At 39.9% G+C, this 144,179-nt stretch overlaps 4 protein-coding genes across 14 annotated transcripts in view; 2 read left to right on the top strand and 2 right to left on the bottom strand.

The window, feature by feature from the left end:
* The window catches only part of NUDCD1 (NudC domain containing 1), a 41,578-nt gene extending 5,558 nt beyond the window's left edge, over positions 1-36,020 (bottom strand). Inside the window, exons 1-10 of one of the 3 annotated variants that reach the window (XM_055704675.1) lie at positions 35,731-35,851; positions 33,425-33,516; positions 26,148-26,302; positions 16,067-16,252; positions 13,466-13,649; positions 9,325-9,510; positions 7,941-8,148; positions 6,637-6,781; positions 4,303-4,428; positions 1,224-1,383 (exon numbers count right to left, since the gene is read on the bottom strand). In XM_055704675.1, coding sequence (XP_055560650.1) covers positions 1,224-1,383; positions 4,303-4,428; positions 6,637-6,781; positions 7,941-8,148; positions 9,325-9,510; positions 13,466-13,649; positions 16,067-16,252; positions 26,148-26,240 — 1,288 coding nt within the window. In that variant the 5' untranslated portion in view covers positions 26,241-26,302; positions 33,425-33,516; positions 35,731-35,851. Of the gene's footprint in view, positions 1-1,223; positions 1,384-4,302; positions 4,429-6,636; positions 6,782-7,940; positions 8,149-9,324; positions 9,511-13,465; positions 13,650-16,066; positions 16,253-26,147; positions 26,303-33,379; positions 33,399-33,424; positions 33,517-35,730 lie in introns of those variants that run through there. The other 2 variants (XM_055704673.1, XM_055704674.1) reach the window with 2 other exon arrangements.
* On the top strand, positions 35,484-41,763 carry ENY2 (ENY2 transcription and export complex 2 subunit). 4 transcript variants are annotated; one of them, XM_055704677.1, is made up of 5 exons: positions 35,484-35,509; positions 36,607-36,700; positions 38,531-38,601; positions 40,509-40,583; positions 41,504-41,763. In XM_055704677.1, the coding sequence occupies exons 2-5, from the start codon at positions 36,633-36,635 to the stop codon at positions 41,578-41,580; spliced, it is 291 nt and encodes a 96-aa protein (XP_055560652.1). In that variant the 5' UTR covers positions 35,484-35,509; positions 36,607-36,632; the 3' UTR covers positions 41,581-41,763. The 4 variants fall into 4 exon arrangements, with proteins under 4 accessions (XP_055560652.1, XP_055560651.1, XP_055560653.1 ...); XM_055704676.1 differs by lacking the exon at positions 35,484-35,509 and adding an exon at positions 36,102-36,216; XM_055704678.1 differs by lacking the exon at positions 35,484-35,509 and adding an exon at positions 36,220-36,326.
* Positions 41,764-53,034: 11,271 nt separating this feature from the next.
* EBAG9 (estrogen receptor binding site associated antigen 9) lies at positions 53,035-72,508 on the top strand. 3 transcript variants are annotated; one of them, XM_055704641.1, is made up of 8 exons: positions 53,035-53,173; positions 59,202-59,376; positions 60,287-60,384; positions 63,704-63,782; positions 63,985-64,143; positions 65,502-65,609; positions 66,637-66,728; positions 71,970-72,508. In XM_055704641.1, exons 3-8 carry the CDS (start codon positions 60,302-60,304, stop codon positions 72,088-72,090), a joined length of 642 nt encoding a protein of 213 aa, XP_055560616.1. In that variant the 5' UTR covers positions 53,035-53,173; positions 59,202-59,376; positions 60,287-60,301; the 3' UTR covers positions 72,091-72,508. The 3 variants fall into 3 exon arrangements, with proteins under 3 accessions (XP_055560616.1, XP_055560615.1, XP_005431863.1); XM_055704640.1 differs by lacking the exon at positions 59,202-59,376; XM_005431806.4 differs by lacking the exon at positions 53,035-53,173 and having other exon boundaries at positions 59,199-59,376.
* Positions 72,509-77,107: 4,599 nt separating this feature from the next.
* On the bottom strand, positions 77,108-118,515 carry SYBU (syntabulin). 4 transcript variants are annotated; one of them, XM_055704637.1, is made up of 7 exons: positions 118,363-118,515; positions 117,978-118,164; positions 104,159-104,356; positions 84,134-84,236; positions 81,532-81,735; positions 80,433-80,582; positions 77,108-79,214 (listed from the first exon to the last, which is right to left on the bottom strand). In XM_055704637.1, the coding sequence occupies exons 1-7, from the start codon at positions 118,387-118,389 to the stop codon at positions 78,104-78,106; spliced, it is 1,980 nt and encodes a 659-aa protein (XP_055560612.1). In that variant the 5' UTR covers positions 118,390-118,515; the 3' UTR covers positions 77,108-78,103. The 4 variants fall into 4 exon arrangements, with proteins under 4 accessions (XP_055560612.1, XP_055560614.1, XP_055560613.1 ...); XM_055704639.1 differs by lacking the exon at positions 81,532-81,735 and having other exon boundaries at positions 118,363-118,513; XM_055704638.1 differs by lacking the exon at positions 104,159-104,356 and having other exon boundaries at positions 118,363-118,512.
* Positions 118,516-144,179: the final 25,664 nt, after the last annotated feature.

Here is a 144,179-nt window from a genome sequence, read left to right as displayed (position 1 = left end):
AATCATTCATATTACAAAACTAAATAAATTGCAAAACCTCAGAACAAAATGAATTATGTATCACGGTAACCTATGTGAGCTCTATAAAACAGCTAATATCTTCCCTTACATTTTGGACCCAGCCTGAGAGTGGTGTGGTCAAACACATGTATTTGGGGGAGGGAGGGAATAAATTGTCATGCTCATAACATTATTGAAGGACTGAGTCTAGAGAACACCTACAGAACATGAAGAGTATAGTTGTCAGAACAGAATTAAATTCTGTATCACATTAACTTTCATGACAACTGATTTATATGTTTCTTACTTGGCAGGGCTACATGGACCATCCTATTTGACCTGACATGGCAATTCTTACACTTGATTCCGTATTTTTCGAAGTACTTTCTGCTTCTCAGCTTTAGGATTCTGCTTCCAACATTGGGTAAAAACAAATTCTTAGTCCTGATTGCAAGAATACAGCAATAACTAACAATTCTTCACAATTACATTTTCTACTTTTCTGGCAGTCTGTAATTTCAGAAGTTATGGGCTTCTTGAGCCGGAGCTGACAGTTATGCTCTTGATTGATTTTTTTTCTGTCATGATGATTTTTTATTCTACTTTTTTTTTCAAATACATGAAAACTTTCCACATCCACAAAGTTTTGCAGCAGAGGGTTCCATAGGTTAAATGCACGTATGTGAAGTATTTCTTTTAGCTTCCTTTGAGCCTACTGTATGTTGGCATAATCTGATGCTCCTAGAACAGTGAACAATCATGTTGAATCCTTCAGAATCATCACCTAGGACGACGAGATATGAAAAATCTAAAGGTGAATTATTAAAACATCTTACCATAAGCATATATATACACCTAGACATGTCAACAATGAACTGCAGCTGTTTCCCTGATGATTTCTGTCTGAGTGCTAAAGTGGCGATTGTGCTTTTAAGTTTTTAACTCAACTTCACTTATTCAAGGAACTCTCCTTTTTACTGTGCAGTACTGTGTGTGCATCCTGTACATGGTCTAAAAAGGCTTACTTTCCTCCCAAGACATAAACATTTTATTTCTTACATTCTAGTATTTCTAGAATTAAGCTACAATGCTGCTTTCAACAGAATCATAGTACCTTTCAACTCAAATTTAATGAAGTGAAATATCAACAGAAGCCATACTAAGAGTATTCAGGTAGAAAAGTCTCAGATAGAGGACTGTGACACAGAAGTTAAATTCCCTACCTAAAGCATTAAAAGTTGCAATGTGTTCCCACATGTTCTCTGGTTGGTCAGAGTGGGGCTGCCAAAGAAGAGCATCAACATCATGCCTCAAGCAGAAGCATGGCATTTCTCTGGGATCCACAACAACTGAGAAAAGATACTGGTTGCTTCCAAGATTAATCTGAAAACAAAACAAAGAAATACAAAATATTGATTCAAAGCACAAATAGCAGATTCTGTCATACATACTGCCAAAGTCAGATGACCAACAGCTTCATGTATGTTAGTTGACAAAATGTTTAAATATATTACACTGCCTTGCACTGATCAGCAGCTCAATACACTAGGGCTAACTAATACGTTTCAAGAAGATACAATTAAGTTGCTTCGGATAATATTTAGGGAAACATGTGTCCCACACAAGCAAATGTGTGTAGAAATCGTTTGCTAGGATAGGGGATCCTAACCTATGACTTCTGAGGTTAGGAAAAGATTCTCTCTATGTAATCATGACTGGTCTTGTGCAATGTGACCAGGGAAGGAAATGCTGTCTCTATGCAGTAAAAGTTGATAAGCAGTGGAACGAGGATTATTTAGAAATATAAAATTATGAAATGCCAACAACTTTCTATTTACTCACAATCAAATAATCACTAAATTTCAGATTAGTACACTCTTCATCAGATATGTTGATCACCAAAAACATTCAATAACCACTTCTATTCACCACGAATTACCTATTATATAAGAAAGGCAAGACAGACATATCCTGCTGTCTGAATAAACAATAGTAAGAATAAACAATAAAACAACACATATTTTGAGTTTTCTGTGTAAAGCCTTCTAAAGGAAGTTAACAGCAATACTTTTAAGGCAGCAGTATGACTAGCAAATGCTCAAAGAGGAAAAAAACAACCTATTCCCTTAAGGTCTGTCCAGGAAGAACTCTCAAGAATTCCTGTTTGTACCTACAACTGATCTACATTGTTCATGTTACTAGATGAACAAATACATTTGAACTGGTTTTTTATATCCAGAAGCTATGTCTGCAAGAATAACATGCAGGATTACACACTAATACATGGTACAATATATTATTCAATAAGCATTTCAGATGCTCTTGAACAGTTGTCACAGCACCATTTATTACATGTATTGTGGCAATAACTATTAACTAGCTTTTTACCCTATCATTGTATCAATGTCACAGGATGGGGCCTCTGTCCTGAAAACCTTAATTTAACCTTAACATAAGATCCAGTGGACAGAAACAGCAGCTATCCAGACCCAGATATTTATTTGAGATTATACAGTCTATGGCAGAACCAATATAATTATTTCAGCTGATTCAGTTCAAGTCCAATGGCTCAACTTCAAGACTGTAATGCTTTAAACACATGAGCCTTTGCATTACTTTTATGCAACCAATTTTTCAAGAGCCCTTTACAAACACCCTGGAGTTCAGACTTGTCCACGATGTCTTGCTGCCTCCTGGAAAGCAACATACATCAGATCTGCCTTCCTTGATACCATGTTCCTCCTGGTCTGTGAAATGTCTCTGGGGCACAAACTTCTCACCGTTCAGGGCAAGAAGCCATAGTTTAGGGTAAGTTATTCAGAATCTTATCCAGTCTGATCTTGAAAACCTCAAGGACAGAGGCTGTACAACCTTACTAGGCAACCTTATTCATGCTACAACAATGGTGTAAAAGTTTTTCCTTCCATCTAGTTTGAACCTCTTGTTTCTATTCATGTCTGCTGTCTCTTGTTCTCCTACTGTGCATCACTGACCAGTTAAAATCCATTTCAACTGAGTTGCTATAAAATGTCCTCCTACAAATTACAGGTTTTACCTTTTGACAAATGTAACTTCACACACTGTATCCACAAAACAGACTACTTTCTTGGTGGAGCATGTTAGCCTTTAATTTTTATTTTTTTTTTGGGGGGGGGGGGGGGGGGGCAGGATAAATGCATGTACAAGCATATATGTACACAATACACATATATAAACACACAGACACATACAGACATATGCATATGTATCTGTACTGCCAAAGGAAAAAAGATACATTAAAAAAAAATAAAAAACAAGAACAAACCAAGATCTGTAAGATACCCAAGACATCTTCTAGAGCTCTTCTGAGGAAATGGGAAATTATGAACCAATTCAAAATCTTACTCTGTAACTATCACATTTGCTGTACAGAACAGGTTATCCTACATGTACTTTGTGTGACACAAGGTAGCACCGAAGTGCAACACCAATGTTTATTACACACTTAGTAGAGATACCTTGGAAAAAAACCCAACCTCCCCAAAACCCCAAGACAACAACTTAATCTCTGATGCTTTCATATGATTATTTTGTTTCCTGCTTTACGCCATCGACCATATCAAGTCCTAACTTAGTGATAGTCAAGGCTGCTTACAACCCAGATCAAGCCTCCTACTGAAGCATTTTTCTTACAGTCTGTTATTTCAGTGTGATTGACAAAGTACCGTAAAGCAGGGGTCCTCAAACTACGGCCCACGGGCCGGATACAGCCCCCCAGGGTCCTCAATCCAGCCCCCGGTATTTACAGACCCCCCCGCCGGGGGCTGGGGGGGGGAACCAAGCAGCCGCAGATGACTGCCTGCCACTGCATCCGCGCGCCGGCCCCCTGGTTAAAAAGTTTGAGGACCCCTGCCATAAAGTGATCTACGCCCCAGCTCATTAGTAAAAAAGGTCAACTTTCTACCAGGCTGTCTGAAAAGTCACTGAGAAAAATGCAAGTTAAAGGATCTAGAAGAATTTTATGCCACTGAAAAACACCCCTTTCTTACAACAATTCTGACATAACTTTGCTTTTTCAAATGGCTTACTTGTTAATGTATACACATATTTTTGAACAGAATAAAAGCAGCCTTGTTTTTACATTAAAATGACACTGAAGAATACATAATGCTTGTTGATAATTTCTGTTGGTACTGTGATTTTACATTATGGAAGAAATTTATGTGGTTTTAAGAGGTTGCACAGATTTTTGTTCTGATAATAGAATCAAACTTGCATATCTTAACGTTTTAAAATATTTCTGTAATAACTTGCAGCACTTACTACATGAGTGACTTTCAAAGTATCACCATCAAACCTGCACAAGCTTGCGCTGTCTTCAAGAAAAGCATCACATTCTTCTAGTTCTTGAGCATTACAAGGTGGATTTTCCTTTTCAGGGTTTGGATTCTGAAATAAAAAAGCAACAACCTACACTGAAAATCAAAGCTACTGAAGATATATATATATATATAATATCTTTTCAATACAAAAAGTTCAATAGAACAGGAAGAATCATTTGCATATCCTTAAATACTTAAAGATCAAGCTATGTACTTATTCAAGATGAATAGAATCATTTCTGCTGTGGAGAATAGCATGCGTGGTAGGTACAACAAAATCCATTTCAGTTTAAGGAAAGGTACAAAAGCCACTAAAAAATGGACAATAAATTCCCTTCTGTAAGTAGCAAAAGTACACAATCCTGAAAACAAACACAGGTTTAGTAAATTTACATCAGTGCAAGCTTCTTTCAAATTGCCATTGGAAACTGTATTAAAAATGGATTAATTAATTTTATAGGTATCTTTAAATACATGCCTACTTTTAGCATTGCTAATTATTTAAAATTAATAATGATGTTATGTATATTTTTCAATGTGCTCAAAACAAGAAAAAAAGCACATTTATTTTTCCATATTCCACAAGTCAAAGAAAGGAAAAACCGTCACTTTCACTACTAATCTGAGAGCAAGATATAACACTACTGCATATAGAAAAAGCTTACTTCTGCTGATCACATCTTCCTTGGAAAATTTTCAAAACCACCAAGCTATGTTACCTTTGCGATATATTTAAAGAACTAATTTCATTATAATAGAAAGGGACCTTTATTTAACAGAAAGCAAAATATATATATTTCCTTTTTAAATATGAATTCCTGTTGCTTCTCGCACAAAAAAGCATCTTGGCAACTAATATAAGCTGAAAGGTAAGACCAACAGAATCTGTAAGGAAAGGTTAGAAAGGGCACTGACTCATTTGACAGGAAGGAGTTTGTGAGTTCACCCATTTCAGCTGATTATTAAGAACTTCTATTTTGGTTCTGTCCACAAAATTAAAGAGAACAGAACATATTCTTTTTTTTTTTTTTAATTGCTACGACAATTGAAGTTCAAAGAAAATAAACACGAAGAGATAAATAAATATCCTTAAGTGACAGAAGCAAGGAAAATCAGGTGTCGTATACTGCAACCTAATGCACAGGGTATCTGTCTCTTTAGAGGCTACACTTTGGGATCTACCTTTCCTCTACCAAGCATTCTTGATGGCCTTTGGTTTACTATTTCATTGGGTAGCTTTTTTAAAAGCCTTCCAGATAAGCATCATTACCATAAGCAACTTAGACAACCAAAAAGAATCCATGCCTTTATTATACATAGGTAGCGGAAGTCGCAGTATAACAAAATACATAGTATTTATTTAAATTAATAGGTACCTAAGGAAAGATCTTTGCTTTACATGATCATACTGCACATAAGCTGAAAAGTTGTGACCAAAAAAAAAAGATCATCACTAAGCTCAGTAGGAGTTACAAAAGAAAAGAAAACTGAAGTTCCCAATAAATCTATGGTCAAAAGATGTACTACAATATCTTGCCCACAAATAGTGAGGGAAAGAGGAGATAAATCAATTCAGAGTGCTAAACAGAATTTATTTTAATAACACTTTTCAGCCTTATTAAAAAAAGTAATAATCCAAACCTAATATATTAAGACTCATAGGGAGCCACACTTCACAAGTTTTAGATGAGATGCCATTTTCTAATTAAACTCAAAGGGGAAGTATCAAGCAAAGAGTAGTTAAAAATCACATTCTATTTAGTTTTAAGTAGACTCCCTGTATAACAATAACACCAGAAAGTTAATGAGTCATGCATATGCTTTCCTTTTAAAAATGTTATTTATACTTAAGAGTCTGTAAGCCAAGTGCAGTATCCCTAGGAAGACGGTATTAAAACATTGTTAACCTATTGATAAACAAGAAACAGACATTCTTCAAAATTACTTAAATCCACTGCTTTAAAACTATCTGCCACATTCAAGTGGTGAGAAAAAAAAATTATTTTCAATGTTAAATCAGACTTCTGGTTTGGTGCACAGGTGCCATCTGTGCTAAATTCAGTCCCCCCCAAAGATGATATTACTGTTCAAAGTATAATCACAACTCTAGTGCCATTAGTTTGTTAACAGTTTCAGTTAAAAATGAATGTAGAGTTAAGATTCTGAATAGTAAATGAACTAATGAGCTGTGTCAATGAAGTGCAAATTAGAGTAACAAGAAAAGACAAGATGCAAATGTACAAGAATTTTAAATTGTTTATTTTCAACTCCTTACCATTACTTCAGAGGTAAGATGCATCAAGCTTTCTGTTATTTCAGAGCATTGGGAAGAGTCCATAATGAATTCCCCTCTTTTGTCACCAACTATTAGCTCTGGCCAGTGGGATCCCTCATTTTTCTTGATTAGAGAAATTTCTAAACTAAAATGCAAACAGAAGACAAAGAACAGTACATGAAAACACTGCAGCCATTTCTCAGATTAGTCAAAATGCTTTAAATGTAGATTTGAGCACTTCTCCTCTCCAAACTGAATTAATAATGAAAATCACAGAACAGAAACCATTAGCATTCAATTTATAAAGTAAATTATTACGTCAGAAAATATTCTAAAGAAATAGTCCAAGGACATGAGCCTAAGAACAAAGGGAATATACTCATGTAAGTATCCTCAGAGTTTTCAATGTAAATGCAGTTTCCCCTGAAGCAGCCTTATTAAAACATTTTAAATATCACAGAGAACCTGTAAAAAGAAATCTATTCAAAGAGTGACAGAACTACGGAAGTTTATCTGAAACCTAAGTAGTACTTAATAGAGCTACTTAAGTATGCGCTACCTTGATATAACATCTAGGACAAAACATTTGTATTTTATAGACCTCAGAAATACATTTTACCTATTCACTTCTCTACTGTGGTCAACTAGAAGTGAATGGACAAGACAAATCTCAAAGAGAATTAAAAAAAACAGGTAGTCACACAGACAAGTAGTCATACGGACACGCATGGGTTAACCTCCAGTGACTCCTATCACCACTGTTTCAGACAGGCAACTGACAACATTAGAAAGGGATGTTAAAACCCTGGCTGCCAATAAACACCAACAAAGCATGTGAAAATAAAGCCAGGAGGTTAACATTATGAGCATCAATGTATCCCTAATGTTGCAAAGAACCCTGCTTCACAGCTCAGTAGTAGAAACTCTTCATTTCCTGGTCTGATACAGGTATAGCTGTCATACAGACAGTTACACATAATCCCTTTTTCCTGAAATAAAATAATTTATTATTTTGGAAAGGCTCTTCTACAATTGTTGTAGAATATAGCTGGTCACGCAGTTTATAATTGTGTAACTGTAAGAGGAGGGGATTACTTTCACAATTAGCTGAAGAAACTGTATCACGAGACAGCACAGCAAAAGCCAGTGAACTGTTTTCAGTACAGGGAATAGGATCTTGTAAGAAGGGATGCAGGTTGTAGCATTAAATGAGTCCACTCCCAGAGGGGTCAGAAGCCAAAGATATGGTGTACACTTTGAAGTAAATTCTTATCAATAGGAAAACTGAAAACCATATACAACACCTTTGGTTCTCTCTAATTATCCATGTGCAGCTTTCATGGTCCACAAATGAATAGAGTTTTCCTTCCATCAAAGGAGGCTGGTCTTTCAGTGTAACACATATGTTATCAGGGGAAAAGTGCACTTTTATGTCATCCTTAGTGATGTCTTGAGGAACGTGAACTGTTATTGTCACATCATCTTCAGTCTGCTGCCAGTAATAGAGAGGGTCTACAATAGGAAACATGCAGAAAAATACAAACTAGATTACAAAATTCTGTCCTGGATTCCACAGCATGCAATACTGGGAGATACAGAAGAGAAGTTTATGGAAGAGTGGAAATTAACTTCTACTCTGAACAAAAAAATTAAATAAAAAATATTCTGATTATAAAATGGAGGAACATTTTCTTAGCAATCAAGTTCATTTGTTTCCCTCATCTGGAAATCAATTTATATTCATGTCTATACTCAAATATGCTGATAAAGTTATACAATGGGCATTAATTATCACTAAGTTTATTGCAACATTACAAAATTGATAACCAAAATGTATTTAAATACACTGAAATATTAATGATTAATAATTTGGTTGAAGAGACACCAGATGCAATGGTGCTGACAAGTTACTGCATGCTCAGACAATATATACCATTTTTTTCTTACCTATTTTGCTAGAAGCTATGCTGACTATTCAACAGAAATTGTTTTATAAGATTAAGTAAGTCTTCACCTGCCTCAGTCGATGGAATAAAACTGAGATGAAATAGAACTCAAGATGAAATGAAATTGCCTGCCCAGAGGTAATGATTGACTTCTGCTCCTGGATCTAGAATCTGCCTGATGTCTATCTTGATTATTGAACTGCTACAAGAAGTGGCCTTTTAAGAGAAATATTTATATTAAAGGAAGGCTATGACAGCATGAGTAGGTAGTGCACAGCTGGTCACAGAAAACACAAATACACATGTATTCATTTTCTAAAGAGTCATGTTATACATGTTATCTTCCTATTTAAAAGAAAAGCAAGTATGGATAGATCCTTTGGAAGCTCTTGAGTTGTCACAACACAAGATTTCCTTGATCTAAGCTTCATATAAGCAACTGTGGCTATGGAAGGACTCTTAAACACTGTTGTCTCTTACCACAAGTTTCCTGTTCACAAAGTATCAGTCACAGGTGCTACAGATACACTTCCCAGAAACTGAGACAGGACAGTCTTCAAAATTATAGTGTGAAAACAAACAAAAAAAAGCCAATCTGGCCTTTAAAAATAAATAAAGCTATCTTCAAATTTATTATAAGACAAACATTTATCGCTACAGTTTCCAAACAGATGCTAAATTGACAAGCTGTTTTCTAAGCCAAGAGAGAGCAGCCTATCATCATCTGCCAGATAAGTCTTACCTTTCTTTTCATTTGCTGCTTTTGCATCATCATTTTCTTCTAATTTCTCATCTTCATCTTGCATAAATTTGAATGGTTTGTAGGAAACAATCATTAGACCATCCCCATTCGGTTCTATTGCCGCATAATGGGGGACTGATTTTCCTTGTAAAACTCTCCTTTTAAAGATTTCATATCTATGATCACCTACACAATTTAAAAAAAAAAGAAATCTTAGTAGTAATATTTTTCTAGAATACAAATTATTATACAAGAATCTCGTTACAAATACATACAAAGCAAGCCTACCAGTTAAATCACAGCAGCATAGTTTAAAAAATTTCTCTTCTGTTTTCCAGTAAGTTTGTTAAATATGCAGACTGTAAAATTAAACTAACATGGCCCTTTTTTCTTACAATGTCTTTGTTTATCCCAGCTAGCCCAGCAATTCACAAAACCACTCACAGCCTTTGTACAAATAAGTTTTCCAAATACTTTTTGAGCTGCTGTAAAAACTTGAGAAGCAATGAAATAGCTAGTGGTAATACTTTACTCATAACGGAAAATGCTCATCTTCCTCAACTTTTGTAGAACACTGCCCTTTAAAAGAGAGGTCCCAGATGTTAGCTACTGGTGTCAAGGACGATGAAGGACCATGACATTCATTCCCCACTGTGCTCCCAAACACATGAGTAGCGATAACTCAAAACACCAGTAAGGTCACAGGTTCTAGCACAATGTTTGCTCTTTTTCCTTCAGAATCTTACTGCCCACAAAGTCCTCAGTAACTGATCAACTTCTGAACAGTAACAGATAGTAGAAATTGATTTTTAGCACAGAACAAACAACTTGATAAAATTCTCACAGGTGATAAAATTTTCCCCAGGAATTGTTTAGTTTTTCTAATGCTTCATCTCTTCATTAAGAAATCAAGAAAGATCAATATCAAGGAATCACTGTATTTGTAACTACAACTTTACTTGAAAGAAACTGGAAAAACGTTAGCAGAGACATTAGACAAAATCAGATCATGATGGTAAAAATCATCTATGCCACTCTAGTACTCCAAAATGTGTTCCTGTTTGACCTCAATGTTAAGCTTAGAGAAATATCAGAATCATAGGAGAATACACATAATGATGGATAAACAAGGTATAATTTAAGTCCTCTCAATTTGTTATCTCCTTTGCTAAGCAAGAAGCAGAGTAAAGAGTAATAACCAGACTATAACACAAATCTGGTACTTAGTGGTGTTAATTAAAGCCCCCCTCTTTTTCCTAAAAAATTTGGTTGGGGGCAGGGTGGGTGGCCAGGTGTGTGTGTATGAATTGAAGAGATTCAACCATTCTTATCAGACTTAAGAGATCTATACAATCAGAAGGCTCCAAGCAATAGGTTAACCTGTTCTAAGAGATTAACAAATTAGCTTGGCTTAGATACATGACCAAACGAGCAAGTCTTTGTTGTAGTGGGAAGTTAGCCACTCACTGAACAAGCTGTTATTTAACTGATTGAATTTAACCATGCGCTGAAACATAAAATTTATTTTCGTGTCTCTAGAGCATTTGTTCATTTGTTAAAAGGTTCTACATCCTCACAACTCGTCATTGTGTGGCCAAACCTCTTGCAGAGTATTTTCAATCAATCATCAACACTTTAAAGTTTTTTAAGTCAGTCTTTATGTTTTGGTAAATTTATACTACATGATTTTTCTTGTAAAGGTCAGAAGAAAGCTAAGCATGTAACATTTTCCAAGTCTAATAAAGCAGCATGGTAGTTCTTCATTTCAAGCTCCTACAGTGATGATTCCTACTAAAAAAAACGAACAAAAAAAGAACAAACTTTGAAAGTGTATACCTTTGTCACAGCCCACTGAAGTACCACACAAGATGTGAACAGACCTAATCACTGCTTCCACTCAGATTTATTTTCATGCTTTTTTTTTTTTTTTTTTTTTTTTGGTAATACAATAGTGGTAGGTGTGATCACTTCATCTAGCCAACCAGACACTGCAGAGATTCTCGCAGTTATTGGTGTCAAGAGACATAACTATGTTTTACCGCTTAGCTTTGATGAAGCATAGATTTTCGTAATTTGATAAACAGCTTGTTGATTAAGTACTTATTTTTACTACAGTCTCATTTGATAAACTGCACCCACAGGCAGAGTTTCAAAAAAAGTTATGCATAGCAATTGCCTATTGATGAAGGAGGATGTAAAGTATTGTAATTCCACAAAACAGCTTTTATCTTCGAGACTGATTCATACCTCACTTCGATTTGCAAGATCCTTATTTAAAAGAAATCAAAACTTCTTTCTTTCTTCATAACTAAAGTTTGCTTTGAATCTTGTTATTTACACATCTGCTGACTGTAATTACAGAAATTTTGTCTGATCCTTGGAAATGCTGGAGAACTGGCAAGATTTTTTGAAAGGTTTTTAAACCCACTGTTAAGGAAAAAGTTTCATTCCATGAACATTTGTTGTAAGTTATAAAAAACACAATGTAAAGAAGATTTTGTTGATGAAAATATAAAGTATTACAAAATAAGTTTGTGTCAGTGCTCTCTTTAAGCAATGGTCTTTCAGTTCTGGACTGCCAGTATTACTGATTTATTTTTTCTTACAAGATACAACCAGTAACGTTCAGAGGTTCCTTTCTCTTGTTGAGCTGGCCAAAAAAGCAAAAGGCAGTCTTACCTGGCTTTTGGACTTTTACAAATATTTCCATTATCCAAGGTTTCAACAACAGACAGCGGGCAACACAGCTGGTGAAAGCTGGATAGAATGTTCTGTGAGGAGCGGCTAAGGGCTTTGGGCTAGTCTAGGTTGGAGAAATGAAGTCTGAGGGGTGACATTGCTCTCTGCAGCTTCCTGAGGACTGGAAGTGGAGAGGGAGGTGCTGATCTCTTCTCCCTGATGTCCAGTGATAGGACACATGGGAATAGTTTAAAGCTGCATCAGGGGAGGTTTAGTCTGGACATTAGGAAGTATTTCTTTACCAAGAGGGTGGTCAAACACTGGAACAGGCTTCCTAGGGAGGTGGTCAATGCCCCAAGCCTGTCAGTGTTTAAAAGGCATTTGGATGATGCCCTTAATAACATGCTTTAACTTTTGGTCAACCCTGAATTGGTCAGGCAGTTGGACTAGATGATCACTGTAGGTGAAATAGTCTATTCTGAATAGACTACAGTTTATTCTGATAGTAGTATGGTCTATAATAGTAACAGTCTATTCTGAATAGACTGAAAGAGTCCTGTTCTATTATCCTATCCATACCATGTATGTAGGAGACTAAGGAACATTTGGATAGTAACATGACAGTATGCAAACTGCTTTAGTTCAAGCAGTTTAAGATCTTCTTTCTATCTGTATCAATATTATACTTTTTAGAAGATAATGAACGAGACCAGATCAGTCTTCCCCCAAAGATGTTAATATAATCTACACATCATTATATCAGAGGCTGAAGCATATGGTCTTGCATCCTTTATGGAAATCATGATATTTAATCTAAGTATATATGGTCATATTGAACAGATAAATTATCCTTTGCCAAACTTTATTAGGATAATACATTAATTAGTAGGTATTAAGCACTAATATGTTTTTAAATGTGGTCTAATATTAACTGAATAATTTCATACTCTTTTACTGTAGGACCACCTCAAATACGTACTACTTTTTATGCTACAGTTCTTGTATTTATCCCACACTAATTCCAATCCTATGACACTGTTAATTGTAGGCTAAAAACCCCAACAAATCCCCATATCCAGCTCCACAAAATTTTGAAAAGTAGAGAACTATTTCTAAATCATGTGTCTTGTATAACCTTGATTTTACAAGATCAAACTAAACAGGAACTGCATTTCACAACATCACAAAGTAAAGTTCTATCTAGTTTTCTAATTACCTTAACCACACATGTATAAAACTACTTCTTCCTGTCTTTCAAATGTTTGTCAGAATTTAGGTCTAAAACCAGTAACTGCACCTCAAAATGCAAGAAAAAATTACCTATGTAAAATCCAAGTTGAAATTTTGTGGAAAGGGAATACCAGAACCTAAGGAACAATCAACTTCCGAGACAAAGAATAAAGCATGGCTTATTTAATATTTTAAACATTACTCATCAATAATATAAATGTAAAACACTTACCCTCTTTGCTTATCTCTGTAATTGTAGCCCATTCCAAAGTAATATGAAATTCACTTCCTTTTGTGTCCAATTCATCTTTTTCCACCCTAAGCATCAGCACAGCTATGGAATGCGTATCAGATTTTACAAATGAAACACTGTGTGCTATAATAAATGGACTTCCTAGCTCTTCATTAAACACAATCTAGAAGACAAAATTGTAGTGAAAAGTCAGAGCAAGACTTCCAGTTTTAACTGGCTTTCTCAGAAAGCAGTGAAAGGCTTCAGTGAATGTCAGATCAGTTAGTTTGCTTCCCACAAACCTCTCTGCCAATATGAATCCATGAATGTCATACATTTCTGGTTCCCCCTTCCTTGGCTATCAAGCCACTGTTCTGAAATGTTTTTAATTATTATTGTTTGTATTAGAAAATCATTATAAGGGCCCATTAAAGCACAAAGATCCACAAAAAAAAAAAAAAAGCTGTCTGCATTATGGCTATTTACTACTACAGTAAGTAGAAGTACAACAACAGATGAACAGAATCTATAAAACAGCATACTGGGAGAAATAGTCTCACACTCAAGATGCAAATACGAGGTTTTCTCCAAGGCACTGACTACTTCTCTAGACACCCCAACATCCTGATAATCTTTGTAGACCTTGACATATGCAAACAAGAAGATAAAAAGGTCCAGTGCATCACTGCCAGTGTTTAATCATCAACCAGTACTGGGGAGGGGGGTTCTCTATTTGGCTACTATCTTTAGAAAGAGATTCAATTTTCCTCCTCTATAAAGTTTTGTGAAGGTGACTAAGAAGCAAAAATGGATAATTAAATGAAGGAGTATAATATTCATGTTTAGAAGAAGCTAGGGTCAGAAGTTTTTAAATTTTTATATATACAGTTTGGAAAAGTCCATTCAATATTTGTATGGGAGTAGGTAGGAAGAGTATGTAAATATTACTATTATACTGAAAGGTTAATAAGCACCACTGTAAACATGAAATACTTTTATACAGAAGGACTACACATCTTGTAGCTTGAGAGATGTAGCATTTGGTACCTATAGATGGAAGTTTTAATTCTAGAAACCATGTATTTCAGCTTTTCTCAAAAAAAGTACTCATTCAGCAAACCCCCCAAAAAGATAAAACAAAACTAATCCAAATAGCAGAGAAGAATAAACGAAACATTCTTTACTTGCTAGAACAATAACATATGAAACTGAAAGAATAAGTGACAAGGAATTCAAGCTACAGTGGCTGAATGAGTATAAGCTCAAACCAGCTGTTGTTACTGAAACCTGATACAGTTTGAGGATTTATGGGGTTGGGATGTTAACATCACTGTAAAACACCGAGTGCTCTAAATACTCAAAAAGTGAATTTAAATGGTGATGGAATCTGAACATATAAATCTCATATTTTGTTACACTGACAACTCCAATGTAACTAATTTACGTATCAGCATTCTCACACTACAGAATAAAAACCAGTTTGTATTTATTTATTAATCCATCATGCTAAAATCTTCCACTTCAGGACATACACTTGAGTTCCTGCCAATACTAAAATCTCCATGACTGCTTAGGAAACTGCCCTTTAGTAAAGAAAATACATGCAAAATGTGGGCGCTTTATACCAGATCTGGCTTTCATGAATAAGAAGTAACCACAGTCCATGAGACTCACAGTAGCTCAGGTAAAAATGTAACTTAAATTATATTTGTTGTGTTCAAGCAGGATAACCAATACCATTATTAGTGTAGTAAGATCACTTTGATTTGGATACAAAAAATATTCCTTATGAAGAATCTTTGAAAGAATTACGTAAATAATTATGAGAGAGAAAAGCATAAAACATACTTCAGTTACAACTAACAATTTTAAGTAAAAATGTTAAACACCATAATTTTCCACAGCTAAGTGCACATTATGAAGATTTTCCCTGCCAGAGAGGTGGAAATAATATTGCTTACATTATACCCGATTTGCAGGTAACCCTCAGGGTTAGTCCAAGTTTTTTAATCAAGAGTTTTGTTTAAGTTTTATTCTAGTCTCCATAGATGTATTTTTAAGGTGGGGTAAATGAAATGGTGAATATTTCAAGAACAATTACATCTGCACAGACAAACATGAAACAAACAGAAATCTCTAAACTTAAAAACAAAAGTAGCTTTTAGGTTGTTTGACAATAATTTCGGAGTTTTTTAAAAAATATATACTATTTCACAGGCCCACGGAAATAGCAAACAATTATAACTGGGGGGAAAAAATCCTAGACAGAAACATAGGAATAGAGAAGGGAAAGGGGAAATGTTTTGTAGAAAAAGTTCAACTAGGCAAGAACTTAACCACCTGTTTAAAAAAACCTCATTTTTACTTAAGACAGTTTCTTCTTCAGTTAAAAGGCTGTTCCCTTTCAAACACTTGAATTTTAGCTATTCTGTGCATAAAAGAATCATATAGTCATTTATACTTGAACACAATCCCATATTAGTGATACAGAGTTGATTTAAAGCTTAATTCTTCGCATTACCTACACGCAATTCTTAGAAGAAACGCAAGAAAAAGATTTGACAGACGTACAATTCTTAAAAATGTTACTGCAAGACTTACCTCCCACTTTTCAGATGCACTGTTTCCACGTTTGCCTGATTTAATTAAATACAGTCTGCCTGTACCATCTGAAAGGGTAACCCACGTGGAAGATGAGAAGTGTATTGAGGCACAAAGGCGATTATCATAAGCTGTCAAGTCTGTAGGTAGCCTGAAAACTTCTCTTGGTTTTTGTAGAGCAGTGTCCTATAAGCAAACAGTCACACACTAAGACTTCATGAAGTATTTATCAATTTCAGTGAGTATAACAGACAAATTGAGAATAACAAATCTCAGTAGCAATTTACTGGTTTCTTTGTTCAGTTGAGCATATTTGGAAAAAAGTAGGTGGCAAGCATCATTCCTACAGATGTGGAAAAGGTTGTAGAATTTCATCGAGTTGATTTCTATTTACTAAAAATGAGTTCTGTAACTGATATTTCAGCACTCAACTTTTTTCTTCCATTTTATAGCAGTAATTACATTTTGCATTAAAAAAAGGCTTTTCACTTCTTTTCCCCCTAGCATTCCTATATAATTAATCACTTACCTCAGATAATTCTAGTCTCAGGAAAAATGTGGAGACTTTAAAAGAAATGAAAGCTTTAAAATTGTACTCAAACTAGTTCATAAAAACTCACTTCTACATTTAAAAGAATTTTAGCCTATTCTCTTACACAACTGGTATATTCAAGCTGCTATATTATTTCTCAGCTTTCCTAGAGTGGTCATTTTATGCAGTAAGTTGGAGAAGCAACAACTGTGATTAGCTAACAAAGAAAAGCTGCATTAATATCATATTTGCAAATAACTTTTCCATCACATGATTATACTATGAAGTTAAATCCAGTTGGCAGACGATCACAAGTGGTGTTCCCCAGGGCTTACTACTGGGGCTAGAACGTTTCTTATCTTTATCAATTATTTGGACAAAGGGATAGAGTGCACACTCAGTAAGTGTGCAGGTGACACCAGGTTGGGGGGGACTATTGATCTGCTTGAGGGCAGGAAGGCTCTGCAGAGGGATCTGTACAGGCTGGACTGATGGGCCGAGGCCAACTGTATGAAGTTTAACAACGGTAAGCGCTGGGTCCTCACTTGGGTCACAACCCCATGCAACACTACAGGCTTGGGGAAAGCTGCCTGGCAGAAAAGGACCTAGGGGTGTTGGTTGACAGCCGGCTGCATATGAGCCAGCAGTGTGCCCAGGTGGCCAAGAAGGCAAATAGCATCCTGGCTTGTATCAGAAATAGTGGCCAGTAGAACTAGGAAGTAATTTTCCCCCTGTACTCAGCACTGGTGAGGCCACACTTTGAATACTGTGTTCAGTTTTGGGTCCCTCACTACAAGAAAGACACTGAGGTGCCTGGCTGTGTCTAAAGAAAAGCAACAAAGCTGGTGAAGGGTCCAGAGAAAAAGTTCTATGCGGAGCAGCTGAGGAAACTGGGGCTGTTTAGCCTGGAGAAAAGGAGGCTGAGGGGAGACCTTAATCGGCCTCTACAACTACCTGAAAGGAGGTTGTAGTGAGGTGGGTGTTAGTCTCTTTTCCCAAGTAACAAGCAATAGGATGAGAGGAAATTGCCTCAAGTTGCACCAGAGAAAATTTAGATTGGATATTAGGAAAAATTTCTTCACCAAAAGGGTTGTCAAGCACTGGAACAGGCTGCCCAGGGAAGTGGTGGAGTCACCATTGCTGGAAGTATTTAAAAGATGTGTAGATGTGGCATCCAGGAACATGGTTTAGTGATGGACTTGGCAGTGCTAGCTTAATGATTGAACTCAATGATCTTAAAGGTCTTTTCCAACCTAAACAATTCTATGATTCTACTAAGCATCAGGATAAACTTACTTAGCATAACGTATCAGTGGCACACTGCAATCTTATTTTTTAAGCCAAACTTACAAGCGTGGATGGCTTTTGAGCACGAAGAAACAGAGACGCTATAGTGAACAAACTGCACAGATGATATAATTCTCCAGTGAACAATAAAGACGTATGGATCTTTAAAAAAATTATACATATCACTACATTTTACAAAAAAACCCACCCTAAAACAAAATGAAAAAAAAAAAAAAATCCAGTACTTCCTGCTGTATAAACTTTACACAAATCAGCCTGGTTGAATAATAGTGCAAAATGAATGTTAGATTACCAATTTCACCTGTAATTCTAGTAGTTGTTCTCAGAAGTCCTGCGTTACCTTCTTTATTTCCTTCTAATTCCAAGAGAAGCAACTGCTTTCATCCTGTAAATTGGATTTCCAACTGTTGTCATTAAGTACAAATGCATGTCCTCCAGGATATCTTTTAGGGATTATTCTTTTATCTTGTGCCTTCACTCTCACATACAGCCTCCTCTTTGCTGAATAAAGTTTTGTAACTCTCTGCTCATTATTTGGCTTGCAGAATGCCAGCAATGCTGCTGCCTGCTTAGGACTAGAATCTACCTCCCTTTTGAGATTTGAAGTAATCTCTAAGTATAAAAAAGGCTTCTTAGGAAAAAAGCAAACAACTGACCAAATCTTTTTGATTTGGAAAGAAGCTGGCATCACAGTTTAAAAAATGGTCAGGGCATCCTTTATCTGCAATACAACTTGATCAGTTACTTATGAAGTAGATCAAGCTGCAGTATTAAGAGCACAAACAAAATATTCTTACAGAAAAACATAAGATGCAGACTGGAGATTCAGCAACATCACAGTCACATCTCTAACCTTTCAGATAACGGAAATGGAACTTAATTGCTTGAAGTTTTTCAACTGAACTAAGTAGCTGCTAAATAAAACGGACTAGCAGTCTGTTACAAGTGGAGCCCCCCAGGAATTGATACCAGGCCTCATGCTGTTCATAAATTACCTGGGTGGTGGGCTTGAAAGCACCCACACCACATTTGCTGATGACACTAAACCAGATGATGGGGTAGATGCATCATAAGAGAAAGCCATCTTGCACAAAGACACAGGCAGCCTGGAAGAGCAGGGCAGCAACAACATTTTGAAAAGAAACTGAGACAAGTGCAAGGTCCTGCACCTGGGGTGGAATAATCAAAGAGCCCAGAATCAGCTAGGATCTGTGTGGCTGGGGAGCAGCCTTGCTGAAAGAGACCTGGGGTCTGACCATGAGTGGGCAGTGTGATGCTGCAGCAAAAAAGGTAAATCAGATCCTGGGCTGCATCTGCACAAGCATTACTAGCAGAGATAGAGACACGACCATACCACTTCACTCAGCACTTGTTAGGCCACATCTGGAGTACTGTGCCCAGTTCTGGTCCCCAAAACTGAAAAGAAGACATGGACAGACTGGAAAAGACCCAAAGGAAGGCCATGAACACAACGAAAGGGCTGGAGTACATACCCTATGGGGAAAGAATGAAGGAGGTCTTGTCTCCCTGAAGAAGATTCAGGATGGACCTCATCACACTATGCCAGTAATTAAAGGGCGCCTACGAAGAGGAAGGAGACTCTCTCTTCACAAGGAGTCCCAAGGAGAAGACAAGGAACAACCAGGTAAAAGTCCACCAGGAAGGGTTTCAACTCTACATAAGAGACTTTTTTTCACAGTGAGAACAAACAATGACTGGAACAACTTCCCCAGGGACATGGCAGAGTCCTCATCAATGGAGGTTTTCAGGATGCAACTGGACAGGACGCTAGATAATGCCATCTAGACCATATGATCCCTATGACTAGACCATAGGATCCTTTACAGTCCCTTACAACCTGGGCTGCTCTATGATTCTAAAACAAACAGCAAACACTAACAACTTTTTCTTTTTTTAAAAAAAAAAAAAATACTCACTACCTTACCCCTTATACCAATTCATAGACTTCAGCATCTGATCTGAGGTCTCCAAAAAGGTTTTGCAGTAATAAAAACCAAAACCAACTCCTATTGTTTCTGTTCTGTATCCTAAGGATATATCTCTCATGAAGTTCTGGTTCTTTCCTTTCCTGTGATCTCACAGACAGGTTTTTATTTATATATATATATATATATATATGTGTGTGTGTGTGTGTATGTGTGAAATAAATGAAACAAAATGAGATACAACAGGTTTTGTAGATATTTTGCAGGCTACTGTACTTGAACAAATAAACTTGAACAAATAAACAGTCATCTCTGCAAAAAAAGGTGCCCGACTGGCCTTTACAGATCAACATTTCTCTTTTTAAGCCCAATCTATGTTCTTAATCCAACAATAAATAGACTATGTTGAGAACATAGGTCATAGAGCCAATTAAACTATTTTCAGTTTTATTTTACTAGGCTTGTTTCCAACCAGTTGATCTACAATTATTTTAGAAGCTCCACAAACCAGAAAACTCTGCTTAACAATACGGAAATTCTTCCCTTGTTACTAAAAATCAGCATTAGGGTCACTAAAATGAAAAAGATATTTAATTACAAATATATTGTGAAAATAGAAAAACAAAATTTCAAAGAAAAAGATTACAGGAACAATTCTGAAGATATTTAGAAGTACGTAAAAAGAAGCACAAACAGAAACATATTTTTATGATGAAAATCTGGGGAGGGAATAAGTATTTATCTATCCTGTGCCACACAAAATGCACTCTCTTTCTATAGTAAGGGTGGGCATGAGATTAAGAAATAGCAGTGAAAAAGTGTCTCTTTAAAACAGCTTCTCACTACAGGCCCTGAAATTTCAGCCACAAATTACTATATTCTTTTCTAATCATCTCCTGGCCCTCTATTTTCACCCAAGCAATGGACAGCTTGGGGTGGGGTGGGGGTGGGGAATCACCTCTGTACATATCTACTTCTAGTAAAAGTAACTCACTCATTCCGATCTGTGAAATAAGGCAGTTAAAAATATACACACAAAGCATCATCTTTAAAAGACCTCTTTGCACTTGTGCACATGTATGCAATACAGAAACAATACATTTGTGCATGCAAAGCATGCCATGGCCTCATTTGTTGAGAAACCTGTATTTGAGGGGATTTCAAATCCTTCATATTTTCCAGAAGTTATTAAAACCAGATGTGCATTTAAAACACATTCAAAGGTAAGCAAGATAAATTGGATTTGGGTAAGTACCATTTTAATAAGCAACAGCAAAAAAGACCAGATGACAAACAGATAGCCAGCTTGCCTTTTGGGCCTACTTGAATTCATATTAGAGATTACTGTGTACTACAAAAAGGCACAAGGGCTATTATGAAACCTGCAATTAAAAAGATGCAAATTTGATTTTTAACTATTGGAAGTATTCAGGGTCACTTTGTAGATTCAGTTGTGTCACTATGCCCCCTGAACTACTACACTAATTTTTAACATGTTCAGGAGCGCAAATAGAAGAATTAAAAACAAATAAAAACACCCAACACAAACAAACCCACAACCCAGACAAAACAAACAAAAATCCCACAAACACTAGAGACAAAGTATTTTGGCTTCCTCATTTTTTACTTGATTTTAAGGTTTCACTGAAAGGTAGGTAGTGTTCTCCACAATAAAAACGTTCCTTTGTAATCAGCAATGACTACTGTACTTACGGAAAAAAAATAAATCAATCAAAATCCCATGCATCTCATCATGGAAAGAAGCATCATCATCCCTGTTAACAGTGATTTAAAGGGCTATACTATGTAACATTACAGAAGACCACACTTTTTTCAGCCTTCAAGTGAACCTTAACAGTAAGGTTCAAATAGTTTTGGATGAAATTTGAAAAAAAAATAATGAAAAAAATTAACTATCAACCATTTATTCTTCTAAAGCTTTCATCAGACTTATCAGCACTGAGCAGGAATGTCAAGACTCAATGTATCTCCGGAAAACAAGGGAAGAATAATCTTTATTACATACAAAAAAGCCTCCTTCTCAATAGGAAAGAAAGGAAATGCTCTTATGCACCTTTCTGTTCATTAATTTAGCTTTAGGAATTTATTACAATAGTGTCTGATCTCAGTCCGACAAGGATGAACTTACTTAATGCTGAAGCAACACCTGCCCTCAAAACTCTTTTGTGTCAGATCTGCTTTTTGACTTACTGTTTCTCTGTTCACCAGCTGGTCAACAGGGGTTAATAGTAACTTTCTACTTCAGAAGTATGAGGGGATGCTGAGATACTACAGTAATTTATTATACTGGCAAGAACTGTTAAAATTACTATAGTTTTAGCTGGAAGTCAGGTTTACTCACTGTAATTAGGTTTAAATGACAGCAACACAGTTTCTTTAAGAAAAAAATAGAGGCAGCTTCTCATCAGACCCAGTTCTTCCTATTCCTTCACTTCTCTACAAAGATTCTGAATCTGTTTAACTATTTTTCACTCCCAAGTCTCTTATCTTTTCCACTGGCTTTTAACTCTAGCTCTGCCACTTCTATACTCCTTGACAACATACTCTGCTTCCTTTTGACCTCTGTTGTTCTGTTCGTCTACTCCAGATTTCTTCTGGGTGTCTTCATTATTACAACAACCCCCTTTCCTTTCAGCAGCTCGTTTGCTTCATCTGCCTATGACACCAACACTGATTTTGAGCCTTTTAAGCAGCCCAGGTTTCAAATTTGTGTAGCAATTCTGAGCAAATGGTTCCCCCACAGGCAAAGTCAGGGTGTACTCCAGTTGCTAAGGATAAGGAGCCAGCATGCAGGTACAAGAGGCAAAATGTAAAATGCAAGGTTAGGAATTCCCTCTACTATTCCTGACTTCCCCATGCCAGGCTCCATTTAAGTAGTATATCTTAGCTTACACAGTGTTAAGTAGTGAAATTTTACTTGGGTTCTCTGGCATGCCTGTAAGATTTAAATTTTTTAAGTTGTATTAAGAAATAGTATTGTTCCAAAGTCAGAAACAGTTTGTTGTACTGTAAAAACAAGTAATATTTCAGAAGACATTTCAAATAAGAATGACTTTTCCACGGAAAAGACAGGGAATGAGAAAAGACAAAACATACCAAAAGAGAAAGGAAAAGACAAAAGCTCTAAGTTATGTGGCAATTGCCACAGAGCAGCCGTAACAAATACAAAACTTCATTTTGATGACAAATCAAAATATCTAGGCACTTGACACACCTCTCTAACTGAGCAAAAATGCCCACACACAGCATTCTGAGTAACAAAGAACCAAATATTTAAAACCCCCGATATAGAACAACAAAACCTGTTAGACTTCTTCAATTTATCTGCTTCTTTATTCTGACTTGTTTCAAACAGAATTCTCAAGTTGTTTCTGGTGCCACTAATCGTTGCTCTGAATTAAAGGTAACTGACACTTACACAAACAGCATTCCACAGCTAATTCTTACTGGAATACAGATGAAAATATAGATGCCATTAAGGGTTTTAAGCAAGGTGAGAAGAGTTACTGTTGCCATAATTTCTCATTATTTGAATATAAGAAGAAACAAAGTCATCTTCATAAGAATAGCTGAAGGTCACAAAATCAAGTCAAAGTATTTAACAGCTGGAGGAGAAAACTTTGAGTATTTCCTAGCTTGACAAACATCAAGCAACTAAAAAAGCCAATTCAGATGCAAAAACCCCCACAACGATTAAAAAAACAATTCAGTAATCCTGTCACTACACTACCCATTTGATCTCTAAACCAAAGATGCTGGTTTATTGAATGAAAGAAGTCCAATAGCTCTAACAAGAATGTTGAACCTTGTATAGTGTTTCCAGCCAAGTAAGGGTAATAACTTTCTCGAACTGGTATTAGAAACACAACACCTGAATATTCATCTGTTGACTTAGAAAAACTGCTCATGTTTATCACCTTTTTCAATTATGCTTGATTTTGAGCAAGTGGCATGGTGTTAGCTATACTTTTTGCCTTCACAGATGCCATCTTTTTAAACACACAAGTTGCACAGATAATTTGTGACTTATGGATAACTAACACACCACCATATTGGGATCAAGGTTGCAACCAAAATAGGAAGCAGAATTAGAAATAATTATGTGTTACAAGCCTTTGTGTTCTTTCTCTTTGGATTTAGGATAAGCATGTTAACCTGTTCCATCTTCTGTTTTATAGAACACCAACATTAATTTTAATTGTGGCTGTTGCTAACTTGTAAGCTAGGCTTGGCTGAAAACAATATTATTTGTAATATACATCTGACTAATATATGGCCAGGCGCATTTGTAATAAGACACCTTGTTGATGTTTCTGAATACACATTCCTCTTAATACATATGCAAACATGTTTTCTTTGCAAAATAGCACTGTATTTTATATTAAGACACAAAGTGGCAGCTATTTATTTTACAGTCCGGTGGAACTGAAACTCATGATAAGGTATTAACCAAGCATCATTTTCTTGAAGATTCCAGTGAACCCACCAGTCTTAGGGAAAAGTATTTATCATTTCAATTTACTGCACACAGAAATGCAAATTATTGCCTGTTATAAAAGTCTTTATGTAGTTTATCTGCTAAGGAAGAAATTTACACACTTCAGAGCCCTCCTAACAAAGGAACATACTGAGTGTCCGTGTTGTGTTGGCACTGGGGAGCTGCACGGTGGCCTCTGTAAGGAGAGGCCAGGGCTGCCCCACACCAGACACGGCCACTTCCAGCTGGCTCAGACAGACTCACCACAGTGCACAGCTGAGCCTGTCAGCCAAGATGGTGGTGTGGAGTAGAGGTTCACTTCTTGGAGAAGATCATGGGGAAGGAGGTTCTACAGCCCATGGATGACCACGGCGGGGCAGATAGCTACCCTGCAGCCCATGGAAAGCCTATGCTGGAGCAAGCTCCTGGTAAGAGCTTTGAGTGACTTTGTTTCTCATCATTTTACTCTAGTTTTATTTGGCAATAAATTAAATTAATTTCTCCAAAGTTGAGTCCGTTTTGCCCGTGATGGTAACTGGCAAGTGATCTTCCTATTTTTATCTCAATCCACAAGCTCTTCTGTTGTCTTTTTTCTCCCTGCCCTGTTGAAGAGGGGGAGTGAGAGACAGTCTGGGTGGGTGGGTGGGTGTCTGGCAGCAAGCCCAGGTTAACCAACCACAAGTTAAAAAACACAAAAAATGAGATTTTTACGAGCCACTATTCATGGGCAGCTTCCCCTAACAAGCTTCTTTCCTTTAGACATTCCTACTGCGAATCCAGATGATCTCAGAAGACTTGGAAGAAGTCCCAGAAGATTATTCTGTCTCAGGAAGAGTCTGCCAAAGGCTTCAACTGCTTCTACATTCTATGAAAAGTAAAGTAACTATTCTGCAGCTTCAGCTTTCAGCCTACTATCCTCTAAAAACCTGTTATTTCCTGAAAAATCTAGGACTACTATTTCAGGATTTTTCTCAGCTTAGCCCTGTCCTAGTAATTTCCACCACCAGGATCTTGCACAGAGTAAGTCACACTCTCTATGTTGTGTTTTCTTTCATCCCACAGGGTTACAAGTCAAATTCCTTGGTAGCATGAAGATGGATATTTTCCTTTCCACAGTCTTTTACTCCTTAATGACCAAGTACTACAATTGCATGTACCAGAAACAGTGTACATCGAGCTACGTATGTTCCCCTCCAGAATGAAAAAAAGGTTTGTAATGGAAACTAGGGCATCCACACATTAGAATGGGTCAAAAGAAATAGAAAGTTTGACTACTTAAAAACATCGGCATAAAAGCAGAGAATTGTCATGTTTTTCAGACTCAGTTTACCTTGCTTACACTCTATTTCAAGTTTCCCCAGGGCCAGGAGTACCTTTTTGCCTCCAACAAGTGACACTCAGGTTAAGTTATTAGTCCATAAAGGCTTGCATTTCTAACATGTACAGCTTCTTTCTCTCCTTAATAGCAAACAAACACCAAGTAACGTAGGGGAGAAACAGCCAGCAACTAGAAAAGAAGTGTCTAGTCTTCAGCTTGTCACCATGTCTATCTTCTCCAGACTGGAAGTAGATTCAGTGCTATTGCAATACTAATGCAATAGTATTAACAAAAAGATGTTGGAAACCTCATGTAAAATCTTTCATCCTTCCTGGTTAACTGTATTTTTGTTAATCTACCTATCTTCCTGGCAATAGCTTCCCACAGTTTTTGCATGTAGATCCTACCTGCCATATTTTCTACCTTAACTACTCCCATCTTCTGAAATCCAGTAATTTTTTAAAAAAGTTTATTCTTACCAGAGTCACTGACAGATTCATAACCCTTCCAAACTGATCAACATAGTAGACATTATCCTGGTACCAGGAATCAAGGTGAAGATAATTATACATGCCAAAAGCACGCAGGTGGTCAAGGGTATATTGGTCATCACGAAGTTTTACTTCTGCTACAGCTGGAGGAAAAAAAAAAAGAAAAAAAGCCTATTTTAAAATTTATATATTTATAATTTAATAATTTATAAAGTTCAAATTAGTAATTTAAAAATAATTCTTCCATCCTTAGTCCATAGGTCTGGTTTACTTGAAGAAAAATAAATTTATACACACTTTAAAATGTCACCATAATCCTGGAAAGCAGGTCATCCACACTGAAGGCCACTGCAGCCCTTTACTGTGATCACGTAATAGCTATTACCATTTATAGTGGCCCACTGAGGTGGGCTGACCCTGGCTGGATGCCAGGTGCCCACCAAAGCTGCTCTATCACTCCTTTCCTCAGCTGGGCAGGGGAGTGGAAACATAACAAAAGACTCGTAGGGTCAAGATAAGGACAGGGGAAGATCGCTCACCAATTACTGTCAGAGACAAAACAGACCTGACTTGGGGAAATTATTTTATTACCAATCAAAATCAGAGTAGGGTAATAAGAAATAAAACCAAATCTTAAAAACAACTTTCCCCCATCCCTCCCTCTTCCTCAGGCTCAACTTCATGCCTGAATTCTCTACCTCCTCCCCTCAGGTGGCACAGGGGGATGGGGAATGGGGCTGCAGTCAGTTCATCACACATTGTCTCTTCTGCTCCTTCCTGCTCAGGGGGAGGACTCCTCAACTCCTCCTCTGCTACAGCATGGAGTCCCTTCCATGGTAGACAGTCCTCCACAACTCCACAGTGAATCCTTCCAATGGGCTGCAGTTCTTCATGGATTGCTCCAGCGTGAGTCCTCCACGCGGTCACAAGCCCTGCCAGCAAACTTGCTCCAGCCTGGGTTCCTCTCTTTCCACAGGCCCTGCCAGGAGCTCCAGCACAGGCTTCCCACGGGGTCACAACTGCTCTGGCGTGAGGTCCTCCACAGGCTGCAGGTAAGGATCTGCCCCGCTGTTCACCTCCATGGATGCAGGGGGACAGCCTGCTTCACCATGGGCTCCACCACAGGCTGCCGGGGAATCCCTGCTCGGGTTCATGGAGCACCTCCTCCCTCCCCTGACCTTGGTGCCTGCAGAGTTGTTTCTCTCACATACTCTCAGTCCTCTGTCTGCTGCTGTTGTTCTTGTGCAGCAACATTTTCCTCTGCTTAAATACATTATCCCAGAGGAACTACCACCATCACCGATGGGCTTGGCTTGGCAGTGGATCCATCTTGGACCTGGCTGTCATTGGCTCTGTTGAACATAGAGGAAGCTTCTGGCAGCTTCTCATAGAAGCCACTCCTGTTATCCCCCCCACTACCAAAACCCAGCCATGCAAACCCAATACACTTATGTTGCATCTTCTCAGGATGTGCTGAGATCCAGTTTCTCGATAACCCTCACAAGATGAAACACACACACAACAGCTATGTAAAACCTACTTTACATTTGCTTGGGAAGAGCACAAATCATTTCCAGTATGTACATGGTATTACAGTAAAGGAAAAAACCTTCTGCTCTACAGTAATTTCAAGCAAACAAGAGCCAAAAGAAACATCCCATCTAACTACATGCATTTCATAGTCTTAAATTCTGAACCAAGCTATCAACACTTGCAAGGCAGAAGATTACAACAGTAAAAAGCAGAATTAGTATATGGTCATTACAAAAAAAAACCACCCCATGCTGCTAGCACTCCTGCTGAAGTTGAAATCTTGAGAAATGTCCAAGGTACCATCAAAATTTCAGACTAAGCTTTTTCTAACTGAAAGAGGCTGCAGAGAATGGCTGTCCATTGTAACGGTACCTTCTTCAAGCAAAGAAGCATGCTACCTACAGTCATCCGCTCGAGCAAGATTTTTCTAAATAGAAAACCTCTCCTCAGATAGAAGTTATTAAGAACTGGAGTTATCTAAGGCTGATCAAGTTTTTATTTAAACTAGCTGCAGCTCCTTCATCCTATTCCATACCGATACAGAGACCAAGCAGCTGTAGTCTCAACATCTCAAAACACAGAAAATCCCCAAGTTTTAGCAAAGACATTAGCAGAGGTCTCATCCATCCTTCTGCACGTAGTCTCAGACAGACTGGAACACAAAAAAGATGTGTTTACTCTCCAGTACAGTTGTCCCAGGATCTTAGCTTCCCTGCAGGAAGCGTACCTCAAACTTCACACAACAAGCAAAATCCTTTAGAAAGTTTTAAGTCATCAACTGTCAGTCTATGATGATTAGCCTTCAAACCCAGAGGGGAAAGCACCTCAAGGCTAATCCTTCTCATAGCAACAGTTATTTTAGTTTCTACTTTTTCAGCTTCCATTTTCTTCTCTTTTCTGCTCAGAAACAGAGCAAAGCTATACCCAGTATTCCACTTCCATCCACTCCTGTAACAGACATCATTCACAACTGTATGCAGCAGCAGTCCTCATCTCAGATTTTACACTCTTCTTTAGAATCTACTTAAACTAATGCTTCTTCAGTAGCTTTTATTCTACTCTGTCAGAACACCAATTAATGCAATCAGTGCCACTGCACAGCCATCACAATACTATCAATCAGATGGTCACCAGATGTCTCAGAACTGACCTCATTAGAAATACTGGCTATTAACATAAAAGTGGCTATAGGAAACTATGCAAGATTATACTGCCTGATTAATAAAAAAAAATCTACTCATACTACAAAAAATGCTTGCAAAATGACAGTATAATTATCAATTAGTCTCCTAATCACTGTTGATATTTGCAAACCAAAAGCATTAATTCCACTCAGCTCAAATCATTATTCATATCCACCACACAGGAGAGATTGTGTACCTCTGCTATTAATAAATTACTGTTCACCAAGCCATGGCACTTCAAAAAAAGCCCTACAATATCAACAAAGGAGGTGATAAGAAAGTATACCTGTCATAATGGGAAAGACTGCTACCCATTCTAATTTCTACTTTAACTAATTAGAATATTTTTGCTGTAAATTACACTGTAAAAGAAATTAGAAGGATATGTTGTGAAAATGTGTTTTAAAGCTGTTTGTACAATCAAGCTTTATCACAGAGATAATTTTCCCAACATGACAAGAGATGATGTGAATATTCTATAAACAATTAAAGACAAAACCTAGCATAATCCAAGATAATTATTTTCAATGAAACCAAATGCACATCATCTACTTCCTGTACAGCTAGATCAACTGATCTTCTGAAATTAGAACACACATGCAGAAGCATATAAAGCTTTTTCAGCACAGAAAACCTAAAATTGCCTTATTTTGTAAAGCTTCTTGTCTCTACTTCTTCCCCGTCCCCCTAGACACGTTGCTACTATTAGATTCTAATTAAAGCACATACAAATAGTGAAAATAGTCCAAACTAGATGCTTCCTAAAGCAAATGTATAACCTTTCAAGAAAATTCTTGGAACGATATACTATTAATTAGCTGATTGTAAGGTGATAAGCTTTATAAAAGCTGGAAGAACATGAATAACTCTCTTTGAGTTTCTCAGCCTGTAGTCCTGACAGCCCTGAACAATGGGTCAGGAATAGGAGATCCAAATTCCTTGCATAATTGCAATATGTAATTAATTCTTCATAAACAGCAGTCAGAAACTATGAAATTTGTATGTGATTTCAGGAAATCAAACAAATGTGTGTGGCACTGTCATGAAACACTGTGAAGAAGGTTATCAACTGCTTGCAGAATGTATCCTGTATATATAGCTCCCTGCCAAGGAAAAGTAATTAGATAAACTATTCCATCCTTGATTAACTGAAACCCATTCTGTGATTCACTGAAATCTGGGCACAAATGACATCTGCTATCACATACCATGTGCTCAGATAGTTCATAGGAGATTTTACACTAGGATGAAGTTCATTCCTTCCTCTCTATAGCCTTCCAGGTTCAAGTTTTCTTGGAAAAACCTTGAAAAACTTGGAAAAAAAGTCCTTGAAAAAACAAGGAGAAAACCAACAGAGCTAAGTGCAAGGTAATGAAGGACAAAAAAGAGAAGAAATGAAGACATTTAATAAAGTAAATTCAGGAAAAGAGAAGTTAATATAAAGAGAAAAGAAGAAATACTTCAATTAGATCATCACCTTATTCAGTCACAGTTTTGTGGGTTTTTGTGTGGGTGTTTGGTCAGGATTTTTTGCTTGCTTTGTTTTTGGTTTGGGGGGGGCGTTGTTTGGTTTGGTTTTTATTAAGAGTATACTAATTCATTAAGCTTCTGCTTTTCCGGTTCAATTAATAAGCAGTAGTTAATGGCAGCTATTCAACAGAATGATACATGGTCTCCTGCAAGTTTCTGATAAATAAATCTGCACAACTAAACCCCAGGAACATTGATTGATACTCTGTCACACCAGAAGACAGCAAATATACAAGATGTATAAATTAAATCTCAGCTGTCAATACTATTTCCCAACAACCCTAGCTAGCTGGGATATTTCAGACTAGTACAAAGAAAATTATGCCACTTTTCTAGAATTGTACTCATTTCCAGCACCATGCTTAAAAGAAGTAGTTTGACTTGAAATACTTCAAAGATAATTAAGCAAAGATTTTCATTCACACCACCTTTACTTAAAAGCAAAATCACTGAATGCAAAAGTAACTCATAAGAATCAATAGGAGTAAGATGTCCCTAACCTAACTGAATCTTACTATAATTATTACGCTGCCCCACAAAAAACCCCAAACAAACAACAACCTCTGAATAAAGAACACTAACAATGGACTTATACTTTAAATGAAGTCATATATGGGCCATCAATCACTAAAAAGCAGCACCGGGGAGGAAGTAGAGAAAAAAAGGGTGAGAACCATCTCCCTTCTCATTCTAAATGTTTTACCAAATACATCAAAACAACTTTACAGTACCAGAAAATATGTTAAATAATTATATCAACATATTATTTTGGGGCATCAAATGTTATATGCTTGTATGTCATACTTTGTTTTGCAGTGCCACCCGGTGGAAGCAATTTAGTATTTCATATACACTTATCTACTACTGGAAGAGATCACATTAATTTATTTTCTAATAGCAGCATTCAAAGATGCTTCTAACCCTGTATTAATTTTTTTCTTTTAATATTAATGTTAACTAATAAAAATATTAATGTTAACTAATAAAAATATTAATTAACAAATATGTTTTTATTGTTAATGGTAGGATCATCTCATTGCTCCTGTTGAGTAAAAGTACAAGGCTTTTTTATTCTACTGCAGGAAGTATGTTAATAGACAACACAAAAATTTACTGTTTAATAAACACATAGCTTGCTGCAAACAAGCACAGGCTGACAGATACCATGTAATGGAGTATTTCTGTCAGATCAAATTACTTACACAAGTGTGAAAAGTAAATAGGATCTATCATGCACTAAATTGAACAAGATCCAAAAACTATCAATGCATTTGTGAAAGTATCACTATAGCAATGCCTTGATTTGTAAGTTGACTTGTACCAGCTGCAAGAACCATTTTCTTTAACAACAGTTTCAAGGCAGAACTTGTCTATATATTATCTTTTCCTTTCTCAAGAAATTGAGGTGCAACACAAGAACAGATACACACATGCCTGAGACCTCAACCTACATTTATGAACTATAGCTGCAAATGTCTGGAAAAAACTGTGGCTCACAGTTTCTCAGTATTTCCATTACATTAAACACTTTTTTCTATATTTTATTTTTCAAACAGAATTGGAAAATGCAAATGGAAATCTCTATAAATGTTTGAAATGTATCAGTGCCTTCGGCTCCACGTTTTCCATGTAGCAGTACTAATACTGGGCAGCTACTTTTGACTGAAGCACAGACCTCGTCTTAACAGGCTGCAAATAGGGCAGTCATTTATTAACAACACTTTTTTAAAAAGTGATTAAAAAACATAAATGCATATGTGTTCAAGGGAATGCATTCCTTGCATATTCTCCTGACTTGCAACAGGAGCTCCATGTTTGAGTGACTGTTTACTATGCCTTTCAGCTGTTACTGCATCAAAAAGCATGCAGTACATCATACGTGTAACGCTTCTGCCAGACAGACAAGGTAGACAGGAAAGGCATGAGGGATGTCCACATTTGAATAAATCCTAAGCCTCTGGAAAGAAAAGGGAACAAAGTTACATCTAACTAGTGGAAGTCAAGAGCAAGGTTTTAATTCCTTTAAAAATGTTGTGTGTCTTAGACATGCTCCTTGCGGGAGACAAGGATTTGCCCCACAGTCACTGTACTGGACTCTGCCAAGGTCAGATCAGGGCAGAAGAGGTGACTGTAACCAAGACACTCTTTCCTCCCTCACAAAGGTTCCGTGATCTCAAAGAAAGGCATTATAAAGCTCAATGCAATGGAAGCATTCCAAAATAAGTTATGGAAGTAAACTAAGGAAAATAAAAAGAAAAATAGACAAGATTTAGGATGAAGAGTTGAGAATTAAAGGTATAATAGTGTGGGACGCATTATTAGTCAAAACATGTTACCAGGATGAGAGATAAGAAAAGACAAAAGACTGTGAAAGTTTAGATTAAGACAGAATGGGTAGAAATAAGGAAGAAATAAAAGAACATGCAACTCGGAGTATTTAAAAGGGAACATAAGATATCAGAATTTCATAAATCTCCATCTCTGTGACTATATATTTCAGAAATTCACTAGACAATGCCTCCCTACCACAGATCTAGTAAATAACTAAAAAAGTGTTTTAAATTTCTCTCTGCTTCAGCTGTACATCTGACCACAGCAAATTCCTGGCAACCACAGTTTGACAGTTAAAGGCAAATTTGAGCTGAATACTAAGTTTTACACAATGGTCAGGAAATGAAGCTCAATGCAGTCCATCCACATGAGCATGACAACCACAAGTCGCCCTGCAATACCATGTGCTGCTATCCACCTGTTCTAGCAGTTGAAACCTGCAACAAATCCATGTGTCAATTTTTTTTTGATAATTTTATAGCTAGTAGTGAAATTCATAAAAATGGATAAATATAAAAACATAAATTAAAATATCAACAAAGGAGATCAATACTCTAATATTCAATACGCAAGTCTGTAATAACACTGCATAAAAACTTCAACTACAGCTGAGTTAACTCAGTTCTACTTAAGAATGAGTACCTATTTCTACTTATTGTCACGTATTCCAAGTACTCTAAACCTCACATGTTCATCATACAGCCATGAAATCTGGGATGCCACACAAGCAGAACTCCAAATCCCAGGTCATTTGAGACAAGCACTCCTGAAATAATTTCCTGCAAAACAAACAAAAAATTCAACAGCCTTTTTATATTTATTGTCCAGATTCTACTACAACATTTTTGCACACAGTTTGTGAATAAAATCAGAAATTAGTCCAGCTGAAAGTGTTCCTAAACATTTGACATTTTTCTCAGCTATTGTACTTTACTAACTCCCACTTTGAGGAAACGAAACCAAACTCTTTGCTCAGTAACAAATATTAATTTAATAACCAACAAACTACTAAGTTCTTCATCATGTTCCTGAGGCACTTTATCTGCTCACAAATATGCTGGAAAGCAAAAGTCCTTGGCTTTCTCACACAGTTTTAATTTCCTCTCCCATGCAGTGATTTGAAAAAGCCATGGCCTACAAACCACGCACAACATAAAAGTCAAGTTATCGAAGGACCCATATGTAGACCACTGCTACCAGAGGAAACCACCTTGAAGTAAGCAGAATAAAACCAGCAACAATAGAGCATCAGCTGTATGGCCTAAGGCAGGCTGAAATATGGACAAACAAAACATCTAGAAGATATTAGGCCTGGTTTGGTTTATATTTCACGTTGCTAGTTTTAAATAACAACAACGCAGCTTTCCAGTCTCCAGTGGATCAATATCTAGCTAAATATATACACACATGCACGCAGAGAACAGAATAAGTGACTTGGTATTAATGATTTAGTAGGATTTAATAGACACCTATCACATGATTTACTATAACTGTTATGTAAAATATCTGAACAAGAACTGACTAGATCCATCTCTCCATTAGCAACTTCATCATTCAAATATTTTAACGAAAACCTGTAATCCTCATCTATTTAGAATAGGTGCACAATTGACTATCCAAGAACCATATTGCTTGTCTGACCATAGGCAGAACATCAAGTAAAGGACAAACTAAGAGACTGTAACTATGCTACACTAACCATTGCCATCTTTGACACAGCTGTAGTATGCTCCCAACACACATACACTCACATTTGGACTGCCTTTTGAAAGGTGACACCTAAACCAGTCTTACAGTAAAAAGAAAAAATACATAACAAAAATGTTACTCATTAAATTTTCCAGTCCTATCATAGATACATATACAGTTTCACCTCAATTTCATTCACTTATCCTCCAATACACAATTCACATACAACTTCCATGTTACTGCTGACAATTCACCACAGCAAACATACCTTTCTGATCCATTACTAAATACATTGTATTCAACAGAAAACTAAAGTAACACATAATGGGTGACTGTAAAGTGGTATATTTTCCAGTAAACATATAGAGGTAGAAATAGAAATAGATAGTCCACCCAAATTGTGTATTACTGTCCCAGCTTTATTAAAAAAAAGGGCACTAATTCATCCACTTTACAAAAGGCCTAAATTTCACAAATCAATAAAGGTACAATGCCGAGAGATTTCAGGGGGCGTGGCTAAGGTTGTATGCACATACCCAACACAATTTTGCACTAATGCTCTTCTCGGTGAATTAGCCCATTAATGGACTAGTAACTCAAACGTTAGTAATACTTAGCAGAAAAAGCAGAGCATGGAATACATAGCCTGAAGATGCACCTCTGAACTGTGGGATGAGGAAGAAAAATAACTAATTTGCTGAAGATTTGTTCTGTTTGTAGACGGTATCAGTTTCCTACACATTTCTCTAAATTGCACATAATCCATCACACTCACATATACACTATCATTTTGAGCTACCTCTGCTGGTCACCTCGTGTGCACAAGCCAAGACCAGATTTAGCACACACATTTTCTTACCCATTTAGAAACTAAGTCCAAACTCACAGGGGCAGACAGCTGTAAGGCAGTGATCTGACAGCAGTCAGAAGCCTTGGTCTACCATGAAGCCACATGAGGCTAGGAGAGGGGTGGGGCAGATACCAATGACATTTCAGTCAATTACAACGACAAAAATCGCGACGAAACGCTAGGTCCCGAAACGTCCGCTGTTCCCGACAGAAGACAGTGGTGCAGGCCTCCCGGTAAGGCGGGCCGGGCTTTCCCCGGCTCAGGGCACACTTGGCTTGTACCGAGGGCCGCCGGGCCGAGCTGTGGAGCACTGGAAAAGGACGGAGGGCAACTGGGACGAAGCCGGTACCCTCCCCGCTGCCCACGGGGCCGACCGAGCCGCCGGGCGAAGGCGAAGCCCGGTGGGCTCTCCCTCCCGCGCCGCGCACGCCACCGGACCCACCCCCCTCCTCACCCGCGTCGAGCCCCAGCTGGTAGCAGGCCAGCGGCTCCAGGGACAGCTTGTAGCCCTCGAACTTGGGGTCCAAGAGCAGGCGCTTGACCCGCAGGGAGCAGTGGGCGGCGCCCGCCATGCCGCGGCCCCAAGGAAAACTTGGCAGCAGGCGGCAACTCGGCGGCCCCTCAGGCGACGCGCGGGAGCCGCCCCGGAGCACCACGGGAAGGGCCGCGCTGGCGGCCGGCGGCGGCGACGGAGCACGCCGGGAGCTGTAGTCCGGGCCGGGGCGGGAGCCCTGGGCGCGCGGGGAGCTGTAGGCCGCGCCGGGTCGCGGCCAGGAGCCCTGGGGCACGCCGGGAGTTGTAGTCGCCTAGCCGGCGGCACCGTCCCGGACTACGTTTCCCGGCGGCCCCCGCAAGAGAGGGGAGGGGGGCGGGCGGCGGCACGTGCGTCCGGGAGGCGGTTCCACCTCCTGCCGCCGGGGAGTGGCAGCGCCGCGGCGGGGTGAGCCGGGAGCGCGCCGGGCTTGGGCCTGGGGCTGTGCCCGCTGCCGAGCCCCGCGCCCACGCCCTCGCTCCGGCCGCGGCGGGGGAGCCGCTGGGTGGGCTGGGCGGGTGAGGCGCCGGGTGGGAGGGTCGGGCTGCGGGGGGCCTGTGCCCGGCGAGGTGGGCCGCGGCCGCCTGGTGACCTGCCGGTGCCCCCGGCGCTGGGGGGACGGGCAGTGCCGTTCCGGTGGGGCTGCGGGCGTGCTCTCCTCCGGGGCAGGTCACGTACCGGTGCGCCGGCCAGGCGCTGCGGGGGTGCGTCAATGGGCGCAGTGCTGCGCCCGTGACTGTTCTTTTTGTGGTGCCGGTGACACCGATGCTTGTCACAGCGCTGTTCTGTTCTGTGTAGGTCGGTGACAAACCCAGATTGCCAACATGAATAAAGACGCCCAGATGAGAGCAACCATTAACCAAAAGCTAATAGAGACAGGAGAGCGAGAACGGTAAGTAAGCTTCCTACTCCGTGCCAGTAAGGGGCGTTAAATGTTACCAGCCATGAAGTACACCTAGCAGTAAAGATTAATTAAGCTTAACTCTAAATTCTTCATATGCCTGCATGTGAAAGTCTTATGTATTATATAAAGTTATATATATAAAAAAAACCCAACAGCTGATTTTTTTTGCCTTTTGAACAGTTTTATTGCAGGTTTATACTTGAAAGGAGAAGCTGGGAAAATAAAGGATGGGGCGGTTGGTTTATGAATTCTAAAGCTTTATTTTATTCTGGTACTTTGTGTTGGAAAGCTCTTGGTTCGTATGAAAATCACCATTAAATGCAACTCATTGCATTGAATGGTGTTTTTTTTTTGATAAAGAGAACGAGGCAAAACTTTCCTTTTTGCTCTTAAGTTTTTCTTGGGTTCCCATCTTTTCTCTTGTTAGGGAAAGAAGTATACAGTGAAACACATAAAACAGCACTTGTGCAAGTCGTTGTAGAGATCTCAATAAAGGCAACAAATTATCCAAGGCAGAGTGGCAGCTAGTTCTTGGCCTTTTGTTGCTTCTTCACTCTGTTCTATTTGCATTGTATTTACATGTAACTAGCATGCTTGTGAAGTTTCCCTTATGATTTTACTAGTAACACTACACATCAAAACCTCCATTTCCTTCATTTTTTGAGGCCTTTATGAGAAGGAGTCTTGTTTCTAGGTCATAGCCCTGTACCTAGCCTTAACTTTTGTAGACTGACATGGTGTCTGTGGAGATTTCAGAGCTTCAGCAGACCAAGCAATTTCTTGAAATGGTACTGGGACCTATTTTATTCTAATTTAAGAGTGAGAAGAGTTTTGACAGGGTGTCAAAAGCTCTAATATAAACATCCTTTACCAGACCTGTACTGTGATCAGAGACAGCACTTAGATTTCTTGAATACTCAGAAGCAGTGAATGTAACCTGTATTATTACTCTGCTTTTTGTCATCAGTTCAACTGCCCTCTGCACAATGCACTGAGTAAAAGGGATTAGACCTACACGGTTTAGCCTCTTGCTGTAATCCTTTGATTCATAAAAACAGAATCTTGCTAGAGTTATTTAGTATGGTACAAGGTAAGTATGCTTGCTAGCTGATGGAATAAAGGATAAAAATGTTAAAGGTTATTTTATCGTATCTTACTTTCATTTTCCCATCTGTTTTTCAGTACTAATTTTCACTTTTTTTAGTTAGCTTTCAATATTCTCTTCTGATATATGCAGTAGATGTATCATCGCAGCAGATTGTTGTGTGTCTTCTCTGTTTAATGCCTGAATTCTTGTTGCTTACACTTATAATTGCTAACCATACTTAGGAAGATAAGATATGATCCCTTCATCTTCACTCAGCATGAGGTAAAGTGTAACCGGGGAGAGAAACCTGCAGTTGAAGACAGTGGTATAGAATTCTGCTTTCAGAAAAGAGGGGGGAAGGTTTTATTTGTTTTGAAGGCCAGGTTTCAGGTGAAATATTCTAACTTTGAAAGTTAGCATACGTTTGCTAACAGACTCTGACAGTTCAAGTGGTTCAAGGGTTTCTACCTCTTTTCCATGGCTGCAGCATCAACACTGCCTGAAGAAATACTGTGAATTAGCTCCTGATCTGCCAACTCCTTGTGGTTCAACACGGTAAACAGAAATTGGTACCCATTTGGGTTAGGATTCACATGCTGTTCAGCCACTTCTGCTGCTGGTCTGGGAGTTCTGCTATGAGTAGTGATTGTAGGCTTGGCTTGGCACTGGAGCATATTTAAGTTCTCAAGCGTGTTTGCTGTTCCTAACAAGATTATATATTGCCTTAACAGCCTTAAAGAGTTGCTGAGAGCCAAATTAATTGAATGCGGCTGGAAAGATCAGTTGAAGGCACACTGCAAAGGTAACAATAGTCAGATAACTAATGCCCTTTGTAATCAGCTGTGGTTCTGGCCAAATAAAAGGCCCAGATGAAGGCTTTACTGCCTAACAGTCAATTAAAATGGGACTTGGGCCAGAGGAAGGTATCTCTGCATGCAAGAATCTTGCCATCTTGGGAAAAAAAACCTTGAAACTTCTTCTCTGGTCTGATCTCTATTAAGCTTCTGATAAAAGCATTGCAACTGATTCTTTATCATGATGATACGACTTTTTGTTCTGAGAGAGATTACTTCCTTACCACAGAAGAATAAAAGCTAAGATAAAGGAACATGGAGCAAATGCAGCAGTATGCAACTTAGAAACTTAAGAGAACTTTGTTTTCTGCACATGGGAGAGAAAGAAGTGCATTTGTACTCTCTGAATACATTCTTGAAACTAAGATCATCTACTTAGATGAGAGAAAACAAGCAGATGAGCCTCTAAATAACCAAATCTTTAGTTTTAGCATTACTACAATTTACTGACTTGTAAATTGCATGAAACTGTTATAAATGGTATTTAAGCATCTGGGAATGTGATCATGTGATGAAATTTCCTTAAAGCAAATAAAAAATACCTTGAGCTTTAATTCTGTTTTGGTCTATTGTGCCCAGCAAGTCAATATTGCATTATAAAGTCTTTCTTTTTGTAGGGCTGAGTGTGTTAAATTGTTTTTATAGGTGGTTTTGCAGAGAAGGCTGAAATGATCCATGCTTGCAGTTGTCTGCCTGATGTCACTGCCAGAGACAATCCATTTCAATAGTACAGATAGCAAAAGAGATATTTATATGCCTTCTCAATTGCATACTTTATCCTGTGCTATAGTAAAGTTATATAAAATTACTTGGTTTACATTAGCACATTGAACTGTAACTTCAGCTGCTGAGAATGCAAATATAAGTTCATTTGTCTCTGTTAAAGCCCTAATAACCTCCAAAAGAAAGGACAGAGAGGAATTTGTGGGGGTTAGGTGTTTTTTTGCTGTTGTTGGTTTGTTGTGGTGGGGGTTTTTTGGATTGTTTTTTGGTTTGGGATTGGGGTTTTTTGGTAACTTGTTCTAGAGCCTCTTGCCATTGTGGATAAGGGCCAGTAATTGAGAAATCCAGGATTAATTTCTACAGACAATTCATCCAAGAAAATTAGTTTATAAATAGTTCATGTGGTGTCAGTTCAGAAAACATTTAGTGTCTTGGGGACAATCAATCCTATGTACTGACATACAGCTAAAACTATTCAAGTTTAGACAAAATATTTTAGGATTATGCTACTGAATTGAAGTTTCTACTCAGCGTTAACTTCTGCATTTTTCAGTAGTCTTCAGGGTGTTATAAATAGGCAATCGTTTAAATACTGGTATATATTAATCACACGGTATGTCTTAAGCATAGCTTTTGTTTTGCTGTAGATGTATACCATTCTTTCAGATATGCTTTTTTACTTTGCTGAAATAGAGAGGGAGACATTGTTTAAACCAGTTATGAAGAGTAGTATTTGCCGTCTCTCTGCTCTCCCTTGTATGTTCCAAAGTCTTTTTCCAATTGCATCTCTTTCTCACTATTACATAAAATGTGTTTGAAGAGATAAGCAGACCAACTTGTGAACTGCTACAACACTCCAGTAATGTACACATCTGGTAATGCTCAGATAAGCTTAAACTTTGTAACGTTGGATTTTAAAATACGAGCTGATCAAGATGCATCAGTAGTGACAAGTTCCCATCCTTAAACCTGCGGTATGAATGAGAGACTAAATGCACTGTACAATGCAGTAAGTACTGAGTTAATAACCTGCAGTGAATGACTTCATATTCTCTGATGACCTACACATACAGCTTTTGTCTTCTAATGAATAGATTAAAAGACTTAAAATATTGGTCTTGGTCTTCCTCAGATGTCATTAAAGAAAAAGGATTAGAGCATGTTACCGTTGATGATTTGGTGGCAGAAATCACTCCAAAAGGCAGAGGTAAGAAAATGCAAATGTGGATATGGTAGTACCACAGTAAACATACCTACCTGTATTTCATTAATATTTTGAAAGCATCATTATGAATTTGCCTGTGTTGGATTCAAGGAAAAATGTTAATAGGTTGAGATTAACTACAAATAAAAGTGAATTTGTATTATGCAACAGCCGTTAAAAATATGTAATGAGCTGTGTGTGTAGATTACTTCTGCAGGTTACATTATTTAGTCATGAGTCTGTATTCATCTTTATAATTGACTTAATGGTCTCAAGACAACCTGAGGTATGCAGCAGAGATAAAAATTCCAATTCTTTTTAAGATGGAAAATAGGAACTACCAGTACTTGTGTAATGGGAAAAGGAAAGGATGTAGCATATAGAGAAAAATAGAATCTCTTCAGGAAATATTGCAGTTGTCTTTGGATAGACAACTTATATAGGCAATTTATATTGGACTCTTTATTAGGCTTTAGCGTTAGTGGGAGAAACTTTTAAGTCTTAAATGAAAATAGACCTTTGAAATAACTTGCTGGAGACCCTTACTCTGAGGTCATGTCTGAGATTTTTTTTTTTTTGGTCTCAAATTTGTGAAGAAGAAAAGGTAGGATAATCAGCTAGTTTCTAGTGATTATATCCTCCTTACTGTTCAATAGTTCTTTCCCTTAAACTTTCCAATTTTCTTGACTATGGCTAGGCAAAAACCTGCCAATAACAAGTGTTCTCAATAGACTTCAGTTTTAGCCTATTTTGAATGGGAAAATATAGATCTGCTATTTGAAAATCAAGAAGCTTCAGTTACTTTAGGAATTAACAGAATTGCAATAACAAACAAATAATAAAGTAGCTGTTGTAAAAGGTTGATGTAGGCATATTTTTTAATTTTGGGTTTTTTAACTCTTCCTTTCTTCTTTGTGTTACAGCCTTGGTACCAGACAGTGTAAAGAAGGAACTCCTGCAAAGAATAAGAACCTTTCTTGCCCAGCATGCCAGTCTTTAACTTTGATGTTCATCTGGGTTACAGTGTTTTCTTTTTCTGTACTATGTCAGTCATGTCAGGATTGGAAGCAGTTTACATACTTAAGTATGGATTATTTTTTTTTTTTTGTATGATGAGCTGAAGTTTCTTTGCACTGCATCAGTTTCTTAAACTTGGTGTTATTTTGATAAAAAATTTTGTGGACTTGTGGTTCTAAGCCTTTTCTCTATGTCAGTGCACCGTAATGTGGTATCACCTATTCCACTTTTTAATAATCCATAATTTTATATGGTTGTGCAAACTTGCTTAGATTTTTAAAGAAAAGCAATTAACAAGTTATGTTGACTAGAAATGCAGAATGGGGGGAAAAAAGCCTGTGGAAAATGTGATATGGCATACTCCTGAGCATATCCTTTCTAGTAGCTGGACAGGACGAAGAAGTTAAGACTGCATCAAACTGTTGGTGGCATTCCTCTTGCGACTTCTTTGCTAGAGGGAGTGGTTGAAGCCTCTGAATTGTGTTGCAAATACTAACTGGTAAGAGGCTGAATTCTTCAAACAAAAAAAAGGCAGTTGTATTTTCATCAGCAATTCTCTTTTGTTTTCACATTTACTTTAATGAAAAAAAGAGTAACTATTCTGATCCATGACAACTACTGTTTTCCAGCTTTGCACATATTGCTGGTAATTTTTTAATTATGTGTATCTTTGGGGCCTCTTGAAATTTCAGCATAATACAATAATTTGCCAATAGAAGTCTCTTACGATGATCCAGATACATTTTAAACTTTTGTAACTGCAACATCAGCCAGGTTGATAAATAACTGCAAAAAATAAACTTAATTAATAGAGAGGATCAGGCAAGGGGCTTTGAAGTGACAACAGTTCATTTTTGCCAGCTTCGGTTTGAGGCATCCGAAAGGTTAGGGAGCGCAGGAGAAGCAGAAGCCGAATGAGCAGGTAGGTGCTGTTGGGATTCGGCTACTGGGAAAAATGAATCGACATGACTCGCGGTACTCCTGAGCAGAACAGCACTTACAAGTTGTCACTGCAGGGCGCCCGCTCCGGGGGCTTCGTGCCCTTCCCGCCGCCGCTGCGAGCGGCTGCCGTCGGAGCCGCGCGGGGGCAGCCGCGCCTCACGCGTGGGGAACGGCGCGGGGGGCGCTGCTCCGCCCCGGGCTTCCCTGCGGGGAAACGCCCCGCCCGGCACTGGCCCCGCCGCGCCCGGGGCTGCGCCCGCCCGCTCGCCGGGGGCGCAGCGGGCGGCCGAGGGGGCGGCTCGGCGGCGCAGGGCTGCGGCAGTGCTGCCGGCCTGGCTGCTCAGGCAGCGAACGGCGGCAGAGACGCGAGAGGCGGGTGTGGCGCTGGACAAAAGCCGGTGTACGCTGGGCAATGCCGGCGCTCGATGGGACAAGGTGTCACCCGGCACCGCCGCCTGTTGTCTACACAAGAGCAAGTTCCTGCTGAGGCTGGAACATCGCAGGAGCCAGGATCAATCTGCTGCAGTATGTGGATACTCCTCCCGAGGGCCTGGGCTGCACTGTTTCAAATCTGCCTTTATGCCCGTTGGAGCATACTTGTATATTATTGTCTCTACCCTATCGAGTAATGGTGGACGTCAGAAAGAAGAAAATTCTTTTGTCCACTTAGAAGTCCGTCTTGGGTTTTAAAAAGTTTATTTGCGTTGAATTTGTGTCATGCTTTAACCCCAGCTGGAAACTAAGCCTCACGCAGCCATGCACTCACTCCCCCTACAGTGGGATGGGGGAGATGTTTGGAAGGGTAAAAGTGAGAAAACTCGTGGTTGAGATAAAGACAGTGCAATGGGTACAGCAAAAGCTGCACACGCAAGCAAAGCAAGGAATTAATTCACCACTCCCCACCGGCAGGCAGGTGTTCAGCCATCCCCAGGAAAGCACGGCCTCGTAACGCAGAAAGATTACAAACGCCATCAGTTTAAACATCCCTCCTTCCTTATTCTTCCCCCAGCTCTATATGCCAAGCATGATATCATATGGTACGGGATATCCCTTTGGTCAGTTGGGGTCAGCTGTCCCGGCTGTGTCCCCTGCCAGCTCCTTGTGCCCCCAGCCCACTTGCTGGTGGGGTGGCGTGAGGAGCAGAAAAGCCCCTGGCTCTGGGTAAGCCCTGCTCAGCAGTAACAAAAACATCCCTGTGTTATCAACATGGTTTTCAGCACAAATCCAAAATGTAGCCCCATACCAGCTACTATGGAGAAGATTAACTCCATCCCAGTCAAAACCAGCACAGTATGTTAATTCAGAGTTTGATTGCAACTTCATTTGCAATGAGTATGTTCTGTTTGAATTGGATATATGTATATTTAATCTTCATTCTAGACTTGATTTACCCAAAGCTAGTAACTGATGGAGTACAGAATATTTCTTCATGCAATCTAGCAGAATATTCTTACTTTTTTGTTCCTAGAGATCTTTGCTAATGTTCTTCGATATTTTGCATGACTCTGAAAGCCTTTGCTTAATGAATGGCTGCAGTGTGTTGTGGGCACACAATAATGTGCTCCAGAGCTTCCATTTTATTTCCTTTAGTGTGGTGGAAGAGGGCCAGACTTAAGGTATTCATAGAGCAAACTGTGGAAGGCTTCTTGTCTCATTAGTAAACATTTGAGATTCCAGCCAGAACATGACAGTTGAAGTGCAGTTGCTGTAAATGCAGTGTAGTTCTCCTCTGTAGGCAGCTCATGCTTGGCACAGAATGAAGGCTGAATGTCGCATGGATTTTCAGAAAGTTGTGCTAACCAATCTGAAGTTAAAGGCTTGACAAACAGCTCTTTCACACACCTCCAAAATTATGTGGTAAAATTCTGCCCAGACTGGCTTAAAGTGCAAGAGCATTCAAAGACCCTGAAGGAAGAGGAGAGTGCCTGCCTTCCAGACACACACCAGTTAGTGGCTTCCATCTCAGGCTAACATTGGCTGCTGTCTGTTCCTGCAGTGAGTTTTGCTCATCACATCAGTGCAGCCTTGACTTGGCAGCTAGGCAAAAAGCATGTTTGACAACATGTGCAGATCCAACTTACACCGAGCTGACGGGTCAGAGGTATCTTCATGGATCTTCTAAGAATGAAGTTAGATATAGGGTGATATCAGCAATGGGAGATGGTTTCCTGTGGAATAAATTGGTCCCCTTAGTGGCCTTATTTTGGTTTTAACTTCAGGTTTTGTTCTCAGATGCACAGGGTGGCTTTGTTTTGCAAACTATTCTCTGCACTATCTCAGTTTCTACTCATTTGGTTGAGTATTGAAAACAATCAGCAACATTCAGGATTCAACCACAACGTTATTGTCCTGTTGAGGTTTTTTTTCTACACACTGAAAAATAAGATCTGTACTGTTAAAGGTTCCATACCTATAGTATATACGGATAGATGCATTAACTGTTTTGAAGTTGAAGAAAAAGCTTAAGCATTTTCAGTGTCATGAAATGCATCTGTTCCTTACAAAGGTAGACAGCACTCAGAACTAAGTAGCCAAGAAGTGACAATTTAGGAGTGAAGTGAATTACTTCAGCTGTGGGCTTATACTTCTTTTAGATGACAGCCCTATATATACACTCTAGTAGTTGATTCAGCCCAGTCTTTTTGTAGATGAGCCTGTACAATCAGTTTGTAAATTGACATTGAAATAATGGGTCAGATAACAGCTAGAGTAAATTGGTATAGCTGTGCATGTGCACTAATCCAAATTCTATGTGGCAGTGAATTGAATAGTCCTACTCTGTCAATGAAAAACCAACAGAAAAACGTTATTTAGCCTCTCCCTTAGTCAGGCCCTCAGGGGTCTGAAATACACAGTGAACTGAAACTGGTTAGATTATAACTGGTTTGATATTTCTCCATGAATACTTTTCCACATTGAAATAGTTCAGTCAAAAAATGTTATAAAACATTAACATCACCAAGAAATCCTGCTGGGATGTCAAACGTACATCACATCTTAGATAGAACCTTACCATTTTGCCACCACAGGCTTTTGAATATTTTTCTGTTCTTTTTTTCTTATTCTTCTTCATCTTTGTTTACTGTCATAATGTTTCAGAATGGACTTTTATTCACTGGAGAACAAGTATGTCTGAAGTCTGTTTAAATCCAGTAAGAGTCCATCAGTTCTATTAAAAAATTACTACTGCTTCTCAGTTCTTCTCTCTGGAGGGTTCTTTGGGGTGACAGCTCTGCAGTACCAAGGCCATGTCTTCATCTTTTCTTTCACATAATGGAATATGTTTAATTGTAGTGATTGTGGCACGTTGATAGTTTGGCTTTAACTTAGTGATTGAGTTTTCACTGAAGCAATGAAAAATATCCAATGTTTTTACCTGCTGGCTTTCTTTAAATTTCTAAGTGTTTGCAATTGAAATCAGAATTTTGCTCTACTTGGCCTGTTTTTCAAAGCTGTTCGGATTCTAAAAGAAACAGCTGTGGCTGTAGAGCCAAATTTGTAATGACTGCAGCCCCAAATGAGGAAAAAGGAATTCCTTTCCTCATAAACAATTTATACTTCACCACTTCAGTGTAATGAATAGGTTAATCAGCATTCTGCTTGGAATGAGAAAGGGCCTAATCTCGCTTCAGTGTATTTCACAATTAACATGGTGCTCTCCATCTGAACAGTATTATTAAAAATGTTCTTTACACTTACTTTATCAGTAGTGAAGTGATTTAGTAGTAGATCATAAAAAACATCCCTCTAAGAAATCCCTGCTGATTTCTGTTTCTTTGAGTTACTAGGAAAGCGGTTATGTATTATTTCAATCATTGATCCTGAGGTAAAGTATCAAGCTGCTGCTGATAAAATCTGCAGCTGGCAGCCCATGGGTGAATACTGACAAGGCCAGAGCAACCTGGCCTCTTCTGTTGGCTGGCTCCCATCAACTGCCTGCGTACAAAGTCAGTGCAGTGTTGAGTTTTTACATCTAGTGCAGAAGGCAAAAGCAATGCTTAATTCTCTGGAAAGCAATGACACTGGAAATCATAGTGAAAAAAATATCATCTGCTTCCACAGGATCTTTGAATACATATGAACAGAGATGAGCATAACACTGATCTTAGCTTTGTATACTGCATTGATGAGACTGATGCTTATGATGTACAACTCGCAGTTTTGAGAGGAAGAAGGAAAACATGGAGTACCGAAAGAGAAAAAGGAATTGGTGGCTGGTGGCTAGCACTGCTAGTTAAGCTTTAAAAATCCCCCAGCGTTAGTTTATTTAAAAGAAAGCTGTTGATAGAAAATATGGTTGTGATGTGTCAGAACTTCCTCAGGGAGAAAACAGGAAACAAAGGGCACTTTAACAGAGCAAGGAATAAAGAGTAGACAGAAATAGAAATCGAACAAATTCAAACTTAAAATGAGATGGCATTTGTGTAAGCACAGTTGCTTAATCAATGGAACCAACTATGAGGTAGTATAGTGAGTGGATCCTTCATTTTTCAATGCTTTCCTGAGTACAGGATACCTTTCTGGAAGAGCTGCATTAGTTTAGAGTTACCCAAACTTTCTGGAAATGCAGTACTTGCCTATGAGGGTTCCCCAAAGCTGGCAGCAGCAGCTCAGTTTCTTCCAGCTGAGAAAGGAAAACAAGAATACTCTGTGTTTATACTTCTGCTCCCTTGCAAAAGAAACAGAGGCAGTTAAGGTCCAGAGCAGTTCACTGATTTGTATAAATGTCCTCTGCTTTTTAACTCCTCTGTTCTAGAAAAGATGAGTGGTATCTTAGATGCTGTTTTCTAACACTTTCCAAGATGAAGCTTTTAATGGAGTTTCCATAAAAAGAACTGCTGCTTTAGTTGAACACAAACAGAAGCTGTTAGCCCCAGTACAGGTGCAACTGGGTGGAATGCAATGCCCTTAGAATCTGTGATGGAAGTGGCAATAGCCAATTAAGCATTACAAAGTATTTTTTTGTAACTTGGATTAAAAAATGCTTGTATCTAGCTAATCTGTTAACTTTTTCCTGTGCATTTCACTCTGAGATGTTTCTGTGCAAATACTGGATCAGCTTGCTAATATTTGAGTAGTTCAGATTACATTTTAAAATACCTGTTGACATACTGTTTGCAAGGAGGTGTTTCACCAAATAGTCAATGGACAGAAGAGGATTGTTCTTCCCCTGTTAAATAAATATCAGAAAGGGTATTATCTGTGCCTGGTTTCTGCCTAGTGACTGCTGCAATAATATTTTATGATCATTTAATAAAATGCTTTCTCACTATCATGAGGTAAACAGGAAAACTTGGTAATGAAGTAAAAAATGTATTTATTTCACTTCCTCATTTCCTTTCTTTGATTGCTGTCTCCTATAGACTATATTTACAAGCTTATGGAGTTCTATTCAAACCCACCTGTTGTTATTTTTTTCACCCCATCAAAACTGGGATCTAGATGTCCCAATCCACATTTTACTGAGACAGTAAAGTTTGTCTGAAGCTGGCATTGATTTTAGTCAGATTTTGGGAGCTCAACATTTCCAACAGCCACTTAGGCTTGGCACACAAGTGCTCAGATAAGAACTTGAGTTTTGAAGTTTTTTGAAGGTGGGTTTTGCTGAATTGATTTGTTTTAAAATGAGAAAAGGGAGGATTCATTATTAATTTAAGGAGGGTTTGTGGTTTTTTTTCTATTAAGTTCTTTTCTCAACTTTGGAATAATTCTTGAAATGAGATAATTAGATCTGGAAAAGGACATGGAAAAAACCAAAATCCAAAAAAAGAAACTCACCTTTTACCAATAGGTAGAAATTTCTCTAACAAATGCTGAAGCATGAAGAAACAAAGAACAGTTTCATGATTCTCTCCCCCTAAAAAAAACAACCAAAACCAAAAAAACCCCAACAACCCCCCAAAAAAAACTAGAAAGAAAATCCTTTGCTTTCCTAAATGCTTTCTCCAACAAAACTTCATCATCTTTCCACGCTATGTACTCTCTCCTATGCACGCAGACATGCACACGTAAGTATATCCATGTAGACAACTGTTTTGATAAAGCGATATGCTAGATACTCAAGTATTTAGAGAATTTGAATTCAAATGCTAACACTATGCCTAGGTTCCATCTTCTAATAACTTGAATTCAGTGCATATAATTATTTTTTCCTTACTAAGAAACACAAGAAAGGCTATGTGTGTAAGTCAAGCAAGATTACTTAGTGACTACATACATGCTACAGGATGGAAAGGAAGATTTTCTATTTAGTAATGAAGTGATAAATTAGTTGTATAAAGAACAGGTCCTATCATCTTCACCTTAATTTGCAGATGAGGAACATGAGGATTATAAGGAATATAAAGCTTATAAGGAATATAAAGCATAAATTTTCTTCTGATATAAAAACCCTAGGCTGTTTTTTCCCCCCTGCCAATTCTAATACTATTTTCTATTTTAGTTTATGCATTTGTTCTATCTATTAAAACCAATAATGACTGAGAGCCAATACGAATCATAATCACCTATTGCTCTGTTGTCTGCAGCTAAAAGTATTCAGAGATACCCGGTCATTCCTAAAGGAAACCGGGATCTAGGAGCCAGAGCAGAATGCTTTAATCCCCCTGAGATATGAATCCCAAGCACACCTTGCATTTATTGAGGGGATTTACTTCCTGCCAAAGTGCAGCAGCAGGCACTGCTTTCTTTAGGATGCAGCTGAATGAAGAAGAAAGAATTGGGCTAACTTGTATAGAGAACCTAATAGTTAAATCACACAGTCAAGATCTAAACAGCTGGTAGATTATTTGGGAAAGAAAAGAGATGGGTTAGTCACCTCCTTCCCGACCTCCCCAAATGTAAGTAATCCCTCACTTTAAATCTTCTGCCTGCTGGGTGAATGGCCTTACTGACAAGCTACAGCCTTTTCTGTCATGAGTTATGGGGGGATGAACTCCGATACCTCTGTTTACTTGTGCTACTGTGACAAAAATAGTAATTGAGAGAGCAAAAGGAAGCCTGGCTCTGTATCCTCTTGGTTAGCTCACTTGCCTGGCAGGGACAAGGGAAACTGGGTTCTGGTACCTACTCCCAGCACTGATTCTGTATATTAACCCTTTGTAATTGTATACAGAAACACCCTAGCAAGGAGGAGCTGTTGCCATCAGCAGGGAGAAGAATCCAGGAACAACTCTCCAGGAAATTTTTTCAGCATGAGGCTGAAGTCACACATTCTTTATCACCTCTGAGTTCTTCACATCACTGAACAAACCAACCAGCCTCTTCCAACCTGAGGTGGGTATACCTCTAGGCTGACTGAGGGTTCTAGCTGGCCAGGCTTCACTGTGAAGGTCAGTGCCTCGCAGAGAGATGCTAAAGAAGATCCCCTTGGATCACTCTCAGGGGAACAACGAAAACTGCCCAGTCCAGCAGAAGGTTGAATGTCTGCAATCTACTCTGAGCACGAGGAGATCTAGGCAGTTACTTGCTGCTCTTTGGTCTCTCTTGGCCACTGCTGGCAAAAAAATTACTTGGTGGACACCTTTCACTGTTTCAAATATATTTTTTAATATATCATATGCTTATTAAAAGTCAGTTTGTTGAATTTTCCTACAAACGCCTGTCACCAAGATCACCAGTCTGGAAATTTCCTCTACAAGGCATATCAAGCCTTAATGTGCATGAGGGAAGGAATTTAAGGTATGTTGGCAGAGACAGTGGAGAGCAGAGCTTCAGCCTGGAGACCTTTAGAGAGAAAAGAGGCATTCATGACTACTTGCCTACTTACTTTGGAAAGGGGACACATTTTCACACACACTAGGACACACATTTGCCTAAACTTAGGCAAACTTTTTTGACAGTACTTAGATTTTATGAAAAATAGCTGGATAGGAATACTGCAAAGGAATAGAAAATGTATCTAATGATGGAACTTCTCCATCTCATCTAGAGTTTCAGGACAGTTAACGATGAAATTTCAAAGAGCAGAATATTAATTTGTAGCAGCAGTATAGACATTTACTTCTGAATTTTATAGTAAAAACCTGCAATTTTTCTGTGGTTGAAATTATAAAAACTTTATTTTGACCAGAATCAAACACTTGTTGAGGGTAAAATCTCTTCTGCAAATGTCAAGCTCAAGTTACTGCACAATTCAACAGGACTGTAACTGAGGAAAAGTACACTTAGATAAAAAAGCTATTCATAGCTTTAACAAATTACTGAACAGTGAGAGAGCACACAAATAAATGAAGTGCATATACCAGAGGAAGAGGAATTCATATCGAAAGAGGGACTGTTTCCCTTTTATAGACAGAATGACATTATTACATAGAAACATGAACATATTGGGATGGCAACTATCCAGTGGCTGAGGTAGAAATTGCTTTAGATGTAAAGACATGACACTAGCAAGCTTGCAAATTGTCAGGTGAGGTGATTGGTATTTGTAATACCTAACACCTGTAAAAGAAAATTAAAAGCACTAAAAAAAAAAGAAAGTAGTTCCCTAATAAACTTTATTAGTTTACTGTAGCAGTACTACATTTGCTGTGGCAATGAAATATCTAAGATTTAAGAAGATCTCTTTGGGAAAACTAATTGATCCAAAGGAATCCAAGTTAAAAACTTAAGAGGTAAGGGTTAATGACATTTTTGAACAGAGAAGTATTTATGCTTGCAAAATTTCTTTTAGAAATTTTGTTTATATTATTCCTAAATTTGAAATTGCAGAATTATGTTTTTATGAAGACAGTTATTTTTCATTAGTGATCTGCCAGTTTCCAGTTTTTTTACCCATTAATGTAACAGACACACACAGGTCTGTTGTGCACTTAGGAGGACAGTGTGGGTGAGCCACTCTGGCAGTATTTATATTAAGTATGTATGTTTATATGCATATTTTGAAATGTTTCATTCTCACTGTGGCATATTTCCTATTGAGTATATAGTCTATTAAGCCAAAACCTGAACGTGTCCTTGAAGGAAATGTCACTAGCTTTCTTCATAACCTGACCACCCCTAGTGTGCCACGTTTGCAGTTTTGCTTTTATGGGTAAATGCAGATGAAGATTATTTTCCAGTTGCTGCTTTAGTCAGAAAAGTATTCTGAAAGGTGTTACACTTTCAAAATCATAATCAAAAGGTGCTACACAAATAGTTTTGAAATGGTGCTTAAACTTAAAACCAGCATTGCATATATTTTCTCTTATTGAAGGCAGGTTCTGCAGAAACAAGGGTGTCAGTCCCCACCTGAGCAACACCATAGCAGTGCTGCCTTTCAGCTTGGCCACAGCTGACTCCCTGTGGACTCTATTGATTCTGGACTAGCAGACTGACTCTCTAGTTTATCCTCAGATCTGCCTCATCACCAGAGGCCTGCCTGACAGTCTGGAGTCTGAGCTGCCTGAGCCTGCCCTGCTCGGGTCCTGGTTGGTAAGGCCCCTGCCATGCTGCCAGCCACATCATGCTCTGCTTCTTGTCCCTTTGGGGCCTGCTTCCTGATCGAGAGTTGTGGAAATCCAGTTACAGTGTCTGTCAGGACATGGGAAGAGGGAAACAAAAGATCCCTGTGTGTTACCAGTGGCTCCTGACAAAAGCCATTCTCCCAGCATCCATCTCCTCACTGCCTGAACCAACAGTCCAGAAAACAGTGGCTAGCGTGTTATCTGTACTGGCGTAACGGGAGGCCTTTAAGGGAAGATATTTTAAAAGAGTAGAAAGAACTGGGTGGTGTGGTTTGCAGTTCAAGGGACTTTTTATCAGCACTGCCTTAGAAGTTGGACTGGCCTCCCAGCGAGAGAAGTGGACAAAGTCTCCCTTCACCTCATCTACGGAGGCTGTCAAATGCAACTAGGGGTATATGCAGAGCTCTGGAAAATCTTACATTACTTATTATCTCCCTCCTTCCCTTTTCTGAGCATCAGCAGTGAATCAATACACCATACAGAGAGGCCGGCCAGTTAAATGCACAGGCACCTTTTGAAGCATCCGAGTGAACAAACTGCCACACTGGCAAGGCCCACTGCCAGCTGAGGCTACACCCTGTCAGAACCTACTTCAGCATTTTTTTTTAGTAGGTTCCAGATTTACAGCTCAAAATCCAGCCAACCACATCGGAATACCTCTACAACAGACACTACAGACCAAGGCTTATTTGTCATAGCTCCCCGAAGTGACAAAACGCCCAGCTCAGGGTGCCCCGGGGCCAGGCGGCCGCAGCGGGCGGGAAGCGAGCAGCCTTCCTCGGGCCGCGGCGGGGCAGGAGGGCGGGAGAGGCTGGAGGCTGCCGGCGGGGCGGGCCCTGGGGCAGTCCTGCGGGCCCGCGCTGTGTTCCGAGCGCTGTCCCCGCAGGGAGGCCACGTCAACCCGGCGCGGCGCCTCGGCAGCCGCCGTCCCCGCAGCATTGGCTGGGCGGTAGCCGCGGGCCTAGGCGCGAGCGCCGGTTGGCGGCGCGAGGGGAAGAGGCGCGGCCGGAAGGGGCGGGCCCGTCTCCCGGGTGACAGGAGGCCGAGATGGCGGCGCGGGAGGCGGCGGCGAGGTGGTGCGCGCCTGGCTTTGAATGAGGGGCGGCCGGCGAGCGCGGAGGCTGCGGGAGCGGCCGCCTCGGCCCCTGGCGCCCCGCGCCCCACGAAGAGCCCTTCCCCGCGAGGCAGGTGAGCGGGGAGGGCCGCTTCCTTCACCGCCGGGTGCCTGCTTCCGTCTCGCCTCGCCTCGGGGCGGCGGGGCAGGGGGCTCGGCCTCAGCGCCATCCCACGGCGGGGTAGGCCCCGGTGGAGCTCCCTCAGTAACACCCCCGCCCCGCGCCCCTCCGCGCTCGGGGGCACCCCGTTCCCGGGGCGCTGTGGCCGCCGGCCCCTGCCCCGCGGCCCTAGCCCAGCGGCCCTAGCCCCGCGGCAGGCCTGCCCGGCCGGCTCCGGCAGCGCGGTGCCCGCGGCCGCCCCTTGGCTGTGGCGGGGGGGCGGGAATTTCACGGGCGGGGAAAAACACGAAGTGACCGCCTAGTAGGTTGGCGGTGTTTGTGGACGTGGAGGCTTGGCGCCCTGTGGAAAAGGATGGAGGCGAGGAGGGGCACGTTCTGTCAGAGCTGGCAGATTTAAGCTTTTTTTTGTGTGTGTTTCAAAGGGCTCTGTGGGACCACACTGCGTGGGGTTACCTAGTCTGAAATTTTTCTTTGTTCTTGCTGACTGACAAATTGTGTAAAACTTTATGGGAAAGTTGCTTAGCATGCATTTACAGACTTAAGAATCTCTAATAGGTCACAGAAAACTTAAGTACTACCATCTGGCTTCAGCGCTGTCTCTAATAATGCTCAAGCCTGGACTGCTCTGTAGAATGGTGGGGCACTACTTCATGGTCATGAATTCACAATGTAAGTGCCTCAGTTGCACATTTAATGAAAAATAGTATAGCTTGCTGCTTTATAGGCCTTCTGAATAATCTCGAAATACAGATATGCCCTGTAGAGATTTCATTAAGCTCTCTTGCACAGCATGTCTTGCAGTGTATCTTGATTGAAAATAGCTGGTGCTTGTTGAGACTATGGATGTTGCAAGATGATTTTGTAGTAGTAGCAATGAGAGTGTGTTAATTTGTTGGCTTTCCACGTAGCTACAGATAACTTTAGTCCAGGATGAGTAACAAGCACTGAAACAGAACTGAGTTCTCTTGAACTCTGGTTCTGTGTCAAGAACTTGGCCAGTGTTATGAACTGAGTTACATGAATTAATGTGTTATGTCAAAGATTTCTTGCAAATGTGAACAGAGTTGTGGTGTAGTATCACAGAATTGCATGACTCCAATCTTTGTGTTCTGTATGCTGGTTTTCAGAAGGCAGTAGTATATATAGATAATGAATTGTCAAAGAATGACTGTGACTAGTCGGTGGATGTAAACTTTCTCTTTTAATTAACATTGCCTTGAAAAGTAGAAATAATTTTAATTCAGAACAGAAGGCCTCAAGAGTTCACATTAACAAGATTGGAATTATTTTCTTGGAGAGGCAGGGGTGGGATGAGGTGGTATTACTATAGAAGTTTTATGGCTCTAGGAGTAGCATGTTTAAAAAAAAAAAATCGGAAAATCTATGTGTCATAAAACAGAGTGTTGGGTGTCTAGGAATAACTTGGGAGTCACCAGCATGCATCAGTTTTTACTGCCTTTAGTCAGAAAGATGAACATTCAATCTTCTGCAGCCTCTGATACTCTTGAAATCTCTTCCTGGTTTTGAGCACCATGGATGACTTAACTCACTCTCATAAATCATAGGCAGGGTAGTCTTCCCTCCCAGCTACCTCAAAACAGCCTAGTTAGGGTGCTTGCATGGAAAGCTGGAGCATTAGTATTGAAACTACAATACCTGTTACGGACATTCCCCAACCACCTTGCCTCCTGTCTTCCCTTTGGATTCTGCTCCTCTCTCTACTGCCATAGTAGCATGGCTTCAAGGTTCAGTCATGTTGCAATTTAACCTATTCCTTTATCAAACTCAGTGGTAAAGGCATTGACCTGCTAAGTTTTTTCCTCCTCCCCAAGTGTTCCCAATGTTATGTTTCTATATAAAGTGATTGGAAAAAATGAAAAACAAAAAAACCCCCACCAAAATCAACCAGGAAGAAGGGAGTGGAACCTCCTTGTTAAGTGACAGAATCTTTGTTGCTGTCTCTGAAATGCAGGAGATGCTGGTTGTGTCTTTCAATACCTGACTGAATGCTGTCCTGAATCATTACTTTGCCTAAAATACAGAATATCTTTGTGCATCTTGTAATGTATGTGATTTAGAGGAGGGTTTGTGTGCTTGAAAATAAAAAGGGTTTTTAGCTCTATCTACTAATCTTCATAAGATTTCATCTCCCTAAAAACCTACGTGGGCATCTTCAGATTGATGTGGCCATTCTACTTTTGTAAAGTTTCATACAAAATGAGCTTTTAAGAAATCAGATCCTTGCCGCTGAAACTTTGGACTAATCTTACGGTACTTCCTAGGGTTTTATCAGCTGTTCTAGTGAAAACATACTGGTTTGGTGGTGCTTTTATGGAGTTTTGGTGCTGACATATGTAAGCACTCAAGGCCACATGAAGTTTTTTGTACTAGGAAATGGACTACTCATTTTGCTTTAGAAAAGTGATGCTTTTCTTGTGGCTAATTATGTAAATACGTAGTTGGCAGGGAACCTTTCAATTTCAGAGAAGTTATTTTTAGTCTTGATTTAGGTGCCATCCTTTGGCTTTTTAGCTCACTGTGTTTAATATAAGTTAAACTCACTGCTTCCAAGTTGTCTTCATGTATTCATTCCAGAGTCACAGATGAGCTGATGTGAAAGAAAATGATCAGTTCACAAAGCACTGATAATTCAAGGCAGAAAATCCATTTTGAAGATGGTGATATCTAGAGAAACTGCACTGTAGAGGAACAGAGGAGCGCAGGATAGGTGCTCTAATACAAGTATTTTGACATCTTTTTCACTGGCCGTAGGAGGTGAGTTCACTAGGAGAAAACAAGTCTCTAAAGCTATTTTAGTGCCACAAAGTGACTTTATTTTAGAATCAGCTTTGTCTCTTGAAATACTGTTTAGGTGGTGTTTGTATGTGCAATTAGATATAAAAGAGGTCAGTTGAGGTGGCATGTGCTTGTTGTGCAGTGATGGCCAGTGAGAGTCTTGCTTGTTGCACCATAGTTGACTAATTCAGGTGGACTGTGCATGCTGTGGATAATTTGCTGGCTAGTGTTAGTGAAGTCAGAGGTGCCAGGAGTTCGAATAAACCACTGCTGCAAGGTGAAAGCAATGTTAAAATGTTCGAGTTCAATGAACTTATAGGCTTTCCCCTCCCTTCACTATATTTCCTTTATGGATTCATAAGATGGTTTTGGGGATAAGTTGCCTCATTCTTCTGACTTGTGTCTAATGTGTTTAACCTCCTGCTGCTGCCATGCTTTAATAATTTCTGTGCTCATCTCCTGTATGAGCAACTGATGTGACTTCTTAGCCGTAGAAGGCAGTATGAGCTATGAAAGTCAAACTCCAGCTAAATTTGGTGTCTGTTACAAAATTGTTGCATTGACTGCTAGAATTAATTAAGATTCATGTCCTGATTTGTTTGTTTATTTATATCTGTTGTAATGGAACTTAAAAGTTCAGTTGACAGTAAGTCTGATAAATGTAATACATTAGAAGCAATCTCAATAATGGGAGAAGGAAACTTCTATGCCATTCTACAAATGGGAGACTGGGGCATGCTATGCACAAGAGTATATCAGGCTGACAGCTCTATCAGACTTTCTGAATTCTAGTCCAGTGTTTCACCTTTGCCTCCATTAAGAAATGTTCTAGATTTCTTGCTGGAGCACTGGCACTTTGTATTGTAACTGTGCCATCCTATATCATAGTTGGCTGCCGATATAATTGTAGTTCCTTTTGGTATTGATTATCAAGGAGAACAAAGGGAAGAAAGGAAGGTTATGGCTCTGCCATTTAGCATTGCACTGTTCAGTATTTTTTCCTATTCATGAGTTAAGGAAGATACATGGCTGTGTGTCTTTCCAGTGTTTGAGAAAGATGGACAAGAAAAGAATGAACACTTTGTTTCAATTAACAAATTTAATGTAATGCTATCAGGTGAATTGAGTTTGCAGTGAACTTGGGAAATACTAGAGTTCCATTTATACAATTGCTTTGGAACATGAAATTATTTACCTTTGAGAAAATCAGTTAACTTAAAAAAGAAACCCAAACAAACCCACCCCCAAACAAACAAAATCCCCAAAGGCACAACCACCCCCCTCAAAACCATTAGCTAACCTTTAACTTTTCTTTTTGGGTAATGCTATCCTTAGAGCAGCAATGCAAATGTTTCAAGTACTCTTTCAGACACTGGGGAGAATGCTTGACTTGTGCTAATCTTGAGCTAGTAATTGGTTCAAGATTCTGTTTTAAACAGCTTTTAGCATATTATGTCATATGTTAATTAGCAGTATTAAAACTAGATACACTGGTGAAAGTGCTTTTTAAAGGTGGATGATTGCTAATACTACTATGGCTAGCTATTAGTGTATTGTTGCCCAAACTGATTGTACACTACAGATTGTCAGGTGTACAGAGCTTAACTTAATTGGGAAAACTGCAATCAAAACTCAGAAAAGAGGCAGGCAAAACAGTACTTACTGTCTTAAAGGGTCTAGCGCTGCCACAGTTGAAGTGAAATGTAGCTCTAACACAAATATGTTATGTGTTTGTGTGTGTGTGTCTCATAACTGAAATTTTTGCATGACAGATAGAAAGTGGAGAGAGACAAGTTACCTGATTGTTACAGAGCATGATAATGGCTATTGAACCCTGCCAAACAGGCATACTGGTGATATTGGAAGTGTAATCACTCATGTATAGGAATGACATGGGAGAAATGGATTAACTTCTGGTGGCTAACTTCACAAGCTTGCAAGCCAAACTTCTTGTGGATTCTGGTGTTTAACTTTGCATTGAAAGGTCAGTACAGTATACAATTTGATATATGAAAAATGGAGATGAGCTGAAAAACTGGGGATTTATATACACACATACATACATATATACATATGTAACTGACACTTCAACATTGTTTTGGTTTCAGTTTTGTGCTTAAGTAGTAAACTTCCCAGTCCTTTGAATTTAGGCTTTGGTAGACTCTGAAAAAATAACATTGAGCGTGCAGAAGTTTTTCAGTAATGGTTGCTTTGTAAAACAGCCTTTTCGGTCAAGTTTGGTTTTTAATTTAAGATCTGTCTAGACTGTGGCAGTTAGGTAGGATAAAGAGTAGGGATTTTCGACTCTGCCCCCAAGCTGATAGAAAAGTGAATTCTGTTAGAGTGGAGTGAGCTTCTAAACAAGCTTCCTTTCAGAAAAGATGTATCTTTGTTCTCATTTCAGCAGGTCAGCTGTTCTTGATACCTTAAATCTCAGGTAAATGGCTTCTAGCTGACTCTTAACAGCATCTTTCACCAATTCAGTGTTGGTTTTATTTCTACCTTTAGAGCAAAGAACTGTCCATCTAGTTACTATCCACTGTTGTTTCACTAACTTCCACTAGTTCTGCATCCTTCACATTCTTGACTGATGCATTCTCCTGTCACCTAGATATTGTCAAAATTGGTTAGGAATACTGTCCAGGAGGTTAGGAAGTGCTTGAGCACAATATGAAATTATAGTCTTGTCTTTAAAAGCTAGGCATGTTGTACTGCTCTTGCTTCTTTGTAGGAGGTTTGACTGTTGCCTTTTCCTGTTAGATGATGAGCCCATTTAATACCCACTCTTGTGTAAGGTTGTCTATGTTTTTAAGTCTCCCATGAAATGAGATTAAGACAATGCTAGTGTTGAAGTAGAGGTGAAATGTGTCCTATTAGGCCTTTCTCCTGAGCCGCAGCTTAGTAGTGCGATCTGTAATTTGGTCTGTAATTTGGCAATTACTCATTGATGTAAGCCTTCCATTTTAGGGTAATAAGGGCCTGTTTGTTTAATAGCCACCTTGTATGATTTTTGCAGTGGCAGACATTCCTAATCTGAACCATATGTGAAGCAATATCTCCAGTACTATATTACTGCAGTGTTTAGTACTAGTTATATTATCTAGCAAATGAGCACCAATAAAAAATAAATCTAAGCTCCATGAAGCTCACAAATCCCATTATGTACTTTTTAATAAAATTCTCAGGGCAGTATTGGAGCAGCCTACCTAATGATCCACCTTCCTGACTCTTCCTAACTTAAAGCCTGGAACATAAAAGGTGATTTAAATGCCATAGCGTATTTGAAATCAAGCTGTCCTTCCATGGAATACTCATGGCCTGAGGAAATGTCACAGGGCTGCCTTCTCTTCTCACCAGGAGGTATGTTAAACTTGTAACAAAAAGTGTTAACGAGTGTAGATGTATACAATGAAAAGCTCTTTGTGAAGTCTAACCTCTTATTCTTTATTCTGAGATCTTCACCTGTAGAAGAGAGAAAAGGGATTCTTGAATTATAGCAGATCATCCTGACTCAGTCTGTATCTATGTGAGGGGATCTTTTGGAATAATGTGATATTCTGAGTATAAATTCCCTGGATTATCAAATTGATACTGAAAAATAGCTGCCAACATCTGTGGCTTCAGCCAAACACAATTTTTTTTTTCTTGGCTGGGTTTCCTAGCATGGCATAGGAATATTGATAGATCTAGGGGTTAACTGGTGCTGTAGTGCACACACGATGAAGTCTTTGCTGGTTTTTTTTTCAGTGAGACTACTAAAATAAATAATATTTGTTTTCATCATACATTTCCATCAAAATGGAAGCTAAATTTAAATGGCCAATTTTGTTTTTTAGCTTAGTGACTAAATTTATTATTTGTATATGCAAGACTTGCTCAAGCAAATGTGAGCTTCTTTCTGATGATTATTCTGTTCATACTTTTCATTGCTGGTGTTCAATGCCATTGTTAGTGTCTAAAACAGGTCAGCTGTAGTCACTGCAGTTGATTTACCTGCACTTCCCTTTTAGAAGTATCTTGAACTGTGACTTTACCTATGATTATGTGCTATTTCTCTAAAGGCTGTATACATTAGATACTTGTGTTACTTACATCAGTGAAATGTGCTGATAGTAGACAGGTAGTGTTTTTGTTCCTGGTACCTCCTTTCTTGTCTTGCATTAATACAGTTTCACAGAAAACTCCTTGCTTATCAGCAGCTAAGGAAATTGACTTTAAGAACTATGTAAAGATGTATAATCCTCTACACCTAACTTTTTTTCTTTTGCAGGAAGGGTTTCCCACCATGGCCATAACACAGTTTCGACTCTTTAAAATCTGTACTTGCCTGGCAGCAGTGCTTTCTTTCATTAAAAAGTTAATATGCAGGTAAACATGTCTTTTGGTTATCTTTTAATTTTTAATTGCAGGTTCTTGCACTTCTTTCCTTCTCTCAACACTCACCCAGCACTTTTCCCCGTTCTGATTTTACTAATGGCAAAATGATAAGCCAGATAAAAACTTAAGTCAAATTCATTCTTTAATCTGTATGTTCCCTCAGAGTTAAAAAGTCTACGTAGTACAGTTGTGAGTGTATTTTGTGGTATGATAGCTCTAATGGGGAGTGTTTTCTAAACAGCTGTGACAGGGTTTTTGCCTTTTAGAACTATTCTGTGTCTAACTTTAAGAAAAATTGTTCTCTGCTTTTTCTAGAAGTACTTGGCAAGTGATATTTTGTTTAAGAGATACAGTTAACGGTAGCATCCACCCAGTCATCAGTCAGAAGGCTTTCATTATAGAAGTGATTCTTATCCTGCTTTGTCAAGAAGCAGTTGCCTGAGACTTCAGGTTCTTCTACCTACTGAAGGTTCTTTGATTCTTTCAGAAGTTTGGAGAACAGTAATTAAAGTTCAAGGAAACTGCCTTTTTGTTTGTTTGTTTGTTTGTTAATTAACAGGACTGATTTTTTTGCTTAGTCTTGTAAGTTGTATGTAGTGTTCTTTTGAGTTGTAGGCCCGTGAACACAGCAGTGTGCCACCTAGGAGCATTCAAAAACCCATCAAGAGTTATGGTTGTATAATAGGAGAGTTCAATGGTACAGTAGCACAGTACCAGAGTTAGATCTTCTCAGCACTGTGCTGTCATACAAACTATTGCTGCTTCTTGCCACTCTTGCAGTATGTTGTTTTACATAAACAAATAGCAGTCTAGAGAAATGTATTCTACCTCTTGTGTATGATGACTACTACCTTGCCAGTGAGGTAAAGCATATGTGGTAGACACAAAGTAACTGTTTATTTCCTGTTCACCTTTACTTATTCCCGTAATAAAAGGAAGCTCTCAACTGATTGGTAAATTCACTACAGATCTAGTACAGGTTTAAAAAGATATATTTTAATGCTGCATACAACTGTGTAGATGACAACCTTAGTTCTGTGATTTGAATTCCAAATTAAATTAAGAATAGTTGCTGTTCAGTTTCTAAAAGAAGTCAAACACTTGAGTTGATGATAGCTTCTATGTTATGTTGCCCCTTCTTCTCTCGAGTGTTAAGATAGCTTTTATAAGCAGATAATTGTTTAGTAGGTGTAATGACAGTATTTTCCTCCATTATTCAACTTCTGAATTAACTAAATCCTTGAACAGCTAAGGGAGTAAAAAGTAGGAGAATTTTTCTTCTGTGAATAACAATTAGTTGAAAGAATGAAAATGTAAGATCTTTCACATAAGCAAGTCAGAGGATCAAATATGTTCAGTCCGTTAACTGCAGATGTTTCTCCTCTTGAATGTCAGCTGCAAAGCATAGCTTGACTAATTTTGTTTTCCTGTAATGCACACCTGCATGTAAGTATGCCTGTTAACCAACAAATGTGATTGAACTAAACGTGCATTTTAATTTACTTACTTAGTCTACATAGTTTTATTAGTTTTTCATTTAAACAAGCACCTGTAGAGATTGTGCAACTTTCTAGTCAACATAAACCTGACATATAGTACTAGTCATCTCTTTAGTTAGAACTTTTTTTGATAAACAACAGCCTGCCTGAATCCACTGTTTCCAGAAAATAAAAGGTGTAAGTATATGAGGTAAAACTTCATTCTGTTTAAAATCTGTAGGTATCTCTCCAGCTGAGAAATCTGGATGCTGCTAATTAGCAAGGAGAAACCAAGAATTCTTGAGGCGTTTGGCATTCAGAGCAGTGATCAATATCTAATGATGGTTGTGACAAAACTCTTGCTATAAGCATCTTGTTACCTTTGGAGAAAAAGAAGTGGAGATGTGTAGCCTTCCTTAGTACTGCCCTGCATAGCATATTCTTTCACATGTATGACAGGAGCTTTTTCCTCCCACCTTCACCCTTGTCAGTGTAATAGTTTTGGCTAGATGAGTGTTTGTTACTTGCTGGAGTCTTCTAGATCATATAAATAGGGAAATATATATAATTGCAGAAGTGTCTTTAAGTTGTACAGATCTGAAGTAGGATGTTTTCAAGTATGGGTTTCCGGTAGTCATCAACTAAATCTAGTCAGCCAGAACTGGAAGTCTCTAATGTGCTTGAGACAGCAGTGTTTTCACCTTCCTTTACCACTAAAATGTGTTGCTTTTCAGCTTAAAGGAATAGTTTCTGAAGGGGCTACAGTTAATTATATAAAGCTTGAAAATTTGGTGATAGCACCTGATCTTTTCCTAAGGAAGAATCTATTGGGCTTAAAGTAAGAAAAACAGATCTAATCACTCATCAGCATGCATCAGAGGTACTGTTACAAGCAATTCAGCTGTTCTGTGTCGATGGTAGAATGTTCTATAATAGCAAAACTAATGGGTACAAACTTCAAATTGTACTTTCCCAGTTTTATTCTCATCAGCAGTAATAAATAAAACTTAACTTTTTCTGCATAACGTCAATTACATAATTGCCTTGCTATAGGAGCTTACATTCCTTGGGGAAAACATGAGCATGAGATTGAATCTTGTGTTGTAAAGCTTTAAAATATTGTGAATGTCAGCTAAGAATATTATTGTGATCTTTGAATGCTGTCACTAAGTAAGTATGTAGGTAGTTTATTTGCAATGCATTAGTGTTTGTTTTCAGTTAAAATTATTTGATACAGTTGCTGAAATGCTTTCATTGAAACAAAATTCTTGAAGTGAGTAGATGCATGTATTAAACAGAAACCATTGACTTGTGTAACCTTGTACTAACTGTTTAGACTTTGAAAAAGTGCTTCAGGGGGACTTCCAAATCAAGCAGCTCAGAAAGTGGTTTGTTAGACACAGCTTAGCATCTAAGACAAGTAGAAACATTTTTCAGTTTGCGGTAGAAATGGTTATCTGTGGACAAATGTAAATTGATAGTGTTTGCTTCACAAGCACTGACAATCTAAAAATTGTAACTGACTGTATGCAGTTAACGGAGTTAATTTGTCCATTTTCATATTTCTTAGAGTTGCTTCTCCTCTATTTCCACTGGAGTTTGAAAAAAAATTATGCTTTTTGAAATTTTTGTGAACACTGTTTAAAATCATGATGAAACTCCTTTGTTTAGCACACTTGTACTGGCAGTAGTTAAAAATAAGGTAGTTGAAGCAGTTAATGTTTTAGGCATGACTATTTTCAGTAGCGCTGTTCTCAGACTTGCTTTTTGTTTTTTTTAAACTTAGTGCTCATGTTTTCAGAGCTTGGAGGAATCCTACATTTTTCTTTCAGGTCTGGAAGAGGGAGAAAGTTAAGTGGAGACCAAATAACTTTGCCAACGACAGTGGATTATTCATCTGTTCCTAAACAGGTAATTGCTTAAGTGGCAGGTCACTTAATAAGTAATCGCTTAACAGAGTGATTATGCCAGTCCTGCAACAGGTTTGGTATATATCTTAGAATATTATGAGGTATGCCACATAATATTAATATCTTATAAGTATCTTAGCAAGATATAAAGACAAGTTTTTACTTGCAGATAATATTAATTTGTACTGTATACTTCTATTCAGCCTGAAGTGGAAGACTGGTCTTCATGGGATGAAGATGCACCTACCAGTGTGAAGATTGAGGGTGGCAATGGTAATGTGGCTGCTCAGCAAAATCCTTTGGAACAAATGGAACCTGATTATTTCAAAGATATGACACCAACCATAAGAAAAACTCAAAAAGTAAGTATTAGACTTTCCAAATACACTTACAGAGAGTTTTCCTTGCTTTAAAATAGGCTATAAGTAAATTGGCAACTTATGAAAGATGCTGCTGGTAAAACTGTTTCCTATTGACATGAGAATAGGTGCTGATGTGTAGTTTAACATGTCCTGTTAAAAGTACTCTTTGAGATCTTCATGAATGTGATGCTAGTTCATGTTTACATCTTCAGTTTTAATGTTAATGGTAACTGATGAATAATTCCTTAGTCTGAAGTGTCTGGGAAGCATAATGGAAGGACTCTCAAGTCTCTTTTAATTCTGAAAATGGAACCACTGCACTAAGGTACTTGTGTTCATACCCTTCCATTATTTGAACAGAGACATTATGTCCTGCTCTACTTAAGTTTGAGGTAGCAGCACTGGTTTCAGAAAACAGTGGTTATTTGTTTCACCAAGTTATACTGGGGAGGCTGGAATTGGAGAGCTGATATTTCAAAATAGGTCTTCAAATATCTATTTTTATTATGGAGGCAAGACAGAAGGCCATATCCACAAGAGCATCAATGCCATAAATAAATGCTGATTAAACTGATGGTAATTGCAAGTTTTGTTTCTATGTGGAAATCTTCCAGCTGCATACTTGCAGGGCTCTGAGTCAAGTAGAAAACTTTTTTCACAACAAAGGCAGTCACGTACTGGAGCAGGTTGCCAGAGAGGTTGTGCAGGCTCCACCTCTGGAAGTTTTCAAGACCCAGGTGGATAAGCCCTGAATACTCTCGTCAGCCTCAGAGCTGACAGGGCTTTGAGGAAGATGCTGGATTACAGACTTCCTGAGGCCCCTTTCAATCTGAATCTTCCTGTAGTCCTAGGAACTGGAGAAGATACTGGGGTCACTTCTGTACCTCTAGGATCTGCAGTATTCTGTGTACTGAATTTTTTCTAAGGATTTTGATCTTTAAAAATCTGGGGAGCAGAGGAGGACTGGGGAAAGATAGATTTCTTCTTTTGTCCAATGACATTTTTTGTCTATTAGAATGAGCTTCAGGTTCAGAACGAAACTCGAAGAGTCCATGCTGTTTGAATACAGTGTACTGGGTTTGGTTTAAATGTAGCTCTAGGGGTGACTGCAGGCACCATGAAGGATGACGTCCAGAACCTGAACAGGTTTGAGACAAAGTGCAGTGTTGTGTAGCTACCTTCACAGGCACAGAGTTCTATGACCACCAAGGAATCTGTGCAGTACTTTGACTTAACAAAGTATTTGTAAAATATTTTTTTTATTTGAAAATACATAATTTTAAAAATATAAATTATATATAAAAAAACTTTGGCAAAGTACTTTGACTCTTTGTTCCTTTTTTTATATATATTTTCAGATAGTTATTAAAAAACGAGAACCTCTAAATTTTGGGATTCCAGAGGGAAACACAGGATTTTCTAGCAGATTAGCAGCTACACAAGATATTCCTTTTATTCACCAGTCTGTAAGTATGCTCTAAGTATGGATCTTATATTTGATAGTTAAATGGCTGTTCTGTAGGAGAAAGAATAGTCTAACATGTGCATTGTGGGGAGGAAGAGGAATAGTTATGAAATAATATAAATCCGTTTCAAATTGAGTATTTGATGCAAAGCAATGAACTTGTTAGTCTAATTTTAACTGACATTCTATGGAGAGACTTAACAGATCAGTGATAAAAAGGTAAGAAGCTTCCAAACACTTGAACACTTGCAAATTTTTTAAAGCAAAGGACCGTACTTTTTGTGTACTTGGATTCTATGTGATAATTTTATTGGGTTTTTTGGTGCGTTGCATGGTTTGTTTGTTTGTTTGTTTTTCTTTTAAGGCTCGGGGTTACGTTTGCTTTATTACCTTGGACCCATTTTTAATTTTCTGCTTATCCCTTCCTTTCTGGAGGGATTGTATTCTAACAGCCTCCTAATTTTTGCTCTTTAGCCTTTGAAAAAATAGTCTAGTGACCTAATGGCCTGGCTGTTTATAGGGCTTGCTTTCCCTCCCTTCCCTTTTGCCTCCCTTACCAGTGCTTCTGCTTTGATTAATGTAGTGCACAGTGGCGTTTAGGCAGAAAGCAGTGCAGAATGGTCATTCCTTAGAATGTTCATGTGAAAATAATTCAGGAAAAGACATCTAGTGGTTGAAAGCAGCCACTCAAGTGACATTGGGTACACAGACATGTGGATGTACATATTGATTTGTCCATGCAACTTCCAGAAATCTCTTACACTATCTACTCATTTCATCTGCTCAATTTATCTTCTTCTTCCTAAAAATGCACTCCAGAACTTTCTTCCTTCCTTTGTTACCCACCAATAGAATCCAAAAATACCTCCCAACAATTAACTGGAAAAATTAGAGCAGGGGAAAATGCATAGACAATAAGCTGAGAAGTACTGTCATATCTTAAATATTTCTGGAATTCTGAAGCATTAAGGATAAAAATGTGTTGTATCTAATTTTTCTATGTGCTTAGTGCTTCTCTTTTGTTTCAGCCTGAACTGGGAGACTTGGATACTTGGCAAGAAAATACTAATGCCTGGGAAGAAGAGGAAGATGCTGCCTGGCAGGCAGAAGAAGTTCTTAGGTAACTAGAAAATAATGTAACACCATGTAAACTTTTTGCATGTAAAAGAATCAAATACAGGTTCGTTTGTTGTAACACCTTTTGCTAAGTGCTAAGAATTGTTAAATAATTCTTAAGACAAATTATTTTTATACATCTAATTATGTATCTGGTACTTGGCAGAATATATTTTGGATCTAATTGGTACAGTAAATGAGATAATAGGGGAAATCTGAGAATCACTGGAACATTGGAACAACGTTACCCACTCCCCCTTCCAAAAAAAAAAAGCCACAAAAAAACCCCTGAACCCGAAAAAACAGCAACCAACCGACAAAGCAACTCAAACAATGTGTGTCCCCCAACCTCAACAATTTATTGTATACAAATAACATGTTTCAACTTGATCAAGTAAAATACCACTGGATGTCCTTATAAAAAGGATCATCATAGCAATGTGCTGTAAAGTAAAACCAGCTCAGAATAAAGGTGATGTGATAAACATGTTCTTGGAATCTGTGTAGGGACTATGCTTTTCCAGCTAACTTAACTAAACTAGCTGATAAGGCTTGAATGTAAAATCACTGTCTTGCACAAAGTTAGCGTGAATACTTCATTTGTTCCATTTGTAGGGTTTTTTTCCCCTCTTAACACAAGGAAGGAGTATGGAGGGTAAAGAGATGCAGATTGAGTTTAAGTTAATCACATCCAATGGCTTCAATTGGCAGTGACTTACATTAACCTGCTTCATTTCAAGGTTTTATCAAACTTTTAATTACTTGCTAGATCATCAGATAACCTGCCTTAGATGGCTCCAGCTTCCGAAATGCTCTTGTTCTGCTCACAAAATCACAAATACATGGTTTAAGTGGGACAATAGTGATAATATGAAATAAGGACGTGATATATTAAAAAAATCATTCTAGAACTGTGAATCTTTAAAGGAAAAATATTTTTGCAAAAAAAAAGATGATTCTGGTCAACTATTTATTGTAATATTTGGGAAAATCTACTTTTTCAATCAGTAGAAAGAAGGCAGTCACCAGCACACTTTTGATGCATTAATGATAGCTAATGAATTCAATCAATTCTAATTCTCTCAACCTTGCTCTGCAGCAGCTTAATATGTGAGAATAGGGTTGTAATACAAATATTTTCGTAAACTTAATCAGATACCTTTGTGTGTACATTCTGGTCAGTGTCTTGCATTTTTTTCTTTTTTTAACTTCAATACTGAAACTGGTTTAGGTTTTGTCTTTCAATGATGTATCACAGAAGTACAAGCTTTGTTGTATGAATGATGTGCCTTTGGGCTGGTTTTATTCCAGGGAGAGTACCTTTACCCGTAAATAATATTGATAGGCTCAGGAAGATATTTAATCTCTAAAGTGCAATCTAGTGAGACTTAATCTATGATGCACTAGACAAAGAAAATGAAAGGCAATGAAAGATACTGCTTTTTTTGAACTGAGAAATGAAACAAACTGCAGAGGCCACATTGTACTTTACTTAACCCTTGCCACATTCCATTACAGATGTTTTTAGGACTATGAAAAGAAGTACTCAAACTTTCCAAAGCAGGGATTTATCTTAAAAAAATTAGCTACTAAAAATAAGCTGGTGTGTGCATATGCCAGTTTACTTCTGGAGCATAAAATTTGTGTAGTAGATACTTCCAGGATGGTCAAAGGTATATTGTGTGCCGATTGTCAGATTCATGCTCTAGAACATGTAGTAAAAGATCCTTCTTTCTTACTTATGAGGTGATAGCAGTGGAGTTTTCCCACAAAATCCATTTTTCAGAGTGTCATTTTATTTGGTTGAAGCTGTTCTGAAGATTTCAGCCTGACATTTTTATAGTTGAAAGGCTTCAGCTTAAGTGGCTGATTTTTCATAGAATTCCTTCCTGGCCTCATTAAGAAGTATCAAACTTGTTTAGAAGGGACATGTATGTGTCCAAATATTTCAAGTAAATAGAAGGAACGTGGTCAGGCCTGTAACTGTGTATTACATACTGCTTGGCCAGTTGTGAATGGCCCCCTCAGTATAACTGATGATTGTGTAAGCTGTATCCCAGTTGTGTGAAGTAAACCCTTTGTTTTATTTATAGCACATCAAATTAAATATTTTTCTGTAATTGAGGAAAGTGCTGGCTGATTTTTAGCAAGATTGATAGGAAATGCCTTCCGACTTTACAGTTTTGTTTGCAGTAGACATCTGTGGTATAATTAACATCTGACGTTTGACATAAAGCTTAAGTACAGTACTAGAGTACTTGACAGGCCTGGCTCTACAGACTAATAAGGAAGTGATCTGGCGTCTCTCCTTAATGTTATAAGACTGCGTCTTGGTCTACAAAATGACCTGAAGATTTCAGACTGCTAAATGGGGGACAAAGTCCCCCTAACCCTACAGAGCATTAATGCTGAGTGTACTCCAGCAGTGCTTTTTAAGAATGAAATGTGTGTGCAGATAAAGTAAGGATTACTCTTAGCTAGCTGTGTCTGGGTACCTTTTGATGCTCAGTTGGTATTCAGAACCGTCTGACTAGAATAATTTTTGTGTAATAATTGAGCACTGATCAATAATGCGAAAATGGGCTGTGGCCAGCTGAGTAGCAAAGAAAACTCTGTCCTGTGGCCTCTCTGGTGACTTATTGCATATGCATACCAGTTGAAACAAGCATGTATAGTAAACCAAATGCTTCCTGGAATCATAGCGTGCTGAAAGACAGTGCTGAGGTTGAAGGCTGTATTAGCTACTAGTGCCTGAGAAGTTCTTGTGGTCTGTGTTTTGGGGGGATTTTTTTTTTTTCTCCCCATTCCCCAACAGGTTCTGGACTGGAGTGCACTGAATTTTTCCAGTCAGTGATGGTTCTCTGTAATGGATGATTAATTGGATTTTGAATTAATTGAAGTTATTTAGAACTGTTTCTTCTGCAAATTGTAGATACCTATCTGCACCTTTAGACTTTCTAATACCAATGAAGTTGTTTTTGCAGTGGGAACAGTTAAGCTAAATGCTGGTGCTTTTTTAGTTGTGTTGAAGACCAAATGGTATGAAATACTTTTATTACAGTTATTCAGAAGGTGTACAGTAACAGTGTTCTGATTATAATTTGTGTTCTGCTAACCAGTGAGAGAGGTTTTTTTGAATGTAACTTGTGTTAGGAATACAAAACAAGGCTGACATCAGGAATGGATACTTTTGTGGTTTAAACAACTTACATAAATCCATCCAAACTCTGCTGAATTCCTTGCTTTGCAACCCAGAAAATGTGAGTCAGAATGGCTGAAGTTTGTCATAGGCTCTTCCTTTTACTGAAAAATGAAAATCTGAGCCTGAAATGTAATAACTTTGTTGAAAACATGCATGAAGTTTGGAATAGCGATCAATGTTTTGAATAATAGACTAAGTAAAAGAGCAATGGAAAGGTAATCACTTTGTGGTAAGCTGCTTGTTTATATTTTTTTGGTGACTTCAGTTCCTTTGAGGTGATGTGAACTTCTCTTGGGCGTAACTGAAGTCCAATAAAAGGACTCGGCCAGCAGAGGGCATGGAAGCCACTCCTCTGTGCAGTTGTGTTGAGCAGTTTATAGGGGGGAGAAGAAACGTGATCTGTGATTTTCCTCACTTCAGAATGCACATGAATAGCAGCATTGCTTCATACGCAGCATTGCTTAACACAACATGTGGCATCTTTGAACTCTACTGTCTCTATATGCTGGCTGCTGCATGTGTAGCTTCTTCCTCTCTGCATTAGTTCAGAGGTGTGGGGAATATAAGGAAATCTGATATACTGTACATTGGCAAATACTATTACTCTGCATATACAAGGCTGACAGCACTGTCAGCTATCCAGGTTTCTGGTGGAATGTAGAATAGTGGATCATGATCTCAAAAAACAGTTTGGGCTTCCATTAACTTGGGAGATAGATCCTGATGTGAATGACTAATTTCATTCTTCCATGACAGACAGCAGAGCAGCTTAATAGAGTATAGGCAAACTTCTAGCCATTAATAACCAATCAAGGGAAACCATGAAGGTATTTAATAAGCGCAGTCCATTTCCTGTCCATTACAAAGATAATACGTAGTCTTTGCACCTCAAATAATGTCTAAGTTTGTGTGCCCAGATTGTCCATAGTTGGAATCTGCCTGAGAAGGTTACTTCAGGTGATGATAGCTTTTAATTCTATTTGACACACTTTAATAAATTACCTATGCACATCCACTAGATACATTGAAAGTTAACTCCTTACTTCCATGTCAACTAGAATTCTTTATTCTCTTCTAATAAGCTTCTTTATTCTTACTGAATCTCTCTTAAATTTCACCTTTTCAACTTAATGAAGTTTCATTTTTATTTTTAAAGTCCTTATGCAAGCAACTTCGGAAATTTTTCATACTTAAACTGAATCCAAAGCAGGATGACCTCCTTATGCCATTCTATTACTACTTATGCGATACAGGATCCAGTTGTTGCCCTTGTACCATTCAGTGATATGTTCTAGCTGAAGTGGGGGAATAAAATTAATGGATTTCTGGGTTTTTTGTCCTTCACTTTAGTCAGCTATATACATACTGAAACTGGAAACTAATTTCTTGGATTCTTTGAGTTAGCAGATAGTGGTATCTGGGGTTTTATAACACTGGTAAGAATTAATGCTAAAAGGATACACAACTGAAGACTTAAATTTTTTTATTTCCTTATTTATATTTCTGCTGAACAATGGAGTACAAAACAGATGCTGAGCATGTAAAAAGGAGTATGAGAAGTTATCATCTCACCTGATCATGAGGAAAATGTAGTACTTCCCTAACAAAGAAAATAATTACTGATGCTTCTGCTGAGGGAAGGGAGGACGCAAATCAGTGTTCTAGACAAGTTGAACTATTTTGGTCTGAAATTGAAAAGATGGGTAATCTTGCTACTCAAAACATTAGCTTCTGCCCCCCTGCCTAAATAGCTCTAGGCCTTACAACTATCATGCACTCTCACTGATTTTACTTACTCTGAGTCTCAGAGAATTTAGTGGCTTTTAGATTGTAAAATAATTGAACAAATATTTCTGCCTAAGACTAGATTAATCTGAAAGGAGGACTTAACAATAAAAGAATAACTGTTCTGAGGCTAACTACAGTAGACTGAACTCTATTTTTATTAGTTATAAAAACCTATTTTTTGACAGGAACTTAAGGTAGGACATGCTGAAAATTGGATTCCTGTTATTTAGCTATTCATGTTTTCTTAACTTACAGACAACAGAAGATAGCAGAAAGGGAAAAAAGAGCAGCAGAACAACAACGAAAGAAAATGGAAAAAGAGGCCCAAAGGCTAATGAAAAAGGAACAAAATAAAATTGGTGTAAAACTGTCCTAACAGAAACCAGGCATCAGTGGCAGTGCCAGTGAAAAAGAGAATTTCAGCTCTACAACATACATATTGGTATTGATTTCAGTATTTCTAGGACTTGAAAACACTGGTTGGTTTCAATGCATTCTTCAGGTCATCTTGGAAGCCAGGATTCTCCCAAAATACCTTGAACTACAAGTAGGTGGTTCTTAAAGGAGAGAAAAAACCCCACAGAAAACCATGCCTTGATGGAATGATGTTTCCTGCAATAGTTCTATTCCAGCACCCTTCTTTGCAGCAAAAGTGATTGAACAAGGATGTTGATTGAAAGACACTCTTAATGAACAGTTCAAGCCTACAGAAAAGAATGTAAATATTCAGTGGTGGGAAATCTACTGTATTGTCTGTGCTTACCTGAAACATGTAATTAAATAGTTTTAAAGAACCCTTTGCTTCCTGCCTGGTAAAGAATGTCTACTATTGCCTTTTTATAAAAGTTTTTATGGATACTTCGGAGTTTTCCATAGGAGACCATACTGACCTGTGCAGAAAAAAATGACTTGTTATGGCGACCTGCAACTCTAAACTGGTAATCATGCTATGGTAGAGCACAAGTTACAGCCAAACACCAAAGTGGATTTTGTGTCCCTTTGTCACTTGCAGCTTCCTGTGCTACCGTGCCCATATACATGCAACACAGAAATGGCTACCAGCAGTGGCGTCACTACACAACAGTGCTGCATGCTGCTCCTTTCTTATAATGGCCGATGTCATGAATGTAGGGGAGGGATTTAATCACTTACTTTATTGGTACATTTGTATTTCTAGCAGAAATTTTACTTCCTACAGTTAGGAAAAAACCCCATCCTTATACTAACACTTGTTGCATAGTTAGTATAACTGAAAAAAAGTGTCCTCCTGTTGATAAAGCTAGTATGAAAAATCTCAGTTCAGTTAACAGCGACTTCTCAAATACATATTTTTTTTTTGTACATTTACTGTATGTGTTTACACTGAAATTCCTCTTGTAAAGTGTGCATGGTAAATATGCAGTTGAAGACAACAACACTTTAATGAAGAAGAAAAGTTTTAACATCTGCTGGAAGAAAAGGTGTATGGGAGGAGGGCAGTCTATGTGGTTCTTATGTCCAGCTCAGAGCTTCAGTGAATGCCTTTTCTGTCTTCTGTTGTGTGGATGTTATCCCTGAATTTGTGGGTTGTATGGATTTCTTGTCTTGTGACAGAGGAGTGAAGATGGCAAGTTTTATGCCTGAGACTTGTTGCCTCTGCATATAAGGAACAACAAAGTTGTTAAAGGATAGGAAGGCATGGGGAGCTATTTGACTAGATCATCCCTGCGTAGAAAAATAGAATTTTTAACTAAGTTGTAGTAGATTCTGATACAAGTTTTGCTTAAAAGGTAAGTAATTGAGAAAACAAGACAGTAAGAATTACCTTTAATGGCTTTAGTCAGGGAGAAAAGCTTTTAAAAATATTTAAGTGTGCTTGTGTTTAAAAATCTTGCAGAAATCAACTGATTTGACATAAAATTTTGGATACAAAAAGTCCTTGAAATACTAAATTATAAAATACTTTTTAGAAAGCAACACTGTGTACTGTTGCGCATATTTTCTGCACAAGTGTTCTGGCTGGAGTTGAATGGATGAACAGTGGTATGGCACGGAAATCTGCTCCTAGCTACACACCTCTAAATATCTGATGGTGGGTGGGAGAGAAGGGGAAGATCTGAATAAGCTTTAATAACAGTCCATGTCTATCCTTTTAACCCCACTGATGAAGCGAGGAGGAACAAGTTGTAATTCTTTCACTATTGGTGACACAGGGCAGAGAAACCTGATATCTATTGCCTATTTAAGGTAAAACCTGTTGGAAGCTACATCTCATCTTTTAAAAAAATTAGTGTAGTTCTTACTATTGCTATTTCTGAGACAATGTAGAATAGATGCATATAAATATTTATTAAAAATAACAAAACATGGGCTAGTTAATAAAAAGATAAAAAAGCCCTTTAATACATCATGGAAGTGTATGTTTTTTTTCAACCTTCAGCCTTTTTAAAAAATGTTTGGTGCTGCCACCTTGCACATCAGCCTCCCTGCGTCACTTTTCCCTCCCCTGTGCCATCCTGCTTTGCTGGTCTTCCTTCCTTCCTTTTGCTTTGCCTGTACTGTAGTGCAGCGGCTCTGGAGATTCATCCCATCTCCTATGCCCTGTGCTGACATAATGCCAGTGAGGATACAGTGCTCTTGGAGGTATTACTTTGCACGGTAAAAAACCATGCATTTGTATCTCATCTTTTTCCTGTGCTGTGTCTTTCCTCCTTCCTCTGTCTTGATTTTTATCCTCAACAAATGTGAAAACACTTCTGCTAAACCTTTTATGTAGCTGCTGCTCCATTAGTGGTTTTGCTGTCCGTTTGAGTTTTTTGAGGGGGTCTTGTACACCCAGTGCATACGCCTATTTTCTTGCTCTTCTGCTGCCAGAGGCTCCTTTTCCCTCTACTACTTGGCCTGTTGACTACAGAGGACTGACTTGCCAGAATGATTGAAAAATCCTTTCCTTGACTGTGCTATAGCTGTTCATGTTTGCCATGTCCTGTGTTCATTTGTCTGAAGGGTTTTGGAGCAAAATGCTGGCTTGTTGTTCTCATGTAGGATATATATAAAACTGCTTGCATTTTAGCATGTTCCTAGAGGTTAGGATTTAGGAGAGAGAGTTGATTTTGGGGGGAAAGGAAGGAGAAAGGAGTATGTAATTAGAAATTAACAGCCTTATGAGAGGGTGGACGTAAATAAAGGTGCAGTTGAATCTCTGCTGAGGAGGTGGGCAGTCCCTGAGCCTCTGTTTTTGTCAGCTTAGGGGCACGTCAGGTACCTCATAAGCTAAATATCAAAGAAAGGCTTTTTTGTTCCTGGGTTAGAAAGAAAAATTGTAATGGGATTACCAACGGGCATTGCTTCAGCCTGGGAAGGAGCTGACTTGGTTCTGATGCTATAAGCCTGAATTCAGGCACGTATCTGCTATTTCACCATTAGCCTGCGAGCTGCTTGTGCTCCCCACCTGTGTGCTTTGAGACAAGACTTTCCTGTGCAGTGTGGGTGTGGGTATGAGCATATTCTAAACTCAGGAGGAAAAGGATACTTTTCATTGAAGTGCTTGGACACTGATGGTCTTCCCTTGGCTACTCTGTACAGCACCAGTAGGATCCAGATGAGAAATGACTAAAGTGAAATATTAGAGGGGAAAAAAAATTAAGATGGTGTGTTTGTAGCGACAACTGGCATATCTTCTGTGGATCAGGGAACAAAGGCCAGTTCCTTAAAGCCCGAGTCTGGAGCACTTACCAAGGTATGTCAGGCCTCTTCTTACAAAGGGCACCTTGAGCCGTCTGCAGCCTTGCAGTGCGGAGGAGGAAAGGTGGATGCTTGGAAGCAAGCTGAATTTTGGGTAGAGATCAGAGCAAGGACTTCTATCAGGACTGTGATGGGAACTGTTACCTCTCGCTGAGCGTAGTTAAATACCTTATGAGAGTTGAGCAGGCTGAAAGATTTTTAAGGGCAGGAAGCAACGCTGGTGTTGTTCTGGTGTTAGTGCGTTATGTCTTAAATAGCATGTTTGAAAACACTGCTGCTGAATGGAGCCTGCCCAAGAAATGAGTTCAGCCGATTGAAATTTTAAACATAAATAGGTTCGTGCTGCTTTGTTGCCTCTTGCTGCAAAAGAAACCCGTGTAGTCGCAGGTGAATGTCTCTCCTAGAGCTGAAGATCACTTTTCCCTCTAACTTGTGCTCCATTTCACCACCAAAGTGAAGATCACTTAATAGTGGGTGTAAGAGAAATCCAAAACTGCAATAACGTTGGTAATACGGGGTATAAAATACTGCTCTCTTGGCATTGAACAGACACAGTTTGAAGTAGGAATAAGGCATTTTCTGTAATGTGTTGCAGTCCTAAGATGAGATTTCAAGGTGAATGATGAAATTCCAGGGTTGTGTAAAATTTACATTACCCCCTGCCCCCCAACTATTAAAAGCTTTTCAAACTACTAAAGTGATCTTTGAGCAATACGTATTGCAGTAGTGTCATAAGGCAAGCCAGCTGGGCGGCAGGAGAACACGGAAGAGGAAGTTACGGGCAAAGAAAACAAGATGCTGTCATGGCCATCTTTGTGAACTCTTGGGGACTATGTTACATCAAACTGTTAGATTTCTCTTCCTTAATATAATGCTTAGCAAACCCTCTTGAATCTGTTGCAAACAGAAATGATTCAGAGCCCAGGCATCAAAGGGATGCAAAAAGTCTACCAGGTCGCCTCTGTAAGCATCAGTATGTATCACCACATGTTGCAAATGCTCCCTGCATGCTGCTGAATTATTCCTCCTCCCTTCTGGCTTACTAGAAACTCCTTTCTTCCCAAAAGCTGCAGAGCAGTGCTTGGCACTGCCAGGCTTTAGTAACCTCTCCTGCTCAGGGTTAGACAGGGAAATACTACACTTGCTTTGCTGAAGGGGTCAGTAAGGTTTAAATGGCCAGAGGTGGTATTGAAAGCTTAAGTGGAGCCAGATAAACTCCCGTTGCATCTGTTGGGTAATATTGCCCTCTGATCTATGCACAGAGCTGAAGTTTTGGACACGGAGAATTCATAGCATGATGCACCAAGACTGCATGACTGTCAGCTGGTTTACACAGGGCCTTCTGGACCTCTGTTAAATGCCTGGAGGACTGATGTTCTTCTGGGAGCGCAGAAGTTAGAAGTTTCCAGAAGATTGCATTGAGTTAAAGATCAGGTCACTTGAATCTGTCGGTGCCGTGTGGGTGCAGCAGCACGGGTGGCGTGCGTAGCTGAAGGTGGCTGGAGCCTTACTCTTGGAGCTCTGCTTAGGTTTTTCTCAGTCTATCTGTTCTCCAGGTCCTGATGATTCCTGGTACCCTGACAGAGTGCCTCCTCCCACTTGACCTGTCCCTGACAGCTCAGCTGAAATGAGGTATTTTTTTATAATTTTGCTACAATAAAACACCCACGTTTGACATTTCTAACATGCTTTACTGAACTTGTGATTATAGAGGTAATTTACAATAAAGCAATTAAATAAACAATAAGTTAAAACACAATACATTTATACATAGTATTTCAAAGGGCTCGAAAGACTATCAGGTTCCAATATGTTAAGACTTTAAAACAACATTAAGATCCAAAGTGTATCCACACCTATACTTATCATTGTAACAAGTTTTGAGACTCCCAACAATGTACATTTTTGGTTACAGTCCCCGTACACGCACAAGACCAGTGAAATGCTCGAGCAGTTGTACGATTGAGAAGAGCACTACATGAGACAGGCACGAACGATGTGCTGGAAGCTGCCTGGCAATAGGGGGTTTACCTCTACATTTGAATTGACACCTCGGACAACAAATGGAAAGTGCTAGCATGCTTTCTGAAGTGCATGTGTGACCCTTAGTGGGAACAAGCCTTCATGTCACTCATTTAACGCTGTAGTTTCACAAACGTTCTAGATTAGTGCTGCTTGAAGGATTACCCCACTTTTCTCTGGCCATTTGCTCCCACATGCATCTTGCGCTACCCTCGAGCCAGTGCAGTGCTCTTGTACATTTGCTCAGTGAACCATCCAGGGAAAGTGACTGAGCTTAACGCTGACTCAGCAAACACACGTGAAAGAGTGCTAGCTGTAATGCTGCTCGGTTCCCCCGGTCATGTTCACTGTACAGATGCACTGGCACCAGAAAGACACCAGCAGAAGGGAGGAACACAGTGCCTGGGAAGTGGAGGGCTATTTCTGTAGGCAGCAGTACTATTAAAAACATCTTGTGGAACTACAGGGTTCAGCTTTTTTTATTTTGAAACAAGAAACATGTTTTCAAACCAATTTATAGTGCAAATCAAAGAGTCAAAAGCAAAATGATGGACTCTGCCAGAATATACAATAACTTTTTATGATCTATCTCATCCCTCTTTCTCTCTGCCTCAGCCAGTTGGTGCCCAGGGACAGAGTGGACTTTAGGTTTTGATATTGAAGGGTGTACGGCGTAAAGAATGCAGGGCCACCAGGCAGCAACCACGAAGCAACGCTCCGATGTTATAAATGGGATCTGTTCCTCCCCTCTGAGTACTGAAAGCCCACATGATAGTTGGTACAACAGGGGCTGCTACAGCCAGAACATCTCTGAGGAGACTCCTGCTCCAGTATCTCCTCTTTATTCCTGCCTGAGAGAAAGTATTGACATACCCAAAGGCTTCATCATCATGAGGTTCTGTAAAATCAAGTTCTTTCATGAAACGGTTTCCATTAACTCTGTGCTCCACCTTCCTGCATGGAGACTCCATAGGAGACAAAAGGATGGCAGAGGTTGGATCACTTGGAGTTAAGTCCACAATGATACCAGAATCACTGAAGCTTCCAAGAGAATCACCCAATTCCTTCAGTGAAGAAGGTGGGCTTAGAGGACAGGCATCTTGAGCTCTGAAGATGTTTTGAATGAGCTGCTCCACATCTAGGCTATATGGCACCACATCAGTCTGCACAGACTGTTCCACCATCATGTTGCTTCTTTTCTCCTCCTCCTGGGAAGAAGTTAGTTTTTCATCCAGAACATTTTCAAGCATCCCTTTATTCACAGCAGAACTGGAGAGAGCTGGATCACTCAACTCAGAGGCCGTGGTGGTCAAACTCTCTTCAGATGAATCGCTCCCGTTAGCTGTGTCCTCATTAAGCAGCAGCCCACTGTCTGCCACCTCCTCCAGAGCCTGGTCCTCTGCGATGAGGCTGTCCGGCACTGTGGCACACAGCGCCAGCGGCTTCCCCTCTGAGTCACACACGTACTCCAGGCACTGCTCATCCCTCGCAGAGCCATTCTGAGCCATCTCCATGCTCTGCAGCAAAGATTCCAGTTTCTTGTTTTGAATGTTTATATCTATGAAGTATTTCTGAATTTTTTTGTCTTTCTCAGCCAAGCTGTTTTTCATGGTTTCAATAACCTGCTTGAGTTGTTTAATTTCGCTTCGTGCTTCCTTTAAGGCCAGCTCCGCCTCCACACGATTACACTCTTCTTCAATCCAGTCTTCCCTCATCCGTCCCAGCTGAGCTTTGAGCTCTTCTATTTCTGTTTCCCTGCAGCAAAATAAAAATGCTGTAACACTTCTGCTAACTGGTCAGTTAAAGAGTCAACATGAGGCTCCACCACACCGGGATCCTTATGCTGCCCAGATGCTCCAAGAAGGAAGCAATTTCCTCCATGCACGATTTGCTGCTGCCTCTGAAAGAGCTGGCAGAGACTGAAGCCAGCTGCCCAGACACCCGGGCTGACTGCTTAGGGGAGCCACTGACCCCGCCACACAGCCAGCAGCCTTGTGAGCTGTGCCATGATCCAAGACACCTTGAGGTACAAGTGGTGACCTTTAGGTCAGGTCCAATCGGTACAGCGCTTAACATCCCACCTGCTGCCTCGCCCCGGAGGAAATGAGGAGCAGCTACCTGGATGCATCCCCCATGCCTGCCAGCAGCTCGTTTTGTACAGCCAGGGCCAACACTGGCTGCGGAAAGCAGGACGGCTCGAGGCTGCAGACCCCTGGCTTGCTCTGCCCTGCATGGAGCCAGAGGCTGCCGTCTTGACTTGCAAGCGAGTGGGGCGAGGGGGCCCCGTGTGAGATCCAGCCCTGGCAGAGGCAGAGGATGGGCTGTCCCAAGCTGGACCACTGGGTCCCTGGGGACTCTGCCTGGGGGCTCCACTCAGACAGCCCTTTGTGCCCACTTGGGTTGGGTGCGCTGCAGAGCCAGCTCTCAGAGCACGGTTTTAGTAAAGCAGATTACATCTGTTGCTGTGTAAAGTACATGGTCTCTGCTTAGCATCCGTACAGAGGGCTATTGTGAAAAATTCGGTATTGAAGCAACAAAAATATAAGTGGCACACTGGCTTGTATAAGAGCCTGTCTTTCATTAGGGGAGAAGGGGGACACTTGTAGGCGTATTTCACTGAGTGAGGTAGAACGGCAGACTAAGGTAATGCATGCTGGCAGGTAGAAACTGTTTTATGTATAAAAGGTCCCAACGCTACATAGGAGTGGTAAAAAATTATCCTCTAAAAGTATTGGGAAAGTTCAAAAGAGGGAAAAGAAACAACGATGTTAATAACTAAACTGCATGGTGTGTATTCCCTGAGAATCCTATGAAACCAGAAATGCCTGAAAACAACACAGTCAGACTGATTATATTTCAAATTTCTTAATGAAAACTTTACGAGGTCAAGATATGATTAAAACGTTCAGAATTCCCACCCCTGAATGGTCCTGAGTAAATCTTTTTAACTCTCATTTCTAAAGCGAAATTTACCTTTCTTTAAGTTTGCTCTCAGATTCCTTCAGTTTTGTCTTCAAATGCCGTACTGTAACTTCTTTCTGCTGCAGAGGAGTCAAATACTGCTCTGGATTTTGTGGCTTAATGCTGTGATTGTCAGCACAAGAATTGTACCTCCCTGATCGCCTGAAAAGAAAAAAACCCACAAACCATCACATAATATCATTCCCACAGTTCTTCAGTCCTGGCAAAAAGGAAAACATCCTATTGACTGATACAAAACTTGAGTCATTTGGGGCTCCTCAGCATCCACACAAGCGACTCTCTAGCAAATCAGAGTACTTGAGAAACAGCTGATTTGTGGCTCTAGTGCAAAATCTACTATTTATTGTACTTGGTTTCAGTGCCATTACATGACATGAGACATCAAAACACCTAGCCACGCCCTCCCCAAAATGGATGGTGTGCCCAAGAGCAGGCAACCAAGCCACTGGCAAGGGCACCCAGCTGTAGACACGGCCAGGTGAGGACCAAGTGCAGCTCCACTCATGAGCTATGAAGCTGAGCACGCTGAAACCTGGATTCATCCTATCTAGCTTTACGTGTGTATCTGACATGCTCGGCTGTTGAGTTGCCTGAGGCAGGGAAACAGCAGCAGTGTGGTGGCAACTTCTCTGCCATACGTGTCACATGCTCTGGCAGGTATCTGTTTTCTTTCCTGTACAGGAAACTACACTCCTTACGGGAGGTGCCTAAGGCTGGGCAGGGTGAATTTTCACCTGAGTGTATGTTTTCTATACTACCCCACCCAACTGTCTCCAAAGTGAAAGGACCCTTAGACCAAAGAACCAGTAAATCCCCATGAGAATTGATGGCATGAAAGCACATGAAGGAGCCTGCCTCGGGGTGAAAAACAACTACATAGGACTTTGACTGAAAGTAACTGAATTTTGCAGCGCTGAAACAATAAGGGATGAAGCACCCTGTTGACCGTTGGAGCCACCAACATGAGGAGTCATGCCTATGCTGAGGAGCAAGGTGACCCGCTTGGCAACTCGTACAGCTGATCCCACGTTACAGTGCAGAGCAGGTACGTCAGTGCGCTGAACACCGGGATGCTGAAAGAAAGACTTGCCTCATCACTGGGCTGCTGTCGCTTCCTTTATATGAGCCTGAGTTGCTGCTGCTGGCTGAAGAAGCCCTGTAACTCTGATGGATGTTAGCAGGACTCAGCTGGTTTTTGCACAGTGTTGACAGAGAGTCCTTTTCACGGGAAGCAGGTGGGCTGGCTCCAGACTTGTAGGATAAGGATCCATTATTCCGACCATAAGGGCCACGACTGGAGGGGAACCAAAATGGTTAAAGCATACTGGATTATCCTCATCACACAACCCCACTACGCAAAGTTGTCTGAACACTACACCTGGTAGATAATTGTGAGTGGTCAGGAAGAAAGAAAGTCCTGAAGTCACCAGCCACTGCATGTTCTTTCACTGACTGTGGGGCTCTCAGCCTGAATTACATGATCTAGGGAAACCTCAGCCATTTGCACATTTCTCTGTGGATAGAACAGTTCCCAGTGACTCCATCAGATCATCCATGTTCCCTGAACCTCTGACTCCATTAAGTAATGAAAGGACTGCAGCCTGGATTAGCGCCAAGAGAACCACACTTCAGCTTTCCCTGGCCAGGCTTGTGGAGCGATGCCCATCCGCAGAGGTTTGCTGTAAGGCTGCTTTTATGCTCCTCAGCAAGCAGCCCGAGGGATCACAGCATGCACTGAAAACAGATTTTGTTTGAGCCACTGTTCTTTTCTGCCTTCAGCATACTGGGTGCTTTAGCTGTCACTGTCAGCTATTCATTCGCTTAGATATAGTTCGAACCCCACTGAGAGCAGACTGAAATAGTATTAAAATAGACAAAGGAAAGCACAGCCTTTTCTTTCTTCCTTCCAATTTCGCCCCATACATATCTACCTTTCTTTTCCCACTCTGTTAAATAATCTGTTAACCATGCGTGCTTGAAAGCAATTGGTATCTGCACTGCCCGAGAGCTGCCAAAGTGCTGGGGTGCTCTGAGAACAGCATCTCGGGGTGCACGCCTCACTTGCTCCCTTGGTTTGCCTTCCTGCACTACTGCGTGGCTACCTTCGTCCTCCCATGGAAGTTCTTCTTCTAAATGGTAAGGAAATGGCAGGTTTCAAAAAAATATACGGAAAAAGGCAATTCCAGCCAGCAAAAGAGAAGGCTTGAACATAAAAATTTAATACCACAGAATTATGAAACAAAAATCTCTTCTTAAAATTGTTTGAATTGGTTTCCTCCCTCCTCTGAAAATGGAACACTTTATAAGGAACAGATGGTTGAGTGGCTGCTGCAAACCTTCATCACGCTGCTGCGGTTCGGGTGATTTTATAATTATTTTACAACGAAGTGAAGGACTGTGGTTTGTGACAACATTGAAATGTTTCATTGTGAGTTAAGTCAAACATTTAAAAAAGAACATATTGCAAAGGGGACATCTCTTTCCACTGTGCACAGCACAGCGTCAGCTCTGGTGCGAGGAGGAGCTTGCAGGGACTTTGCCTAATGCAGCAATGCATTTGAAGGAGCCTCATTATGGAGGACTTCTGTCTAATTAAGCAGGTCAGTATGGTCTAACTTAAAAGTTATATTTAAATGCACAGTAGTGTATGAAATGGTACATACCCTTACTGAAAGTAAGGTGGCTTAGGGCTTCATATTCTACTTAGTACAGGTTTTTTCCCACAGCCAGTAACTTTACTTGTTAGATTTAATCTAGGGAGAGCTTAAGTAATGTTTATTTTTCTAACAGTCTCACGATACAGATAGGAAACTGCTCATTAAGCATCATTCTGCTGATCCTGTACACTGGAGCACACCGAGACCGTGGAGACGTCTGTGTGACTCCAGCATACGGGTATCCTGCTGCCGGTCCCAGCCTGCCTGCCAGCTCTTCCACAAAGGGCAGGAAACCAGTCCTGGTGATTTCAACCCTTTCCTCCTACTCCAAAAAATGTAACCAGCAGGGATCGCGTGGGCAGCACACAGCATGCACAGCTCCATCCCGGTGCCCCTATATTTGCAAGCTGTCTGGATTTGCACTTTACACATGACAGGGAGAAATCTTACAAAAATCTTTCATGAAAGTTTCGTTTAGATAGAAATAGTTCTGTTTTATCTGTGTGGAGTTTTAGTTATATAAAGGTTGGGCAAGGGTGTTTAAGAAAAAAGCATCAAAGGCAGTATTTCTACTTCTTCCTACAAAAAATAAGGTCATGATCTGCAAAGGTATATGCTGAGCTGACAGTTTACTACAGAAAGAAAACAAAGACCAAAAGGTTAAGGTTAACTGGTTAGAAGTACTGCTGTTCACTAACATACCCCCAGTTTCTCCCTCCTCCCCTACAGCTGATGCCTTTTCTGCCTTACCTGATCATATCTCCCATATTTGTTATGAACAAACGCCCCCCCAAAAAATACCAGTCGGCTTATCTGGCATATTGACGATTTTTGTGTTCCAAATACAGAATTTTCTTTCTCCTTCTCATATCACTGTTCTCATCAGTGTAAGTGCTGCCCGAGAGCGTAGTGTTACCCTAACTGTTTTAAAATTCACAATACTGGTATTGTATGTATTAACTATCAGATCTTACACCGTAGTCTATCTTTGCACTAGCAACACTTGCAATATTCAGGAAAAATTGCTTTGCTTACTTGCGAGAAAAAGATGATCTTTTGCTTCCAGCAGCAGACATATGGACTTCAGGCGCTGAAATACTGCCTGTGCTGCTTGAAGAGCTAAAATCGGCTTCACTCCCTGGAAAGGAAAAGGGAAGAGTGAAAACATGATGGAAATTATAACTCAAATACTGTTTTCAAAATAACAATGAATCACAAGCATCCTTCCTTTGTCCATCCTGTATGAATCTCAGAAGTTGCATGAATTTTCAAACATCCCTGAGGACAAGCGCTGGATTTGTTCCAGATTTTCAACATTTCTTCAGAACTGGCACTTCAACAAGAGCAGAAAAAAACATTTGGACACAAAACCCTCACACTACAGAAGCCATTTTAGGACTCGGCTAGGAACATTTGTTGTGACAAACTGTTTGCTTTCTCACAGCCACCAACAGATGAATGAGGCCGCTCACGTGGCTCCTTCAGGAGCACAGCGACTAGGAGCACATAGTTGTAATTGGAGATTTCTCTTGCTTTAAACCATACGAAAATTCTACTGGCTGGGAGGAAAGCTGCTTCTATTTCAGTTTCTAAGATGATGTACACATACGTGTATGTATGTATAAATGTGTATGGGCTAACAGGGTACATGCATACATATAGGTGCCACATATGTAGGTTTGCATGTGGCACAGAAGCATAGTAAGGCAGTTCTAATAGCCTTAAAGTAATCCAATAATCACATGTTGCTCTCAAGCGCTTTTTGGGTGCTAAGCCATCTGTCTGATTACTGACTTTCTACTAATCACAGCTTTTATTTCCCAAGCTCTGGCATATACAAGGAAAACTGCTCTCATTTTGCTAAGGTCAGTAGTAGGGAGATGTACTAAGAAGGTCTTATCACCTGGAAAAAACCCTGACCCTAAATTTTGGATTTTTATAATTCTATCGCTCAAAGGGCAAATATCCAAAGCCACGTCGAGGTCTCACGCTGCAGAGCCACAATACCAGATGGTGACTGTATCTGAGGGGGTGGAAGTAACTTTCCAACATCCTTTAAGTAGTCAGAGGGAAGCATCATTCATCTGGGAGTTTCTGGGTGCTGTCCCACACACATACAACCCCGGCCAGCAGCTGCAGACTTATCACAAACCATATTTTTGCTATCTTTTCCACAAGGCGGGGGGTGGTGGTGCAGCCACAGCCACCATCGCCACCACCGCAGCAGCAGACAAACCTTTAAGTGCACAACCTCTCTTAAATCCTTCACAGAGCTGATGGTGATGGGCACACCTTGTTCCCCTGAACACCTGGGACTGGGAAAAGGCCTTATCAGAGCCTGTCTTCACACCCTTATAGAGGATGAGACATCCAGCAACCACCTCTGCCATCTGGCAGCTCTTAGCAACCAGCCTCAGGATCAGACATGCTGGGAGTTAACCCAATACTGACCCAGCCTCACCAGGTCTGAGGCAGCCCCCACTTCCCTGTGCCTCTGGCTCAGCCCGGCTCAGAGGAGTACTCAGCCCAGTTTCAGGGAGCTCAAATGCAAAGTTTAGCTCTTCAAAAGGGTGCCCCAGGGACCCAGCTTTATCACCTCTAAACCACCTCCATACCTAGTACAACACCTCTGACAATCAGACCCAAGTCACCCCTGCTGTAACCAGATCAGAACCGCGTACAAGTTTGCAAGGGGAGGGAGGGAGAGCAGAAAAGCTGCTTTGTTTCACAGAGTATTTATATCATGTCTGCAGATGTAAATGTCAGTGGCCCTCTCCTTGGGGAAACAAAATGACCCTGGGACATGATGTCCAAAGTTGCAACAGAGTTTTCCCGATAAGCAAAACATTCCCATCTACAAAACTGAAGTACAGTCCAAATACTGTCTCAGCACCCTCACTATTCCCAAATCTACTTTTCCAAACAAAACACAAACAGGTAAACAGATTTCATACCTCCAGTGTTTGGGCCCCCAAAACATTCCTGCCCTTGCAAGACACCAGCAGCTTTCCAAAGTGAAGTCCTGGCTGCAGCGCAGAGAGCAGGAGCCCTAGCTGAGGCTCATCCCTGGTTAAGCAGACCACATCATAATCAGATCTTGCTATTGAAAGCATTTCAAGGAAGCAAGGCTTAATAATCACCTCTCCCTGACCCGCCTGGCTTGGAGCACAGCGCTGGGAAGGGCTGCCAAGTTAGGCACTGCCGGTCAGAGTCAGCAGAGCCTGAAAACGCAACCACCTCGAAGACTGAGCTTTCTGAAAGACTGAACTGCATCTGAGACCAGGAACTGTGTCTTGCAAAGCACGAATTAACCTTTGTGGCCCCAGTTCTGATAACAGCTACGCACAAGCTTAACACTGAACGCTCCTGGAGACTACTTACGTTTAAAATTAGGCATGCGGCTATTTATAGGATCTTCAAGAACATTTTATAAATTAAAGGGGGCAGTGCTAGTAATGGTTCCAAGTGTGTTAGTGATGTTCAAGCCAGCTTTGCATGCAGCAGAGCTCGACAGCAATGTTACTAGGAGACTTTAATAAATATTTTCTCCCATTTGGTAGACATCTCTAAGCAAAATGACATGGCATCTATCCCTAAAATATCAATTGCAACATATTGTCCTGGGTCAGTGTGACTTCCATCTTACAAATGTCTTAACAAAGGGGTGAAACTCCTTGTCTAGCAGCAATGCGGGTAGGAGCCAAACATGGCCTCTCACTTCTCCTAACACCCTTCTCCAGGCTGACAGCTCCCTAAGGATGCCTGTTGACTGTTTTTGTGGCTGTGACAATGTGGCTGCAAAACCTCACACATGTAACCCCTAGAACAGCCAACTGATCCAGCGTTAATCATGAAAGAGGTTGACATTTCTCAAAAACATATTCTTTTGTCCTAACTGGCCATAACACTTGTTTAGCTCTGATCTGATCTGAGACTGTTAAGAGGACTGTCTTACCCACCCTTTCCTGCAAAAGATGCCACATGTGGAGCCGCGGGCTTCATTGGTATCTCATTGCAAATTCACTCATACATATTCTTCCATGGTCCAGCCGCTCATGTCACATCACCGACAGCCTGTCAGCAGGTGAGCCAACACACTAATACGCTGTGATGGAAACGCTCACGCCGCATGCACGACATCTGATGCTGGGAAGCCTATCACCCCGGCCTCCCTCCGCCTTACAGCGGGCTCCGAGCAGCAGCACACCCACGCCACGGGAGCAGAGCTGTGCACTGCTCTATGCAACAGGAGGAATGACACAAGGGTGGCCAACAAAGTACTGTAACATTTTCCAGGATTGCTCCTTGCTTGGAACGGGTATCTGAGAATCAGCAGTGAAATCATGCAGTGCTTAGTGCTGTTGCTGCACTTTACTGCTCAAGGGGCGAGGGCACCGAGCTAAGAGCACGCTGTTGACAGCATCAGGCTTTGTGCTGCCTTCTAGTGCCACCGCTGCCCTGCCACCATTGCCACAGTCACCCAGCTCCAGCTGGTGTGGAGGGGAGGAGAAGGGAGCCTGCAGCTCCACAGCCGCACACAGGCACAATCCAGGCAGAGGCAGAGAGGGTGGTGACAGTCTGGCAGATGCGTGGGCTCATCTGCAGCATGGGCTGGGGGTCCGCAGCTTGGGGAGCTAAGGCTGTCCTGCTGCAGCATGGGAATCAACTGGAAAACCTCCTACTAATTACCCAACGGCAAATTTCCCATCCTGCATATGATGCAATTAGAAATTTCAGGGCAGTGCTGAGGAGAGGGAGAAAGAGCTGCCTGCGCAAGGGCCAGTATGCCTCCAGCTGGCACTGGTGTGTGTTTATCCCACTCACACAGCGCAGCCATCGCGCCTACATTTTGGCTGTAGGAAAGCCCCACCTTTAACTCTGCTCTGCACTGCCTCAGTCATAGTGCAGGGGTAATGTCACAGTACTGTGACCATATCACACACTGCATTCACAGCTTTTACAGGCTGAACAGAGTAGGTATATTGGGCTTACCTGGATAGTATGCAAGCACAGCAATACCACATCGTGTATGTACGTATGTATGCATGTAGAGACAGTGTATACATTTCTTTACACAGAGTCACACAATAACCCCACAGGTACACCTGGAGTATGGCATCCCAGTTTGCTATTTCTAGCCATTACAGGTGGTTGAATACCTTGTTGTATGGTCTTCTGGCCTCGGTTTAAAATTTTGCTTGTACTTTAGTATTTAATCTTTTTCCTTCTATAAGAATAAAGCTCAAACATTCTTGTGTGTATTTTCTTGTCCGTTTGCAATCTAAATAGTGAGACTAAAACATGGAAAAAAGGAAAAAGTTCAAGTAATATCTGTGACAGGAACATTGACAGCTGAGCAGCAGAACTGGATTCCCAAAATTCAGGATGCATGAGCTTATTAAAATTTATCCTTTTTGTGTAAGTCTTTCCTATTTGCAACTTCGCCAGTTTCACAGCAGCTGAAGTATATAAACCACAGAGCTCACCTATTTTCTGACTGCATAAACATGACCTCTCTCTCTCTCTCTATATATATCAGTCTTGATGCTAGGTTTCACCCAGTGAAACAGAGCTGTAAATAAAACAGTGCTGACAGAGATAGCTTGTCCTTAAACTGTAAAGCACTTAAATCTGCTGAGATTCCTTGTTTTCAAAAGCATCCTCTTATAAAGGAAAGAGACCAAACTATGCATACATGCTCACCACTCCTGTGCAGCAACTAGAGGAAAAGTGGCACGCTGTCTCTGTAGATAGCTTTATTTAGAGACCCCAGGGGAAGAGATAGGGCTTGACTGCATAAAAAAATTCCAGCAAAGCCATTAGAAGCAGCTGGAAAAGTAGAGAGAATTCAGTTGTCATGCCCGCTATTGAAAGGCCCTGTATTTTTAAGAGATTTTCTTTCATTTATCTTGAAACCTTTAACTCATGGCTACATCTCTAGTTCCAGTCTTCAACAGCATATGCAGTATATTTCCAGGAAATACTGATGCTGCTTCTTTTCTATTTAATATGGGGTTATTCCTGCAAGACTGGTTTTGTACACCACAAACAATCTAGGAAAAAAACCCACACTGCTCACATGTGCTGACAAACATAAGAAAAAGAAGCTGTGAAGAAGTGGTGAAGTCCTGCCTTAGCATTTCAGGCTTTGCTTCAGATAACACCCTTAAAGATGACCCATTTCAAGGGCAAAGTCTCCTAGAGGATAATGTACTCAATTCACAGCATCAAGCCCATAGCTGACTGGGTTTTCGTTCCAGTCCCTGGCTTTTTGACTTCTTACTTACTTGCTTTACTATTACTGTACATGGGATTCTTATCTTGGACTTGCTGTTCTATTTCACGCCTAACAGTAACTGGGTAAAGGCAGATACAATCCTGGGAGCAAGGAACAGAACTCTCCTCCATGTGGACTGCTCTGGTCTTTGGCTGACACAGACTGTTCCCATATGTTCTGCCTCTGCCTATGTTGCATGCTCTCCACTTACCATGAGGTCGAGAATCAGCGGAGGAAGCTGAGGATGCCCAGTGGTACAGCAACTCTTATGAGAGGTGTGGATTTGAACTCATTTGGTCCAGGGAGGGCACTGAACTCTGATCTCTTCCTCAAGCTCCAGCTGCTCATCTCTGACCCACAACAGGCGGGTAGCACTAGCGCTGGCTGTTTTTCAAAGGACTGAATTGTGCTGGCTGCCTGCACTCAGAGTGACGGTCTAGCTCCAGTACCGAGGGTCAATGTGAATCCAAGGCATGCACAGGGACATGCTCAGGACTACAAGTAAGTGACGGAAGTCTGGGAGATGGGCACTCCTCTTTGGCATCCCCTGTGGACTGGTGGAGGTATGCTCCTGCCTGGCATGCTCTCTGCTGTGAATGAATCTTGGATTTTAGTACATAACCATCCCCTCTGATTTTATATGCAGTTTAGTTATCAAGCTCAGATTTCTGAGTTGTGCTCCCACAACAGTGGTGAGAAGCTGGGCACAGCAATGCCTGGCATGGTCAATCCTAAGGGTAACAACAGGCATCCCTCCCCTATCCCCTTGCGCTGGCCAATGAAGCCATCACTCCCCAGCTCTTCAGTGGGCATCCACCTGATTGTTTGCCAGTGCTCCCTCATCACACAGATCTGTTAATCACATTCCAGCTGACTGCATGGTCCGGGAACAGCTGGGCAGCTGGCAAAAATGCAGTCGGGGGGAAGTAGAGCAAAACCTTCAGTGTGACTTTCCATAAATTGTTCAAAGCTGCTGGGTGAGGAGACTTCCAGCTCAAATACAGACTTTGGGGAAGAACTGCAACACAGATCCTGCTTCCTAGCATTTGGATCCAAACTGGATTTCACAGATGATCCTCTCAATTCACACTGCTGGTTGTGTGAGCTAAACTAATAATCTTGATTTTTTTCTCATCTTGCTTGCTTACTCTTCTTACTTTAGAAGAAGGGTTGTTATCAAATAATTAAAATTTATCACATTAAGCAGTTTTCTGATGTCATCAAATACTATAGTTTTGGTACTAATCTGTACTACATTAATGTAAATTATAAGAACTGCAGATCTCAAAATGAATACAGAATGCGACTTGTGTATGCTGTGAAACCACAATCAATCAAGCTCTTCTCTAAAAACACAGCCACTACAAACTAATTACTGATACTGGCTGAGAGCCATCATGTATATTCTGCATATCACTATGATCTGGGCTTGTGTTTTTCTTAATTGTTTTTAATTCATGGATTTGCACAGCAGCCACAAGCAGATGTTGGAACAGGCAAAGAGCATTACAAGTTGGCATATTTTTCTGCTTTATGAATCTTAAGGAGATTCTTCATACAGAAATCAACCTGACCTAATTATTTTTTCTGCTTCTATACACAGTTCGAGCTCTTCTAACACCACCTTAAAAATGGCTCCCATAAATTTTGTCTTCTCAGCCTGAAATGACCTTTGCCAGGGGGAACATATGTTCATGGAGCAGAAGGGAAAAGCTTATCTTCCTGTTCAAACAAAAAGGTTCTTTGGATCAGAGATGGAAGGATGCTGCTTTACTGCACCAGCCTCAACAAAAACATTAAGACTGGAGGTTCAGAAAATACACTGAGAATTGTATAACATGATACTCATCTTGCATTTGACAGTTTTATAGAATTTATGTGTAAATCCACCTATGGACAAGTATATTTTATAAGCAAGCATGTAGTGCCACCTCAGGAGATCTTTTTAATGTACCTGGCAGTGCTATTTGATCTGTTTGAAGGGAAATGGATAGGCTGGTCAGAAGTATTTTTAGGAGCTGGAAATTGTCATCTTTGGCAGGGATGACTTAGCAGTACACAGAAAGGGAGCAAACTCCATCACAGACTGGGAAAACATCCCAGCCCTCCCGTCACGTCAGTGGCAGAAGTTTAACAAAGGGCTTTCAGAGGCCTCTTCAACAACACGTCTCCTAAATCTGTTCCCATGCGCAAGGAGGAGAGAGGCTGGCTGGGGCACAGCAATTAACTGCATTCACAGCATATATGCAAATGCATGAAATCATATGCTAAACCTGATTCAGATGAAAGCTTTTGCACAGTCACCCTTAATATAAGATATACAGTTTTCATTATAATGTGCATAAAACATTTTAGATCAGTTTGAATGTTTTGAACAGGCAAGAGAAAAACACTGGAAGAAGAAACATATCTGGGAGTAGCTAAACCTCCCTGTATTCCCAGGATGAAAAGCAAAATTTGCTGTAAGCTGATCAAATATTTACTGTAACGCACACGTTGGGACGACTACAGAAAACTAATAGAGTTTAAGTGTCATCTATTGAAAAGAACAGTAAAACCCTACCCAGTATATCAATTGATTGCCTAAACTGTATTTTTTACAGCACTAAAGCCAAGGTAGGTCTGAAAGCAAGGCATTTCAAGCTATGACTGCTGTCATTTGCTGCTTTATTTCCCCAACAGCATTCTTACCATTAAGAAGGACAAATGACAGACAAGAAGCCTGTGATTTTTCAGCTTATTAATCCTTGTGGGTTTGTGGTCCCACTGAATTCTGCCAACTCTAGCAAACAGTCACAGCCTGCACAGATTTCGAAAGCCAAGAGCTTCCTATTACAGAATTTCAGAAGGGAGGAACAGAGACCTGTAATGAAGTGCCTCAGAGTGGAAGCAAGACAAGCCTGGTAATACTAATAAAATATGAAACAAACCTGGCAGAATATTCATCTCCTTTAAATACATTTTATGTTATGGTATATAGAAGATACGCTGTTACAAAGTAGGTTTACTATTTTGTTGCGTCACATTAAAGGTGATACATTGCAAGCTCCCTGGGGAAGCGATGTCCACCCTTGTAGCGGCTGGATTTATGAAGGGATGCCAGGTCCCCAGCTCCCAGAGGGTGATTTTGGAAGCAGAACTCTCCCTTTCTGCCACCTCACTTGGACAGTACCTCCCACCAACCCCAACAGCAAAGCTTCTCAGCTGGGTGAAGTTCTTGTTTCTGGGCATGCCTAGAAGCAGGTCAGCTTTAAAAGCCCTGAACAATTTGGTGCCTGGCTCCTCTCCTCTGAAGACTGGGGTGGGTGTTTCACACCACTAAATACATCAGAGTCCACACAAAAGCAGCCCAAGGAAAGCTCTCTTCTGCTGTCTGCTTGGAAGGATCCACCTGGTATTCACAAGGCCAGATTTAGGTTTGAACTGGGAGGAGGCTGCAGAACACCTCCCCATCACATCACCAGGAACAGGCACCACGTCCAGCAGTAAGAACTGGATGAAGAGATGGGATTCCTGTCCTCTCAGCTTATCATGGCCCTTTCCAGGCTCTCTGTAAATCCAACCAATTTGAGATGCCTGTCTTCATTACCCCCTGCTACAGGGGTGAAATCCAAACAGGCCTGAATTTCCCACGGCTCCCACCTCCATCAGGAGTCTCCCCAGCCCCTGCACCTGACACACCTGAGAAAACTAAGCTCTACAATCTAAAGTTTTGGGCAAAGTTGGGCAACCTCTATCTAGTTGCTCTTCTAGCAACTGGGTTTTGTTTTATGATTTTTAATTGTGGTTTCTTCATTGGAACAGAGACTAGACATGCATTTGCCCTTTCTCCGAGGCTCTTCGTGAGCTCAGAATTGTAACTTCGAGTGAGAACCAAAACAGAGCAAAGGCATCTAAACCACAGCTTCATCAGGACACCTAGGTGTCTAGGTATGTAAAAGCAAGTAAAATACCACTGCTTAAACAGGCCAAGCATTGAAAATGTCACCACTATCTGCAAAGACCTGCTTAGTTATTTATGCTTGAGTTTCTACTGCTGAGCCCAGTAACAACCAACTTACCTTTATACCACAGTGAAGTCAAGTAAGTGAGATTATCAGGACTAAAACAGAGACATTCCCTTAGCTTCCCATGCCTATGTATAAATACAGATTTATAAATGCAAGGAATATATAGACATATCCACTCAATACTGCTCAAAAAGTTATTTAAAGTAATCACTCTGAGGGAAATAAAAAATTTTAGGTAGTGATTTGGTTACCAAAAAACAAAGTTCAGAGAACACTGAAACTATTTACTATTTGAAGTCAAACATGGCCAGAAAATGGAAAACCATAATTTTCTACTTTCTGTTTAAAAATATACTTCAATTTTGAAAACTGGAAAATTTCTCTCTTCTTTTAAAAAGGGGGAAAAACAACAAAAAATCTCCCCAAACATTCTAAGTATTTTAGATTGAATATTGTCTTTGTTTGGTTTGAAACAAAGGTTTCCTTTAATGTTTTGATTTGGCAGCAAACCCCCAAATCAGTTATTCGCATAGCTCCACTTTGAACCTAGTAAGATGCCAGACAAAAAAGAAATAGGGGATGTAAAGGAAAATAGAAAAGGAAGTAATCTATCAATTCTTCAGTAAACATTGCTCAGAAAACAGTTTAAAACCCAGGATTCTCATTCAAAAGGCATTAACAACTTGGAGGAATTCCAAAAAAGGTCAATAATAATAACAGGATTACAGGACACTGTTTATGAAGGGAGATTAAGGGAATGCAATTTGTGTATTCTAAGATAAAAATGAATACTGGAAACACTATTTATCATGGGGAGAAGGAATACAGCCGGAGAACTGTATAGGAACCCATGTAACAGCAACACAGGATTCTGGCTGCAATGCGTGTTATTTCACAAAATGACTTGAAATAAAAACTGATGGTTAGTGGGAGTTGTGCATAGTAAAATGTAGCTGGAGTAGGTTCAGAATACTTTAACTGGGGAATCAGAAAGCTATTTTAGACATTGGCATAAATAATACAGTTTGTAATTTAAAAGCAGAGCACACACACAAAAAAAATCTCCTAAGGGAAGATTCATAATGGCCTCCTTCGTATGCACAGTATTTCTTTCTGTGGAGGTGAACTGGGCTGAAAACCACAGAAAACAGGCAGAAGGAGCATAAAATTCACTGCATTAAATAAACAAATTGTAAAGCACCTTCTAGTTAGACCTCACACACATTTTAAAACAAATACTTAAGAGAGTGCAGTGTGTATAGCATCGGTTTCTCTATTTTTGGCTCATATTCCACTCTGGATTAGCAGAGGAGAGAAAAAAACCCAGCTTGAATATACAAAAAGAATTTTTTTTGACTGAAGATCACATCTGTCGCCATCTTCCATACCTGCCCCCACTCTGAGCTCTAAACCCCAGTGCCCTTCTTACGCCAGGCATTCAGCTGTCTTTCCCAGATGCAGGAGCACGTCTCCGTAATCCCCGGGAGAAGTGCATATGTATCAAAATGTATTTGGAGCTGAAAGATGAATTGGCTGGCACAGGTCTCACCCTGTCCAGCAGCCCGGGCGCTCTCTGCAAAATTCCTATGTCCGCATGGCCTACTCACTTCAGTTTGCAGTCAGAGAGCAGTGGTGCTCTCACAGACCAAGTGCAACACTCGGCTCGAGGTTGCAGGCACCCTCAGGTCAGAGGCTCCTTTAACGGTGGCTGTCACGCTCTCTGTACATCTGGAGCAGTACTGGAACAATTAACGGGCCAGAGAGAGAGAAAGGAAGGAGTTATGGTGTGCCTGCTGGGAACTCAGCATTAAACCCTCAATAAAACAGTTACTAAATTAAACAAAGTGGAACAGGTTCCCTGGGAGCAGACTCCCTGCGTCCCCTCAGCATGCCCAGCAGCCCTGTATTAGGACACTCTTCTCCTTTGTGCTCAAGTGCACCCTCCAAAAGAGTTGCAAACAGACCTAAATATAAGTTTATTTTCCCTTTGCTGAAATAAGTAAGAGAGATTGCTTTTATTCATGGTGGGGTTTAGGGTTTTTTTGTATAGCAAGGAAGGAGATAAGTACCTGACTGCAGAAGATTTGTGCCCAAGACCCTGAATTGCAGGTGGCCTGTGCCACCAGCTCACAGCAGGACGGGTCACTGTCTAGACAGGTAGGACTTAGGCTTTCACCTTTCACTTGCCAATTCCTCCTTTGCAACTTGCTGGCTTCTTTTTTGGATCCTCCATTTCTGGTGTGACATCTGGGCCCTTGTGGCAGCCTGAGAGTCTTCTGAACAAAAAGAACTTTGCTTGTTCTTGTTTCAAAGAAACACTTGCCTATTTAAACATGTTTTGCACACCAATTCAAGCACATATTTTTAAATTCAAAGTTTAGATCTAAAATATATATAAATCCAAAGTAAAAAAATAAACAGTCCTATGCTAGTAATTTTTACTTAACCTTTTAAACATCTTTTGCTCAAAATATTTATATTCTGGTTATATTCCAGTATTATCTCTTGGAAGTTATAGAGCACTTTTTTTTTTTTCACTTCAGTGTGATTTAGTTAGCTTATGTCCTAAAAAGACTTCATTCCTGTGAATTCACAGTGCAAAAAAGAGACACAGAATCTCCCTCTGCTATGCTAGGCACCTTGGGCAGCGGTCCTCAGAAACAGGACAGACAGAGAGTGCCTAAGGTTATCAGGGATGAACAGAAGAGAAGAAGGCGTCTAATTAGACCTACTTGAAGATCCACACATGATCTTCAAACACAAACTTTCTTCTGCAACTGAATGTCTAAGACTGCCTTTACTTTCTGTCAAAAAAACCCCATCTGAAAATAAGAGAGAAATAAGAGACAGAGGCTGGACTTGGCTTCAATATGGGCTGACAGCAGAATTATCAGAGACCTGATGAGGAACACAGGAGATGGGATGGGATTCACCTGACTAAATATGGATGTCTCCAATGCAGACACCCATGTCCGAGCCAATCTCAGCCCCATTTTGAGTCAATGGAAGTCAGTCAGCATAAACAGCATGTTCGAGGTACTGTTTATCTTATCTTAAAGTCAGAAAGATGGCACACTAGATTAGAGTAACCGATTTTATTTGTTATATCTCCTTTAAAACAAAACAGGACCTCAGTGCACTTGTGCAGGTGGAGACAATTACAACTACTACACTGGTATGGAATTGAGGTCAGATAAATCACAGGCCATCTCTGCTCTATCCAGCTTGGCTCAAGACCATGAATTCACACCTCACTCACCTCTGAAACAGCTCCTGTAATCCCCAGAAGGGAAATGGCAGGTTCACCTGCTAAAGCTGTTCCGCCTCCTGTGAGCAATGGGACCAGTCACCAGACCAGAGGAATAGAGCCAGTCCCCATCTGCAGTCCACAGCTCCTGAAGGTTGTCCAAGGAGACCTGTAGGTTCAAGTGTCATCTCTTCTGAATCACAAAACCCAAGGGATTCATGCCAGACAGAAGAGCTCCAATGTGATCTACTGGCTGCACTGGGTCCATTGACCCAACCGGGAAGGACCATGCTAAAACTGCTACAGGGACGCAGACATTCTGAAGCATGTGGGGAGAGCTGGGCTCTGCAAATAATGGACCCCCCAACAGCAACCTCCACCCCACCACCATCCACCAGACCTCACAGCACTGACTGCTACAACAGACCAAACCTTTGCAGAGAGATGCCCATGCCCAATTCTAGGATGCAAGCTTTGAGGATAGCATGGGCTTGAACCCAGACATAGCATCCTTGCTCCTGGAAGGCGAGACGTGCATGTTCATCTCCCTGTGAAGCACACCCCGGTCCTCCAGTACCCATGGTGATAGAATCCTTAATAACTCCCTGTGCTGGCAGGTCAAGCAAACAAATCTACACAGCTCCATAGCAACAGACGTGAAATTAAAGTGGATCCCACCAGTAAAATATGCAGGAGTTCTCAGTGCATACAGAATTATTATCCGGAAACATTTTTATTTTGAAAACTCAGCAGCGGCTATTTTGTATGGGCTCAGAAGGAAAGGTGAAGAGAAGGAAGCAAAGTGAAAGTAAATGAGAAAAAGGAATACAGTTGAAAACTGCCACAACTGTATTCGTTAGACTCTGTGTTAGGAAAGACCTTAGAAACTTTATTGTCCCAAATAAAATTATGAAGTGCACATATTAGAAAGGGAAAAGAGTGAGATTAAAACCATACAGGAAATAAATGTTGTATACCATTGGATGTGAATGTCTGGATGGTTATGTTGGCTGCTCTCGGGTGTGGGACAGATATGAAGCATTTGAAGCATGTGCTTACATCTGAGAAAGATGGCACATGCTCAAGTGCTTCCTCCCTTTTTATTGTCAGGGTGATGTTTTAAAAACCAGATGGAAAGCCTTCCAGAAGCACAAGTAATAGACCACTGTGTATCTGCTTTCTGCCAAATATCGAGCTGCTCTAAAAATCTAATGCTTACGTTAAAGCCATCCTCAGCTGCTTTAAGCTACTCAGGGAACCAGGGCTTTTGCTTTTCCTCTTTTTACCGGCAAGTTCCTCTGCACCCCTCAGAGGAGTTATGCTCTACAGTTATCAATAAACATGCCAACATCAGGAGATTACTTATTATTAATTCAAATACTTCAAGGAAGTAAAAAAACCCAACAAATATATGGAGAACTTACGGTCATAGGCAAGATCCTCCATCGTTTGCTACCAACTTACTTCCTTGGCCCACCTTCAGAACATTTATTTTGTTCTATGACCAATTATTTAAAGTACACTGAACCAGGTGTAGCTAATTTCTTAATTTCATATTCATATGCAAATGACACCAGTCACATATTTAATCATCTGAACATTCCCAGGAATGGAAGCATGAATTTTTCAGTCTCACTGCACCAGTAAGGTTATGAGTAATTGCAGGATGGGAACATGGTGTACTCTGATTAAAACCTGTATTTGTAACCGGGTTATATGCTTTTTGACATACCCTTGTTCTCTCCAAAAAGGTGCAGTTTTGGAATGTGGGTTATAATGTACTGCTAAGTAAGTCATAGCAAAAAGAGAGATACATTACAGAGGCCACCAGTCTTCTCAGTGCTCTCACCTTTGTGTGATTCTGCCTTTAAAATCAAGCCACCAATTGATTTCAGTAATCAGGTTTTCCATTGTCTGTTTTTTAAACAACCAAACAGTGTGACTTTGTGTTAGAATACATAGTACACCACCAGCATTTAAAAAAGTGTTTCAACATAAGAGGTAGAAGTACCAACTAGTAGTTATAAAGAACAATGAATCTCTTTGCATGCCATAGGACCTATTCAAGTTAACATGTTGGGTTTTGTATTCTGTACCATTGTTCCTGAACAACGGGGACAACAGTTCCATTATCTTCTCCCACTGCTTACAGAAATTCAGTACAGAGAATGAACAGAAGCCCTGCAAATACAAGATACAATATTCTTGGATAAATGCACCAGTAAAACATGTCTTTTCTAATATTTTATCAGCTTTCTCAAGATAAAACCAAGTCCTATCATTGCATTCTTCTGCAATCAGAAAAGTGAAGCTCTTGAGAGTGAAGCGTATTTCCTGAATTACCTCTAAGACAATTCTCTCACAGAACTTACCAACTTGTCTCTTTTTCAGGTGAAGCACATACATACATATATATATCAGAGTCAGCCAGTATTATTTCTACACAGTCATACTGAAGAGAGGGAGCAAACTGACAAAAGAGCTGTAAAATCATACAGCCAGATGTCAGTAATATAATCTGTCTTTTTTTTGTTGTTGTTGTTTCGTTTTTAAAATAACCAAAGTGACTGCCTCTAGAATACAGACACATATGAAAGTAAAGCAGCAATATGGATAAACTTAACTGCTAATTTTACAGTAATGGATTAACCAGCCACTACTCTCTGCTTGCACAGGGTGCCCCCAAGAATAAGTTCCTGGGCATTTGGGAATGTAATCTTCACACACAGGACAATAAATAATAATAAAATAGAACAGTAGGAAGAACATTATGTTTTAACAGCTAGACATTTTTAAGAGCTAGACATAGTTTGCAGCCAACACTTGCATTTCCTCTCTGATTTGTTTATCTTATTTAGCTCTAACCAGAATATTCCCAATTACCCAGGATCGTTTCCCTTACCTCCTTTTTGTTCACCATCAGCAGCTCCAATGCTGATTAAAAAAGGACCTGCACCTACTGAGCAGTCACAACCAATTTAAGGCCCATACAGTCTGCCCTACCTGTCTCTCCTAAAACTCCTAAGAGTTCTAAAGGCTTCAAAGATTAATCTGTGCAGATTGGGACATCCTACCCCAAGGCTCATTCACCCATGACTTGATGGATTCACTGTCAAGAAAAATAGAAAGAAGTAGAAAAAAATCATACTGGCAACACATGCTGGGTACAATGTTACTTACTAAGACTCAAAGTTAAATGACATTTTTAATTGAATAGCAATTGTTAAAAGTTACTTTTTTAATAACTTAATTTCTATGAACTCATTATAAATGAAATGGCAGTACATGAACATGAAAGATAGGGCAGTAATCACAGAACTGCTGGGGGTGGAAGGGATCTCTTGGGGCCACATAGTACAACTTCCTGAAGCAGGCTGCCCAGGACCATGTCCAGATGAGTTCTGAATCTCCATGGATGGAGATTCTCCAGCTTCTCCAGGCAACCTGTGCCAGTGTCTGACCACCGTCACAGTAAAAAAAAAAAAAAAAATCTTTTCTTGTGTTTAGATGTAATTTCATGTTTTTCAATTTGTGCTCATTGCATATTGTCCAACAGACATAGGTATTCTGTGTGGTGAAAGCCTCTGAGGTTTTACCATTAATTGAAACAGAACAACGTTTTAATATTTGAATTCTCAAGACCACCCTTCTTGAAATATGTCATAGCAGTTCAACCACACTGTAATCCAAAATGTTACTATTTTAGCCAGATTTGTAACAGATAGCCAGTTGTTTTATCAGCAGTGAAAAAGAATAACTTCTTTTGCATAGTCTGCTGCTACCTGGAATGGTTATTACTGAATTGAGCTGTGAATGACAGCCAGCCAGCCCATCTCTACAAGGTTTGGGAGATGAACCTTACTGTGGCTCACCTAGGTCTCCTTTCATGCAGTGCTGCTCACAACTCTACTTTGCAGACTCTTGAAGGTGCAAAATGAGTAAGTCTGGGACAGTCTTAATCTTAAGTCTTAATAATTCTACGTGAAACTTCAGTAATTCCACAGGCTCTGAGAGACAGCTCCAATGGTAAGCTCAGCTCATTCAGTAAACTATCCCAAGTGCACCCATGACACCAAAAGCAAGAAGAAAGACCAGAACTTTTGGCAGAAATACTGAATGGCACCAGCTGATCAGCCCTTCTCAAATTACGATGCTCACAGAGATGTAAATACAAGTACATCTCTGTTACTTTAAACAGGCAAGCCTTTAGAAGTTATTGACACAACTCTTGCCCAAGATTCCCTTCTTTATCTACATGTCTTTGGAAGTTTATCAGTACTTTGCAGCTTGCAGATCTAGATTTCGAATCTTTGCACTAAGCATTCTAATGGAAGTCAAAAAATGAGATGAGAAAGGCTATCAAAGCAAGAAAAATAGTTCCCACTATCCTCAAGAAGATGTGGACACAAGCAGGAGGAATTCAGGATGCATCTTTGCAGAAGGAGTTCACCAAGAACATGAATATGTAGAAATTTTTATGCTCCTGTTTATTCAATTACAGAAACTGTAGGATTCAGCACAGTGTCTTCACACAAAACTAAGAGTAGTGTTAATTAAGCAGTTTGTGCCTTTTTGCGAGGGCATTTGCTACAACACATTTTCTATTGCTTTTAATATTGCATAGATGAATCACATCCAAAAGAAGGAACAACTTCTAAAATTCTGAAATTAAAAGGCTTGTAACTGGAGTGGATGTTATATATCTTCCTTAATGTTCCTTATCCTCTCCATTCTTTCCTGGGAAAGCAGGCACAGATTTTATGCCAAATTCACCTATAACACCACTGTGATTCAGATTTAATGCACAACAAAACCCATTACCAACTATCCCAAATGAATAATTTCCTGATGATTATAAATCTTTCAGAGGTTTAGCAAGATGCAGTGATAATGCATTTCAGGATTAAGTATGGTTCACTATGCAAACAACATAAATTATGAATGATATCCAAATCTACTTTGTTAATACTTCAAGAGATGAAGATGACCTAGATCCATATAACAATGCCTTAGGCTGTTATAGAAAGACAAGCTATGTTGTATTTCATATTTTGAAGCATAGAAAAGAAAGATGATGTGATGTTGCTTGAGTAGCAGAAAAGCACTGGAGCTTGGGAACAATCTAAAACCATCCCAGGGTTCATTCTCAGTGCTATCCCACTCTGACATTTCCTGAATTATCTAAATATTTGTGTGAGTGTTACTTCTGAGATTCAGCATGTTCCAAGAAAACAATCCTGGAAACAGATAAATTTCCAGCAAAATGACAGGCATTTTGAAGGTGCACACTGACTGATGTAGTTGCCTACAAAAATGTAGCACAGGACACAGTCTGTAAAAGATAGTGGTGGGCTGGATTTTTGTCTCCCATGTCTGGTTCCTGCTATGTAGTCATTATGACATGACATTTCAGATAAATATGAGTAGAGATTATCTCCATAAATCAGTAAGGGCTTCTGGTAGACAGAAATATATTATGTACAACTCCTTTTGCACTGTAGCTTGAGATATCCAGCTGTATGCAGAACTAGGTTATGTATGACAAGGACACATTGCTGTTATTCTCCTCCCACATCCCACTTCCCTTCTACTGCTCCCCTGTTACTCCATGCATGTTTTGCTACATGATGATGCCTCCTCTTTGCACAAGGGCTAGATCTTCCTGACTTAGTCACCAGAAATTCAAGCGCAAGTAGGTCATGGAGAAGAGACTGGATCTACCTGAAGCCAAGAGATAGCAATGGGAAAGAATTACATTAATCCCTGTGGCCAACAGTGATAAAGATGAACCCCAGCTGTCCCCTGGCACGCTCTCCATTCAAGCATGTCCCTCACCTATGTTGGCTCTCACACTGACTACCATGTGGTTTTTGACAACCTTCCACCAAAAAAGGGTGACATATTTGGCAGGAGAAACATAGAAGTACTCTGTAAATCAGACCTAGTTGCTGTTCTCAGAGTTCTGATGGATCTCAGGAGCAATACGCTTGAAGTATTGAGACAAGTTTTCCAACCTTACAGATCAATCAGTGCAGGGGTATCCAGAGCTACAGAATGGCCTGCCTACAAGAATACCTAAATACCTAAACTAAGTCTGTTCGAAGATTTGAAATAATACCATCAACTAAAATGAAGATGACATCTGACTATTACTGCAAAAGGCTAATGACTTGATATTATAGGTAAATCTAAGTGTAACCATCGAAAACAATGAAGTAATTTATTGAAACGTGCATAACAGTTTTCCATGTGTATAGGACTCTTCAGCAGAAAAAAAAATTCTTTATCCACATTTTGCTAAGCTACATCCATATTCACATACAAAATGGCTGCGGTAGCCACGGCTGCAGGTTTGACTGCCATTTGCACATTCACCACACTCTGCCTGCATTAGGTTCCTTGCTTTTAATGGAACAGAAAACAAAACTAGATAAAAAACATTATCTATCATCCATTATGCAGAGCAACGGGAGACTGGGTACACTCAACTAACACAGTGCTATGAACTGAGCTGAAGAACTTGCAGGGATAGTGGTAAGTCAGATTTAATCAGCCTTTTCAGTGACCAAGCCAGTGAGGAGTTTTTGTAACAGATTCTCTACTATTTCTGGATTAAATGTGGTGCTGTCAAATCTGAGCTGGCTCCTCATGGAAGTATCTAAATTGCTTCCAGAGGTAAAATGACTCTGGAAACAGTATAGCCAGGAGGTACCTGAGCTCATAAACCATGCTGCTGGGTCTGTCCAGGGTCAAAACCCTCTCTGTCTCCACGATTAATTAAATAACAGCACAAATATCCTGACCATCTGTAATCAAGAGCTGCCTGCACATGAATCACAAAAATATTTTATATCTACTCATTAAAACATTTATAACATATATATATATTTTATATATATAAAACAGTCAATGACACACCAGGATATTTAGTCTTGGACGTGTGACAAGCAGGTGATGTTTCAGTTGATGGCCTGAGGTGGCCCATTTGCCTGAGGCACTGGGAGACATGCTCTTGATTCAGCCAGTGCAGCATGGCTCTAAATCTGCCTAACCCCCACATGCAGGCTGCCTGTTATCTTGCCTTAGTTTGACATGTTGCATCCCAGAGCTATCACAGCCTGGCAGTGTGAACTTTAGGCAGGATCCAACAATAAATCTAACAGCATCAGCAGACTATAATTCTTTGCTTTGATGGTAAGAGTCATTTATCTTTGGCCAGTGAAATATGTGTGCAATTATCATGAAAGAGGATAAAATCCATTTCAGTTATTTGACATCACCATTGAGCCTCACAAAAGAAAGTGAAGACATCAATTAATTATATTTCCATGAAAACACTAATACTGATAGTGTTTTCAAATTTTGCAGGTGGCTCCACAGAAAGAACCCAGCTATTTAATTTTTTTTATTTGCTATCAGCATTAATGGTATCACAGGCAGCACAACAATGTATGTAGACACCTACAGATGTACTATTTAATTAGAAAGTGTAATTGAAGAAATGAAAGAAACTACACTATACTCACCGGGCTTTACAAGGCTTGTTTTTGTCTCCTTCTTATATCGAGCCAGCTGTGGGTTCCCTTCACTCATTGTCCCTGGACTGAATTTCTTCCTGGAGAAGTCTCCATCACTACCATTGCAAAAACTGATGGGGCTGTTTCCAGCATCAGAAGGAGTCTTAACTGGAGATACTGACTGGCTACTAGGGCAGCCAGTGTCATCTGAAAAGATAAGGGAAAACATCAAACTTTCTAACTAATAAAAACATGAACGTTAGCAGAATTTAAAAAAAAAAGTGTTTGGACTGCAACTGTTTACAGTCAGTTGCCTGATAGGCACAACCTTGGCTCTGAAACCTGGTGAAAAGTTACTAGTTTCTCCCATTTTGTGAAGAAGTCCCAAATACCTTCTGGCAGACTAAAATGGCAAGTGCTTGTTTCACTAAGTCCGACAAAATACAAAAGCGGGGGCTACATAATGAAAACTCAGATCTAGAATAAATTCTGGCTTAGCTAGGCTAGGGAATATTACAGCATGAAGGATTGCATATGAGACAGAAAGATGGCTTGTGTAGTGCACACGAGATGAAAAGCAAGCATGGGCCTCGTGCTCTCCTTCCAGATATATTTTTATCTGAACAAAAAGAGAACGACCAACAGTCCATACGCACAAAGTCAGGACTGTCATTTAACTGGAATTAATAAAGGTTTCTCAAAATTGTTTTTCCTTTTAAAGCAACCACAATCACAGAGCTCTTCCATTCTTGACAAGTGGCTGTGAGGTACCTCGTTCTGAAGAGGGTGTGCTATGCACACACTGCTTTTGTTTAAAGCCAAATTCCTCTGGGGCCACACCAGCGCTTCATGGCATCAGCAGTCACCTCGGGAACAGACCTGCGTTCCTGGCCTCCAGGAATACAAACACTCCAGCTCTTAACAATTAAATGCAAAGCAAGAAGTCTGAGCCCAGGTGCAATCCACATATTAAGCATCCCCTTCATCTAGTCACATCTCCTGTAATCTTGAGTAATCACAGCTCCCCTAAAAGTCATGGTGGTTTTAGAGATACACAACAAAACCAAACAGGCTAATCTGACACGGGGAAACCTCGAATATTTACTCTCCTGGAGAAATGTAATTGTTTGCTCTTTCCCAGGACAAAATGAAAATTGCCATCTTCATTATGCATTTGCCCTCTTCTCCCAGTGCATTATCTTTACCTAACACGAAACTCAGAGGTACCTGTAACTGAGCCAAATAATTTGCATGACCATATTGCACTTACCGCTTCCACCCTGTTCGTAATACACGTCAAGTCTGATCCTGCAATGAGCTTTGCATGGGCAGATTGTTTAAAAAGTCAGTATGTGACTGTGCATTTATGAGACAAAAGGGGTACCCCACAACTATCTAACCCCCTACCCACCTGCCTGCCTTCTGCAGGAAAGAGAAGCTTTTGCTAGTGTTAACTACTGCTCCCCCAGTACAGCAGAAGAACCTCATGCTTTCCTGTGAACCAGTTTTCCTTCATGCCTGGCCAATTACTCTGCCCTCACCTATTTGTTCCGATGTTCTGCTTCTCATTTCTCCATGTCCTGCCTCCAATGCTGAGCAAAGTACCTCTAGGTGTTGACCGTCCAAGGCATGTTACATGCATTAGCACTTAACAGCAGCCTGAAGCGCTGCTGCCCAGGCTCCTGCGAAGTGCCAGACATGATGCCAAGCCACGAGGGCAGCCTAGCCTTCTGCCAGAATTACCTCCCAAGGCACAAAGGGCAGTAATGGTGCAAATAACCTAATCCAGTTTAATCATATTTCATTCCTTCAGATCAGCTCAATTAATCCTACAAGCCTTTTGCCATCACACTGCTGCCTTCTGCAACGCAGAATTAGTCCCTAGAAATATACCAGGAAAGCGAAAACCACTAATAAGTTTTTCAGCCCATCCCCACATTCATCCTGACTAAAGCAGGATTGTTGCTCACATGATTTTAGTTTACTTTTTGTCCTTTCCATTTCCATCAACATTGCAATATAACTCAAGGCACAGAAGAGAGAAGGCAGCAATTTCCTCCCAGACCAGCGCCCATTTCCTTTTCTCAGGGGTTCAGAGTCTGTTCTGCAGGGCGAGTGAATGCTACCTACAGGGCAGTGGATCTGCACAGCTGAGTCAGTTACTGAATTGCATTTAAGCAGCTCCTTCAGCTATATCCAAAGCATCTTCTCTTTGGAAGCACACAAACATTTATAATCAAATATATTCAGGAAAAAGTTAAGGTTCATGCAGTTTATTTTTAATTGTTTAGAAGTTTCTCTATGTGGCATTAATTTCAAAACATTGTGTTTTGTTTTTTTTTTTTTAAAAAAAGACAAGAAACAACTATTTACTCCGTCTCTCCACCAATAAAATCATTGTAAGATCTGCACAGGTTTTGCACACCTCACAGATGTGTTTTATATGGGAGACTTTATGTAAAAATAACTCCCAAAACTATAGAGGTGCTACCTGGAAGAACCTCAGGAGCTGATAGAACCTCTAAACAAGGAAAGAACTAAACTAAAAGCGTTAAGAATTAGGGCATTAAAAAAACCAAAAACTCACTGCAATAAGGGAATAGGCTAGCTAGAGAAAGCATACAAAAATAGCATTTAAAAAATACTTTAATTACCATCCCCCCACCATTACCTCTGATACCACACTGGTGACACTATATGATCAGTTTATGTCATATCTACATATCCTCATGTCATCCCTTAAGGACTTCAGCTTTCATTGCAATGGGGCATTTATTAAAGGAACAAATGAGCCTGACACAAAGAAGAACAGCTGTTCTCCACTCATATCCCCTGTGACCTTTAGACACACCAATAACCAGGTAAGCATTCCCACTCGAGCTGAAGTAAATTAATGATTTTATTGTACTCTCTCTCCTCTATTCATTTGTTATTTTTAATGTAATGTATAACTTCTACTCCTTCTACCTAGTATTAGCCAGAAATGTGAACAAAATTATAAATTTTCCAAATCTAGGGCAAGCTGCAGAGAAACATTTTTCTGTGTCAGCCTTTTGAAGTCAAAATGTTTACTACCACAGAACAGAACAGCTGCATACAAAATACTGGTGCTCATGACCAAATGCAAACAAAGCTTTGCTGTACACTGAGGGGATCCACCTCCCACCAGATCTGCAACTCACTGTTCTGGCACAAGGAGAAGTCCTGGTGAACACTGAGGTTCCATCCAACTGCTCAGTGCAAACCAAATTGCTTGCACTTATCTTCATTCTTCCCTGCTACCGAAGCCTTAACATGCTATTTAATTGTATTTAATTTTGCAGCTGAACTACCCACAGATGAGCAGCACACCGCCCTGTGGGCCCTGACTGCACATCCAGGGGATGCCCCCTCCATCCCACAGACAGCCCGACTGTCTGCCCCGCTCACCGCTGCAGCAACCACCTCTGCATCTCACTCACCAGAGGAAGGATGCGTTTGCGGCAGCTGGGCTCAGTATTTCCTGCAGACCTGCAGGCTCCTCCAAACACCTGCTGACAGCTCTGACAGAAGGAGGTGACCTTCATCTGCCCAGAAATGGGCCACGATAAGGAATCTATCTCCAAAGTAGGCAATGGGGTAGCCGGAGCAGATGAGCCCACAATGGGATTCACTTTCTGCTGCAGACATGGTGTGAATGTAGTTTTCAGCAAGGTCAGTTAAGGATTCAGTCCTGTAACTCAGCAAGAGTTTTGCCCCAGGAAGGATTTCAGGTCCAGACTTCTCAGGAATATAGACAGACCTGATTCAGCTTCTCAGGCACGTGAGCATCAGGGAGATGGAAGAGAGAAAGCTGGCAAATAGCTGTGAATGTCCATACTACTGATGTCATCTGTATTATTTACTTGCACAAGAGGGAAAAATGTAAATTTATTACACACAACTTTCACTGCTTTCTTAGCCATATTCATGGTGTCTTTTATCACATTGGCTGCCTCAGAGTGTTCTGGGAGTAGGTTTTCCCTTTGAACATCAGCCGGATTTCATCACTGAAGCTCTGTGTCCAGCCCCTCTCCCAGACCAGACGTGCCTGCCAAGTTTCAAAGCCGAGCACTGGGCAGGCTCTCCTTGTACAAACAACTGGGAAAGCTGCTCAGAGCACTCTGACATCTGCATGCACTAACCAGCTTTCAAATAGTAAAGTATAAACAACAGTGTTAAAGATAGTAATACTCTTAACAACTGACAAAAACATTGTTCTCGTAGACTTTAAGGCCATACATTGTGACTTGATTTTCTCTCATTTTCTGGGCACAGAGGCTTTAGAAGTTTCACTGGAACATGTCTCAGAACCTCCTTTAGAAAAATACTGCCTTTTCCTAAAGGCTTCAAGAAATACCAAATATACAACGTCCTTATATAGTGAATCAAAATAATTAATGATGCTCTTGCTGAGGAACTGCTGACTTATTTATACTTTCCCTCCCAGCTGCCAGATTGAGCTATGCACTTTTATGAATCTGAACTGTCCACCCCCACCACCTGACCCCTATTCCACTGTCCCACTTCCATTTCTTAAGGTTCCCCTGACCAACGTTCAGGCTGTACATACTCTGCATTTCTACTAACAAATGTGGATTCCAGAATTAAACATGGACCTCTAATGAACTTTTAAATATTCAGTGTACCAAGGCAAAACAAGTTTCCTGACTTTTACCTGAAGGTTCCCTTTCTATTCATCCCAGGATCTGTCAGTCTGGGTAACCATGGCTTTGCCAGGATGGTGCACTGTGAGCTGGTTATTGATGGTGAGGGTACCAGCAAGGGCATTTCAGATTATTTTTTTTAGGAGAACCTCCCAATCTGCCCATCCGCTCCACATTTTTTAACCCCCTACATGTTTCTTTGGTCTTCTTTTCATCACCAGTCTTGTAGCACAGGGGTGTTTTATGTATTAATGAAAGTTGCTGACAGACATGAAAGGGAATACATCATCTAGCTTCCACCTGTAAGGCTCTTGCTGTATTAAATGGAGAGAAAGAAGCTCCTCTGGAAAGTGAGTCAGAACGACAACCTAATTCAGGCTAAGTCATCCCACTCCTCTGAGTCACTGTTTGGAGGATCTCACCTCTCTCCATGGATAAGCACAATCACCGTTCTGATTTGGACAGCTGAAGCAGTGAGGTGTAAGGGCTCTCCACCCAGTCAGAAAACATTGCTGATAGGAGATCCACAGTATCATTCTGGAACAGCCAGGTAACACCATAAAAGCAGCAGGATGAAACATAATAGTACAAAATGAGTAGTACACATAGAAAGGCAGAAGTGGAGCATATTCACACCCACACCATGAGGCTCTCAACAGGTAGGAGTCCAACTCCTACCTCATCACAACACTGACTGGCCCTCTGGAGGTACCCTCACCTGCCCAGCAATGATTTAGGGAGCACAGCTTAAAGCAAGAATGTGAATATTCTCCTCAGCTCCTGTTTGTACTAAACAATTTCATTTTTACTGCAGCCATTCCAATAGCTGATTTTATGTAGTTTATGAGGTTAGTAATTTGCTATTATCAATTTGTCACCTGAAAACCTGCAAAATCACAGACTGCTGAAAAAAGTAATCATTAGTTAACTTTAGTAAAAGTGGAGTCCTAAAAATGCTACTAGTTTAGGTCCTTTTGATGAACTCTAAACTCATTTTACAGCTATTTTAAGATTGGTTTGGGTTGGTATTCAATAAAATTCATGAGAATATCATGTGCTTATGAGGCAAGTGTCTTACCAGGAGTTAAGCACACTAAACCAGAGCAGAAGAGCAACAAAAACTATAGCCCTGTCAGGAAAAGAGAGGAGGCATACTTATACAAAATCCCGCTAAGCAAATTAATTCCACATTTAATCTCCATGTCTCTGCAGACAGAACTCGAATTAACTACGCTCCATTTTGCCTGTGAATGAAGGCAGGCTGGCAGCTCCACCACTCCCCGAGGTCACCTAGAGAGGCTGTGCAAACTCTTGTCCTTGAAGGTTTTCTAGACTCTGATAGAGAAAGCCATGGCTGATGTGACAGTGCTGGAAACAGTCGTGCTTCAAACAGGAGGCTGCATGAAATGATCTCCAAAGGTCCTGCACAACCGACATGCTTAAAGATCATACTTTTCTTTTACATTTTTTAGATATTCCACAACTGGGAACCACCCTGTTTTCCCCAGTCAGTCTTTCAAACTGGAACTATTGATTTTAATGTTGTAGTCATAAAATCTAACCAAGCAGTGAGGTAAGCAAAATCAAAACTAAACATCTTCAACTCCTTTTGTTACTTGCTGAGGTTCCTATCATTAATGTACAGGTAACTTTTACACCTGCTCCTCACCAGCCCCTATGACCTTGCTTCCATCACACTCCACAGGCTGACCATTAACTGTCACTACTGAAAATTTAGTATGGAAGTTGCTCACTGAATTCAGTAAGAGGTCTTCTGCTCATCCACAGCATGGTATGAATAGTGACAGCTCAGATTATGTAGGAGAGGGAGGGGAAGAAGAAAAAAGATGCACTGGTCCACTCCTACAGCTCAGGCATCTTTTACAATGCAGTATTTCTCATCAACATGTCCTTAAAGGTATCTGCTCTTGACATCTGACTGAACAACAGCTAAGCTACACTGAAGCACCAAATTTTAATTGACTTTGGCAGCAAATCTACTAATCTTCCTTCAATTTGAACATCTCACTAACAAGCAGGACCAACATGAGTTCTGGGAAACCATCTGTAAAAAGAACTATGTTATTGTGGCTTACTGGCTTTGTCATTACGTGTATCGCACCACTAATGGTATTAGTATTGTAGAACAATTGCGTAAAGGCTTACTAGCAAAAATATCAGCAAAAATAGTACTGTTACTAGGAGAGCACTGAGAGTACTAGGAATAGCACAGCTCATAGAGCTTTGATGTCACATCACAGATAACATTTGGACAAGGGGCTTAAGATGACAAAGAACAGAACCCTATTTGAAAATTTTAAAGTAAAATTTTAACTAAAGGTGAGGACAAGAAAGAGTCTGAAAAAGAGACAAAGGAGAATCTTGTTGTTCAGTAGGGTTTTTTAAGCACTTTAGTAGGCCTCACTGTTGCTACCTCAGGTGGGAGAGCCTTGATTACATCCAGTATAAGAAATATTACCCATTTAATGTTAACATTATGTGAAATATATGTGTATATATAGATGGGTTTCTCTGTGTGTGTTTCTATGTGTTTAATTCCATTATGCAGCAAAGGAAGAAATTATAAGTATTCTATCTAATCTTGAAGTACCATTTTTGGCACTAAATACCTTCAATAGACAACACAGAAGTTTGTAGCTCTTCCTCAAATGGTACAACATATTATACTCCTTTGTTCACATACAGCTCTGCCTCCATGGCTGACAGCAAACCACTGTGAACCTCACAGCTTCAACAATCACTTCATAAGGTTGCACATTTTATCTTCTAATGGAAGGAAACTACATATATTCTATCATATATGCATAAATATACATATATATTTTATACATTTTTGTCTCTTTTTAAACTGTCCCCAAGCCCAGACTGGCACTTAGCACCACCACAGAACCCACTCACTATATTTGGTGATAGATACACATCAAAACACTCTTCCAAAATTTCAAGGACATATATTAATCCTTTAAATGTAGGGTTAAAACAAGTCATGTAGAATTTATTTTAAAACATCAAGATTATCTTTTAATACAAAATAAATCAAAGACTTCTGATTAAAGTTTCATTCCTGCTACACATTGTGACACTCTTCAATATGCATGACAATATTCAATTTGATAGAAAATTGCATGAAAAGCACTTAAATCCAAAAGTATTAGATTACACATTGGTGGCGAAGAAATGACACAATATAGTTTAGAATTCAGTCCATAGTACACAGCAAGCTGCAATAAACAGGGCACTAGAAAGGATGAAGTACTGCCTGTTCTCAGGACACCATCCAAAATGTGCCAAAGAGAACGGGAACTCTTCTGCTGACCTCAGGAGGCTCTAGGTCAGGCTTTAAAGGTTCACAGTGCTGACAGATACATAAAAAGGTGACAACAAACATTCAAAAGGTCAAATAGTTTGGCTTCCAGATGTTGTTGTGCGGCACAGGAACAAAAGGATTGTTACTTACCAAGAGGGAATAAATAGTGAAGTTGAAAAGGACGCAGTGAAAGTCCCAAAACTGAGGAATGAGTAAACTTTGCTCATTAGTACCTAGGCACTTTTCTCATTTCCGTGTTTGGAACAGTTCTCTGCACCACAGAAACAGAACTGGTGGTTAACAATATGAAGCAATAATAAATTATTGCACATAAGGCAGCCCAGCAGGAAATTCTCCAGGGAAGCAGCAGTGAGAAAAGGAAGCATGTCACCAGTGTCACCCTTATGCAAAGGCCACAGATGCATTTTTGAAAGCAGATTTTGTTTCAACGTTTCTGTAAATTAATATCACAGTGATTACTCGACTGCCTTAGAGAGTGCTGCAAACAAGTGCACTGGAAAAGACCTCCTGAAGTTTTAAAAAATGGCAAAAGGCTGTGAAAAGCATAGCATCAAGGACTGCAGGAAAGAGAAGCTAACTTTCAGCATCACATATTTGAGCACTTTTAAGATATCTCTTTGATTCAGTAATGCAGACTAAAAAAATACAAATAAACCAGTAAGGAACTACTTAAACAAAATACTTCTTCATATAACAAGAAAGAAGAATGGAAGAACTCTCTGTTTCCATAATAATACATATATATGTACATACATGTATATGCACACACGCACACACAGATAATAGGAGTAATTATTTTCAGTAATTTACATTCACTCTCTGGCCTCAATCTGTTGACTTGTTAAAATACTGAAAATACGTTTTCCTCTATCTTTTTCCATTCAGAAATAGATATTTAAGTAGACACGTTTCAATAGTGTAGCCTCCAAGGCTAACTGATTTACAATACAAACTACTTCAATGCTCTAGTGAAGAAATTATTTACCCGAGTGTGAGAAGGTGCAGCTTTTTGTCCAGTAACACCCGTACAACCCTTTTCTTCTTGTCTGTGGCTAGCAATACGAGCCACACATTCACATGGACTTTAATAAGCCTGCCTAAAGCCTACATGCTTTTTTTGATACATGCACTACGAACTCAGCCCCACCATCCATGGACAGCTGGGCCAACTGGAAAACAATCTCTGAGTTCAAGGGGACTGTGCACAGGGGCAAGTGAGCGGGGAACAGTAACATTGAGACTCCTGCTGCAGGGTGCATATGCCAGGGCTTTACAGTGCAGCCGCAGTACGGTGGCACACGAGTGTTGGCCTCTTCTCCCAAGTAACAAGCAACAGGACAAGAGGAAGCAGCCTCAACTTCTGCCAGGGAGGGTTAGATTGCATATTAGGAAAAATTTTGTCAAGCACTGGAACAGGCTGCCCAGGGAAGTGGTTGAGTCAGTGTTCCTGGAGGTATTTAAAAGACACACAGATGTGGCACTTAAGGATATGGTTTAGTGGCAGACTTGGCAGTGCTGGGTTAATGGTTGGACTCTATGATCTTAAAGGTCTTTTCCAACCTAAATATTTTTATGATTCCATGACTGTATATTTATTGTGTCATGCATTTAAACAACAAGATTTTAAAAAAATCTTTTTTACTGTTTTAAAAGAGAAGTTTACAAAATAAGCATTGAACCCAGATCTTGAAATTTGAAAGGAAAAGCAAAAGAAGCTTCAACTCCTATGTTTGAAAACTTTGTTGAAGTGAGTCACAATCATTCATGTACAGAGACACTACTGGTTTTCGTGGCCCATAGTACTATGCATTCTAGTTAAAGAGGTGATTTGCAGGTAAACCTGAGGAAGGAGAAATTGTTTGCTAAGGGCATGAAACAGGTCCTCTGGCTCACAGAGTCTTTTGCTGAATCAATTATTAAATGCCCAAGTGCTTCCTGCAAAGCTGCATCTCAGTTAACAAAGTGCCGCTGCATTACCTGCAGAAATTCAGGCAGCTGGCCCTTGAAGAAAGGCTGAAGGAAAGCTTGGGCATCATTATAAAGGGGGCAATAATTTCCTATTCATAAGGAGAAATTTAAAAAGCTATTCAGAGGCAGAAACCAGAAAAAAGTAAAAACCAAATTAGCTTCCTTTAAAAATGTAAAGTTAACAGACTGTTACTGAGCTTAGCATGGCCAGGCTGCCTTCGACCCAATATACAACTAGCTTGGTATCAAAGGACATGCACACAAAAATCAAGGATAATGCCCCACCCTAAGTATCTTCTTTCTTACAAGGCAAACCCTGTAACTGGAATTACCAAAGGCAGCCCAGCAGCCACTCTGCCAGGGACCCCTGAGCAGATGATTTGTTCACGATGTTTAAGATTGCACTATCCACCCAACTGACAAGGTAAGTGTGTGCAGCCACTTCACAACCAAGTGCAACTTATGAGGAAAACACGCATGATTCGTGCAAACACTCAGTAGCAGTTGAGCCAGACGAAGCTTCTGGGAGAATGCTTTTTCATCGTTTGACATCACACGAGTTCTGTGGCTGACATCCAAGCCAAAGAAGGGCAGTGGCTGAAGGAAGAGAAGTGTTCCCATAAGAAATGACAAACAGGACCCCAGATGCGGTAAGATTTTTAAGGAAGGGTTGTGCATGGTGAATACTGACACAAAGGCTCAGCTTGCCTACACAACATCCAGAGAGCATTCACGTTCACTTGGCAGAAACAAAGCGTATTAAAAACACATTTCATCAGGAATATCACAGGCAAAACTAACAGTCTCGCCATGTTTCATATGGACTTACAAAGCAAAACTGACAAAGTCAATTGCAAATAACTGACCAGCCTCATCAAGTGAGTCTGATGAAATCACATAAGACAAAGAAGGAGCTGATCGCATAAATTTAAAACTTAGCCAGAACTAACAACTTCTTTAAAAGAAATTAAGCATTAAGACACAGGGCCTCTTATCTGTTGCCAAGTGGTATTTTTTGCTGTTGCCACCATGCTCACAGCAATGCCATGGTTCCCAAAGGCTCCCCCTACCTAAACCAACATTAACGATACCTAGAAGACCCTGCTGCTCTCATTTAGAGTGCAAGAAGAAACCCAAGCTTTCACTTATATGTTGTGACCGTTGTAAGCACACAGAGAAAATGGACAACCTCAGAAGCTCTAGGGAATCAACCAGGAAATACTATTTAAATGGATGAGGAAACGAGGAAATAATTTCTGCTGGGGGAAAAATAAATCCACCCATTATGACCACTTGGTGTCAATGATAAAGGAAGACAGGCAGAGAGCAACTTGTCAAGAGAAAGGTAAAGAGGAAAGGAATTATTCCAGGGGTCAATTCACACTGTCTGCTGCTTATCAAGAACCTTTTGGAGTTTAACGCTACAAAGAAGTTACAAAAAATACATTTATCCAAACACTCATGAGCTTTTTCATACTGCATCACACTACTATTAATACTATTCATCTGCTCATCCTTTCCAAATTTATTGCTAATTTTAAATCCACTTTCTGCACATGCCAATTCTCAATTAAGATGAAGCACCAGGAGAGTCAAGTTAGGGGCTGCAGCCCCTCCACTCACCTCTCCACACAGTTCTTTGCCAACCCCTCCCCAGAAACAGGAACCTGCAGCCACTGGGGAATTTCAATCTAAGATTCAATTTTATCTATGATAAAGAAGGATCGTAATTAGAAGAAAGGGAAGCAATGTCAGGGAATGAGGAAGTCAAGTCAGTGACTGTTGTCATACCTGCACCACGGTGAAAAACCCATTGAACCTATCAACAACAAACCCACATACTGGGATGGAGGGCAGTGCCTTGGCTGATCCTTGGCTGCATAAGGTTTGATGACTCCCAGCGGTCCAACTGAGTAGCGCATACCTGTATGGGTGCTGCAGGCAGCTGGAGAAGCACAAAGCTCTCAGTATGGGAAAAAATCAAACTAAATCAACGCAGCATTCATGGAAGAATAACTGATGAGTAAAGGAAATAAAAACACAAGCAGTTGTGCATAAGAGGCAGGTTAAGAGACCACCATCACACTCTTGAATATCTCTGTGAAAGGCACCTTAAAACTATCAAGCTGTAAGATCAGACACACCCAGAGTAAATACAAAGCTCTGCTGAGACTCAAGGCAGCTTATATATAGTGCAGTGGGACAGCAAGGGTATTTGGCAGCTCTGCGTTGAGCAGATCTGAAGAACATGGTATAAACCCAAAAGATATAAAAAGGAATGTCAGCAACCAGGATGAAAGGCTTGTCAACACACAGGGAAAAAAAAAAGTCGGGATAAAAAGGAGCCATTTGGGAGAGATCATAAAAATAATATATTTCTAGAAAACTTCAAAAGATTTTACTTCTTTGTAACACGCAAACTCAAGCAGATAAGGTAGAGTGATCCCAAAGGCATGGGAAAAAGACTTCAGCATTCTTACAACAGTATGTTGTTTGCTTAATGCTCTGCATTGTTCATTAAACAATAACCAAATAGATCATTCCGCTGTGCCTGAATTGCAAAATCCATCCAAGCAAGGCTCAAACACAGCTATTGTGTTTCTCATCTAGGAAAACTGACCATTCTTGTACACAGTGTCCAATAGACTGCTTTTCCTTAAAAGAATTGGAAAAAAATATCTGATCCACTATAGTGAGGACAGAGATAAATATGAGCGTTTCTGGCTGTTCCCAGGAAAATCTTTGGTAACTGGAATACTTTACGAATAAACAAAAAGGAAGTTTAGGAACGTGCTCTGATATTCACTATTACAAAAATACTTGTAATAATTCAGATTTTTAGTTAGACAGAGAATGTTATGCTCTCCAAAACGCCATTAAAAACAAATGTTTAGTCACCAAAATATCTTCCATATTACCACACACATATAGAGCCCAAGGTGTTCATGATGCGACCCTCAGTGCTGTTATCCAAGTGCATGATGTCATACGTAGTGAAGAGTTTGACTGAATTAAAAGGTTAGTCACCACTAGTAGGTATCTGAGTCATTCACGGCTAGCTGAGGCACTTAAATTGTGCTACACTCAACACAGAACAAATATTTAATATAAAGAAATCTGGTTTCAAGTTGTCCCCGACATAAAGGCATATACTTATTTTGAAAAGCAAGTGACACTTTTGTGGTCTACAGTTGGGGAGTAGTAATTTACTTCTGATGTATCACCCAGCCATTGCCCTCTCTGTCGAGAAGACATCATGTGCAGCTCACATCTGCCAACATGCTTCTCAGGAGTGGCCTGAATTCTCAAATAAACAGAACTCAATTCAATATGACAGTGAAAACTTCACCTGCATATTTTGTTCCGATTAATGCACAGAGATCATCGTCACAGAACCAAAAGGAAATGCAGTATCTGACCTGTGTCTGATACCCGTAATAGCAGCTCCCCTGTTTAACAGACCCTTTGATTACGGGCTTTTCAAAATGCCTCAAACCCATGCTGCAGTTTTTAAGGCAAATCTTTCTTTTTAAGGCAACTCTTGTGCTGCAGTAAAACCACCAGCTTTTTAGCAGCGGATAGCTGAACTTGAAATGGAAACATCTGGTGTCGCTTACGGACATGTATTAAAAGAACAGATACTGGATTTCCCTGGAAAAATCAATGGTTGCCCTTCTTCATCTGCAAAGCAGGATGCTGACGCAAGCCCAATACAGGGATGCTGCGTCCGGGGGTGACCGCGAAGCCTCAGGGCTCGGCGTGGTGGGACCCCCCCCATGACCCCCAGGGGCAGGGCTGGGCCGGGGGGGATATCTGTCTGCCATACCTGAGCAGAAGCTGTTACTGCTGACGGTCCTGGCGGAACCCCCGGAGGAACTGGGCGGGTTGAATTCCCGGCTCTCCTCCTCCGAAAAGGGCGACTCGGAAGCGGGGGATACCTTCTGCTGCGGCCGCAGGACCAGGCGGGGGATGCGGCTGCGGGACACCTCCTTCTCCAGCTGCGTCTTCTGCTCCTGCTCGGGAAGGGGCACCTTGATGTTAAGGCCCCCTCGGATGCGCCCTCCTCCTTCCACCTTCGAGGCAGGGGTACGCAAACCCCGGTCCCCCCCCCGCCCCTCCAGGGGCGGGGGGGGGGGCCGGGGTTTGCCTGCCCTCCTCGGTCCCCGCAGCCATCCCTGCCGCCCCCTCCGTCCCCATCCCCATCCCCTCACCTTGCTGCTCTCCCGCAGGGGCCCCATGGCTCCTCAGTCGCCGCGCAGCCGAGGAGGGGCACCTGGCATGGGCCGGAGGGATGCGCTACGCCCGCCTTGCTGCTGCCGCTGCTGCCGCTGCGGCGCTGGGGGTGGCGGAGCCCGGCCCGGCCCCGCCGCCGCTCCCCGCCCCGACACGTGGTGCCGCCGCCTCCGCCCGCCCCGGGGGCGCCGAGCAGGTGCGGGAAGGGGTCGCATCCTCCCGCCCCGGCTCCGCATCCCCCCGACAACCCCCGGCGGTGGGCTGCCCCGGGGAACCAGCCCCCTGCCCCCCGGTCGCAGAAGGAGCATAAACACGCTAAAAATACGCGTGTGCGGTGTTACAGGTTTCACGCTGGGGCACCAAGCCAGGTACGGAACGGCGGGCAGATGTTACCGGTGCTAATATGATGGATGTATATAGCTGTATAAATAGCAAAATGCGTCAGATGTTCTCTGCTCGTTATTACTGGATGACAGCGTTTTATGGAACATGTGGAGACCTAAAAACTTACTCGATTCTCAGGCAACACACTGCATAGTATAATTACTGTATTGCCTCCCTTACCTTTAATTGTGGTAATTGTTGTTGACTCTCCTTATTGATTAATGCACACATGCTAACCTTGTTCACCTGCTCCCCAGAGCAGGTGTGCTTATAAAGACATGCATTTATTAGTAGGACTGTGATCTGGGCTATATGCGTATCTACGCAGTGGGTGAAACAGGCCTCTTTTCTACAAAGAGGATGATGAAATTCTCGGTATGAAGCTCATTTGAGATTCATGAACAGGAGTTCATGAGCTTGCAGGAGCTGTGCTTTCAGCAACAGTATTTTTGGGCAAAGATTTCCTTTGCATGTGTGCTTCCTGCAAAGGGCCTCAATCCCTGTTGGGAACTTCTGTTTGCTATTAGAGCATAAATATTAAATACTGTCTCAAAAATAATTAAGAGCAAATGTGTCTTTTATGAGCAGTACAGAGAACATACCATCAGTAATAGGAAAGGTGATGCATTCACCTAGTCCTCAAAGAGGAAAGGGGACACTGGTGAGTACTGACACACTGATTGTTGCATATACAAAGGCTTATAATTACTAATTTATTAACCTGGCATCAGGATTAGATCCATTACTTATGTAGAGCTCCAAGCTATGCTCTGCCAAAAGATGATACCATCCTCCCCTGGCAGTGTCAAGGCATCTATAATTCAGAGAAGTGAGATATAAGTGAGCTGAAAATAAAGCTTAAAATTCATGTATTAAAAGCTCAGTGTGCTTATAAGATATCTTCTAAGCACTGGAATACACCTTTCTGAGGCACAAAAGAGCAGGAAGAATCCTGGACCTTTCCATACTGCTCCAAGTCTGTTTCCATGGAAAATTGCAAATTGAACATTTTAATCACACAAATTTCCTCTTCCTTCAGGTGCACCTTGCCTTCAGGGCACCTGAGACCGTAGGCGGCTTCTGTGAGCCACACATTGCATGTGTGTGGTGGAAATTTCCCATGTACATTTACAAAGCTGTTGTACTGGTAGAAAGAGTGAGAAAAAGCTGTGCAGCAGTGCTGCCATTGCCATAGTAACTCAGCTCGAGAGTTGATGATGATGATCCAATTGTCGGAGCCTGCTTTATCTTTTTCCATTTCAAGCTCAAATTTTTGCTTTGCTAAGAAACAAGATATGAAAAGTGAAGTCTTCAGGCTGCCTGAGGATTCATAATGGGATGTGATTCCCTTTCATCTCCTCTTCTCTTTGCATAGAGATTTATAGCCTTATCATAAATCATAAACCAATCATTAACTTTCAAGCAAACATTTTTTTTTTACCCTTACAGTCCATGTATATCTTAAATATTGAGGAAATAAACCACTTTTCAGCTTATTAAAATATTTTTAATGTGCACAAGTTAATCATCAGTACTGGGAGGAACACATACTTGACATGATCATGTGATACCACTCTTACCTCCTCTTGATGTCTTTTACAAACGAGCACTATTGCTGTATTACCTATACAACTAATTTTCATAACCAGGACGTAACTCTGAACAAATCTGTATTTTTTGTGCAAAGGAAAAATATCATACATTCGTAAGGGCCTCAGAAAACCTACAGAACACAACATCTTCTTAGGCTTTTTCTTGCTCTACTCCCTCCTGAAAAATAACAGCTCTCCAGGAAGCCACAGAGGGCTGCAGATTCAGCAGAAGCGCCTGGACTCCAGGAGCTGCCAGGGGAAGCTGGGCACCAAGCCAGCCCCTTGGGTTAGACCTTATGCTTTGCTGAAAGGGGAGCAAGGTACGTGGAAGCAGTTTTTATTCCAGGCTTTGCTACTAAGATTTTCACTCAGATGGAGTGCTCCTCCAGAAAAAGTTGCAAGGGAGAGAAGAAGGGGTGAATTATAGCTGGCCATGGAGTACGTTTTGCTGTTACGTCTGCTTCTGTTCTGCTGCTATCTCTGAACTTTCTCAGTGGGAGGGGAGTGGGATTCTAATCCGGCAGAGTTTTGCTAGCCAGCAGTTAGTTGTGTCCTTTAGCACAGATGCAAGGAACTCAGTGCATTGTTGCTTCCACATCTGAACTGCTAAGAGAAAAGCTTCAACTGATGTTTTTGCAAAGCTTTCTGTGCAATTTGGTTTTGTAAGTTTATTTGTTCCATCTGATGGTACATTGTTTCTAGACATCTGCAAATGCTGTTTTCCAGTTTGTTTTCTTGCAGTGTAGTATTCTTGCTCATGAGCCGTCAGAGTAACAGTGGTACGGCAATGGAGTAAAGGTCTCAGCATCCTAATTAAGGACCCAAATACCTCTGTTTGGAATCAGGCACTTCAGAAGAACAAGTGAAAAAAATACCGTATCCAGGAGAGAATCAGTTAGAGCTCAGCAGTACACACAACGGTACCTTTGCACCCTTCAGCACAAGAGGTTTATTCATACTGCCAGCAGAGACCAAATCTCAGTTGAGACCTTCTCTGTGGTACAAATACATACTGCCTTTCTGATTCCATGAATTTTCCTTCTTTTCTGTGCAGTAGTTCAGTTTCAGCAAAAAGGCTTCCACTCCTAGCTCACTTTACTTTTGACCAGTCCCTCAACAGAGTGGAAGAAAGCAGGACTTCTAGGAAGTCAGAGGCTGTAGTCTCCTCCCCAGGTGGCAAAAGGTGTGGAACTTGAATCTGTCATTTTCTTTTTTTTCATTTTTCATTTTTTATTTTTTATTTTTTTTTATTTTTGGTGTAATAATTAAAAGTCTGAACAAAGATTCCTGCCTTAGGTGAATGAATTCTAAATAAACAGTCACCACATGCACCTTTGCTAATTTTATGCTGTCATCTGTCATCATTTGGCAGTTCTGTATACTTGCAAAACTTGATTTTGTGGGGAAGTGGCATGGCTTCTGAACTCAGTTTATGGGCTGGAGGATGCTGGTTCAAAACCAGGCTGGCTTATTGCTCAGATCAGGACAGTTCTAAGTTTTTATAACACTGAAAGCACTTGTGAACATTTGGGGTTAAAACCAGAGAGGCATTTTCTGACCTTATATTCATTGGGGTTGGGTGGCTTTCCTGCAAAATTATTTTGAATTGGGGAGTTTTGGTGCCTAAATCTGCCTAAATTCAATTTCAGGTGGCTGAATTTTTCTTTCAGGTTTGGCACTGGGCTTTCACAGGTCAGTGGAGTGCAGACAATACCTTATACTGCTTCAGGACCATAGGCCAGGTTTTGTTTTTGAATCACATCTCTCCCTGAGGTCAAAGGAAAAGCTGAATGGGGCAGAGGGCAGAGCTGGGCCCTGTAATCCTGATACTACATGATTTCATTAATGCAGGCACATAGCTGGTAATGCTTTTGTCCATGACCTATAGAGCATCTGTACTTTGCCAGCTGAGGTCTATGATGCTTTGATATTTTTTTTCTCACCTGAAACATGAGAATGATGTTGACGTTAGGTTTTCAGAGTTTGGAAATGGATAAATGTTAGGAAGCTTGTGAAAGCACATGAAGCTGGAGAAAATGAAGAAAACACTGTGAATTGTCAATATTAGAAATAATTGACGTGGAGATCTTCTTTAAACATCTACTTTGCAACCAAGTGATTAATATACAGGTGAGCAATTACAGTGAAAAAGCATTGCCAAGTATACAGGACTGTTCATTTGCAATCATGTATATTGGTATATTAGTAAGGATAGGACAGATAGAAATGGTGGAGAAATTGGAACTTGGAGAATTATAAGATTACAGATAAATATAAAATGTCAGACTCAAAATTATTTTCCATAAAGTTTACAGATGAAAAATCAGATAAACACATTCATATAAATGCAAAAATAGAGAAAAAAATACGAAACATATAAGTATTCAATGACTATCATATATATGGATTTCATACTTACGAATTCTACTTGTACATCTGTTATTTTGAATGACTGATGGAAAACAGACATTTTTTCTGCTTTAGAAACCAGAAGTGCAATAAAATTAAAATCCAAGTGCAAAGCCCTGCACCTGAGTCAGGGCAATCCCCAGTACCACTGCAGACTTCCGGGTGGATGGATTGATAGCAGCCCTGCGGAGAAAGACTTGGAGATACTGGTGGATGAAAAACTGTACATGAACTAACAATGTGTGTTTTCAGCCCAGAAAGCCAACCATATCCTGGGCTGCATCAAAAGGAGCATGGCCAGGAGGTTGAGGCAGGTGATGCTCCCTCTCTACTCTGCTCTGGTGAGACCCCACCTGGAGTACTGCACCCATGGCAAAGACATGGACCTGTTGGATTGAGTCCAGAGAAGGGCCACAAAGATAATCAGAGGGCTAGAGCACCTCTCCTATGAAAAGAGGCTGAGAGAGTTGATGTTGTTCAGCCTGGAGAAGAGAAGGCTCTGGGGAGACCTTATTGTGGCATTTCAATATATAAAAGGTTTTTATTAAAGAAAGATAGAGACTTTTTACCAAGGTCTGTAGTGACAGGACAGGGGGCATAATTTTAAATTAAAAGAGGGTTTACACTGGACATATGGAAAAAATTTTTTATGATTACAGTCATGAGACACGTGATCAGGCCGCCCTGAGAAGCTGTGGATGTCCCATCTTTGGAAGTGTTCAGAGTCAGGCTGAATGGGGCTTTGGCCAACCTGATCTAGTGAAAGATGTCCCTGCCCATGGCAGTGGGGTTGGACTAGATATTCTTTAAAGGTCCCTTCCAACCATTTTATGATTCTATGATCTCCATTCTAACTAGTTCAAATGAGTTCCAGTTCCTGAAGGAGAGTAACACCTTCTAGTTTGTTTATCAGATGCATTGATCCTGTTTTTCTGTTCAGATAGGTTGTGTAACGTATCAGCAGATCTCACTCAAACATTTCGCAAATGCTAAAAAACCCACCAACTGGTGATAACTATTTTCATAGCAATATTTTATGTTAGAAGTCTTCAGACAAGTACCTGAAAAATTCTCTCATTATCTTTTAAAAATACTGGAACATGAGAGAAAGATGAGAAGAATATGAATATAATTTTAATATACAGAAAAGGGCAAAAGGGAAGCACTGCTTTGTGTTAATTGGGCAAAATAAGAGAATAATTCATTTGGGACTCTGGCAACACAAACCACATGTTAAAAATTTAACTAATAGCTACTGTATGTCTTTATAGGAAGCATACCTTGTAAAAGAGACTCAGTTAGATAGAATGCATAACATTAAAAAAAAATACAGCCAAATTCAAAGAAAAACATCTGGGACAAATAATAAAGCTCTGCCAACACGATGGGAAAGTGTTTTGGAAAGCAATTATGAGAAAAGTACTTTGGGCCCATAGTAGTGAATGTCTCAATGTGAGTTCTTAGGCCGTGGCTGCGGTTAAGAGAACTAATGCCAAAGAAGTGGAATATTTAGCTGAAACAGGGGAGTGATCTTGCCTGTGTACACAGTGTAAGATGTCTGCTGGAACAGTCAGTTCAGTTCTAGTGGGGAGGAGTTCAAGGGAGATGTTTTCTGTAAGACATTTATTTACTCTGACTTCTGACAAGAGTTGTGTGATCTGTTTCTACTAGACAGATCTCTGTCAGTACTACTCAATGAAATGCAAGCAGAAAGCAACCTAAAACACTGCACATGGTGTAATCAATAACCCCAGTTGCATTAGGGTTTGGTGTGATGTTGCTGAAACATCAATAGTCAAGGAAGATAGATTGTTCCGAGATGGACACATACATAATGACTCTTACCTAGTTTTGAAATCTTTTTTCTTGGAGTAAGCATTCCCCACTTGTATCTTGGCTCACTGGATATTAGCCAACCATCATTTAAACTGGGGGGTATATGTATGGTGGATCGGACAGAGGTGCTTTTTCATATTAAGTCAGAATGAGTGAGAAAGCAAATAGCAGTGGTATTCAACTGTTAATTATTTCTGAATGCTGCAGCTCCTGGGGTTATCAAGAAAATAATTTAAGTATCTCACCTTATTTTCCTCAGTACCTCATGTATGTTTCCATAGTATATAGCACTTGCAGCACACAGTGGATAGAAAAAGATTGGGAATCTGGACTGAAGTACCACTTTGAGAGGCATAGTTGACGTTTTTAGTTCTGTCTGGAGACAAGTGTCTCTTGATGAATACAGCACTTGTGACAGGAGGTTTATGACCCCAAAACAGGCATCTGAGAAGTGTCTGCTCATTTACCGTACACACCTAGTGGGATCTCTCCATTCTGAGGAGTAAAAGTTTTATTTCTGAGCCACTTTTATGCTGTTCTTATCCTGCAGGTTGAGTCTGATTTCCAATGCTCTTCAGTGTGGAAAAGACAAAGGATGCAGTGATGCTTGTATATCAGAAAGTTTCCCAGAATTCAAGCACACTGTTGCAGAGGTCTTTAGGTGAGCCTGAAATTGGTTGATGACATTTGATATGGTTAAGAGGATAAGCTCTCACTGATCTGGAATCTAACACGGTTCTTATGAGCTCTCCCCTTTGAATCAAAGTAATGCCTTGCCAATTACCACATGCTTCTGGCAAAATGTAATGACTGGAACTAGGACAAATTTCATCAATATATGGGAACCCTTGCACTGAGCAAAAGGCAAAATAGGAGACCATCATGGTGGAGAAGGAGACAAGGGCTAGCACGTCCCCACAGGCTCCATTGTATGAGCCTGAAAATGCTGTATGTGCTGTAGCCAGATGAGACGTGGTATAGGAGGTGACGATCACTATTAAGTCCCTGGGAAGCAAACACAAGGTAATGGGGAAAGGATATCTAGGGTGCAGTTGTGATCCAAGACACTTCTGGCCAAAATAATATGATTTCCCATGCTCACTATATGAAGCACAAATCCATCTGTACTGCCACTGAAATAAGAAAAGCAGTGTAAGTGGTATACAATTCTCAACATCAGTAGCTGTACAATTTAAAGGAAGCGCAGAAACTGTGTTAGCAGAACATTATAATTTGAGCTCAGGATAACTGAATTGAATTTTAACCATATTTCACAAGTAACAGTAATGAAGAATGGTCAAAAAAGAGACTTTTTCTCTCATGTCCTTTTAAATAACAAAAATGTGAACTGTACTTCCCCCCTCAAATTAGACTTTAAAAAGCAAGACTTTTACAAAGTCTTTTATCCTAATTATCTTATTAAGTACTCTATCAGTCCTTCTGGGTTGCTTTAATAATAAAATCTGGGATATGAATGTTTTTTTTCAGTACTGAGGCCCTGTGCCTAGCAAGCAGAAATTTATATATGGGTATTCATTTATAAATTAGATCATGAAAAAATGAACAGCATCAAAGGAACCAGAAACACAGCTTTTATTTATTCAAATGATGATATAGTGTTTATATTTTGCTCTTATCCTTCTGAGCCTGGTCTTCTGTCAACTTCACAGTATCAATATATATATATCATATATGTATCAAGGATCATATCATAGTTATTCTCACCATCCTGCTCTTTTTCCTTTCTCCTTTTAATTGATGTTCTTGGCTAGACACTTATCCAGCAGTGCCCTCCACATAGGCACTCTCTGGGAAGGTTTAAAGCCTGAACTATGAACAGGGACAAGGCCTTTTGGCTGATTTTTCAGTATCTATTGCAATGTGCTCTTGAACAGGCTCCATATGAACAATACATGACAATATTAATAGGAGTAAATGATAAAGCTTAATGCCTTCAACAACAGAAAAATTGTCGGGATACCAGTTGGGCTATAAATTCTTCAAGTGATCAGACAGATTGTGTAGTCCTTGATGGCTTTTAAATCAATGGTGTAAGGATTTTGGAGAGGTGTGTTTGTGATTCATGTGTGTGGTTCCTGACAGGTACATTCCTGCTTGATAACATCCCCATGTGAACGAGTTATGTTGTTTACATTGTCTCATTCCCTTTCAATAAGAGAATTGTGCTATCTGGGTCAATTAAAAGTCAAATGCCACATTTTTATCTAGGCATCAACTTTCAGACAATGGTAGTATCATATTTTCCACAACAGTCAGTAAATAACAGTGACACGGCTTTGATACAAAGGCTTGTGAAGTTTCTGAGAATACTGAATATGCATAAGGCAGAAATAGAGCATTCCATTTTCAGGAAAAGAGGTGTGTTTGTAGGGCGGCTGGAGAACCTTACTGTTATTTAGAAATGTCAAGAAGAGAAAATGAAATTTTTAATCTTTGTTTTGCATCTCCTTTGATAATTTTATTTACATTGTAAGTTTGCAATTTTTATTTCATTTTTCTCTAAAAGCAGACAAGATAAACAAGAAGGTATTTTTTACTGATCCTGAATTGTCGTCCATGTCAAATATGCTGTTGATTTATAGTCTAGTTATTCAGCTGAAAGAAACAGGTCCAGTTTGAGCCATGAACTTACATTATGGGTAAGAATTAAAGACTACATCAGCCTCCCTTACCTCTTTGTTCAGACTCAGCTGCACTTTGCAGACGTTGCCCTTCTCTCTGGACGAGGCCCTTCAGCTATAGCCCAGCACGATGGCAAAACTCCTCCTGAGATATGTGTTGGCTCACACCCTGTTGTTCCAAACTTGCTGGAGGCACTCAGCCAGCAATCCCCAGCTGCACACGTCTGACACCCAGTCCCCTGACTCGGTTTAACTGCTAATTGCACCAAATGCCTCCTAGAATTTGAGTGCAGGGGAAACAGGGATGCAGCAGGGCAGGGTCTTCTTGCATTTCCCCCTAGCCTACCCTATATTAAAATAGGCAATGGGAACTGGGAACTGGCTCCCTGTTGCTTTCACTAGCAAAAAAGAAAGCTGCCTTGTAAGACTGTAACATGCTGGCAGGGCAGGGATCTGTGTAAGTGTAGGGGACAGGAAGGAAGCCTGTCAGAATGGATTTTACGTCCAGTCCCCTGCAGGAGGTGTCCTGGGTGCAGTGACACCTGTCACAGCTGGATTTCAGCATCCCCTGATGCAGCACAAAGCAGGTGCTGGGCAAGCTTCAGTTCAGGAAAGACTACAGGATCAGGCTCGAATATTTCTGAAATATGATTCAATCCCATAGTCCTTGTATATGCATAATTACTATCATAGGTGAAAGGTCATGTCCTGCCCTGCAGTTCCTACCTGAAGTAAAGGCAAAACTTTGAAAATCATCTACTAAAGAATTGTTCTAGAAACTAAGAGTAACTTTAATTGATATGAATTTCAGAGGATTCAAAATCCTTGCTAATAAAAACATCTATTATTAAAAATTACCTATTTTACACATTTTTTCCCCTGATTTCCTTGTACTACATTAATCTGGATGTCAAGTGGTCAGTGGGTCTTCTAACTGATTTGGGGGGTAATCAATGCAGATTGAACCTCTTAGTTTCAAAATTGTTCATTTTTCCTCTGTAAAAGTATATTGAATACATTTGAGTATAGTAAATGGTAGTAGATTCCCTTTCTTATTCCATCTACCTCTTACTTTTTTTTGTCACTTTCCTGGATATATACAATATAGATAATTTATATGTCAGCATGAAATACTATCATTACTGTTTACCATAGGCTTGAATTGAGTTTATCGCAGTCAAGAGCACCCACTCAACTCATTCAAACACTAGTCTTCAATTTTCATGGAATGCAAGTTTAACCCACATCAGCACATGATCCTACAAACACAAGCCTGGTGCAAGGAGGACTGCCATTCAGTTCATCAGCAGTTACATACTGGCAAGTCTGCAGGATCTGGCCTCAATCCAGTATTAAAATTATGCCAGCACTGCAAGATAATTTAAAATAAATCTGCATAAACAATACTCAAATAACACCCAGTGTTATTTTTTTATGGTATCAGTAGAGTTAAAGGAAATCTACTTCTAGCTTCGACTCAAGAGAGAACTTGTGACAAAATGAGATATAGCCTGCTGAAACCTAATGTAAGCAAATACCACAAGCTGTGCCAAACAATTATGCTAGTTTCACTGTAAAGGTAACACCAAATAGAAAGAAAAGACTCGCATATTGCCATCACAATTGTTTTTAAATGGTAGATCCATGAAGAAGGCTAGCAATCATCTGGCTAAAAAGTCATTAAACCCTAGTCGGTTTATACAAATAGCTAATAGAGGCAGAAGTTTTAGGGGCTTGCTTTTTTATAAGGAAAATGGATCTGAATATCAGATCTGCTTCCTAATACTATTTAGGAATATTTAGAAATCCTGTTGTTATTTCAGAATTTGATTTTCATTACAGTTTAAATGCTGGTTGGCTTCTCTGATCCTACATGCATACAGCCTCATTTTCTACTTTTAATTTAGAAAAGCTATGGTGTAATGCATCTGCTATTTGCAACAAAGCAATAAAAATGGGATTAGTGTTTAGTTCATGCCTAGTACATTATAGCATTTGTAACTATAAATGGGTTTCTGTGGACACTGGTGAGGTTATACATAAAACATCAGGTGAGGGATACCCATGTCAAAACCAACAACTTCTGATGTACTCTTGCCAAAAGGTACTAAGTTTTGCACGCTTGTCTGAGAAAAAAATATGCTGTCAAATGCTCTGAGATCACATACTCCTGTCTCGGGGCCTTCGATACATTTTCTCATCAGATACTCCAGTGCTTTTTCAAACACTTTGTGTCTGTAACTTGACCTTGGCCTCCAGAGAAACTCCGTTCTCCACCACAGCAGATGAAACTGGACATGACTGGAGAATATAGAACTTGATAATGAGGGTAGATTTTATCTTTATAGTTTGTCAGAACACACTGCCAACAGTTTTTATTATAGAGACGAGTTCAACTGTATTTTTAAGGAGCCCTTTGTTTTTGCCAACTGGGAATCTTCACAAACACTCAGTTTTAGCAGTGCTTCAACAAGAATACAAATACCTCAAGGGTTTTATATCTATATTAAAAAAAAAATGTTTATTGGTTTATTTCTAGCCTCAAATATCATGTATTGGTATGCATCTTTCCATTGTACCTCACTAAACTTGTTTTTCACATTCTACCATGAGTCAAAAATATCCATGTCACTAATCCCGCACAGTCTAATTCCACCAAAAGTTACTGAATTCGGCTGTTTTTTGCATCACCTAACAAACCATTCAGTATATTTTCAGTGTTCCCTTATTCATCTTCTCCAAATACTGTAAAATTTCTCATTGTTGTGTTACACAGTAAATCATGAGTATATATCTGAAGAACAGAAGGTGAAGTTCCAGCTTTGAAAGTGTTGACATTGTTAGCAAAACCTGCAATGTGAACATCAAGCTTGTAGTCCTGTCTTATCACTATTTTTAATTTTTTTTATTTTTTCTTTTCTCATTATTTTTGCATTATTTATTTGTTTTTTTCAAAATTTGCACTATTTTCTCATTATTTTCTCTTTGTATTTTCAAGCTGTAAGAGAGAACTGGAAAGAGCTTTTCTTGCTCTGTTCTTCACCCCCACCCCCCTGTTTCATTTGCTTTCTAAAGTTAGTCTAAACTACAGTTTCTTCCATGACCTCAGCTACCTTTTAAAATCACACTAGCTTTTATGGGTGCTTTGGCATGAATCATAAAATGATCCAAGCATTTTAATGACTTAGCTGAAATACACATTTTTAACAGGGCTTTTATCTGCCAGCTCCCTGTGACTTGCAAGGCAGTGTATTGAAATTGTTAATGACATACAGTTCTCAAAGAGAGCAGAGATTTCTTTCTCACTTCCCAGGTTAAAGCTGGTGCCATGTCCCATAAATTGTACAGGTTTATAATTAAAGGGCACAACAAATTATAAGAAGTCATTGAGAAGCATGCTTCATGCTGCAGCATTTTTTAGATTAAGGAATATTAAAATCTGAGCCAACAGTAAGAACTGAAAATACAGAAGCTGTTGCATGACCCATTACTGTTGTGTAGCTTGACTGATGATACTAGTAACTCCTCATTGCTTCTTCTGGTTATATGTGCTTGTCCAAATTCATGCCATGACAGGCTTCCAATTTGGTTTTGTGAGGTATTTGCATGTTTTCTATCATGTGAACAATATCATCCAGTTTGGTGAAATTCCATCTTCTGTCTACTTCAATGTGCAAGAAACATTAGTTTGGAAATCTGAAGTTTGTTTTAATCTGATCTAAGAACATTTAGGGATTTTAGAAGCAAGTAGTTCTTTGGTGCTTTGCAGGGTGGAAACATCCACTGACAAGTTTGCTTTCAATGACAGACAACTAACAGCATCAGCAGAGGTGATGTGATTTCTTACTTCTCCAGTTAAAATCTCGTGTTCTTTAGACATAGAAAAAGTAATTATATCTCTTACTAGATTCATATTGCAATGTGTCACAAGTGCTGTTCACACTCCCTGACTCTTTTTCACAGTTCCTAGATGATGCGATGCCTTCTCTAACTTTTCTTAATGATCACTTATTTCTGCTTTTATTGAAGCCCTTGTAAGTTTTCTCCAGTTCCTTGTCAGGTGCTGCTATTCAATAGGATTAAAAAAAAAAATAAATGAACGATATGAAATCATACTTGGAATTTTTCCCATTCAGAAAATGCTCTTAGATTAAAGAGTCTGACCTCATTTGATATTTAAAATAAGGGTGACATTCAATAAATCTGAATTCAGTTTGTTCTATGGAATGGAGAAATTAAATGGTACCTTATTCTGTAGAGTAATCAAGAAGTTTACGTGGGAGTTGATTTAGTGTTTTTAGTAACAGGACATCTTTGTCATCCTTCTGCAATTTCTGGATTTTGGCAAATATCATTATCTTTGTAATAATTATAAATGCATTTGAAATGTTCTAGGTTGTACAGATGGCACCTTGTCCTGTTGTTTCTAATAGGGATGTTGGAGGAACATGAGAGAAGCCTTGATTCTGCAGGCAGCTGTGTCCATGTGCATTCCCCAGGGCTGCATAAAGGCACAGGCATGTGCTTATTGGGAGATGCTCAGACTTTCTGTTGCTGCATGGAAAAAATCATGTTCCTTCTTAATGTCGGTGTGTGTTTTGGCTTTCTCATTTGTTGAATATATCAAATAATAAATATTGTTCTCTGTAAATGCTAATTTAAATTATTCTAGTAGTAAGAGTTCCTGCTATACTGATATTGTTTCTGGTGGACATATGTCTAACATTCTCTTAGAAATTTCCAGTGATGGTTTCCATAATCTCTCCAACTAAAATATTCTTTCACTCTTAATTACCTTTACTAGGTGTTTGGTGTGAATTTTCTGTGCAAAAGTGTTAAACTCATTACTTCTTGTCCTGTCCACCACAGCCATGAAGAGCAGAGTGCCCTTTTTGACTCTGTAGCAACTTTTTGTGTACTTGAATATTGCCCTCTGCTTATCTCTTATGTATGCCTAAAGCAGGTATTTTGTGCAAACTTTTGTTTCTGTTTCTTTTTGCCATGATTTCTAGTTCCTGTGACACCTACAGCAGCTCTAAGTGGCATCCAAACCTGGACATGTTATTGCAGTTGATCTCCTGTGAGCTGAAGTACTTCATGGTTAGTGTCTATAGAAACCATTACGTGCTTTTTTCTGTCCATAGGACGGTGCAGTTAGCTTGTGTTTCACAGCAGTCCTGATCCTTTACTGCAGAATGGCTACATAACAACTTCCTCATTCTGTTCAGCTCATTATTTCTTCATTAATTTTCATTTACTCTTTTTTAGAAAATCATCCTATTATACTAAGATGATGTAATTTATTAGGATGATTTTGAATTCTAAGCATTCTTCCAAGCACTGACAGTCCCATTCAGCTTGGAGTTGTCTGCACATTAATAATATACTCCTTATTTCATCAGGCAGGTTATTAGTGGAACTGCTTGCCAGACCTAGGGCAGATCCACGAGGACCCTACTGAAATATACACTGCCATTTTTACAGTGAACCATTGGTAACTGTCTTTCTGATAAGATTTTGTAACTGGTTTCACACCAAGTCAACGATATTTTCACCTCTATTGTACCCCTAGTTTGCTTTGAGAGTGTACTGTCAGTACAGTGTCAGCAGTACTAAAATAAAAATATATGACTTCGGCTGTTTCTCTCTTGCCTACAGGCCTGTCACCCTATCACAAGGCAGTTTATATTGGCTTGAAATAATTTATTCTTAACTAATCCACCTTGGCTCTTAGTCATCTCCTGTTCCTCCAGATGATTACAGATAGTCTGTACAAAAACAATGGTTTTGGTCAGGACCTGGGGTGGGGAGGAATTGACATAATGCCAGCACTGTGGGGGGCTCCCAGCTGAGTGTCGATAGATATTACCAGAATAAAACCTACCTCCCCAGTCCTTTCACCCCAGTTGCCATTCAGACTGCAGCAGATCATTGCTACACAGGGGGTTAGTAACAGGGCTGTGTCTTGGCCGGTCAGCCCTTGCACCAGGGACTCATTCCTGCCATGTTCAATCGACTCCTGGGGATGCAGCTTCAGTGTTTTTAGCCTCTTGAATCCATTTTCAAAGCTGAGGTCTTTCACAGTTGTCACAAGTGATAACCACTTGATTGGCAAGTAATCTTTTTAGTGAAATGAAACTTGGTACCATTGTTTGTTCATGCCCACTGAGTAGTGGACTAACAATTTAAGTTTTTCTCTTATTATTTAATTGCTCCAAATGTCCCTTGCTGGTTGTATCACTTCTTTTTTTTTTTTTTTTTTTTCACTTGTATGAGAGAAGTAAGTTTGTCTTGCAATTTAAACCTGTTATTCGATAGTCCTTTTAGAGCAAATTTCCATTGAATTGTTGGCAGAAGTATTTATTTTCACCAAAACGTGACAGCTTAATATGTATAATCATGTCACTACTTTTTAAAACATATGGTGAGATATATTTTCTTAGAAAGTGCGCATCTTGAAGATGAGAACAAATGACATAAACCTATATATATTTCTGTGTATATATAATAAATGTATTTCTCTAGGAATAATGTGTATTCTTTTGGAATAATGTGTACTTTTTAAAATAATAGATTAATCAAAATTAATTTAATGAAGCTCTTTATACTTGGCTCTCCCCCTTAAAAGAAAGAAAATTGGTTTTGCTATCAGGTAGTAAATACATAGCATTATTTGAAAAGACAAAGTAATTACTAACTATAGTCTCCCTGCATAGTATTATGTCTACTAATATTACTCTAGCTAAACAGAATTTTCTATGACATTAATAGAAATCCTTCCTCTGTTTCAAAACCAGAAAATACACTGTCATTAGAAGGAATGTCATCTGGCAGATACTCCTCCTATATGAGAAATGCAGTAAGTAATGCTGAAGTTGAATATTTTTTTTTTAATATAAGGGGAAAAGTTTTAAGCTAAAATATCAATGAAAGAAGGCCTTCAAAATTAAACAGCCATAAAAGTGATGCTGTGCTGTCAAACCTTACTTGGAAATTTTTGGGGTAAATCAAATTTTTCCCTTTGGGTTTCAAATTCATATTGTAATGCAAACACTTAAGCTAATGAAACCCTAAGAAAGAATAGAATCTTGCAAGCTAAGAAACCATAGAAGCTCAGGACTAAGGGCTGTGTGACAGTGTTCAGCCTGCCACTGACAAGCACTGCATGCATTAGAAAGTATAGGTGGTCAGGGTTGTACACTCAGTAAACACATCTGCAAATATATTTTCTCCACCTGTGGGAATTTGTAGGTCAAGGGCTTTCTCCAGCAGAGGTGAACTCATCATATTTTACAAGTCTAGCTGGCTTTTGATCTATGAATTTTCCCAGTTGTTTCCTGTAGCCATCTCTACACTCTCAAAGTCCACCATATTCTGCAGAACAGTGTTCCTTGACTTATTTAGATATGGGGTCACATCACTGCTTTTCGTTAAATTTTCCTTGGTGGTCACTGTTTTCCTATGACCGGCTGCTCATTCCTCACTTGCACAAGTCCATCTAGGATGGAACATGCTACTGTCCCATCCTTAAGCCCTTCCTTCCTTTACCTACCGCTTCCCCCCCATACTCTAGCACAGAAAAGATGGGACATGCATTGACACAGCCCCTGGATGTTGCTGGCACGTTCCCCAGCTGGTCCATGGAAGCAGGCTGCAGTGCTGTCAGTCAGGGCAGCCTGGGGGAAGGACATCTGCATGTCCTATAGACTCAGGCAGGATGGATGGAAAAGGTACCTTTAGGAAGATGTTGTAGCTGATACTCTATTCCCAGAGCTGAATAACAAAAGGGTGGCCTTGCTGTCTCTTGTTCTGTCCTCAGATGGTTGAACCGATGAATTACACACATTACCTCCAGTTAAAAGTTTGCTCTGACAACTTGACACAGACCAGGTGTGTGGAGTTCCTTCATCTGAAAACTCACATGCATTTAAAAATAATGATGGCTAATTCTGAAGGCAGTAAAAAAAAGGTAAATGGTGTGAGGTTAGGAAAAAAAAATTTCAAATGTGATAAATTAAATTAATTGTGCCAGAAAAAAAAATCATTATGCAGTTCATTTTAACAATATGACAAAGAACTCCCTTATTTGGTTTGATGGGTCACATGAAGGTGCTTCTGCTATTAAGACTGGAGAACACAGGTGACTGACTCTATGTGTGGAAGCTCCTGGAAATAATGAAAGCATGGGAGAAGGGAGTTCATAAACACTGAGCTACACACTATACGTTCGTTGTCATATTAGCCTAGATGTTTTTTCTGCCTGAATGCAGTGCCATCTTTCCTGGTTTTGTTCTTTAATTATTACTGCTGTTTCTCACTTTCTGGAGTCAGGGATTGTAGCAGCATTTACAAAAACAGCAACAGCAAACTACTGTATTAGCATTTTTTTCCCATGCATCTAAAAATATCAGAAACATTCTAATTTAAAAGGTGAGGTGGTGCACTACTTTATCTAAACACTTTCCATTCCAGAAGACTTCTGTTTCCTAATTCCAGGCTGCAGGCTAAGAACACTAATAAATTTGTTCTTTGGAACTTGGATGGACTCTGATGGATAAGGAATTTGCTGGATGGGTATCCAAAGAGTTGCAGTCAATGTATCAATGTCCAAGTGGAGATCAGTGACAAGTGCTGTCTCTTTCGGGTCCCTGTTGGGACTGGTACTCTTCAGTATCTTTATTAGTCTCATAGACAGGGGGATTGAGTGCACCATCAGCAACTTTGCAGATGACACCAAGCTGAGTGATGCACTTGATATGCTTGAAGGAAGGAATGCCATCTAGAAGGACCTTGATAATTTGAGAAGTGAGTGTATGAAGTTCAAGAAGGCCAAGTGCAAGGTTCTATACCTGGTTTATGGCAATCCACAGTATCAATATAGACTGGGGGTTGAGAGCAGCCCTGAGGAGAAGGACTTGGAAATACTGGAGGATGAAAAATTGGAGATGAGCTGGCAACATGCGCTTGCAGACCAGAAAGCCAACTGTATCCTGGGCTGCATCAAAAGAAGGATGGCCAGCAGGTCAAGGGAGGTGATTCTTCCCCTCTACTCTGCTCTGGTGAGACCCCACTTGGAGTATTGCATCCCGTTCTGGGGTCCCCAGCACAAAAAAGACATCGACCTATTGGAGCAGGTCCAGAGAAGGGACATGAAAATGGTCAGAAGGCCAGAGCAGCTCTCCTGTGATCAAGGGCTTTGAGAGTTGGGGTTGTTCAGCCTGGAGAAAAGAAGGCTTTGGTGAGACCTTCATTGGTGGCATTTCAGTAAAGGGTGTTTATAAGAAAGATGGAGTTTTACCAAGGCCTGTAGTGACAGGACAAGGGGCAACAGTTTTAAATTAAAAGAGGGCTTAGACTGGACATAAGGAAGATTTTTTTTCTGATTACAGTCATAAGACACTGGATCAGGTTGCCCTGAGAAGTTGTGGATGCCCCATCATTGGAAGTGTTCAGGGCCAGGTTGGATGGGGCTTTAAGCAACTGACCTAGTGAAAGATGTCCCTTGCCCATGGTGGGGGGATTGGACTAGATAATCTTTAAAGGTTGTTTACAACACAAACCCTTCCATCATTCTATGGATATATGATTTTGTACAGAACCTTTAAACAGGTACATGGGTGATGCAAATACATAAATTCAGGTTTAACATTAGAGGATGTTAAATCTTTTCCAAATAACAGATGAATCCAGATCGACAAAATTCCAGACCTGAAGAGATGTGGATATGTTATTTGCCTGCACTTGTAATATGCCATTTGAAAGGGATAGAGTGGACAGTAAGAATTCTGAATTAGCAAGGGAATGAAGTAAAGAGATGGGATAACAGAAAAGCAAAATAACTTTAATGGACTTTGGTTTGCATTTTGAGGAACAAAACTACCCAAGTTGCTGTTTGGCAGACTGTGTTCTCCAGCACCCTCTCCTGGATGGCTCAAAAGTGCCATTACAACCTTGAAAAGCTTTTTGAGGGGAAGGTGAAGAAGACAGATTACACCCACATTTTAAATGGAAAGCCAAAGTGGGAATGAAATGCATGAGAGAAACAAAATTATTTTCCTCTTTCCCAGCAACCTAGAGGATCAGAGAGGGCTTAATTTTGTCATAAATTATTATTTGTGGTCAGTTGATAGGGCTGTGTGGTAAATGAAATAATACAATTGCATTTTCACATGCTCAGAAACAGACCCAGAATAGCCACCTGCGGTATGTTGTGAAGCCACAGTGCTGGCACTGCAGAGGAGAAAGCAATCTGGTGGGTACAAAGAAGTCCACCTCCCTGTGCCTTCCCCAGCAGTGGAGCCATAGCTTCTAGTCACTAACCGCAGTGTTTCCCAGGGGATACAGGCCAGGGCTTTTAGCTGTGATTCTGGATGGAGGGAAGTGGTAAAACAAAATCTGTGTACTGCTAAATTCGGTTTCATGCCTAACATGAATGTTTCTACAAAGTATCCAAGACAGAGGGAGAAAGAACACTTTCTAATCAGGTAACCACTGACTTCAGTTAAAGATAGATATTTCTGAAACATTGTATTTGCATTAATCTTTCATTTCATTTGGTGCATATGAACGCTAAGATGTTGTGAAATGAAAGGCAAGGTTCTTAACATCAGGCTATTTTAAGAAAATGTTGACAAATTCTATATTGTAAAAATGTGTCAGAGACATGAAAGTTAAATGTTTTTCATGACTTGAAGGTATTTTGCAAGGCTGTTTATACTTAAAGAGGTATAGATTAAATTAATAAGATTAAATAAAGATTAAATTAATCTTATCTATTTAAAATATATGTAAATAAATACATATGTAAAGGACTATATACAAAAGGAAGAAAATACATGTTTAAATGCATATGAAGAAGTGAGTGATTTTCAAACCATTTTTGACAGCCATTTTCTCATAACAGCAAGAATAAACTGAACGTAAAGCATTAGTTTTTAAGAAATTTATCTTTGATCAGAGGGTATTTAACATTCTTGGAATATTGGTCTGAAGAATAACTGATAAAAGATGAAAGTATTTTGGTTACTAAAATGATACCCCATTGTTTTCAGCCAGGTATGGCAGGTCAAACCTTTCCCAGCTGACTCCATGTGATGATGCTTATTAGTTGTCCCATAGTTCATTGACTTTAAGTAGGCTACGACATGGGAATAGCTGCACCAGGAAGACCCACATTCCAGTGCTGTGGGGATATTTCCAGGGAAGTACCCTTGATGATTAGAAAAGGAAAATGCCAAGTCTCAGCCTGCTCAGCTTCAGGCAGTGTAACGGCAGCCAGGGTAATGGGCTCCATGTCACCACGCAACTGCAGAGGTCCCTCAGTGTTGCAGTGGGTGGGGGTTCCTGTGGTTATACCTCTAGCTTCCCCTCTAGCTTCTTGTAGCTCCTTGCTACTGAAGTCTCCAAATTGTCTAACACTGAAAATTTAGTTGACACTTAAATATAACTCTTTCAGTTCTTTACATGGCTCCTGATGTGCAGAATTTACGTTGGACTTTAGGTGCTATGGGAGAAGAGGGGCAGATGAGATGGCCTAAAAATGGTGCTTCTGAGAAACAGTTTTTTAATGAGCAGTGAGTAAATTGTAGTGGCAGTTTTATCATTTTATTTGTCAGTATTGTAATCATTTTGTCTTGAAACAGATGTAGTGACTTTGGTCATAATTACTGAATAGGAAATGATGAAACTGAAGTAAAAATATCTGTACCCTTATATTCTTCAGTGGTTTGTGTAACTTGTCAGATCTTAATACCAATAGCAAGTCCTACAAGCACATAAATTATTAGTTATATGTATATGTAAATCTCACTTTATATGCATATACAAATACAAATATAATTCAAGCTGATGTAAGAAAATGAACTTTTTTCAGAATCATAAAATCATTCCTTCACTCAGAGTAATTATAGTCACACACCAATGTCTCCATACACATGAATCTGACATAAAATCACACCCCTTGTACTGTGTGAACAATGGAAAGTAAGAGATTTTTCCTAATGCACATCTATTTCAACTGTTAGAGAAGCTGTTACTATGTGAATAGGAATAAAAATTACTTGTAACTAATTTATTGATTTTCTGCTTAGTCTTGTGGCTATTTTTAGGGTTTTAGAGAAATCACATTTTCTGTAACTGCAGGTGCAGAGAAAGTCCCTTAAAGATTCACTTAGACATTAGGGAGATAAATGCGGTTGCCTAATTTGTTAATTACAGAGCAGTCTCAAGTGACCAAGCTGGCAGCAACAACTGCTTCATAAGAAGTTTGCAGAGGCTATTAATCTGAAAAGCTCAGAGAACAGGAAGAACCTTGCTCTGACAGAGCTGCCCTACATACCTGCCTTCATGGGCTTCATGGGAGATGGTGACCTGTCTAAGCTGGTGATTCTTGGTGGACAAAAGCACTGCTCATTCTTTTGATAGACTGAACTTTCCTATGAATTGTGCTAGAAATTTTTGCTGATCAAAATAAATGGAATAATTACAGCTACATGAAGAATGAAGTATAATTATTGGCAATTAACTTGATAATCTCGAGTGCTGCAAAAATTCCTGCAGCAGTTAAAATTCCTTTGCCAAAGCCTTTACTATTGAGATAGAGGCTAATTACTTTCATCACATCCAATACAAATAAAATTTGTAGTGATATAATAAATGCAATATAAAACATTAGGCATAAGGTTATTTTTTAAGTTTTTTTAAAAAAATAATCAGATCTGTTACACCTTGCTTCTAAATCCCACATCTGCATTCAAACCAATTGCACTAATGCCTGTCAGAAATACTGCAGAAATTTAGGTCAGGAAAAAATGCAGTGCTACTCTTAATTTTATAGAATTTAATGGTATTATAGAAGTTTCTAGACTATCAATTTTGAAATCAATTTACTGAAGTAGTGCTATTTGAGTGACTCAGTCACCATAACACCACTGTAGCTCATGTGTATTGAATTAACTATTATTATTTAGGCTTGAAGTCAACCTCATGAGTAATATTGGTAATTCTATTCTGATTGAGATTTAATGACAATCTTCCAATCTTAGTATTCTATAGGGCTGTAGTAAAGACTCACTTGATTTTGATATCTTGCCAGCATGCTAAATTCTTCTAACTTTATAGATCATTTTGAAAGATTTAAAATTATTTTACTGTTCATCTGCTCTGCTTTTAGGCAAAGAAGAAGGCAACACAAGTCATATAAACTTTGAAATTACCTGTCCTGGTTTCAGCTGGGACAGAGTTAATTTTCTGCTTAGTAGCTGGTGCAGTACTGTGTTTGGGATTTGGTGTGAGAGCAATGTTGACAGCACACTGATGGTTTTGGTTGTTGCTGGGTGATGTTTGTACTAACTCAAGGACTTTAGTTTCTCAGGCCCAGCCAGTGAGAGGGCTGGATGGGCACGGGAGGCTGGGAGGGGACACAGCCAGGACAGCTGACCCCAACTAGCCATAGGGATATTCCATACCATATGACGTCATGCTGAGTATATAAGCTGGGGGAAGAAGAAGGAAGAGGGGGACACTCAATATTATGGCATTTGTCTTCCCAAGTAACTGTTACACATGATGGAGCCCTGCTTTCCTGGAGATGGTTGAACTCCTGCCTGCTGGTGGGGAGTGGTGAAAGAATTCCTTGCTTTGCTTTGCTTTGCTTGTGTGTGCGGCTTTTGCCTCACTCATTAAAATGTCTTTATCCCAGACCTCGAGCTTTCTCACTTTTACTCTTTTGATCCTCTTCCCCATCCCACTGTGAGGGGACTGAGTGAGTGGCTGTGTGGTACTTAGTTACCAGCTGGGGTTAAACCACGACATGCCCACAGAGGAATTTACTGCTCTCTGAGGAAATACATACTAGGAGTAGTGCTCTTCTAACCATTAAATACTGGGTTAGATGTGGACATGATTTTCAGTTGCTAATGATGTAGTATTTATGAAAAAATCCAAGGGAGATCCTGATCCAAAATTCTTGAAATTATTTAGTTTAGGAAGGGAGAATCTGATAAAAGTAGTAGTATTTCACATCCATGTGTCTGAACAAATGCTTCTTTAGTATCTAGTGTGCAAAAGTGACTGGCCTTTTGACTTACGTGAATGAATCTGAGAAGGGACAGTGGAAATACGGAAAATAACACATGATGTAAAAATATGATGTCTTCTGCTTCTTTGTCCATGCTTCACATTTAAAATCCCTCTCACAACTGTATTTCTTACACCGTTATGGAGAGCACCTTAGGTAATTGATTGCCTACTTGGGAGAGATGGCCAATAATTTAGTTCCTCAGACTTTCAACCACCTGCTGTCCCAGATTTTTTTGCAATTTTCAGCAAGAAAGCACCCGTGGATCCCTCACTTCTCTTGACTGGCATATGCACAACCAGCTGAGATTTCATAGTGTACAGCTAATCAACATCTAGGACTGTTTTGCAACCCCCAGTCTAGATCACTGGCTTTGAGGGCAGACTTACTGAAACATGTCCTCTCTCTGTCCCCTGATGTATCGCTGATGGCTCAGATGACGGACTGCATTAGTTAGGATGTGGTAGTACCTCCATTACATCAGCTGAGGGATTGTCCCACAGCCAAGGAAAGGACAACACTTGAGGGCTTCAGTAACTCTCAGGTAGAAGTCTTCCAAGTCCATGTGCTATAACCATTCAATTAGTTCCAAAATATTAATTAGAGGTGGAAAAAACGTGCCTATCTAAACAAACAGACACTAATTCCCAAAATTATTTTTGAAATGATAAATTTACTTGAAGAATAAAACCTAAAGGTCAAATTCTTTCCATGAACACTGAACTTGAGAAATTTGTTACATTATCTGACAACTTTTCACAGAGGCACTTAAGGTCTACTGGTGGGTAGTTAGTGCAGTATAAGCCAATTTTCCTCTTCTACACTAATGTTTATTGATGAAATTTTGCTGCATTCACTGAGAATACGAAAAATCTTCATAGCTGTAAATGAAAGGAAAATAATTTCTTTTGCCATTTTCTAAGTCCATGCCACACACAAGTGACACATAATATTTATTAATATCTCAGATTTATATGTATTCAGAAAATCTTAGAGAAAAGCAATTATAATCCCTTCATAAAAGTGGTATCTTTAGCATGATAATTCCATGAGAAATAGCTAGCTCCAAAGCAAATAACCAGCATTTATAATCTCAAAGCCCATTGTCATCAGGTGAATTATCTCTTTAAACACCTTTGGTCCAAGAGGATAGATTATGTTTCCAGTGATCTCTCTTGGAATTATACAGAGCAATTTAATTAAATTCATAGTAAATTTCTCCTCTGTTCCCTTACACAGTTTTTGTGGCAATTAATTTATTTTTGCAGTATAGAAACACTAATAAAGTCAAAGAAAATATGTTTCACAGTATGAGACACTTCACAGTTGTTTTGTATCACTTATAATTTGTTTTTATTACAGGTTAATGCCTTTGTTTATGAACAGATCAGGAAATAGTGAATTTCTGAAAAATTCCATAAACCTCAAACCTAATGCTATATTTACTTGTAAAAGCACAAAAGGCTGACTCCAATGAAGCCACTTTGGTTCTGTTCTTGACACATTTTCTAAGGCTGTGCCAGGTGCAATGGAAAGTTATAATTTCACAGTTTAACATATTGTTCTTTCCCATAGTCAGCACAGGCTAAGAAGGGAATAGCATCTTATTGTCAAAACAGTGTGCACAGCTGATAGCTGTACTTACCGTTATATCTCTTCTTCACAGGTGATAAAGCAAATTATCCATATACTAAAATTGGTCCTTAAATGATCCTATTAAAACAAAGGACTTAGGCATAAAGTTTCTCTAATGTAGCAAGTTGTGTTGCATTGACCTATAGTGATGAACTGCATGCTTATTTTTATGACAGAGGCAAAGTCATTTTAGTTAATTTAGCCATTTTTCAGTGCAGGCTGAAATTACTTGAATTACATCACCTTTGTGCCAAACTAGGAAAGCTGAGCCTCTAATTCAGCTGATAGATTTGATCACTTGTTTCAGTCCATAGATGGCATTTGCTTTTTTTATGGAGTATTTTGTTTGTATTTTCCTTGAATGAATTAACATACTTTAGAAATTGTATTAAATTTGACCTTCCTGGAGTTGGAGGATAGTTTATGCTTGTACACAGATACTTTATTTACTTTAATGTCTGTAGAGATTTAAAGTCTTGTCATGATCTTGAGTCTACAAAATGGTACATAATTCTGAGCTTTATAAAATTTGCTAAAACAATATCAGTGCTTCAGTGTATCCCAGATTAGACAACTGATCATGAGTCTTCCCACACACAAGGTGGTTCTAAGGTGAAGCATCACATCAGCAAACTACCATACATACTTATACATGCAGCAACTGTGTTGGAATTGTTTGCTTCTCTCAAATGAATGGGGAATTGCCTTTCAGTCTATAAAGGGTAAGCTATCTTAAATTACTTCACTTTTTTTAGGGGATAAGAGGGCACATGAACAATTACTGTGTAAAAAAATATGTTTGATAACTTAGTTTGAGCACTTAAACTCCAAGTGTGAAATTGATGGAAGAGCTGAGCAGTATTACAGCTTTCCCCGAGGAGTACTGACTGGTAAAGAGGAAACTACTGTAAATTATTAAAGCAGATAAGCATGGCAGATCAAGTGGAGCACCTTTTCTTTCTTAATCCCTAGTTATTGGTAAAAGTATTTTGTCTTAACAGATTCTGAGAATCCCACATTTCATCAGATAAGGATGTAATAAACTCATTTCATGTAATCTCAATGTAGGTAAGACAATCTGCAGAGAACGTTTTCTTAGGTCCTTTGAACAGCAAGAATATTACATGTGGTTTTGCAACAAAACTGCAAGCAATAAAGAACTCAGATGATGAGACATAGATTTCACAGTTGCTATATACATTAAAGAATCCATTCTTTAT

Source organism: Falco cherrug, chromosome 3 (genome assembly GCF_023634085.1).
Source record: "Falco cherrug isolate bFalChe1 chromosome 3, bFalChe1.pri, whole genome shotgun sequence".
Taxonomy (NCBI): Eukaryota; Metazoa; Chordata; class Aves; order Falconiformes; family Falconidae; genus Falco; species Falco cherrug.
The sequence above is the reverse complement of the archived record's forward strand: the minus strand, read 5'-3'. Positions and strand labels throughout refer to the sequence as shown.

Bases quoted from the DNA above. Each gene is read 5' to 3' on its own strand.
- SYBU (XM_055704637.1), bottom strand. From the start codon at position 118,389: ATGGGGCCCCTGCGGGAGAGCAGCAAG. The intron at 104,357-117,977 runs GTATGGCAGACA...TTATCTTTTCAG, and splicing joins CAGTAACAGCTTCTGCTCAG to ATGACACTGGCTGCCCTAGT. The intron at 80,583-81,531 runs GCAAGTCTTTCT...TTTTCTTTTCAG, and splicing joins GACAGCAGCCCAGTGATGAG to GCGATCAGGGAGGTACAATT.
- EBAG9 (XM_055704640.1), top strand. From the start codon at position 60,302: ATGGCCATAACACAGTTTCGACTCTTTAAAATCTGTACTTGCCTGGCA. The intron at 60,385-63,703 runs GTAAACATGTCT...TTTTTCTTTCAG, and splicing joins ATTAAAAAGTTAATATGCAG to GTCTGGAAGAGGGAGAAAGT. The intron at 63,783-63,984 runs GTAATTGCTTAA...ACTTCTATTCAG, and splicing joins ATTCATCTGTTCCTAAACAG to CCTGAAGTGGAAGACTGGTC.
- ENY2 (XM_055704677.1), top strand. From the start codon at position 36,633: ATGAATAAAGACGCCCAGATGAGAGCAACCATTAACCAAAAGCTAATA. The intron at 36,701-38,530 runs GTAAGTAAGCTT...TTGCCTTAACAG, and splicing joins GAGACAGGAGAGCGAGAACG to CCTTAAAGAGTTGCTGAGAG. The intron at 40,584-41,503 runs GTAAGAAAATGC...TTTGTGTTACAG, and splicing joins AATCACTCCAAAAGGCAGAG to CCTTGGTACCAGACAGTGTA.